The following is a 144,179-nucleotide window of genomic DNA, read 5'->3' as shown; positions in this document are numbered from 1 at the left end:
CTTGTTTAGTCTCCTGGATGCCATTTAAAAAGATTGCACACTATCCCCTTAAATGTGGTCGCTTCTTGTGAGGGATATCCCTGTCTGACAACAGTCACCCCCCGGTTATTATAAAGTCACTTTTCCTTGTATGTTTAAGGGTGCTTCTACCCACATGTACCTCTTTATCTGTTTAATTAGCAGTTGGATGAGGCAGTATAAGTGCAGCGCTAACAGCGTTATTTTAAAGCCCTGTGGTAATGGCGTTTTACAGGTGCTGTCCTCGTGGGCTAGGCTTGTGTATAAACTCACCCCTGTTCCGGCTTAAAAAACTGTGGCAGCGCTCCTCTATACGCCGGACTCCCCGCTCAGTCAGATTAAGTTAGCCGCAGCTTTCGTTAGTATTGCGCAGTAATGTGGGCTGCTCGGGGAGCGGTGTGAGTGAACCGGACCTGGTTGCAGCGTCGGTAAGATGGCGCCTGTTGCGTGCGTAGTTTGGGTCTGTGCTGACCACTTTGTCGTTTCTCTTCGTGGCTTTTGAGTCTGGATGATATCCCCAAGCTCAGGGAATACTCCTCTTTCCTGCTGTGGTATATGTGACCAATTTTGGCTATTGTAAGCCGCCCCAGTTAGTGCTTACAGGACCCTATGTACGGAGCTCCGGATTTATGCGGCCATCATGGTTGCTACCAAGCTCCGCCCCCTTTGTATTTTTTTTTTAACAGGCAAAAGAGCTGATTACTTTGGAGCATGCCCCGCCAAAAGCCCTTTTAAGGGCTGGTAAAAGAGATGGTTACATTTTAATTTAGAATAGGGTAGGGACCTTTATTATTTTGGGGGGGCTAATAAAATAAAAAAAATAAAAAATAATAAAATGCCCTACCCTATCCTAAATTACAAACTAATCAGCTCTTTTACCAGCCCTTAAAAGGGCTTTTTGCGGGGCATTGCCCCAAAGTAATCAGCTCTTTTACCTGTAAATAAAAATACAATCCCCCCCCAACATTGCAACCCACCACCCACATACCCCTACTCTAAAACCCAGAAATAATAAAGACGATGTAAATTTACAAATATAGAGCCCCTTCAATTTGTAATATAAAGCAATAAGTATAGATATACAATCTATTTATTCTTCTATTTAAACCAGTTAAATTCACTGGTAGAGTATAAAGAAGGGGGGGGGGTGCTAACTGTCTAATAGGTATATGGGTAACCAAAAGAGAAAAGTTGACAGTACCCAGCACTCACATAACACCATAAATAGCAATAATTATAGAAACCGGGTCAGTGTCAGGAACTGGTAATAAATTAAAACATAACTTTTACTATTAACAAAGTAAAAAAAGTTCATGATAGGCTGATTCGAGAGGTGTGTGCTTACAACAAATCCCTATTGGTAGAAGACTATACAAATACCGGGCTAATGTCCAGACTCTGGTTAGCCTCTGAGAAAGCCGTGCTAGTGGCGAAATGCGCATCAGGCGTTGTCTGTGCGTGTGAGACCCATAATTGTGTTCCTCCCTGGGCCGTTCAGACTGATATATATTAAGGCATTTGCCTCCACTTATTCAGCCTCATTTGTCAACCGGCTCTGCTCCTGCTCTGTATACCAGCATTGCTCAGATTAGATAATGTTGTTGGGGTCAATCCCCTTTTATAGATAAGTTTTAGAGCAATCCGTGTATTCCAAGAGCACTGAGCCAAACCGTTTGTCTAAACATTTATCCAGGGAGATAATTTTGCTCCTGTGTCTCACACATACATTCCTGATCTTTTCTTTTTATTCTAAGTTTTAAACGTATGTCCTCAACACTATCTATGTAATACACCTTGGTACATCTTACCATTTTTTTACTTTGTTAATAGTAAATGTTATGTTTTAATTTATTACCAGTTCCTGACACTGACCCGGTTTCTATAATCATTGCTATTTATGGTGTTATGTGAGTGCTGGGTACTTTCAACTTTTCTCTTTTGGCTACCCATACTCTAAAACCCACCCGATCCCCCCTTAAAAAAAAACTAACACTACCCCCTGAAGATCACCCTACCTGGAGCCGTATTCACCCAGCTGGGCACCGATGGACCAGAAGTGAACATCTGGAGCAGCAGAAGTCTTCATCCGATCGGGGCAGAAGAGGTCCTCCAATCGGCAGATGTCTTCATCCAAGCGGCATCTTCAATCTTCAATCAACCGGAGCGGAGCCATCTTGAATCCATCCGACGCAGAGCCATCCTGTTCGTACGATGTCCTAATGCCGAATGAAGGTTCCTTTAAATGACGTCATCCAAGATGGCGTCCCTCGAATTCCGATTGGCTGATAGGATTCTATCAGCCAATCGGAATTAAGGTAGGAAAAATCTGATTGGCTTATGCAATCAGACAATCAGATTGAAGTTCAATCCGATTGGCTGATCCAATCAGCCAATCGGATTGACCTCGCATTCTATTGGCTGTTCCGATCAGCCAATAGAATGCAAGGTCAATCCGATTGGCTGATTGGATCAGCCAATCGGATTGAGCTTCAATATGATTGGCTGATTGCATCAGCCAATCAGATTTTTTCTATCTTAATTCCGATTGGCTGATAGAATCCTATCAGCCAATCGGAATTTGAGGGACGCCATCTTGGATGACGTAATTTAAAGGAACCTTCATTCGGCCTTAGGACATCGTACGAAGAGGATGGCTCCGCGTTGGATGAATTCAAGATGGCTCCGCTCCGGTTGATTGAAGATGCCGCTTGGATGAAGACATCTGCCGCTTGGAGGACCTCTTCTGCCCCGATCGGATGAAAATTTTTGCCGCTCCGGATGTCCACTTCTGGCCCATCGGTGCCCGGCTGGGTGAACACAGCACCAGGTAGGGTGATCTTCAGGGGGGGTAGTGTTAGGTTTTTTTAAGGGGGGATCGGGTGGGTTTTAGAGTAGGGGTATGTGGGTGGTGGGTTGTAATGTTGGGGGGGTTGAATTTTTAATTACAGGTAAAAGAGCTGATTACTTTGGGGCAATGCCCCGCAAAAAGCCCTTTTAACGGCTGGTAAAAGAGCTGATTACTTTGTAATTTACTATTGGATAGAGCATTTTATTATTTTGGGGGGCTTTTTTATTTTATTAGGGGGCTTAGATTAGGTGTAATTAGTTTAAACTTCTTGTAATATTTTTTTATTTTTTGTAATTTAGTGTTTGTTTTTTTTGTACTATAGTTTAGTTTATTTAATTGTATTTTAGTTTAAATAATTGTAGGTAATTTATTTAATTAATTTTTTGATAGTGTAGTGTTAGGTGTATTTGTAACTTAGGTTAGGATTTATTTTACAGGTAATTTTGTAATTATTTTAACTAGGTAGCTATTAAATAGTTAACTATTTAATAGCTATTGTACCTAGTTAAAATAAATACAAAGTTGCCTGTAATATAAATATAAATCCTAAAATAGCTACAATGTAACTATTAGTTATATTGTATCTATATTAGGGTTTATTTTATAGGTAAGTATTTAGTTTTAAACAGAATTAATGTATTTAATGATAGTAAATTTAGTTTGTTTAATTTCAATTATATTTAAGTTAGGGGGGTGTTAGGGTTAGGGTTAGACTTAGGTTTAGGGGTTAATAAATTTATTATAGTAGCGGCGACGTTGGGGGCGGGAGATTAGGCGTTAATAATTGTAGGTAGGTGGCGGCAATGTTAGGGAGGGCAGATTAGGGGTTAATAAAATGTATTATAGTGTTTGTGAGGTGGGAGTGCGACGGTTTAGGGGTTAATACATTTATTATAGTGGCGGCGATGTCCGGTCGGCAGATTAGGGGATTAATAAATTTAGGTAGGTGGCTGCAACATGGGGGGGGGGCAGTTTAGGGGGTAATAAATATAATATAGGTGTCGGCGATGTTAGAGGCAGCAGATTAGGGGTTCATAGCTATAATGTAGGTTGCGGCGGTGTCCGGGGCGGCAGATTAGGGGTAAATAATATAATGCAGGTGGCGAGGATGTCGGGGCAGCAGATTAGGGGTTAATAAGTGTAAGATTAGGGGTGTTTAGACTCGGGGTTCATGTTAGGGTGTTAGGTGTAGACATTAAAAGTATTTCCCCATAGGAAACAATGGGGCTGCGTTAGGAGCTGAACGCTGCTTTTTTGCAGGTGTTAGGTTTTTTTCAGCCAGCTCAGCCCCATTGTTTCCTATGGGGAAATCGTGCACGAGCACGTTTAGCCAACTCACTGCTACTGTCCATAGGAAATGACAGATCTTAAAGTCTTTGTTTAGTCCATTTGGCACAAGAGTATTGAGTTCAAATATCCATTTAATTTCAAGCCTGTTTAAAGTGCCAATTGTAATCTTCCCCTCGCCAGTGTGGGGTAATAACACTACAAACTAATACAAATAGAAGTATAATGTCACACGGTATAGAGCTATAATGTATTTTAGATTTTTTAATCTTCATTTAATATATTTATATATTTTTTTTTAAATCAAACATTTTTATTAAGGTAATTAGCAAAACAGAAGCCACATATAAACAAGAAAACAAGTTATTTCAAGATGAACATGGCTGATAACAATAGTAAATTGTGAAAGACATATTGAGAACAGGTATATCCTACCGTATTACTAGCATACCTCGGATATATACATTGCAAGATTTACATTGATACCTTATAATTTTATTTTTTATAGGATGTTACTATAGTACCTCATTAGCAAAGTATTCTGTCTATTAGTATGATATTTTCATCTGACATATGTAGAATAAATATCTTAAATGAGAGATACATTTTTACCCCATAGGGTACAAAATACTGATTAAAGTATATTGGTAATGAAATAGATATAAAATATACAATATTATTGAAACCATAAACCAAGTTTCTTCACTTGACACATAAGGTTACTCTAGAACCTATTCACGCTTATGTTATATAAGAGGAAAATTGCCTTTAATAGATGGAAGGTAGCGGATTAATACCGCAGAAAAAAATCACCATATTGGGTGAATGAATAATATAACCCCCCAGGAATTCACATTGACCTGGGGGGGGGGGGGGGAATACAAATATGGACAGTGCAGATCAATTACTGACGTTTCTCAAAAGTGACATTGGGTATAAATATTTTATACATAAAAATCAGCCTATTACACCCTATGGCCTTCAATATGGGCGTATATATGTGGTCTCAGGTAAGAGAAATTAAGAGTAAACTTATGATGGGCCCATTCTAGGTTTGCAGCTGTCAGTAACAAAAAACAGAATTTATGTTTACCTGATAAATTACTTTCTCCAACGGTGTGTCCGGTCCACGGCGTCATCCTTACTTGTGGGATATTCTCTTCCCCAACAGGAAATGGCAAAGAGCCCAGCAAAGCTGGTCACATGATCCCTCCTAGGCTCCGCCTTCCCCAGTCATTCGACCGACGTAAAGGAGGAATATTTGCATAGGGGAAATCATATGATACCGTGGTGACTGTAGTTAAAGAAAATAAATTATCAGACCTGATTAAAAAACCAGGGCGGGCCGTGGACCGGACACACCGTTGGAGAAAGTAATTTATCAGGTAAACATAAATTCTGTTTTCTCCAACATAGGTGTGTCCGGTCCACGGCGTCATCCTTACTTGTGGGAACCAATACCAAAGCTTTAGGACACGGATGATGGGAGGGAGCAAATCAGGTCACCTAGATGGAAGGCACCACGGCTTGCAAAACCTTTCTCCCATACAAAAGGTATGCCGGGCCTTTCCCATTCTTTGTTTACAATGTCCGCCACCCGCTTGGGTATAGGAAAAGCTTCGGGGGGCCCCGGGACCTCTAAGCCATCTCCGTGGAGATGTTGCCTGTACAACGGCAAAGAGAATGACTGGGGAAGGCGGAGCCTAGGAGGGATCATGTGACCAGCTTTGCTGGGCTCTTTGCCATTTCCTGTTGGGGAAGAGAATATCCCACAAGTAAGGATGACGCCGTGGACCGGACACACCTATGTTGGAGAAATGGTCCTTTATGATGCATTACTCATGTGGGGGAGAGGCGCCTAAAACTAATGTTAGAAGCCAAACTGCAATTTTCTATATATATATATATATAATAGAAGAGCCAGTGCTAGTATCTCTCTATATGTCTTCTAATGCTGAATAGAGAAGTGATAAAGTATGAGCTTGTCCACCTTAATTAAACATGCCTGTAGGGATTTTCCCTATAATAAGTTACGGTCTACCCCTGCAGCAGAATTGATGCATATGACTCTTTATCAAGCCACCTCGGCCGCAGGCGGCTTCTTAAGTACATTGCTAAAGGCCCACCGCAGGACGAAGACTATGATACCGTTTGTGCTACATAGGGTCAAAAGGGATACTAATATATAGGCATGAGGACCCATAGGGGTCTGTATTTACTTCTGAATATCACCAGAGTTATTATTATAAATATTAATATAACCCACCAGAATATAACACTTACATTCTAATAGTAAAGACACTAATGCCTACAATATATGACGAATATCCCCTGTACAATAAACATCATGTAAACTGGCATAGTTTTAAATAAGAAGAAAAAACCTAAAAAACATCTTAATAACAGTAATTTTCAAAGAATAAACAATGTAATGAAACAACATAGGCAACTACAAACTTCTGTGTAGCAACCACAAACAGTTAGACTGAACCAATATCTAATTAACTAAAAGTTCAGTGTACAACCTGTAAAAGGGAAAGTTAGGTAAATACTCAATAAAGGCTGCATTCAAGGTTCCCTGTAACAATTGTTCGCTATATCAGCAGGCTTAAGTCTTTCAGCGTTCTTGTAACTGGGCTCTCAGGAACTCCTTCGATAAGTGGTATGGTCTGCTGGATGCTGGTATTTAAAAGATCCAACGGTCTATGATCACTTCTACGGTAGTCCTAAATAGAACCTTGAACAACAACGTAATTAGAATTTATAAGCACCCTGCAGGAGGTAGTGACCTGTATAAGTGTGGGTACAGTCAAGTAAAGAGTCGGAGAGTTGCGGTTGGAGGGCCTTTATCCTATTTCCAATAGGGAACAGTCATTTTACCGCTAGCCAGCTCTCCGGATCTTTCCAGGGCCTTTCAGAGAAAGTGTTTACCCGATTCCGGCTCGATTGTCAGCACTTCCCTCTCTGGTAAAGTTAGCATGCCTCCTAGAGAATACAGGCGGGGAGCGCCATTTTGGAAGCAGCTTCAATTGGGCCTCGGTCTCAAGTGACTTACTCGTCAACACCTCCGGGTCTGAGCTTCCTGACGGATCAAACTCCCTGGTGGCAATGGGAGAATGAGTTGTGACATTCCGTTTACTGACCCAACTCTTTCCTATCAGCTGTCTCTGAGCCGTCGTCTGCTGCAATGCGCTATGCTGCTCAGAATCTGTGTATACTTTGTGAAGCTGCCGAGCGCTGTGTCGCTCACAGAGAGGTATCTGTTCTGTCATCTCAGGGCTGGGCTTCTGAATGGCTGTAATATATACCTCCTCTGCCTCCCAAAGTGTATGCAGCTTCCGAATCGGCTCATTTTGGTCATAATAACCAGCCACCTCCTTAGTTTCCACCGGTAGCAGCTCAAGCTGTTGCGGTTTCATGGCGACTCTCATCTCGCTAGTAAGAGCTTGCCGGTGGTTGTCAAGTAAGAGCCCCAATTTGTGAAGTGCGGATATTATTCGCCGTTCCATAGTATAGGTTTCAAGGCAATTAAAGGGTAAATGATGGATCTCTAAGTAAAGAGATGGTGCTTAGGCATCCTCAATATGGCGGCTCACTCCATGTCGCAGTCACAATAGGCAGGAAGGTCTCTGAGTTTGTTGCGTTGTCAACTATTCTTTTGTAGTGACCTATATCTTGTGTCCTCTTGTTCTACCACATGTTAATAGTCCATTATTGGGGAATAAAGATCTTGACATGTCAAAAATATAAGGATTTTGCAGACAAACATCAGGAGCTCTAGTGTGGCACGTCTTGCTGTTTCGGCTGCTGGCCCCGCCCCCCCCCCCCATATATTTATATTTTAATTTATATGTATCTATATATGGGTGTTTAGACTTGTTATAAAATCACACGTAAAGGCTTAGGGCTATAAAAAGTTGCATTAAAAACAACATTAATCCAGGTCTAGTATAAAGTGATTGTACTATAGAAAACAGGTTAACCGGCTTTCCCCAATAGTCATAGTGAAGCTTAATCTATTAATATTTTCTTTTGTTTTTACTCTATCGTTAGAGTAAAAGAAGGGGTGCAAAATTGCAACACAGCCTTAGGGCCAGGTTTACTAGTTTCACAGAAAACAACGCTGAAATAGAAAACTTGTTGTTTTACAATGTAACACTCAATTATTAACTTTGAAGCTCCCTACATTATATAGACTTCTTCTTGTCGGGTTGAATACTTCTGTGCCGCACATTGAGTAATTTTTTCACTACGCCATTTTTCTCCATCAATAGAACAATTTGTTTCCTGAACTACTGGAGTCTAAATGGTCTTCTCTGTTACACCTTTTACAGGTTATAGTCAGCACCTTCAGGGCAGTCAACAACTTTCAGAAGTTTTTCTGAAAAATTATAACCAGATTTCCTTTGATATAAATACTACAGTTCAACAAGGGCTCTAACCCACTTATTCAATTTCGATAAAGATCCTGCATGTAACTTATAAGGTACTGCCTGCCATAAAATTACTTGATCCTCCATCCCTGGTGTCACTGTTCGTGGCTGGCTAAGCGAACCCCATCCATTTTATTTATTTTTTCTTCACTGATTTTCCAAGCTCTTCCTCACGTTTTTCGATTCCAACCTCTTCTTCACTCCCTTCCTTCACGGTCTTTTCCCCCTTCCCCCCCTGGCACTGGGAGGACTCTCCCCTTATCAATATCTTATTTTTATTATCTTTTCACACGTATTGCTTTCACGGCACATGGATAAATTTCTTCACACTCACACTAGGACTCCCTCACCAGCCATCTGCCCATCTTCCTATCAGACCATGGACCTACATTTCTAGAGTTCCAGCTCAATTCTTTCAAAGCTAAACCTCCTCAATTTTTTTTCCCTCTTTTCTAGCATCAGACTTGAAATTTAAAAATTGGCTTAAAAACAAATTTAAAGATTATACATACTTTAATCAGGAATACATGGATTGTTCTCTATAATTCTGGGAAGCTGCAAAAGCAGTGCTAAGGGGTGAAAGTATTGCATATAATTCCATGATGAGTCAGGAAACTTAAATTAAGGGAGAAAGAAATAACCAAATCAGTAACTAATTTTTATAACCGCTTCCTGCAGGAAAAAAACACCAGTTTTTTGGACAAAATACATCCGAGCTAAGAGCGAAAGAGATACCTTTGCAGTTTATCAAGAAACCCAAAAAGACTTAAAATTCCAAGCCACACTCTACAGATTCGGAAACAAATCTGGGAAACTTCTGGCCAACTTGGTCAAAAGGGACAAGAAGACATCTTTAATAGAGAAACTTCAACTGGAAGGGAAGACCCTTCTAAAATTTGAAGAAATCTCAGATGCATTTGTAAGATATTACCAAGAACTCTATGCTCCCAGGAACTCAAACATAGCCCAGTCTGATGATTTCTGGAGCAAGATTTCTTACCCCACAATAACAGCTGAATCTGCAGATTCTTAATGCCCCGATTACCGAAAAGGAAATAAGGAAAGCCATCTCTGACCTTGCCCTGAATAAAACACCTGGGCCCGATGGGTTACCCAATGAATTCTACAAAATCCTATTTTCAGAGATCACTCCACATCTTTGTAAACTTTACAATGATATGTATGTTAATCAAGAACCAGTAGCTACGTCTTTCTCCGCCTCTCACACAACTTTAATTCTTAAGGGTGGGAAAGATCCCACTCAGAGAGAGTCATATAGACCCATAGCTCTCTTAAATAAAGACTACAAGATATTTACGTCAATTTTAGCCCAGAGGCTTCAGGTAACACTCTCTAATATCATTCATAAAGATCAAGCCGGCTTTCTACATATGCAAAATTCCTCAGCAAATATAAGAGAAGCTCTGGTAATCACAGAATACTTTGGGAACTTGGCGGCATCTGCGGAGGGGGGAGGAGAGGGTGCCCTTGACCTAGCTATTGTTTCAATTGATGCAGAGAAAGCATTTGATTCGGTACATTTTGATCATCTCTTCTCCTCCTTAGCCAAGTTTGGTTTCAGAGGTAGCTTTCTCAACTTTATTGAAAGTTTGTACAAAGACCCCCATACGAGAATGATAGTTAATAACACTCTGTCTCCACAGATCACGTTGAGAAGGGGAACTCATCAGGGATGCCCCCTCTCCCCCCTCCTCTTTGATGTCTCCATTGAACCACTAGCAATCATGATCAGGCACCAATTAGAGGGTATCAAAGGTTTGGTGGAGAATAGGGAATCTTCTTTCAATAAACTGTTGGGTCTCCCAACACCTACCTTTGATGGGTAATCCAAAATTCCAAGCAGGCCTATATTCAGCAGTATTTAAAAAAAAATGGCATACCGCAGGGCTAGACAGAATAGTATATTTAATTGACAAAGAAAAAAAATGTGTTAAAACATTTGAGGAATTAAAGAATGAATTTAATATTACTAATAAGGAGTTTTTTGCATATGTGCAAATAAGACATTTTGCTCTAGAATTAATGAAGGAGACAAATTGGTGCTGGACCTTGGGCAACTTGGAAAGCTGGCTCACACTGGTCAAGAAAGGGCGTATGTCTATTCTTCCATGTTATCACCTCTTAGGATCCACTAAGGGAGCCCCCATTCTAGAGAAAATCGCCTCTGAATAGAACCTGCTGATACCTCAGATTATCATTGATTCCAAATTTATACAAACATCTATTCATAAAGTAGCACAGACCACTCTTTCAGCCACTTGGAGAGAAGCACATGTTAAACTTCTACACAAGTCATATTTTACTCCTGAAAAAGACTGCAAGCTCCGGAATCTAAATTTTAACAAATGGCCTAAATGCTCCTTTCCAGCAGCAGATCTACTGCACATGTTATGGAACTGTCCAAAGATTAGACATTTTTGGTGGAAAGTAAAATTTTGGCTGAATAACTCGCTAAAGATCTCCTCTCTGGCACTATCACTGACCCACATCTTATTCTGTATAAAAAAACCATGAGGGATGCCAACTTAGTGAAAAATTAATAAATTCATCTGTCTTGGCAGCTAGGCATTTAATTTTCAAAAAAATGGAAAATGAGAGAGATGCCAAGTATCCCAGAAATGAAAAATTATTTGAAGAAACAATTTATATTGGAACAGAGGGACACTAATATAATGAATCAGATATCAGACAATTCTTTAATAAATGGGCAGCATTTATTAAATCGCTCCCGACCACTGAGATTGACTATATGTTATTCCCGTTCAGGAACTCTGAGCTGGTACTCCTTGATATTTGGTAAATACCAACATGGCTGAATAAGTGAGGAAAGAACAGATGAATTCTCCCTATTCTTTACCCCCCTGCTCACTTTTCTCCTTTTTCCTGTTCTTTCAACCTTTTTCCCATCCCCCCTCCCTTTTTTTTTTCTTTTCTGGGAAGTGGGTATAATAGGAAATAAAACTATTCCAGCTGCATTAAGTAGAAGCACAAGGTCATTTCTGTTAAGTGTTTGACTCAATTAAGTTGTAATTTAACACAATGTTAATGTTATACTTTGTCTGTTTGATATGACTGTAATGATTAATGGACTTTTTTGCAAAATATTTTTTTTTGAGTGCGCCTGAGATATTTCTAAAATAGAAATTTACTCAGTCTAAATTTGCATAGCTAATATATGAAGTATATCAATTTGTAAATTTACCTATATTATATAAACGTATTGTATGATTATATGTAAGATCTATGATAAAAAAGTGGGACAAACACTGGAGATGATATGGAGAAATAATTTTACTAATTGATTAAAAAGACAATAAATAAAACATTTTACATAAAAATAGATATGAATATTAATTGTACTTAAGAAAGTGATTATTGCGCTCTATCTTTAATGCAATTTGAATGTATAAAACAAAAGAACGGTCAATTATGTTAAAATGGGATCTGATGCTAAAACAATTAAATATGGATAACATAAAATATTCTTTATAGCTGTATAAAAAACCTCTAAAAAAGTATCATATATACAACGAATAAACCTTTCTATATTGACATATTACAGGGATAGAAAACCAAAGTGCCAATGAGGCTCGGTCTGGAATAACCCAAAGAAATACTACGTAGAATGGATAAGATACAATTTACATCCAATTTAATTATACATAAAATACTCACATAAAATCATTCAGTAAAATCAATCAATAAATTCAATCAATAAAATCAACCTCGGATGCTACCCTTGGTGTATGGGTAGGTAAGGATCAAAGGTCTGCAAAAGACAATTCACAAAAATCGGATACTCAGGTAAACAAGGGAGTCCGGACTCCTTGTCTTGAGAATAGTATTCCGATGACTTTACAAATGCCTGTTTGAATCAGTAACTTAGCGACCCAAATAGGGTCAATAAATGCCGCCTGCTGCTTTAATACATAAGGGGATAGAATAACTACGTGCTAATTCAAATACCTTGTGCTGGTGAACAGAGTGGTTTTAAGCAAAACTCATGAATACATGTAAGATATTCGTAAGAGACATAAAATGAAAATATCAAACCATAAAGCTACAAAACCTGTGGCGTAAAAGAAGGTGAACAGTGAATCAAAAAAACAATCTGATATCAGAACATAAACTGTCAAAAAATCCTGTGAAAAAAATTATATACGTAAAATGTCAATAAAAAACAATCCAATCTGTGCTGTGTGAATAGTCAGAGTCAGGTGAAAAAAAAACAGTGGCCACTGTGAAAGAAAAAATATTCATGAACAATACAATCCAACGTGTAAATGCTCCTTACAACCTAGAAGTTAAAGTGTTCCTGTAGTTGTCCTGTGAGTGCCGCAGGAACCGGAAAGTCAGGTCTAGACGACTCGGGTCTCCCACATTCGAGTTTCCCGCGACGGTACCTAGAAACAAAAATATACCAATAGTGCAGACCGTTTTCTTAATCTGCTATCAATTGCAAACGTACTTACCAGTCGACGCGTTTCGGTCTATACTAGACCTTTATCAAGACTGGTTTTACTTAACTTTTAATACTCTTATATATTAATTAAAATAATGTGGACCGGAAGTAGTTACTTACTTCTTCCGGTTTCGAGTGCTCGATAATGTACTAATTTTCAATCCTTATTTTCTAATTGGTGTTTTTATGGACTGCCTTATATAAAATTTTCTTTATTTACATCTTTATTGACTTTATTTTCATTTTCTGAATAAGTTCAATAATTTGGCCATTACACTCTCCATCCTGTGTCCTAAGATATACTACTTCCGGTCTTTCTCCGTAAACAGCAATGTAATAATGTGTACAGACATCTCCGTTTATTATGTGACCCATTTCATGGTGGAGAATGTTTTTATATGATGTTTCACATAAAAACAGATCTGTCCAAAATCTTATAGTCATTCTGCTATTATATATAGACATCTCAGTTTATTTTGGATACTGTTGTTACCCGACATATATATAATAGCAGAATGACTATAAGATTTTGGACAGATCTGTTTTTATGTGAAACATCATATAAAAACATTCTCCACCATGAAATGGGTCACATAATAAACGGAGATGTCTGTACACATTATTACATTGCTGTTTACGGAGAAAGACCGGAAGTAGTATATCTTAGGACACAGGATGGAGAGTGTAATGGCCAAATTATTGAACTTATTCAGAAAATGAAAATAGATAAAGTCAATAAAGATGTAAATAAAGAAAATTTTATCTAAGGCAGTCCATAAAAACACCAATTAGAAAATAAGGATTGAAAATTAGTACATTATCGAGCACTCGAAACCGGAAGAAGTAAGTAACTACTTCCGGTCCACATTATTTTAATTAATATATAAGAGTATTAAAAGTTAAGTAAAACCAGTCTTGATAAAGGTCTAGTATAGACCGAAACACGTCGACTGGTTAGTACGTTTACAATTGATAGCAGATTAAGAAAACGGTCTGCACTATTGGTATATTTTTGTTTCTAGGTACCGTCGCGGGAAATTCGAATGTGGGAGACCCGAGTCGTCTAGACCTGACTTTCCGGTTCCTGCGGCACTCACAGGACAACTACAGGAACACTTTAACTTCTAGCTTGTAAGGAGCATTTACACGTTGGATTGTATTGTTCATGAATATTTTTTCTTTCACAGTGGCCACTGTTTTTTTTCACCTGACTCTGACTATTCACACAGCACAGATTGGATTGTTTTTTATTGACATTTTACGTATATAATTTTTTTCACAGGATTTTTTGACAGTTTATGTTCTGATATCAGATTGTTTTTTTGATTCACTGTTCACCTTCTTTTACGCCACAGGTTTTGTAGCTTTATGGTTTGATATTTTCATTTTATGTCTCTTACGAATATCTTACATGTATTCATGAGTTTTGCTTAAAACCACTCTGTTCACCAGCACAAGGTATTTGAATTAGCACGTAGTTATTCTATCCCCTTATGTATTAAAGCAGCAGGCGGCATTTATTGACCCTATTTGGGTTGCTAGGTTACTGATTCAAACAGGCATTTGTAAAGTCATCGGAATACTATTCTCAAGACAAGGAGTTCGGACTCCCTTGTTTACCTGAGTATCCGATTTTTGTGAATTGTCTTTTGCAGACCTTTGATCCTCACCTACCCATACACCAAGGGTAGCATCCGAGGTTGATTTTATTGATTGAATTTATTGATTGATTTTACTGAATGATTTTATGTGAGTATTTTATGTATAATTAAATTGGATGTAAATTTTATCTTATCCATTCTACGTAGTATTTCTTTGGGTTATTCCAGACCGAGCCTCATTGGCGCTTTGGTTTTCTATCCCTGTAATATTTCAACCTTTTTGACTACTAGGAGTCATTAAACCGAAGCTAGGTCGTATCTTTGGAGGGCGCTTAGTGATATCCATTATCACTTTCTATATTGACATAGATATTCGCGATAAAAAACTCGGTGTGTCTTAGATGCAGTTACTGTTGCAGAATGTAAGAACAGGTATACCTAAAAACATAAACAAATAAATGTATCTCATACAAATAGAAACGATCGGGTAGATTACAAGTTTTGTCGGTAAAGCTGTTCGGTGCTAACAAGCCGCTCACCTACAGACAACGCTGCTATTACGGGTTTTTACAAACCCGGCGTTAGCTGCAGAAAAGTGAGCGGAGAGCAAAATTTAGCTCCACATCTGACTGTAATACCAGCACTGCTTACGGTAGCGGTGAGCTGGCTAAACGTGCTCATGCACGATTTCCCTATATGAATCAATGGGGGAGAGCCGGCTGGAAAAAACCCTAACACCTGCAAAAAAGCAGCGTTCAGCTCCTAACGCAGCCCCATTGATTCCTATGGGGAAAGAACATTTACGTTTACACCTAACACCCTAACATGAACCCCGAGTCTAAACACCCCTAATCTTACACTTATTAACCCCTAATCTGCTGACCTCGACATTGCCGACACCTGCATTATATTATTAACCCCTAATCTTCCGTTCCGGACACCTCCGCCACCTACATTATAGTTATGAACCCCTAAATCTGCTGCTCCTAACATCGCCGATACCTACATTATATTTATTAACCCCTAATCTGCCGCCTCCAACGTCGCCACCACTATATTAAATGTATTAACCCCTAAACCTAAGTCTAACCCTAACACTAGAGCTGCAACAACTAATCGTCATAATCGATAATAATCCACCACCCAACTCTAAAACCCACCCAATCCCCCCTTAATAAAACCTAACACTAACCCCTTGAAGATCACCCTACCTGGCCGAAGTCCTCAACGAAGCCGGGCGAAGTGTTCCTCCAGACGGGCAGAAGTCTTCATCCAAGCCAGGGAGAAGAGGTCCTCCAGACGGCATCTTCTATCTTCATCCTTCCGGCGCGGAGCGGAGCGGGTCCATCTTCAAGCCATCTCCGCCGACGACTAATGACAAATGAAGGTTCCTTTAAATGACGTCATCCAAGATGGTGTCCCTTGAATTCTGATTGGCTGATAGAATTAAGGTAGGAAAAATCCTATTGGCTGATTGGATCAGCCAATAGGATTGAAGTTCAATCCTATTGGCTGATCCAATCAGCCAATAGGATTGAGCTCGCATTCTATTGGCTGTTCCAATCAGCCAATAGAATGCAAGTTTAATCCTATTGGCTGATTGCATCAGCCAATAGGATTTTTCCTACCTTAATTCCTATTGGCTGATAGAATTCTATCAGCCAATCGGAATTCAAGGGACGCCATCTTGGATGACATAATTTAAAGGAACCTTCATTCATCGTTAGTCATCGGCTGAGAAGGATGCTCTGCGTCGGATGGCTTGAAGATGGACTCGCCCCGCACTGGAAGGATGAAGATATAAGATGCCGTCTGGATTAAGACTTCTGCCTGTCTGGAGGACCTCTTCTTCCCGGCTTGGATGAAGACTTCTGCCCGTCTGGATGACCACTTCACCCAGCTTCGTTGAGGACTTCGGCCCGGTTGGGTGAAGACTTCTCTCAAGGTAGGGTGATCTTCAAGGGGTTAGTGCTAGGTTTTATTAAGGGGGGATTGGGTTGGTTTTAGAGTAGGGTTGGGTGTGTAGGTGGTGGGTTTTAATGTTGGGGGGTATTGTACTTTTTTTTAAGGGCTATTTATAATTTAGCATAGGGTAGGGCTTTTTTTTTATTTTAGTGGGCTTTTTTATTTTATTAGGGGGATTAGATTAGGTGTAATTAGTTTTAAAAACTTGTAATTATTTTATTGTTTTCTGTAATTTAGTGGGGGGGGGGGTTCGTACTTTAGATAATTGTATTTAATTGTATTTAATTGTAGTTAATTTAGGGAATTTATTTAATTATTTATAGTGTAGTATTAGGTGTAATTGTAACTTAGGTTAGGTTTTATTTTACAGGTAAATGTGTCTTTATTTTAACTAGGTAGCTATTACATAGTTAATAACTATTTAATAACTATTGCACCTAGTTAAAATAAATACAAACTTGCCTGTAAAATAAAAAATAAACACTAAGATATCTACAATCTAACTATTAGTTATATTGTTGTTATCTTAGGGTTTATTTTATAGGTAAGTATTTAGTTTTAAATAGGAATAATTTAGATAATTGCAGTTATTTTATTTAGATTTATTTAAATTATATTTAAGTTAGGGGGGATTAGGGCTAGTGTTAGACTTAGATTTAGGGGTTAATAACTTTAATATAGGGGTGGCAGATTAGGGGTTGATAAATGTAGGAAGGTGTCTGCGAAGTTAGGGACGACAGATTAGGGGTTAATAAAATTTAACTAGTGTTTGTGAGGCAGGAGTGCGGCGGTTTAGGGGTTAATATATTTATTATAGTGGTGGCAGTGTCCGGTTCGGCAGATTAGGGGTTAAAAATTTTATTATAGTGTTTGCGATGTGGGGGGCCTCGGTTTAGGGGTTAATAGGTAGTTTATGGGTGTTAGTGAACTTTTTAGCACTTTAGTTAAGAGTTTTATGCTACGGCGTTAGACCATAAAACTCTTAACTACTGACTTCTAAATGCGGTACCAGTCTTGACAGGAGAGGGTCTACCGCTCACTTTTTTAACTGCAAAGGGCTAATGTTATCAACAGCACACCAACAATAGGTAATCACAGTGTACAAATAGATACACTTAGACCATAAACAAGAAACCAATCACAACAACTATGCAGCCCACTAGTGGATATCCTATGCGGTAACCATAACCATATGATAATGTCCACCGGTCCTATCCACCATGAATGTTGAAGACAAAATACAGTGTCATAAACACCAGTTGTCTAAATCAAAACCACGTGCACATAACTAAGAGACCCCAAAGCCGATCGATGGGCCGGGGGGGGGGGGGTGTTAAGCCCAATATATAGGTAGTTTATGGGTGTTAGTGAACTTTTTAGCACTTTAGTTAATAGTTTTATGCTACGGCGTTAGACCATAAAACTCTTAACTACTGACTTCTAAATGCGGTACCAGTCTTGACAGGAGAGGGTCTACCGCTCACTTTTTGGAAGACTCGTAATACCGGCGCTATGCAAGTCCCATTGAAAAAAAGAGTATACGCAATTGACGTAAATGGATTTGCGGTATTTTCGAGTCTGGCCGAAAAAGTGAGCGGCGAGCCTGTCATTTCAAGATTTGTAATACCAACGCTGCTTTTAAGGCTAACGCAAGACTCGTAATCTAGGCGATTGTTTCTATTTGTATGAGATACATCTATTTGTTTATGTATTTAGGTATTTTTACAGAGTTTTTTATCGCGAATATATACGTCAATATAGAAAGGTTTATTCGTTTTTTATATGATACTTTTTTAGAGGTTTTTTATACAGCTATAAAGAATATTTTATGTGATCCATATTTATTGACCGTACTTTAGTTTTATACATTCAAGCGCAATAATCACTTTCTTAAGTACAATTAATATTCATATCTATTTTTATGTAAAATGTTTTATTTATTGTCTTTTTAATCAATTAGTAAAATTATTTCTTCAGATTATCTCCAGTGTTTGTCCCACTTTTTTATCATAGATCTTACATATAATTGTAGCCCTTCCTGTTGAACATTTGCACCTGTATACATTCTGCAGGAGAAGTTGCCTAGGCAACTATTAGACTGGTTGGTCATGTGATCAAGTGAAACTGAAAGAAGAGTGTAAGACACAGGAGGAAGCAGACATGTCAGAGCAGTGAAGGTGTGTGTGAGGCCTGGCTGTGTGAGAGCTGCAGACTTCATCTTGTAAAGTAACAGCATTCCTCTGCTGATTTAGTGTATGCTGCCAGCTGCAGTCTGACCCTGTGAGAGAGCTGCAGACTTCATCTTGTAAAGTAACAGCATTCCTCTGCTGATTTAGTGTATGCTGCCAGCTGCAGTCTGACCCTGTGAGAGAGCTGCAGACTTCATCTTGTAAAGTAACAGCATTCCTCTGCTGATTTAGTGTATGCTGCCAGCTGCAGGCTGACCCTGTGAGAGAGCTGCAGACTTCATCTTGTAAAGTAACAGCATTCCTCTGATCTGATGATTTAGTGTATGCTGCCAGCTGCAGTCTGACCCTGTGAGAGAGCTGCAGACTTCATCTTGTGTAAAGTAACAGCATTCCTCTGATCTGATGATTTAGTGTATGCTGCCAGCTGCAGTCTGACCCTGTGAGAGAGCTGCAGACTTCATCTTGTGTAAAGTAACAGCATTCCTCTGATCTGATGATTTAGTGTATGCTGCCAGCTGCAGTCTGTCCCTGTTAGAGAGCTGTGGAGAAGAATGCAGACAAAGTAAATGACTGGCAGACCTTGGAGTTTTCTTTCAGCCTGTGCAGAATCCTGTCAGTGGTAAGAAGTATCCTCTCTCCTTGTCATACTGACAGGGCATTCTGTCCATCACATAAACTTATAAACAGCTCTTCCTGTGGATTGCAGTTTCCTATGAGCTGCAACTGTTTAAATGCATGTGGATTACCTTAAAGGGCCCCAACATTTATGTGCACCAACTGGTACCCATCAGCCATTAGGGTGAAGCCTGAGGGTGGGTTCGCAGGTGGTTTGGGAGGGTGCTGGGCCTGGTTAGAGAGAGTCGGTGTGTTAGTTAGCCACTGTATTTCTTGCCTTATTTTTATTTACCATAATCCTTTAATACATGTTCATACTGTTTTACTGTTATTACTGTGTGTGTTGTAGTTATTTATTATGTTCCTGTCTGGGAAACCCATTCTTGCCCTGGATGCCCAGTCAGGTGGAGGCACTGCCACAGTCATGTACCCCAACTCCCAGGTAGCGGAGACTCAGGATCAGCCTGCAGAGCACATGGAGGTAGCTGGGGTAAAGACCCACAGGGGTAATTGTGGGCCTAGGCCAAACCCCGTTACATTTGGTGGTACTGCTGAGATAAATTGGGGTACACCCAGTAAGGATCCGTTAATTCCCCGGCCCACACTCCCATTTGTAACAGATTGGGCCCAGCAACAGAAGGTACCATTGCATCATGCAGTGATGATATGCCAGGTACCTCCCTATAGTGAGATAAAACATGTCACCAAGTGCGTAGAGATTATACTGGGAATAGAGATGGCTACCATCAGAGACATCCTGCATGATTCATACGGTCAAACTTACATGTTAGTATATTCCCATGCAGATTTGAGAGGCCGTCATAGGCCTACATGTCTATACCTTCTTGAAACAGCTCCTGAAGGATGTCGCTTAGTGTACGCTCTCCCTGATAAGGAGGAAGGGGTTACACTGCAGCAACCCTCCACTATAGGCCAAAGAGACTTTAATGTATCAAGTTATTCCCAGATTCTGTCCCCTTTGTCAGAGAAACCCCCCAGGAGATTACCGGTTACCCCTGTAGAGACTGGGGCCATCCCCAAACGAAATGTCTACTTTTCCAGTGTGCAAGGGACAACTGCCCCTAAGACCCCAGATCTAGTGGTTCCCTCATCTCCAACATCCCCAAAACCAGGCGATTCCCTATTGAGAACCACAAGTTCAGGAGAGAGTAACATATCTGAAATACTGCAAAAACTCTCAGAAGCCATAGTAACAGCTACCCATACCCACAGTTACCGTAAGCTGAAAGTGTTTTCTGGGAATCAACCTGTTCCTGCCGGGGAGGAGCCCTTTAAGGCCTGGAAGGATAATGCTGTACAATTATTGGAAGAATGGTCTTGTACGGATAACATAAAAAAACAACGGATAATGGAGAGTCTTCGTTTCCCAGCTACAAATATGATAAGGCTGTTTAGGGGAGTGAATGAACAAGCTACCGCACAAGATTACCTGAAAGTTTTGCAGGATGCGTATGGAAAATCTGAGGACTCTGATGATCTATTAATCAAGTTCCTAGCCACTAAACAGAAGGAACATGAGAAAGCTTCAGACTATATCAATCGATTACAATTGTCACTGGGAAAACTGTTTCATAATGGAGCAGTCACTGCATCTGAGTTGGATGCTCGACTATCCAAACAAATTCAGAAGGGAGGCCTTAGCAATGATCCAGTCATGATCATGTTAAGAGTTAAGTTGGATGATCAAGTCTTGTCCTATTCCACACTGATCCGAAAAGCAAAAATACTGGAGAACCAAATGTCCCCATCTCCTCCACAAAAAGGAAATTCTTCTAAAGCTGCAGATAAAGAGGATATGGAACTGTTCGTCCTTAAAAAAAAGGTAGCTGAATTAGAATTATTGTCTAAGTCATCGCCAAGAAGAACAGATTATTCTCCTACCAGGAGGCAGCACCGCAGGGAGACCACAGGAAGGTTATTCCCAGAGGAACAGTCCCCCCGAGGGAACTGTTTTAAGTGTGGAAAATCAGGGCATTTCAAGCGGGAGTGTCCCACTAATTCATCAGATACAGAAGTGGATGTGCTAGCTATTGAGCTGGAGGAGGCTCAAGCTACCAGTCCTTTCAGGAAAAGAGGAAAAAGAACCACACCCATATTATCTGTGGGGGCCAAGATCGGGCCCAAATCTCTGATACAGTTACAAATAGAAGATATTCATGCCTCGGCCTTGTTAGATACTGGATCCCAGGTCACCATCATTAATAGAGACTTCTATGACCATCATCTAAAACATATTCCCCTGGAGCCAGCAGGAGAGTTGCAGTTGTGGGGAGTGGGATCTCAGGCCCAGCCTGTAGAGGGATGTATAAGAGTGACAATAACAATCCCACAGTTAAACACAGGAATGATCTGCCCTATGGAATTGGAAGCTCTTGTATGCTCCATGAAGAAAACAATGTGCGCCCCAATAATTTTGGGTACCAACGCAAGAATGGTGCAGGACATGTTCAGGGCCTACCTAACTGAAGTGGGAGATGTATCTCTAACCAGACTGATGGAAGTCAGCCCTGTTCTAGGGAAAGAATGCCATCGACTAGCCCTACAAGCTAGACCAGGATCATGCCACTACTCAGGGAAAGAACCTTTATTTGTAAGGCCTGGAGAGACTAAGACTCTACGAGCCATAGCATCTATGCACCATGAAATATCAGGAGGAACCAGGCAATACCTCATTGAGTCCTTGCCTGAGGAGGATGAAAAAAAAGGGTGGACTCTCATACCTGAGGTGAAAGACTGGCGGAATCACTGGTGTAAAGATTTTCCCATAATGATAAGAAACTTAACACCCACAGAGATCAGAATTGATCGTCACCAGAAGATTGGTGTGATTCACTTGTTGGACCAAGTCTCTTCAGTAATGTCTGTAAAGGCAGAACAGGGAGGTGATCATGAAGGACCTATAGTTTTTGAACTGGAAGATTCTCCTCTACCACCAAAGTGGAGAGATAGCCTCCGATCCAAATTAGCTACTCGAGAGAAAGTTTTCTCCAGGAAAGAAATGGATGTGGGATGTGCAAAGAGTGCCACACATGCTATCAGACTTTCTGACCCAGCTCCTTTCAGAGAAAGATCAAGGAGAATACCCCCTCGAGATGTGGAAGATGTCCGGGATATACTCAAACAGATGGAAGAATCTGGCATTATTAAAGAGTCCAGAAGTCCATATGCCTCACCCATAGTGGTAGTTAGGAAAAAGAATGGCACAGTCCGGCTTTGCATAGACTATCGGACTTTAAACAAAAGGACTGTGCCAGATCAATATACTCTGCCACGGATAGAAGATCTGCTAGATGCCCTTTCTGGAAGCCAGTGGTTCAGCGTCCTGGACTTGAGGTCTGGGTATTATCAGGTACCCATGAAGAAGGAGGATCAGGAAAAGACAGCTTTCATCTGTCCCTTGGGATTCTACGAGTTTACCAGGATGCCCCAAGGGGTCACTGGAGCTCCCGCCACCTTTCAAAGGCTGATGGAGAAGACTGTGGGGGATATGAATCCCAAAGAGTGCCTAGTCTATCTTGATGACCTCATAGTGTTTGGAAGGACACCAGAAGAGCACGAACAGCGATTGCTGAAGGTGTTGGATCGACTCCAAGCAGAGGGTCTGAAATTATCAATAGACAAATGTCGATTTGCCCAGAACTCTGTTACATATGTAGGTCACATTGTTTCCGCACAAGGTGTGACAACTGACCCGACCAAAATTGAAGCGGTGATGAACTGGCCCAGGCCAGATAACATCAGTGAGCTGCGCTCATTTCTTGGATTCTGCGGTTACTACCGGAGGTTTGTGAAAGACTATTCAAAGATTGCTCGAGAGCTACACAACCTGTTAAAGACTACCTCAGCTATAGAGGGTGTTAAGGCGCCAAGTCCTAAAGACTCCTTCGGAAAGAAATGGACCTCAGGATGTGAAGAAGCCTTCTTAATCTTGAAGAAAAGACTCACAGAAGCTCCTGTATTGGCATATTCAGATCCCGAGAAACCATATGTGCTCCATGTTGATGCCAGTATGGAAGGCCTAGGGGCCGTATTGCATCAGAGCTACCCAGAAGGGTTAAGACCAGTGGCCTACATAAGTAGAAGTCTAACTGGTGCAGAGAAAAACTATCCGGTCCATAAGCTAGAATTCTTGGCGCTCAAGTGGGCAATTGTGGACAAGTTACATGACTATTTATATGGAGCAACATTCGAGGTAAGGACGGATAACAATCCGCTTACTTATATTCAAACAACAGCAAAGCTGGATGCCACAGGGCATAGGTGGCTGGCAGCATTGTCAAACTATAGTTTCAGCCTTAAATACAAGCCAGGCCCTAAGAATGTCAGTGCGGATGCTCTGTCCCGCAGACCTGGACTTCCTCCTCATGAAGAAAAGGAGGAATGGGAAGAAATCCCTGTGCCTGGGGTAGGAGCCCTGTGCCAAACATATGTAGTGGCTGAGAGGCAGGATGAGTTCTCTGAACTCAGAGGAATAGACTCCATATGTCACTCCCCAGAAGCCGTACCAGAGGTATTCTGTGCTCCAGCAATGCTCCAACAGTGGTCTCACATAACCAATGAAGACAAGAAGAAAGCCCAGTCACAGGACTGGTATATAGGTACAGTCCTCAAGGCAATGAGAGCCAAGAACCCTAAATTACTGAGCTCCCTTCCCATTGGACAAAGAGATTTGTACCGGAGAGAATGGAGTAAACTACATCTAGAAGATGGAATCCTTTATAGAATTATAAAATACCATGACCACCCTGGTCGAAAGCAGCTAGTGTTACCTCATAGATATCGGGGAATGGTCCTGAGAGCTCTCCATGATCAACATGGGCATCTTGGGGTAGACAAGACCTATGGCCTGGTACAAGACCGGTTCTATTGGCCTCGCATGAGAGAACATGTTGAACATTATGTGAAGACCTGCAGAAGATGTATTCAGAGAAAGACTCTGCCTGTGAGAGCTGCCCCTATGGGCCACCTGAGAAGTACAGGACCCCTGGATCTTGTGTGCATGGACTATCTATGTATTGAGAATGATACTACCGGAATTGGGAATGTTCTGGTAGTAACAGACCATTTCACCAGATACGCTCAGGCTTTTCCCACTAAAGACCAGAAGGCTGTGACCGTAGCCAAGGTCCTCTGGCAGAAATATTTTATGCACTACGGTCTGCCCAATCGAATACATTCTGATCAAGGTAGAGACTTTGAGAGTAAGCTGATCAAAGAACTGCTGGATATGTTGCAGGTTCACAAGTCCAGAACAACACCCTACCACCCTGAGGGTGATGCCCAGCCTGAGCGTTTTAATAGGACACTCCTAGACATGCTCGGGACTCTGAAACAAGTGGAGAAGCGGTCCTGGAGTAAGCATGTAGAAGCCATGGTCCACGCATATAATTGCACAAGGCATGAGTCTACAGGATTCTCACCCTATTTCCTAATGTTTGGAAGGGAAGCCAGACTACCGATAGATGTCCGGTTGGGGGTGTCCCCAGATGGGACAAAGTCAGACTCTCACTTCCAGTATGTGAGGACCCTCAGACAAAACCTTCACAGTGCCTACGAGTTGGCCACTCAAGCTGCGGCAAAAATGGAGGAACGCAACAAAAGAAGATACGATACCAAAGTGAAGCATCAGGAAGTCCAAGCGGGAGATAAGGTTCTCCTCCGGAATCTAGGGGTACCTGGGAAACACAAATTAGCAGACAGATGGAAGGATACCCTATTTGAAGTTGTGTCTAAGCTAAAGGGGCTGCCAGTGTATAATATAAAAGGCCCAGAAGGCCGGATCAAAGCTTGGCATAGGAACCATCTACTACCAATAGCCTATATCGATGAAGAGGAAGGGAGTAATAGTGAATGGGAGAAAAGCACAACGGAGAGTCCTGAAAATGAGGCAGTAGAGACCCCAGAAGCTCTTAGTGCTGATGATCAATGGTGGTCTCCTCCTGCTGAGGAAACACAGCACTTTCCTTCCTCTCCTCCCTTAGCCTCCTCTACATTGAATCCCAACAGCCCCAACTTTGTGCCTGGGACCCCAAAAAGAGACTCTTGTATCATGGGAAAGCCAGGGTCTCAAGCATCTGGTGAACTCCCCACCCAAGTGGCCAGAGCTGAAGATTCCCAGGAACATTCTGGACTTCCTCAGAGAGAACAGAGACTGGGTACTAGAATACGACAGCCTCCCAGGGTTCTTACTTACGATCAAGTCGGAGAACCCAGTTATGTACATATGCCCCAGGTACAGTCTAAAATGGTTGATTTACTGTATGCGGTTGCGGACATTATGAATGTTGGAACCTCTCTGTACTAGAATAAACTGTAAGATAGTTAACATTTGTTTATTGGACTGCATTTATTATTATTTATATGTTTTGTTTTTCAATTTACCTCTTGGTGGAACCTTGCCAGTGGAAGGCAAGGATTTTACAAGGGGGAGAATGTAGCCCTTCCTGTTGAACATTTGCACCTGTATACATTCTGCAGGAGAAGTTGCCTAGGCAACTATTAGACTGGTTGGTCATGTGATCAAGTGAAACTGAAAGAAGAGTGTAAGACACAGGAGGAAGCAGACATGTCAGAGCAGTGAAGGTGTGTGAGGCCTGGCTGTGAGAGAGCTGCAGACTTCATCTTGTAAAGTAACAGCATTCCTCTGCTGATTTAGTGTATGCTGCCAGCTGCAGTCTGTCCCTGTGAGAGAGCTGCAGACTTCATCTTGTAAAGTAACAGCATTCCTCTGCTGATTTAGTGTTTGCTGCCAGCTGCAGTCTGACCCTGTGAGAGAGCTGTGGAGAAGAATGCAGACAAAGTAAATGACTGGCAGACCTTGGAGTTTTCTTTCAGCCTGTGCAGAATCCTGTCAGTGGTAAGAAGTATCCTCTCTCCTTGTCATACTGACAGGGCATTCTGTCCATCACATAAACTTATAAACAGCTCTTCCTGTGGATTGCAGTTTCCTATGAGCTGCAACTGTTTAAATGCATGTGGATTACCTTAAAGGGCCCCAACATTTCTGTGCACCAACTGGTACCCATCAGCCATTAGGGTGAAGCCTGAGGGTGGGTTCGCAGGTGGTTTGGGAGGGTGCTGGGCCTGGTTAGAGAGAGTTGGTGTGTTAGTTAGCCACTGTATTTCTTGCCTTATTTTTATTTACCATAATCCTTTAATACATGTTCATACTGTTTTACTGTTATTACTGTGTGTGTTGTAGTTATTTATTATGTTCCTGTCTGGGAAACCCATTCTTGCCCTGGATGCCCAGTCAGGTGGAGGCACTGCCACAGTCATGTACCCCAACTCCCAGGTAGCGGAGACTCAGGATCAGCCTGCAGAGCACATGGAGATAGCTGGGGTAAAGACCCACAGGGGTAATTGTGGGCCTAGGCCAAACCCCGTTACATAATCATACAACACGTTTATATGAGATAATATAGGTAAATTTACAAATTGATATACTTCATATATTAGCTATGCAAATTTAGACTGAGTAAATTTCTATTTTAGAAATATCTCAGGCGCACTCAAAAAAACATATTTTGCAAAAGAAATTGAAATTTACACACAGTGTTGAGGTTTCACTGTGTTCTTTTGGGTGTTTTTTGCCTTAAACAACAGCACCATCTATTGGGTTACTTAGATATATCCTCTCTCTTGAGGGAATATATATTTTTTATTAGACAAATGATTACTGGACTTGAATGGCACAAATAACATGTTAATTTTTTACACTGCTGGCTAATAAAAAACAAAAACAAAAAACAACATTAATATATAAAAATACATTTCCATATAAACATTATCTAATAAAAAATATTAATTTAAGATTTATAAAATAAAAGTTCATAGATATATAGTATATGACAAGTTGTTTAACTGCAAAGGGCTATAATATATATATATATATATATATATATATATATATATATATATATATATATATATATACTTTATATATATATACACTGTAGCCGGTGGCCTAGCACTCCTTCCACACCTGTGTTGTCAATGCCTGGGTGCTATCCTCAATTAGGAAATATAGAGCAATTAGGTAGATGGAGGGCACTCACAGGGCTTTATTCAATAAGTATTCTTTATTCATATTATTGATTTCACATATTAAAGAATGTCGACGTTTCGGCCTATCCAGAGGCCTTCTTCAAGACAATTTCATAATCTAAAAAGCATAAGCATAAAAAACACGCAATCAAACAGCCCTCCACCAGAGAGAGATTGTTATCCACCTCCACCAAAACCTAGGAATATGGACAGAGCCCAATATGAGGGCTCACATAATTAAAAGCCAGGGTACCAGAAAAATATTAAAGAATAATAGCCAAAACAAAGACAAGAAAGAGTAAAAAGATAAGACAAAAAGAATAATACAAAGATAGAAACAAGAGAGCCTAGACACCTACTGAAACCAACAGAATCTCTGCAAAGATTTAATCAAGAATGTTATCAACAGCACACCAACAATAGGTAATCACAGTGTACAAATAGATACACTTAGACCATAAACAAGAAACCAATCACAACAACTATGCAGCCCACTAGTGGATATCCTATGCGGTAACCATAACCATATGATAATGTCCACCAGTCCTATCCACCATGAATGTTGAAGACAAAATACAGTGTCATAAACACCAGTTGTCTAAATCAAAACCACGTGCACATAACTAAGAGACCCCAAAGCCGATCAATGGGCCGGGGGTGTTAAGAGCCCAATATATACAAAAGATTAAAGGGGAGCCGCATCCAAAACCTTAGGTACTACAACCTCAATCCCACACGAACTGCATTTACAGCCCTCTGCAAGAGAGGGAGAGACAAATCCTTTCACAGCAATCATGTTAGAGCAAATGTGAACACTGTATCCGCTGCTCTCAAGACAATACACACTTACAGGCTAGTCACTTAGTCTGTGCTGATCACGCAATAACGGGCATTTGTAAAATGTTATAAGCACTTACAAATAGACATAAAGAGCCGCAATACTATCCATAATCATTCAAATCTATAATGGTGCATATTGCAAAGTTACAGCGGACTGCCAAATGTGAGAACCGGAGTGCTCAGAACACAATCCCACTGCGCTAACGTAGAGAAGCTCCAATCTGCAGAAATCACAGCAGTGAAAACACGCACACCCCCAAACATCAAACGGTTCTGATAACTAATCAAAAGTAAAGCAACACGGGCGGCATCAAAGTCATTCTCATAAATAAATGCTTACATAGTGAACACCAACAGGGGTGGTGCAAACATACCAGGATATTGTACCAATAATAATAAGCCTTCCTTTATATACATAGGCAGGAGCAGCATGTTGCTAAATGTAACACTAGAATATTAAGCATTAGCCTACACAGATTGAACACTTTGACTCCTAATGGCCTAAATGCGAGAATAGACTATGCTCTGTTTTTCTAATGTGTTGCATATATCTTTGGCTCTCTCTCTTTTATAAACACGCCAGCTTTGTGATTCCTTCACTATGTTTTTTCCCCCTTTTGCATTTTGGCACTATTCACCTTGTTCGGTCCCTTGTGGGGATCAACATTTGGCATGGGCCAGCAGCTACAATGTGGTAGGCGAGACTGATTGGGTTAAACATCTTAGTAATGTTCATGATAGTACTGGTTGTACATGGCTACAGTTACGGTCATCACCATGATGATCCGGTACTCCGTGTGGTACCCTTTCATATGGCACACACATGTTGTGTTCCTATACACTCTTAGTAGGGCTTTGTTGTTACAGTCCCCCAGTTAATGGTGGGGCTGGGGTCAGTGGTTCAGTGATATAGATACTGACCATAGTGGTTGGTATTTATCTTAAACCAAGGCCCCATATAATATTGTTGGGGAGCTATCTAGGTTGGATACATCTGTTGTTAGGCACACTATGTACCAATCCCCTCATCCCATGTGTCTAATATCTGAAGTAAGGATTGGATTTGCATGACCCCATATGTTTATGATGTAACATTATATGGCTCTATTTCAATATCTTTAAATGCCCAGATATGACCCTAATTAACCTTCTAGGTCTTATTTTGTGTCGCTTTGGAGCACTGCTTTCACCATGTTGGCTGATCGTCTGTAACTTAGCCAGTATTATATTGTACGGTATATTTAACAGTTTATAACCCCTGCCCTTATGTGTAAGCGACAAGTTGTTGATGTTCAATGATTATGTCGCTGTATGTTTTTACCATCCCTGTTGGGATTAACCAGCCGTTTATTGAAATGGGTATGATGCTGTCTGTATTGCTGTATTAGGATCAGCTGTTGGAAGCTGTGAGTAGGGGTTTGTATGATGGCACCGCCGCGATTGGTTCCTGCAGGAGGCAGGTCCAGTATTTGAATGCATCTGAGCGGCGGTTTGAGGATCTCTATTTTCAGTATCGGGAGTTCGTCTTGACAGTGCGGTTCACACTATTTGAGGCAAGAAGGGTTACGGATCACTCTGTGGCTCTTTGGTATATTATTTAAAGCATGTAGTACATATGACAAGTGACCGCAACTGTGTAGGCTAATGCTTAATATTCTAGTGTTACATTTAGCAACATGCTGCTCCTGCCTATGTATATAAAGGAAGGCTTATTATTATTGGTACAATATCCTGGTATGTTTGCACCACCCCTGTTGGGGTTCACTATGTAAGCATTTATTTATGAGAATGACTTTGATGCCGCCCGTGTTGCTTTACTTTTGATTAGTTATCAGAACCGTTTGATGTTTGGGGGTGTGCGTGTTTACACTGCTGTGATTGGTTTCTGCAGATTGGAGCTTCTCTACGTTAGCGCAGTGGGATCGTGTTCTGAGCACTCCGGTTCTCACATTTGGCAGTCCGCTGTAACTTTGCAATATGCACCATTATAGATTTGAAAGATTATGGATAGTATTGCGGCTCTTTATGTCTATTTGTAAGTGCTTATAACATTTTACAAATGCCCGTTATTGCGTGATCAGCACAGACTAAGTGACTAGCCTGTAAGTGTGTATTGTCTTGAGAGCAGCGGATACAGTGTTCACATTTGCTGTAACATGATTGCTGTGAAAGGATTTGTCTCTCCCTCTCTTGCAGAGGGCTGTAAATGCAGTTTGTGTGGGATTGAGGTTGTAGTACCTAAGGTTTTGGATGCGGCTCCCCTTTAATCTTTTGTATCTGTTTTTTTTAATGCAATTTTTCTTTAATAGAAGTTAAATAAAGTATTTCTAAAGTCCGGGTTCACTTTCCCTTAAAACAAAAAAGGCTTTTCAGCAGCGAAAAAAAACATTAATAATTTATTCTTTCCTGATAAATTTATTTCTTTACGGATATGGAGAGTCCACAACGTCATTCAATTACTAGTGGGAATATCACTCCTGGTCAGCAGGAGGAGGCAAAGAGCACCACAGCAAAGCTGTTAAGTTTCACTCCCCTACCCATAATCCCCAGTCACTCGACCGAAGGGAAATAGAAAAAGAATAACACAAAGGTGTAGAGGTGCCTGAGGTTTAATAAAAAATAACTGTCTTAATAAAGGGTCGTAGACTCTCCATATCCGGAAAGAAAGAAATTTATCAGGTAAGCATAAATTTTGCTTTCTTTCCTAAAATATGGAGAGTCCACAATGTCATTTAATTACTAGTAGGAACCAATACCCAAGCTAGAGGACACAGAATGAACAGGGAGGGAGAACAAGACAGGCAGACCTAAACAGAAGGCACCACTGCTTAAAGAACCTTTCTCTCAAAAGAGGCCTCAGCCGAGGCAAAATTATCAAATTTGGAAAAAATATGCAGAGAGGACCAAGTTGCAGCCTTGCAAAGCTGTTCCACAAAAGCTTCATCTTTGAAAGCCCAAGAAGAGGAGACAGCCCTAGTGGAATGAACTGTGATTCTCTCAGGAGGCTGCTGTCCAGCAGTCTCATAAGCAAAACGAATCATACTTCTCAACCAGGGGGAAAGAGAAGTAGAATTATCCTTCTGATCCATACGCTTTCCTGAGAAACAAACAGGGCAGAAGACTGACAAAAATCCTTAGTCGTCTGTAGGTAGAATTTTAGAGCACGCACCACATCCAAGTTGTGCACCAGACGTTCTTTATGAGAAGAAGGATTAGGACAGAGAGAAGGAACAATAATTTCCTGATTAATATTTCTATCCAAAACCACTTTAGGAAGAAACCACAAATTTAGTTTCAGCGACAAAAAATAAATAAATACATAAACAGAAAGGCCTACTCCTGTTCGGAGAATAACTAACAGCAGTTCCCCCAACTACTTTTGTTGGTCCAGATACTCTGGCTCCAGTAAAAGCAACCATTCAGCCATTCATTGGTTTTAATTTGCTTTCATTAACCAGAGTGTTTTAATTTGCTTTAAATTGCTTTCATTGTGTGTAGATAATATACATATAAACACAGTGTGTGCGTGTGTATAAAACAATAATAATTGTTAGGATTGTGGAAGTTTCCACACTTTTTGTTGTAGAAATTATGTAACAGTAAGTCTCCTGTAAGTGGACTATTATCAATCTTCTATAAATTATTTACATTAGCTTGATATCACAATAACCCTCTTATGTGACTAAATGGGAGGCAGACTTATATGTTTCTCTACCAGACAAAACATGGATAAAGATATTCCATGCCATCAATAAATCATCAAACTCCTCAACAGAAGTAGAAACCAATATTAAATGAATCACAAGGTGGTATCTCAGTTCACAACATCTGCACCATTTTTATTTGTGATGCTCAAATGCTGGAGGGGTTGTGATGCAGGGGGTTTCTTTCAGCATATGTGGTGGGACTGCCAACTTACTAAGTCCTTGTGGTTCTTGGTATTGGACACTATAAAGTTGATGACAAAAGTGCCTGATACCGACGTATTGGAAGAAACCGACTGCTACCACTATTACAGAGTGGGTGAACCTAGTTTCCTGTACCCTCTCCTTGGAAAAGACTCATTATAGCTTGAAAGGTAAATCGGACCTTTTCCTTGATATGGAGTTCTTTTGGAATCCATTGTTAAATTCTAAACCATAGATATATTTCGAATATATATATATTTAGATAAATTGGTTTATGTGGTGGAGTGACCCAGTGAGTCCTGAAAAAGATTAATGCCTGTTGAAATGCCCTCTCTTTTGTTAGTTCAAAGGAGTTATGACTTCTCTAACTGCCTCCTTCCCCTAGATGATTATAGGATTCTCATTGATACTCTTTTTTTTTTTTTTTTTTTTTGTTTCCATCACAAATGGTAAACCGACTTCTAACTATGTAATTTATATAGGCGTCTTAGTATTTTCCTGATAGTATCTTGCCCTCCCTTGTAAAAAAAATAATAATTCACATAGCAAAATAATTTATTATACACATATTTGGATAATACCTTTATATAACCAGAATCGGCCAAGTAGTCATCAAGCCAGTTCATTAACCTGGACATACAGACAGCACTGACAACAATAAAGCTATTTTGCATGGCACCTAAAGGGACTCTGCACGGTTTCTCACATATTAGACAAATCTGACAACTCTGTTAAAAGTTTCAGACAGAATACTCATTACCAAATAACCATCACTTTGCATATTTACAGTACAAGCCCGACATTACGTGACAGATTTCTTAAAAAGAAAAGATTTTCTTAAAAAACAAGACCTATAACCCAATTGGTCTCTGTTACGGTTGCCTCCAGGCTGGCTGGAAGTTGGACCGTAGAAAAGGATGCTCCTAGCGCTCACCAAAGGAGCAGCAGCACCGTAGACTCTATAACTGCTGCGTAGCCACCATAAGTAATTCAGACTCTATGAACCACCGCTGCTGGGCTGGTATCTCGCCGTCTGCTCTGCACCCTGGACCTACGACCAGGCTCCAGTAGGTGAACCTCTTCCTTCTGTAGCAATCCCTGTAGCTAAGGGAGTATGAAAAACATAGCAATCCCTGTAGTGATATTAGCTGAAGCTGTCCCCTACAAACATGAGTCAAAGCTGCAAGTTAGAGGGACAGAAAATAGGTCTGATGTGCTGGAGCACACAGCCTCCTTTTTATTGAGGTTACATGCAAACAGGACACTCTCAGGGGGAGGCATAAAATCCCCCATCACACATTTGATATTAGATAGAGAGACACTCCCTTTGACAGGCCACAACATTTACTTCAGCAGATAACATTACACACAATAAAACAATGCAGTCCACCTTATCAATACTAGTCTGATTAGACAATGGGAAAGTTGATCACTAAACCTAATTAGAGCTAATCCCAGCGGACTTGTATTTAGAATAGGTTTCTTGAAGCTGAACAAAATTTAACTCTTAATGGCACACAATGAAACTGAACCAAGTGGGAGAAAGCCAGGGACAAGTCATTTCACAGGTCTGGGGACATAGTCTTAAAGGGGGCATTGTTCACCAAAGTCACAATATGTCCCCAGACGGTTCCCAAAGGGCCACACACACCCAACAAAAGTCAATATACTCTCAGGGGCACAATCTTCCAGGGGCCATAGTCATGAGGAAGGAGGCTGGCAAATAGGCTTCTCCAAAATCCAGGGAAGCAGGGCAACCTTCCATTTAAAGGTCCAGTCACAAATAGCAGTTTGTAACATATCTCCCCTTTTGGAGGGAGACTAACAAGGCACCTGACCTTCTGTCGGTCAGTGCCTAAGTTAGTCTCGCAACCCACCCACAAATAAACACTAGCAGCAAAGCAGCCCCCCCACAACAAGTAGCACTGGCCTGTAGGTTCCAGGTTATAGGATGAAAGTGTAGCATCCTCTGCCTTCCTGGCGCAGCTGGGCAAATAGCTGATGGTACTTGGGGGGCAGAGGCCAGCGGCACTCTGCCCTGGTGCCAGCGCTTCTGCTGGGGTGAGGGGTTTGCAGGTCAGTCCTGTAACAAGGGGGTCTGTAGGGCAGAGGCCAGCAGCGCTCTGTCCTGATGCCAGCTCTTCTGCTGGGGGAATTGGGGCATAGTTCTGCCCGGTGGCAAAGGGAACGTGGGGGTCAGTGGGGGTTAACATCTCCACTGTTAACCCTGGGCCCAAGTTAGGAGTTAGCTGGGGAGGGGGAGATTGGCTTACCTCCTCCTCCTGATACTCCGGCGGCCGTTGGGAAGGGAGGTCGATGCTCTCCTCTTCCTGTGGAACATGCTGCGGCTGGGGAGAGAGACCGGTTGTCTCCTCTCCCTGGAAGGCACACTCCGGCTGGGGAGGGAGGTCGATGCTCTCCCCTCCCTGTAGCTGGGTCTGTCGCTGGGGATCTGGGCCGCCTGCCCAGCATCCCTGTAGGGCCGGTAGAGAGACTGCGGTCCCATCTCCACCTGCCTGCTGGGGGTCCTCCCAGGACCAGTCTATGAGGCCTGCTGCCTCTGGTATCTCTGGTTGGGGTTGGGGAAGGAGACCGGTTGTCTCTTCCCTCTGCACAGTATACTGCCGCTGGGGAGGGAGGTAGCTGCTCTCCTCTCCCTGTGGAACATGCTGCGGCTGGGGAGAGAGACCAGGTGTCCATACCCTCAAACTCCACAGTTGGCGCTCAAAGGCTCGTGCCGCTTTGTTCTCCGTATCCAATTCCCGGATGATGCGACTGACTACCTCCTGCGCAGGGTCTGGACCATATCGGACTAGCCGCCTCTTTACCTCTGGAACGAAATCCGCGCCCTCATAGCGACGGATCCGGTTGAGGTGCTCTTCACATGGTTCTGACCAGTATCTTGTCAGCTCCATGCTGCTGTAGGTAGGGACGCTGCGCAGTGGCTAGCGTTGCCCTCAATTACTCTCCTACGATACCAGTGCTGTTGTGGTGCTGCTCCTTGCGCTAGGACGCCAATCCCACCGCTGCCGCCAAATGTTACGGTTGCCTCCAGGCTGGCTGGAAGTTGGACCGTAGAAAAGGATGCTCCTAGCGCTCACCAAAGGAGCAGCAGCACCGTAGACTCTATAACTGCTGCGTAGCCACCATAAGTAATTCAGACTCTATGAACCACCGCTGCTGGGCTGGTATCTCGCCGTCTGCTCTGCACCCTGGACCTACGACCAGGCTCCAGTAGGTGAACCTCTTCCTTCTGTAGCAATCCCTGTAGCTAAGGGAGTATGAAAAACATAGCAATCCCTGTAGTGATATTAGCTGAAGCTGTCCCCTACAAACATGAGTCAAAGCTGCAAGTTAGAGGGACAGAAAATAGGTCTGATGTGCTGGAGCACACAGCCTCCTTTTTATTGAGGTTACATGCAAACAGGACACTCTCAGGGGGAGGCATAAAATCCCCCATCACACATTTGATATTAGATAGAGAGACACTCCCTTTGACAGGCCACAACATTTACTTCAGCAGATAACATTACACACAATAAAACAATGCAGTCCACCTTATCAATACTAGTCTGATTAGACAATGGGAAAGTTGATCACTAAACCTAATTAGAGCTAATCCCAGCGGACTTGTATTTAGAATAGGTTTCTTGAAGCTGAACAAAATTTAACTCTTAATGGCACACAATGAAACTGAACCAAGTGGGAGAAAGCCAGGGACAAGTCATTTCACAGGTCTGGGGACATAGTCTTAAAGGGGGCATTGTTCACCAAAGTCACAATATGTCCCCAGACGGTTCCCAAAGGGCCACACACACCCAACAAAAGTCAATATACTCTCAGGGGCACAATCTTCCAGGGGCCATAGTCATGAGGAAGGAGGCTGGCAAATAGGCTTCTCCAAAATCCAGGGAAGCAGGGCAACCTTCCATTTAAAGGTCCAGTCACAAATAGCAGTTTGTAACAGTCTCGCTAGTTACTCAGGGAATACATACAATATCTCCAATATATAGGCTATTATTGGAATCATCAAATACCAATACAACTGTACAAATAGCTGAAAATTAGTCTTAAACCAAAGGTGAGCAGATAGACGCAACATTAATCCAATCAAGCATAAAAACTATGCGTAAAGTAACATTATCTCAAGACTTAAGAGACTCTCACATGTCAGACTAATACATCAGGCATACATAACTTCAAAAACATTCCAAAAATGGGCACAACAGGCAGCTAATATTTGTCCTAAATGTCGAAAAGAAAACCCTGACCTAATACACTTAATATGGTGTTGTCCTCGCCTAACAAGATATCGGAAATCGATAGCATATTGGCTTAAAATAAAATGCAGTATAGGTTTCACGCCAGACACTGATACCATATTCTTTTTACAGTTACCTAAGGGCCTAACAAGGAGAGATAAGTTGCTAGGTACGGTTATACTGATAGCCAGAAAACTGGTATTCAAGACATGGAACACCTCAACCATTCCCACTGTAACTCAGCTTAATAACTCTATCCTACACCAATTGACAATGGAATTGTATGACTCAGTTGGGGATATGTCACCTAGAACATCTCAATTTGTAGGTAAATGGGAATGCTATTTGCTCAGACTGTCTCAGCAACTAAAAACACAGCTGTTGTACCCACTGAGAAACACTGAATTTATGTTAACTGCACGGCTTAGAGGAGAATGGATGATACATTTTGATTAACTCAAAATGGATAATTAGGAACTTCAAATCAAAGTTATATAACTGTTGGCAACACGCTAAAAGATATCACAACTGAAGGAAATTAAAAATGTATTTTGTACTGCATTTAAGTTAATTTAATTTTGCTTCTTTGTACGTTTTGTTTACTAAACTAAAAACCTCAGAAGACATTGGCTTTCATTTTGCGCTTCAATCCTTGCAGGAAGGACTATTTTATCAATTATTATTGACTGGAGCAATACAAACTCTTACAAACATACCTGTTAACAACAATGAATCCTGTTGTATTGTACCTGAAGTGTATATTCCTGTACATTGCTAATGTCACTGAGAGAATAATTAAATATTACAAAAATAAATTTAAAAAAAGCTATTTTGCAATTGTCCCTTTTTGTTGCAGAACTATTGCAATTAGGCCACTTAAATTACATTTCAGAGAACAAAGCTCAGATACTAGCATGAATGCTTAAAGCCAATACACAAAGACATTAGGGACCTTCTGGTAATGTCAGATTTTGAGTATTTCCTCTCCCTCCCATAAAGGAAAAGGTGGAGTTACTGAAAAATTGAAATATGAACCATCCAAGAAGACATGTCCCCAGCTGCCATGGTCAATATTCCTAATGACTCTCCAGGATCAAATCCCATGGCCCTCTAATTATGGGACTAAAGGGAGACCACATAGGTCAGATATTGCTGCTGCAGATTCAGCAGTTGACTTAAACAGGTGCGACGGGAACCCCAGTGCTACTAACCCTAAACTGCACAATGCCAACACCCAAAATACAGCAGCTTCAGCCTAACCCTGTCCAGCCTCATTACAAAATAAAAAATCCATACAATAGTTTAAAAAGGGATCCTCATACCAACACATCACTACACATGAAGCACCAAAGCTATCCAACGGAGAAGGAATAAGACACAAGCGCAAGTTTAACCAGTTTGGAAATCAGAGACCTAGAAAGATAAGAAACTGACCCCTTCACAACAGAGGTCTGTAGAATAGCAGACCAAAGGCAGAACCACACAGCGGAAGTTCAATCAACACTTTCAAAAGAGACCGCTTGAGATGCTCTGTAGTCTGCTCCACAAGAGACATTCCATGCTTTCCACTAAACAGCAGGGAAGAAAGTTCCTAAGTTCAGGGAGAGACTCCATTCCCCTGGGCCTTCACATTCTGGCACCCTTACATCTATAGAGGAAGGTGTTCAGCGAAGACACCTATACAGTTATCTAGTAAACAGACATTAAATAAAGCCTTTTGATTGGACTTCAATGGGAACTAGACATAACAGGTAAGTAGAAAACTGTAAAACAAGTGAAATAGAGGCAGGTATGTGTGAAAATGTTCACTTAAGCTAGCAGATATTCTTTAAAACATTAGAACTTGCGTTTGAAGATTCCCTATTGTATACAGGTTACTACCATGGAACGACTGTGATGCGGATACCTTTACAACATAAGACTATTGTGGCAATCCTATCATCAGCCTTTAGTGAGCAGTTAGATACATCCCTTTAGAGCAAATGCTGAGGCGATGCATCACTTTTCTGTAGAATAGAAAACACCATCTATAAATATGGTGTAAGCTAAAACCAATTAGTATTATTAGGCTAAAATAAGAAGCTGCACCCAGGTGGTAAAACACCATAGAACATTCTCAAAATGGTATTGAGCCGGTTGTTTGTTACTGTGAGTGTGCTTCCCTCTGAATGTATTTAGTCTCCCTAAGGGGAAAAAATGTCAACCAGACGTGGACTCCTTGCTCAGTGTGCTTAGAGGAATATGGCTACACCTTACTAACGAGGCCCAATGAAGGCCGAAACGATTGTCTGGGGTTGCTGTGTTCCTTGTTCAGAGAGGAATTGCCTGGTATTTCGGAGCTGGACTGACCATAATAAGCAGGTTCAGACGGATATGCTACAGGAAAGTTCAACTCTGTAAAAATCATTACTGGGCTAAAAAGAAGCTGCACCCAGGTGGTAAATCGCCATAGAACAGGCTAACAATGGTATTGAGCCGGTTGTTCATTCCTGTGGGTGTGCTTCTCTCTGTATGTATTTCTTCCATATGATTGCTGACTACCTATATGCAGATATTACTTCTCCACCCAACAGCCCTATAGAACAATGACCCTGCATTCTTCTTTGGGCTATAACTGTCCATAGAATGTGACTGCCCAGTGGAAAAAGCCCAGATGATCTTGCTAAAGATCTTGCTAAAGTGACCACAATTTGTATGCTTACTCTCCAACTTAACCTCACATATAGTCACTGAACTTTATAACTCATCAGCTCCTTTATCTGTATAGTGCTCACCTAGGAAATGTTTTCATTAATCCTAAGCCTGGGGCCTCATTAAGCATCCAGCCTCTTGGAATCATGTTCGGAATCCTTCTATAAGTCTAGAGGATTACGGGTATTGGACACTGGTGCTGTAAATTATTATTTTGCTATTGTCTCATTTATATTGTGTGGCCTAGTAATGTAGTCACTATAGTAGCTTAATTGAACGGTGAACCCATAATCTACACATATGATCCTGAGGAGTTACCCACTCTTCAATCTGACTCCCTTCAAAAGACATTGTTGCTGTTAGAAAAATCATCATTGGGTTAATACTGCTTAGTACACCCAATGAGGCCTATTTATCATTGAGACATCGCTGAATGCGGAGAGCAATACGCTCTCCGTATTCAGCATTGCACCAGCAGCTCACAAGAGCTGCTGTTGCAACGTCGCCCCCTGCAGACTCGCGGCCAATCAGTTGCCAGCAGGGGGTGTCAATCAACCCGATTGTACTCGATCGGGTTGAATTCTGGCGATTCCTGTCCGCCTCATCAGAGCAGGCGGACAGAGTTATGGTGCAGGCTCGCCAGAAACACGGGGCCTCAAGCTCCATTCGGAGCTTGATAGATAGGCCCCTTTGTCCGCTTCAGCAGGTAGAAAAACTGTAGAGAACTACACACTCTCAAATTCCTATAGTGGTTCGTGTTGATAGGCTGGAATGAAGAGCCACTTGTGTCTAAAGCTCTAAATAGAAAACTCTCCAATGTTATTATTCCAGCAAACCTTGATAGAATGAAGTATCTGTATAAGAAACAAAGATCAATTAGTATGTTTGCATTTCCAGACTGTACTTCTTTGCCCGTGTGGCCTCATTAATGTCACCTGTGCAGAACTATTACAAATGACATGAAGGGGCAAACTACTGTTAACCCATTGATTGCATAACTGGATCATCACATTGAATCTCATTGTAAGGCATCCCTATCTAAGATCCAAGTGGTTAACTGTAAGACAAACCATAATCCATAACCTAAACCGTAATCCTAGACCAAAGCTTAATTAATATGCTTAAAATAATATTCCTTATCCTAGTACTAAACCTATTTCTTGTCCTAATCCTAATCTTATCCCTATCCATAAGATGAACCCTAGACCAGACCCTAACTTTAGCCTTCTCCTGATTCTAGGCCTAACTTTATAATAAATCTCAAAACCTAATCCTAGACCAAAGCTTAATTAATATGCGTATTCCTTATACTAGCCCTAAACCTATTACTTGTTTTAATACTATTCTTGTTCCTATCCATAACCTGAACCCTAGATCATACCCTAACCTTAGCCTTCTTCTGATCCTAGGCAAAACTTTATCATTAATCTCTTAACCTGATCCTAGGCCTAACTTTATTTTTAGTATCTTAACCTAATGCTAGACCAATTCCTAAACCTCTCCTGGATCCTAACCCTAGCTTCACCATTAATCTCTAGGTCAAACCCTAATCCTAGCGCTCTCCTGATCCTAGCCCTAACTTTATTATTAATCTCTAAACCTAACCCTAGCTTCACCATTAATCTCTAGATCAAACCCTAATCCTAACGCTGTCCTAACCCTAGCTCTAACTTTATTATTAATCTCTAAACCTAACCCTAGACCAAACCCTAGCACTTTTCTGATCCTAACCCTAACTTTATCATTTATCTCTAAACCTAACCCTAGACCAAACCCTAGCTCTTTTCTGATCCTAACCCTAACTTTATCATTTATCTCTAAACCTAACCCTAGACCAAACCCTAGCTCTTTTCTGATCCTAACCCTAACTTTATCATTTATCTCTAAACCTAACCCTAGACCAAACCCTAGCTCTTTTCTGATCCTAACCCTAACTTTATCATTTATCTCTAAACCTAACCCTAGACCAAACCCTAGCTCTTTTCTGATCCTAGCCCTAACTTTATCATTTATCTCTAAACCTAACCCTAGACCAAACCCTAGCTCTTTTCTGATCCTAACCCTAACTTTATCATTTATCTCTAAACCTAACCCTAGACCAAACCCTAGCTCTTTTCTGATCCTAACCCTAACTTTATCATTTATCTCTAAACCTAACCCTAGACCAAACCCTAGCTCTTTTCTGATCCTAGCCCTAACTTTATCATTTATCTCTAAACCTAACCCTAGACCAAACCCTAGCTTTTTTCTGATCCTAACCCTAACTTTACCATTTATCTCTAAACCTAACCCTAGACCAAACCCTAGCTCTTTTCTGATCCTAACCCTAACTTTATCATTTATCTCTAAACCTAACCCTAGACCAAACCCTAGCTCTTTTCTGATCCTAACCCTAACTTTATCATTTATCTCTAAACCTAACCCTAGACCAAACCCTAGCTCTTTTCTGATCCTAACCCTAACTTTATCATTTATCTCTAAACCTAACCCTAGACCAAACCCTAGCTCTTTTCTGATCCTAACCCTAACGTTACCATTTATCTCTAAACCTAACCCTAGACCAAACCCTAGCTCTTTTCTGATCCTAACCCTAACTTTATCATTTATCTCTAAACCTAACCCTAGACCAAACCCTAGCTCTTTTCTGATCCTAACCCTAACTTTATCATTTATCTCTAAACCTAACCCTAGACCAAACCCTAGCTCTTTTCTGATCCTAACCCTAACTTTATCATTTATCTCTAAACCTAACCCTAGACCAAACTCTAATCCCCAAATCTGCTTTATATCATTCTTGCATGGTGAGGTCATAGCAGCAAGGAGGTGTCTGATGTTGAGGACAGATACCCACAGTCTGGAGCAGTTAACCTAAGGATGAGATGAAGATCACTTTCTCATTCAGTATCACACTGTTAATCATGCATATTATAGGGTAAATTGTGTTTGCCTACCCTGTTTCTTAAAGGGACATGAAACCTAAATGTTTTTTCATGAGCTTGCATGTCTGGAGCACTGTTGGGCAGCAGTTGAAGTACTTGACAGTAGCAGTAAATTGTTAAAAGCATTGTTGCAAAATTGCTGCCATATAGTGTTCCAATCATGCAAGCTCCTCAGCCTACCTAGGTATGCTCTTCAACAAAGGAAACAAAATAAAGTAAATTTGACAATTTGCACGCTCTATTATTAAAAACTTACACCTAGATTACGAGTCTTGCATTAGGTTTAAAAAGCAGCGTTGAGAGGTCCCAACGCTGCTTTTTAACACCCGCTGGTATTACGAGTCTTGCAGGTACAGGTGTACCGCTCACTTTTTTTTCGCGACTCTAAAATACCGCAAATCCACTTACGTCATATTTTCCATGGGATTTTCCCAACGCCGGTATTACGAGTCTTCATACAAGTGAGCGGTAGACCCTCTCTGTCAAGCCTGGTACCGCATTTGAAAGTCAGTAGTTAAGAGTTTTATGGTCTAACGCCGTAGCATAAAACTCTTAAAAGGACACTGAACCCAATTTTTTTCTTTTGTGATTCAGATAGAGCATGAAATTTTAAGCAACTTTCTAATTTACTCCTATTATCAAATTTTCTTCATTCTCTTGGTATCTTTATTTGAAATGCAAGAATGTAAGTTTAGATGCCGGCCCATTTTTGGTGAACAACCTGGGTTGTTCTTGCTGATTGGTGGACAAATTCATCCACCAGTAAAAAAGTGCTGTCCAGAGTTCTGAACTAATAAAAAAGTTAGGATGCCTTCTTTTTCAAATAAAGATAGCAAGAGAACGAAGAAAAATTGATAATAGGAGTAAATTAGAAAGTTGCTTAAAATTGCATGCTCTATCTGAATCACAAAAGACAAAATTTGGGTTCAGTGTCCCTTTAACTAAAGTGCTACAAAGTACACTAACACCCATAAACTACCTATTAACCCCTAAACCGAGGCCCCCCCACATCACAAACACTAAAATAAATTTTTAACCCCTAATCTGCTGAACCGGACATCGCCGCCACTTTAATAAATATATTAAGCCCTAAACCGCCGCACTCCCGCCTCGCAAACACTAGTTAAATTTTATTAACCCCTAATCTGCAGTCCCTAAGAAACCTGAGACCTACCTACATTTATTAACCCCTAATCTGCCGCCCCCAACGTCGCCACCACTATATTAAATGTATTAACCCCTAAATCTAAGTCTAACCCTAACACCCCCCTAACTTAAATATTATTTAAATAAATCTAAATAAAATTACTACAATTAAATAAGTTATTCCTATTTAAGGTATTTACTAAATACCTATAAAATAAACCCTAAGCTAGCTACAATATATCTAATAGTTACATTGTAGCTAGCTTAGGGATTATTTTTATTTTAAAGGCAACTTTGTATTTATTTTAACTAGGTAAAATAGTTATTAAATAGTAATTAACTATTTAATAACTACCTAGTTAAAATAAATACAAAAGTACCTGTAAAATAAAACCTAACATAAATTACAATTACACCTAACACTACACTATCATTAAATTAATTCCCTACATTAAATTAATTACAATTAAATAAAATAAAGTACAAAAACAAACACTAAATTACAGAAAATAATAAAATAATTACAAGGTTTTTAAACTAATTACACCTAGTCTAATCCCCCTAATAAAATAAAAAAGCCCCCCAAAATAAAAAAAACCCCTACCCTATACTAAATTACGAATAGCCCTTAAAAGGGCTTTTTGCGGGGCATTGCCCCAAAGTAATCAGCTCTTTTACCTGTAAAAAAAAAAAAGTACAATACCCCCCCAACATTAAAACCCACCAGCCACACACCCAACCCTACTCTAAAACCCACTCAATCCCCCTTAATAAAACCTAACACTAACCCCTTGAAGATCAACCTACCTTGAGAAGTCTTCACCCAACCGGGCCGAAGTCCTCTACAAAGCCGGGCGAAGTGGTCCTCCAGACGGGCAGAAGTCTTCATCGAATCCGGGCAGAAGTCTTCATCCAGGAGACATCTTCTATCTTCATCCATCCGCCGCGGAGCGGCTCCATCTTCAAGACATCAGATGCGGAGCATCCTCTTTAAACAAACGTCCAACTGAAGAATGAAGGTTCCTTTTAAATGACGTCATCCAAGATGGCGCCCCTTCAATTCCGATTGGCTGATAGAATTTTATCAGCCAATCGGAATTAAGGTAGAAAAAATCCTATTGGCTGATGCAATCATCCAAAAGGATTGAGCTTGCATTATATTGGCTGATCCAATCAGCCAATAGAATGCCAGCTCTATCCTATTGGCTGATTGAATCAGCCAATAGGATTGAACTTCAATCCTATTGGCTGATTGCATCAGCCAATAGGATTTTTTCTACCTTAATTCCGATTGGCTGATAAAATTCTATCAGCCAATCGGAATTGAAGGGACGCCATCTTGGATGACGTCATTTAAAGGAACCTTCATTCTTCAGTTGGATGTCGTTTGAAGAGGATGCTCCGCGTCGTATGTCTTGAAAATTGAGCCGCTCCGCACCGGATGGATGAAGATAGAAGATACCGCCTGGATGAAGACTTCTGCCCGTCTGGAGGACCTCTTCTGCCTGGATTCGATGAGGACTTCTGCCCGTCTGGAGGACCACTTTGCCCGGCTTCGTGGAGGACTTCTGCCCGCTTGGGTGAAGACTTCTCAAGGTAGGGTGATCTTCAAGGGGTTATTGTTAGGTTTTATTAAGGGGGGATTGGGTGGGTTTTAGAGTAGGGTTGGTTGTGTGGTGGTGGGTTTTAATGTTGGGGGGGTTTTGTACTTTTTTTTTACAGGTAAAAGAGCTGATTACTTTGGGGCAATGACCCTCAAAAAGCCCTTTTAAGGGCTATTTCTAGTTTAGTATAGGGTAGGGCTTTTTTTATTTTATTTGGGGGATTAGATTAGGTGTAATTATTGTATTATTTTCTGTAATTTAGTGATTGTTTTTTTCGTACTTTAGATAATTGTATTTAATTCTATTTAATTGTAGTTAATGTAGGGAATTAATTTAATGATAGTGTAGTGTTAGGTGTAATTGTAACTTATGTTACATATTATTTTATAGGTATATTTGTATTTATTTTAGCTAGGTAGCTATTAAATAGTTAATAGCTATTTAATAACTATTGTACCTAGTTAAAATAAATACAAACTTGCCTGTAAAATAAAAATAAATCCTAAACTAGATACAATGTAACTATTAGTTATATTGTAGCTAGCTTAGGGTTTATTTTATAGGTAAGTATTTAGTTTTAAATATGGAATAATTTAGTTAATTGTAGTTATTTTATTTAGATTATTTTAAATTATATTTAAGTTAAGGGGGTTAGGGTTAGACTTAGGTTTAGGGGTTAATAACTTTAATTTAGTGGCGGCGACATTGGGGGCGGCAGATTAGGGGTTAATAAGTGTAGGTAGGTGGCAGCGATGTTAGGGATGGAAGATTAGGGGTTAATAAATATAACGTAGGGTTCAGCGATGTTGGGGGCAGCAGATTATGGGTTAATACATATAATATAGGTGGCAGCAGTGTCCGGAGCAACAGGTTATGGGTTAATAATATAAAGCAGGTGTTGGCGATTTTGGGGGCGGCAGATTAGGGGTTAATAAGTGTAAGATTAGGGGTGTTTAGACTCGGGGTTCATGTTAGGGTGTTAGGTGTAGACATAAAAAGTATTTCCCCGGGGGGGCGGAGCCGGCCGGCAACCAACATGGCCGCAACAGTGTGAAGCTCCGGGTAGCGAAATCTTAGAAATTAGGTCTTTGAACATTGTGGGAGCTAATATCTGGCTACAAGGTGATAAATAGATGGCTAACTATCCCTACAAGCTATCAACGCAATCGCCATAGCTGTTTGAACACCCGGCGGGACAGAAATGGAGTCGCCATAGCAGATCTGTAACTACGCCACAACTCCTGAGGCTTAACCGCACCATCGCAGCCTTCCCTTTTAAAGAGTCTCAGCACAAGGCATAACAAAGGCTCAAAGGTGAGAGGTTTGAGCCTTTGTGAGACCGGCACCCGGCCTTTCTGCAAAGGGTTGTGATTGACAGCAAGTGGAACATCCCCTGATAACTAAAAATATGGCACGTGTGTCATACAAGACCCTTCAGGCACTTTTTTTGGAACAGCTAACCCAGGTCACAGAAGCGGTGAATGCAGTTACACGCTCCCGAACGCGTGGGTCCTCAGTGGATGGGGCAGCAGCGGCAGCACTACAAGAAGACAGGAGAGGGAAACTCCCTACCCAGAGCCCCAGCAAGCGAGTTGTATTTGACCCCAAAAGCCGGGGGTCCACTGGGAGGAGAGCACCTTCATCTACATTGGCCCACAGTGAGTTGTCTATGAGGGTACAAGCAGGACAAAACAATAGAGTTGCGGGTCGAGTCCATGCAAGGGTGAGACCGTTCACTCAAAGGCCTGCGGGTGAGCCTGCGGCAGAGAGATGTGCCATGGGCCACACGCGGAAGCCAGAGGCTCAGCGTCAGTTATCCTCGAAACTGCTGACTGAAATAAAAATTGAAGCGACCTACATGAGACAAGAGCTGCTGTTTCTGGTGCTGGTAGAGCAGCGTTCTTTATTCTCTCCTGCCTGGGGCCCTAATAATAAGACTGGAATAGGATGAAGGTATGATCCTTTGTGGGTTCAGGCAGTCTCCTGAGTGGACTCATGGCTTCTCACTGAGTATAGCTGTAGGCTTGAGCCTTGAACTCTTGTTTATGACTGCTCTATTTATTAGATATAACTACGGGTTTTAGACTTAAGCCTTTGTTTGCAATTACACCTCTAAGAATTCTAGAGATAAAGGAATATGATGACCACAGGTCTGAATCACCGCTCTTTAAGTGTAATGACTTATTTACTTTAGCCATAACCCATTCACTGATAGTTTGTGATTTTTCCCTTTTTTGCATGCTGTATATTACCTATTACTGAACCTGTACTGCCTCGTAGTCACTGATAGCATAATGTCAATGTCAATATACTTGCAGCTTATGAATGTGGGGGAATACAGTTAGTCTGACTCTTCAGACTGGTGCTGGCTATTTAGCTCATGTAAACGTGAATGCTATATCTTGATATCCACAATTCTCTGTCTTGTGCACATCATTCACATTGTTTTTGTATCTATGTTACCTGCATAATCGCTACAAGTATGCTTCATGTTTACTGCTGTTCACAACCCTTATCCCAATGCTGTCTCACTGTGCCATTATTCGCTATGGGAATTTTCCTTTAGCTTCTATGCCGATTCCAATAGCTCCGGTTCATTTATAATGTGTTGCATCTTTAATATGCTAGTGTTAACATGTTCTATGTTCTGGCTCACCATACTAAGCGCCCCAAAAATAGGTGTTTTAAGCGCATACTAATATAGTCTGGGTCACCTCATTTCCCTTATAGGGGGTATCCCGAGGAACATGATATAGTGCCACCTGGGGTCATCCCCGATGGCACTATTGTGAGACCTTGATGTTGCTCTATCTTGTTGTTTGTCTTGCCTATGCAGTTTGCCGTTAGCTATTTCCAACATAGGTTGCGGACATCTTATCTGTTTCTCCTACCCGTGGATTAGGGGAGAGCCTCGGGGGAGATATTTTCATCAATATGTGAAATTGATGTCATGGCAGCTATATTATAATTCTACCAACTGGGGGTCATAAGCACGATACTTTTAATGATATTGTCATACCATCCTTATGAGTCTATCCGCCCTGGGGGTGAGAGGGGGCCCTTAGCGGGGACAAGTATATTCATTATTACACAGTCCAAGGTTACAATTACACGGTATTTGTTTCTCCTTCTGGGCCAGTGGCCAAGGCCCTGAGGGAGTCCTTGTAAAGGAAGCATAAACCACGAACATCCAAACGTTTGGTTAATTATCACGAGATCCCTAAGTTGTAAACGGCAGCTGAACATTGTGTTACAACGCATCCACTCAAGACTGATCTTAGCTTAAACTATGTAATCTAGAGATGCTATACAGTTAAGGCCCATAGTACGATAGAAGGGCTCTCAGCCTTGCAGGATGCCCAAGTTCTTGTTATGCGTCTTAGTTTTAAAGAAAGCTATGGACAATATTTTATTCCTAGAGCAAGCAACACCTATCTTTACCTTTTATATTCTGTTCAGCCTATCAACCCTTATGTTTATAGATATGAGATACCTAGCATTAGCCCACCTCCCCTCCCCCCCCCTAAAGCAGAGCCCACTCTAGGGTTCCAACTAGGCGGACTACTTTCGCCTCAATCTTTCTTATTTTATAAATATGTGTTCTCACCGATTTGAATTTTGTTGCTTAGTCTTTGGGTATGGAACTATGATTTATATAATGTTATTTTCTTAGGTGTCTGATGTACGCTATTCCTCCCTGGATATATGTGTATGTACTTTATGTTTACAGATATTTGTGCAGGGGTCCTGCGTGACCCCAATTGTTATCTTTTTCTTTTAAATCAAATAAAAAACTATTAAAAAAAAAAAAAAAAAAAGTATTTCCCCATAGGAATCAATGGGGCTGCGTTAGGAGATAAATGCTGCTTCTTTTTTTTTTTTCAGCCGCTTCTCCCCCATTGATTCCTATGGGGAAATTATGCACGTTTAGCCAGCTCACCGCTACTGTAAGCAGCGCTGGTATTGAGGTGAGATGTGGAGCTAAATTTTGCTCTCTGCTCACTTTTCTGCGGCTAACGCCGGGTTTGTAAAAACCCGTAATATCAGCGTTGTCTGTAGGTGAGCGGTGAGCTTAAACTGCTCGTTAGCACCGCACAGCCTTACCGACAAAAACTCGTAATCTAGCCGATAGTTTGGGTTTCATGACCCTTTAAGAAATTTGACTATTGGCTTTTAAGTATCCTCACAATAGGTGACTGGGTCTTGTATAAGCAATTAGAAAAGCTCAGAAACAACAAACCTCTTGCATTTCAGTTATTAATATGAACGTGAAAAACGCAAGCTTTGGTTTCTAGGGAGCTTTGGTACAAAATACAAAATATTTGGTAGGTGATGGAGGTTTGGAAAAATATCTCTCTATTTCAGGGCTTGACAAAAAGTGCCCCCTGGCTCATAGCATTGTCATTCTGGCAGATTACTAGATTAATCTAGATATGTCTATTAATAATTATCATTTTCTCCTCAGTAATTTAACTAGCTCCTATACTGTAAATACATTTGTCAGCACTGTTACTCTGTTGGTGAGAGGACTCTATGGTCTGCACGGATGATGACCCAGCTAGGTAGATATGATGCACTCTCTTAATTTATCTCTAAATAACAACAAACAATCTTTATGGCCATTTTGTAGAAATATTTTAATAGAATGTTAATAATAATCAAAAAGCAAAATAAAGAAATCAGTGAAGTCAAACTTTTTTTAAGAATACAAAATAGTGGTATTGGAAAAGAACAGATTAAAGTAACCATTTAATACAAAAATAAAACGCTAAATTTTAAGTGCTTGTAATGTTTGCAATACTGACCTGAGCTTACAATGTTTAACCCATGTAAAGGGTTAAAGGCATAGGTAAATTCCACCTCAGGAGCTGAAAGGATTACAGCTCCCAGCAGAACATGGTCAATCAGGCAGTAGCAGAGAGCCGCCAATCATCAGCCATTTCCTGCTAGATGATTACAATGCTTGTTTAACCAATTGCCGGGGTTAAGCACCGAGTAGGCTAGGGTCAGTAATGTACAAGTGACATCTTCTAACAATTTACCTTATAGTATCCCTTTAAATGTGCTACAAGCTCAGGGCTTCTCTGTTTCTGCACAACCAATCACAAACCAAGTAGTCATAATTATCAGCTCGTACGTATATAAACAGCTGAGGCTGATCCATCTCATTTCTTCTCTACACGGGACACAAAGTGCTGGATATCTTTTGCCAGTAACCCAGGTTCCTCGAAAGAAGCAAAGTGACCTCCGCTCGGCATAAAGGTGTATGTGACAATGTTCTTGTATTTCATTTTAATCCACGACTGGGGAACGTGCTTTATATCACACGGGAAAGCAGCGATACCTGTGGGGACGTACACTCCAGTCCTGTAAATCAGAGACACCCAGTTAGGTAGGTAGTAGGAAGGCAGCTGTTATACAAAGCGTAGCACTGGAACAGAATACGTCAGTATTCTAACAAACACACAGAGCTCTAAATGGTTTGTGGTCTCCTCTGTTATTGTATCAATGCAATCAGAGTAGTTACTGCATTACTGTCATGGTTGCTGTGTCTATACAGAAACCTTCGTGCTTATTATATTGCACTTCCGTTTTCTGTGTGTTTTATACACAAGCTGTGTGCACAGTTTTAAGCGTGTACCTTTCTATTTAACATTAGGCTACATCATACTGTATTTCCAAATCCAGCAAAAAAAAAAAAAAAAGGTCTTTAATCCTAATTAAATAATAATAAAAGTGGCAATTACCTACCTAGACACCATACAACATATAAACACAATATGAGGAGTCTTGTGCCTACCTTGGTAGCAGGTGGATATAAATAGCAATACCCTATCTACTAGAGGACTTTTATGGTGCTCTGAAAGGGACCCTATAGCATAGCTAGATGGCTTTAAGCTGACAACAGTGATCACATGACAGAGACACATAGAATATCAGTAGGGGGCATCCTTCTTTTGTACCCAAAATTCATAGCAGGTATGAAACCTTTTATATGAAAGCAGAAATGTTGATGCTTCAAATCAGAAGTCCTGGGTCCATCTATCTGCCAATGACAAATACCCACAGAGCTGGTCCTATTTTGGAAGTTCTGGCAAATCTAAAGAGGTCCTTATTGTCCCCTGATGACAGAAAAAGACACTTGAGAGAATTGTTTAAAAAAATAGATATCATCTTTATAGGATATTTGGTGCAAGTAGTTTATTTTTGACTGGGTGTTAGGAGAATTTATAGATTGTAAAAATGAGTCAAAAGATGTCAAATCTGATATTTTTATGATTAGACATTTTATTTCTAAATTACAGTATTATATAAAGTTTATAAAGTGGCAAAAAATAATAGATCTTTTCATCTAATTTTCAGTTAGAAATGTTGTTGTATAGCAGGTTACACCCTACATCGTTTATGAAATGGACGACTGATGTCGTTTACCATGTATGCTTTATATACATATCATTTAGTATGGTGTATTTTCCCATATACTCTAGTGATTTACTAACATTTCTTGATCTGCTGAAAAAAAACAAGATGTGATTTGTGTGGTTACTTCACAGAAAAACACTAAAACTGATGTGCGAATCAAAAAAAATAAGTAAAGGCTCTAGCATAAGGATGTGAAGCAGTGAAAGAATTATGTATAGGGCAATTTTACATTTTCAAGAAGGTTAAATAATTAAAGTGCCAATTTATATGTATCTTTACAGCATATAGGGATCCGGCATACCTATATATGCTTTTAGCTATGTTACATATAGATTACAGATGCTTAGGAGGATCATTTTAAACAGAATGAAGTTGGCCAGTTGGTCAGTGGCTTCTGCATAGTACCAAATAACAAACACAATTCTACGGTGTCCCTCAGGTTTCCTTTTGTTGTACGAGGTTCAGGTTTCTTTTTTTCTTGACCATACAACCTTTAGTACACACAAAACCTTTATCATGTCACTTACTTGACTTGTGGAGTGTCACCCATACCCCGTACTATGTTCTCTTTGTAGAACCTCATAGAGGATGTGATGGATCCGGTTAGCCAGTAGATCAGGACATTGGTAAGGAGATGATCCATGGTGTATTTCCTGTATAAGGAGAACAACAATCATTAGCAGGACTGGAGGTCAGATGGTGAGTACTCATGCACAGTACTGCCCTGGGGCTTCTTTATGTTAAATTATTGGCTTTAAAGAAACACATCATGAGATATTGTACTTCTGAGAGGTGTTTCCTGAACAGATGAGAGCGAGGCTGATTAAAGGTCCATTATAGCAGAAAAATTCAATTTTATAATTCATTTGAGCATGTCATGTTAAGACTAGTGACCTAGCTGTGTGACTAGCACTGCTCATTGGGCCAATGGCAGTTTCTACTCAGGAACAGTAGTGCTCTGTGGGTCCCAAGCAGTACTTATACTGTCTGTTAAACCCTTTTGCAGGCGATAAACACATAGCATTAAAAGGGTTGCTAGAATTTAGAGTATGTTGGGGGGGGGGGCTCATTAAACTGAATTTGCGCTGTTAGAACTATTTCTTAGTGCTCCACACTTGTCAGTATTTGTCCTGAGTGAATGTGGAAGTGCCTGGGAGAGGAATCATTTACAGGTTATACTGTGCCATTAGAGCGCCACCTTGTTTTCATATTTCAGTGTTTAACTCTTTGTCTGGCCAAAAGAACAGCTATGTTACTATGCAATGTGCTGCAGGCCTCTCCAGCAGTCAGAGAGTTAAAGGGCGGTGAAGTAGGATTTACACGTGATTAACATGATGGGGACGGGGGAAAAGCACTGAGCAACCATAAAGCACAACATACGGTAGAAGTACGTGCTGTTACCCTTTAGGTGTGAAGAAGCAATACTGCTTTATATTAAGCCGTTTCATCCAAGCAAATCTGGCAAAATATCTGTACAGCAATATTTGTTACAATTAGTTTTATGAAAATGTGATATCCAGTTTTTCAGCAGAAAAACAAACAGATTGCACCGTCCCTCAAACCTGACACTTTCACAGGGCAGTGATCATTGGAACTGGAAACTGTTAGGTTAGTGGCATAATTATACAGCGCAGTCTGCCAATCAGACAGCTGTAATGTGCTCAAAGGGTTAAACGAACCAGAAGTCAGTGAGCGACAACCGTACATTAAGCAAAACATGTCAGTTTGTAATTCTTCACTTAGAAACGGTGGTACAAAGTGCCAGATTTCACAGGGAATCATTTTCACAAACAAATGGTTCTGACCATGAGGGTTTATCATGAAAACCGACCTTTCAAGACCTCCATCCTCAAGTTCCCGGAAGCTTGAGTCTGTCCACGTGGAGAACTTCTCTAGAATATAGGCAGCGAGTCCAGCAGGAGAGTCATTCAGGGCCGAGCCTGCAACGTAATACAAGAGGGGTCTGTGTTACACACAAAAATATATATTCTATGGCTCATTTAGAACATTTTACTGTATGTATAATTATTTTATTTAATTCAAAAAAATATTTAATATAACAATAACATGCTTTGAAGATAGCAATTCTTCATGTGCCCTAACCCTATCACATTAGTCCTAAATTGCAAACTACAATGCACGTTACGCATATTTTACATTCCTATATTCTCCTGTCAGGTTATCAAGCAAGTATAGGTGTTAGGTTATTCAGTTTGTACTCTCCAATGACTTCTATGGGGTGAATACGTTAACACAGTCGTGATATTTTATTAGCACACATTCACCTAAATTACGAGTTTTGAGCGCTATAGGGAAAGTAAAGAACGCAACAAAAGTGGTGTTATTTAACCCCCTATAGCGCTGCCATTACAAGTTTTGAAAAACACTTCTTGCGCGGGCGATATGAAGGTATTAAGCTTTCCCCATAGACATCAATAGGGAGAGCCGGCAAAAAAAAAGTCTAACACCTGCGATTGCGGAAACAAAAGCTCAGTAACGCAGCCCCATTGATGTCTATGGGGAAAAAGAAAAGACAATTTAAACCTAACACCCTAACATAAACCCTGAGTCTAAACACCCCTAATCTGTTGCCCCCGACTCCTGCCTACAGTTATTAACCCCTAATATGCCGCTCCCGATATCGCCGCCACTATACTTAAGTTATTAACCCCTTATCCGCCGCACCCCAACATCACCACAACTATATTAAAGTTATTAACCCCTATTCCGCCGATATCGCCGCCACCTAAATAAAGCTATTAACCTCTAAACCTCTGGCCTCCCACATCACTACCACTAAATAAACCTATTAACCCCTAAACCACCAGCCCCCCACATCGCAACAACCTAAATTAAACTATTAACCCCTAACCCTAATGTAACCCTAGCACACCCCAACTTTAACATAATTAAAATAGATCTAAATTAAATTTACAATTAACTAAATAAACCTATTAACCCCTAAACTGCCAGCCCCCCACATCGCAACAACCTAAAATAAACTAAATTAACCCCTAAACCTAACCCCCTAACTTTAACATAATGAAATAAGATCTAAATTAAAGTTACTATTATTAACTAAATAATACCTATTTAAAACTAAATACTTACTTACCTGTGAAATAAAACCTAAGATAGGATGAAGACTCTTCACCTGGATTAGGACTTCAACTCCAGGATGAAGATCATTCAAGCCGGACTTTAAAAACTGTGGATCGCCAGGGGGTTAGTGTTAGGCTTTTTTAAGGGTTTATTGGGTGGGTTTTATTTTTTAGTTTAGGGTCTGGGCAGTAAAAGAGCTAAATGCTCTTTAAAGGGCAATGCCCAAACAAATGCCCTTTTCAGGGCAATGAGTATCTTAGGTTTTTTTAGAAATAGGTTTTTTATTTTGGTGGTTGGTTGGGTGGTGGAAGGCCCGGACTGACCATAGGGCATACCGGGCATTTGCCCGGTGGGCCGCCGGTTATCTTAGCCCCTCCCACTATTACCACTCATAGTGCGTGCCCCAAATTTTTTTCTCTTGCATACAGTGGCCATGAGACAAAATTGCAAGTAGCAGATTCTCTCAGTCTCACGGCCGTTGTTACCGCTGTATGTAAGTCTGTCTCTGCAGACTGTGTCCGCTGATCACTCACGGTCCTCCTCCCACCCTTGGCTGCTGGCGCCCGCATCAGTATTACTGTAGCAGCATGTCTCTTGCATACAGCGGCCGCCCATGAGGCAAAATTGCAAGCAGATGCTCTCAGTCTCACGGCCACTGTATGTAAGTCTGGAGTGTCTGTGTCCCCTGCTCCTTATAAGGCAGTATGGCCATTTAACAGTGCTGCAAAATTTACAAATAATACTTTTCACATATTATTTGTAAATTTTGCAGCACTGTTAAACGGCCATACTGCCTTATAAGGAGCAGGGGACACAGACACTCTAGACTTACATACAGCGGTCGTGAGACTAAGAGCAACTGCTTACAATTTTGCCTCACGGACGGCCGCTGTATGCAAGAGACATGCTGCTACAGTAATACTGATGTGGGCACCAGCGGCCAAGGGTGGGAGGAGGACCGCGAGTGAGACATGCCATGCTGCAGTGCTAATGATGCGGGTGGCCATGGGTCGGGTGGGAGGAGCAGCAGGGGCCTCCGAGATCTGTGCTGGCCTGCTGCTGGCTAGGAGCCGGAACTAAAAAGGGAGAACATGTGACCTCCCGCTCCCTCATCACTTCCCGAATCCTCCCTGTGTAGCCGCGTACAGGAGGGAATAGAGGCTGCCTGCACTAATTCCAACCCTAGCCATAACCCTAACACCATACACTAATCCCCTGGCGTTTACCCTAATTCCAATCCTAGCCATAACCCTAACCCTATACACTAATCCCCTGGTTCTTACCCTAATTTCAACCCTAGCCAAAACCCTAACCCTAAACACTAATCTTAACCCTGGTTCTTACCCAGATTCCAACCCTATCCATAAACCTAACCCCATACACCAATCCTAATACTGGTTCTTACCCTAATTCCAACTATAACCCTAACCCCATACACTAATCCCCTAGTGCTTACCCTTATTCCAACCCTAGCCATTACCCTAAACCTAAACTCATACACTAATCCTAACCCTAGTTCTTACTCTAATTCCAACCATAACCCTAAACCTAACCCCATACACTAATCCCCTGGTGCTTACCCTAATTCCAACTCTAGCCATAACCCTAACCCCATACACTAATCCCCTGGTGCTTACCCTAATTCCAACCCTAGCCATAACCCTAACACCATACACTAATCCCCTGGCGTTTACCCTAATTCCAATCCTAGCCATAACCCTAACCCTATACACTAATCCCCTGGTTTTTACCCTAATTTCAACCCTAGCCATAACCCTAACCCTAAACACTAATCCTAACCCTGGTTCTTACCCAGATTCCAACCCTAGCCATAAACCTAACCCCATACACCAATCCTAATCCTGGTTCTAACCCTAATTCCAAAACTAGCCATAACCCTAACCCCTACTTATTTTAAACTATTAACTATTATTGAGTTTTCAATATATCACCTTTTCATTCTAAAGATTTGTATTTAAAAGGGCAGTATACTATAAAATAGTTTTTCTCTTAATGTGTTTCCAATTACTTATTTTTCCAGTTGCAGAATATAAAATGTATGAGATTTGTTTTTTTAAGGCTTATTTGTGTATATGGATTAGCTGATTTTGTCTTTTGAAGCCACAACCTAATAAATTGGGTTCAGCTTGTAGGTATAATCAGATCTCATTACTTTATCACATTGTGTACATATACCTGCTTCTTTATCTTATATCTGTCCATAAACCAATCATCAGTACTTGGAGAGAACAATGGAAAATTAACATTGTATTACCTTATCTCTTCTATAACCCACTGGGAGTGTAATTTCTTCTACTGGCTGTGTTAACACAGCTTGGCCTCAAGACCAAAAACTTTCAGGATGGGTGGGGATACCACAGGCTAAATAAACTATTTAAAATGCTAATATAAGGCTATTGGAAATATTTGTAAATAATTTAATACACTCCAGCAGGTAAAGTGGATAATTGGGAACAAATTAAAGGGGAGACATTTTTTGAGTAAATTGTCCCATTAAATTCATGTTTACATATTTTAAGTCAGCTTTTCAGGTCCCTGACATATCTGATAGTGATTATAATTGGTATAACTATTCACAAATATTCCAATTGTATTCACGTTTGGTTACAGCAACTCTCTTATCCTATTAATATTTTATATATAAGTTTGGTATGCTTTATCTAAGGTTGCCTTTAAGGGAAGAAAAGGTCAAAATTGATATGTGCATGGGTGTATTTCAATTTTAAATAGCAGTATTTTTGTAATATAATTCCATTAGCAAAAATGCTTTTAGTAAGTTATTGCTGGTCTTTAGCAGCATACGCACATATGCTTTGAGGCCCTGTGAACTAGTTTTCAAACCCCACACAGTCTCAGAGTCAGCAGGGGCTTCTATGACACTTATTAAATCTATACAGACACAACACACACCACCGCCAGGTCTCTGAGCTTGAATACTGAGAGTTATGTGAACTAAATAATTAGTTTATTGAATATGTCTTGTGTTTACAAATGAACACTTTGTGTTTTTCATTAAAAATATGCAAATTTGTATTGTTTTTATTGTTTTTTTTATATTTTAGTTTTTTTTCATATATTCACAAAATATATATATTATACTTGTCATATTCGGTATACGGTTAAATAAGAAACGGGGGGGGGGGAGTGGGCTGCTTTGCCTTAAAATGCCTGGGCCTATTTTTGGTCCCAGTCCGGCCCTGGGTGGTGGGTTTTACTGTTGGGGTTTTTTGTGTTTTTTTTTCTACAGGTAAAAGAGCTGATATCTTTGGGGCAATGCCCCACAAAAGGCCCTTTTAAGGGCCTTTGGTAGTTTATTGTAGGCTTTTTTTTTTTTTTTTTTTTTGGGCGGGCTTTTTTATTTTAATAGGGCAATAAGATTAGGTGTAATTCTTTTTTATTTTGATAGGGCAATAAGATTAGGTGTAATTCTTTTTTATTTTGATAGGGCAATAAGATTAGGTGTAATTCTTTTTTATTTTGATAGGGCAATAAGATTAGGTGTAATTCTTTTTTATTTTGGATAATTTCGTTTTTTATTTTTTGTAACTTAGTATTTTTTTTGTAATGAGATACTTTGTAATTTTTAGAGTAGTGTTAGGATTTTTTTAATGTGCAGTTTAGTTTTATTTAATTGGTAGTTAGTTTAATAATTATATTAGTTTAATTGTTAGTTTAAACTTAGGTTTTTTTTATTTGACAGGTAAGTTTAAATTTAATTTAAGATAGGGAAATTGTAATTTTAATATAAAGTTAGGGTGGCTTTAGGTTTAGGGGTTACTAGTTTAAAATTAGTTTATTGCGATGGGGGGGGGGGATTTCGGTTTAGGGGTTAATAGTTTTATTTAGAATATTTCGTTGTTGGGGGGCTTTCGGTTTAGGGGTTAATAGGTTTATTATAGTGGCTTGCGGTTTAAGGCTTAATAACTTTGTATAGCTGGGTCGATGTGGGCGGACGGCAGATTAGGGGTTAATAATATTTAAATAGTGTCTGCGATGCGGGAGGGCAGCGGTTTAGGCGGAAATAACTTTAGCATAGTGGTGATGATGTCGGGGAGCTGCGAAATAGGGGATAATAAAAAAAATGTAGTGGCGGCTATGCCGAAAGCGGCAGATTAGGGGTTAATACATTTAAAATAGTGTTTACAATGCGGGAGGTCCTCAGTTTAGGGGTTAATAGGTAGTTTATGAGTGTTAGTGTACTTTTTAACACTTTAGTTATGAGTTTTATGCTACGGCTTTGTAGCATAACACATAACTACTGACATCTATGCCGACAAGACTAGTAATGGCTGCGTTAGGGAAAAAGATGCGTTATGGGCCACAACGCTGCTATTTGACTCATAATGCAAAAAACGTTATCTAGGCGTTTGTGTTTCGCTCCTACACTAACTTTTTACTTTCAACTTGTAATATGTAACGTGTAATAATCTAACCCTAAAGCTTTTATATTGCAATTGCAAGGTGTTTACTGTCCCTTTTAGTTTGTGGTAAAAAGCTAAGATGTTGTGTGATGCAGGTTAAAGGCTGGCACTATGCAAGGTCAACGAACACAGTTAGGATTAGGGGTTAACCCTTTTGCTCCTGGTGTTATAGCTACTTATAGATACCAATCAATATTAATATGGAAGTTGAAGTGTAAAAACCTAAACAGAACATTAGAGAAAACATTTACAAAGACATATTAATATCTTTAGATGTGTGTATGAATCAGCTGCGCGTATAAACCAGCTGTGCGTACAAACCAGTTGCGGGTACATATATGATGTGCGTACATATAAGCTGTGCATACAAATCAGCTGCGGGTACATATAAGCTGCACGTACAAACCAGCTGCGGGTACATATAAGATGTGCGTACATATAAGCTGTGCATACAAATCAGCTGCGGGTACATATAAGCTGCACGTACAAATCAGCTGCGGGTACATATAAGATGTGCATAGAAATCCGGTGTGCGTACATATAAGCTGCACGTACAAATCAGCTGTGGGTACATATAAGATGTGCGTACATATAAGCTGTGCATACAAATCAGCTGCGGGTACATATAAGCTGTGCATAGAAATCAGGTGTGCGTACATATAAGCTGCATGTACAAATCAGCTGTGGGTACATATAAGCTGCACGTACAAATCAGCTGCGGGTACAAATCAGCTGCGTGTACATATAAGCTGTGCATAGAAATCAGGTGTGCGTACATATAAGCTGCACGTACAAACCAGCTGTGGGTACATATAAGCTGCACGTACAAACCAGCTGTGGGTACATATAAGCTGCGCGTACAAATCAGCTGCGGGTACATATAAGCTGTGCATAGAAATCAGGTGTGCGTACATATAAGCTGCACATACAAATCAGCTGTGGGTACATATAAGCTGCACGTACAAATCAGCTGCGGGTACATATAAGCTGTGCATTGAAATCAGTGTGTGCGTACATATAAGCTGCACGTACAAACCAGCTGTGGGTACATATAAGCTGCGCGTACAAATCAGCTGCGGGTACATATAAGCTGTGCATAGAAATCAGGTGTGCGTACATATAAGCTGCACATACAAATCAGCTGTGGGTACATATAAGCTGCGCGTACAATTCAGCTGCGGGTACATATAAGCTGCATGTACAAACCAGCTGTGCGTACATATAAGTTGTGCGTAGAAACCAGCTGCACGTACATATAAGCTGTGCATACAAATCAGCTGCGCGTACAAATCAGCTGTGCGTACAAACAGGTAGTTTATAGCTCTCACCTACAGTGTCCGGCTTGGTAGCCTGAAGGTGGAAATAGCCAGACTCTCTTAATATCGCATACAGATTCTTCTCCAAGTACGGGAATAAACGCCTGACATCCTCTCTTGTTAAACCAACTAGCCACGGCACATATCGCCCAAGAAGCACAGATATGAACATCCCCAGGCTTCCGTTCTCCAGAAAAACTACATTCAAATGAAGGCCCTTCACAGCCCTGTAAAAAAAAACAGATTCATGGTGAATATTGATCAGGAATCAGTATAGAACTAGATTATAAAGTTGTCATAGTAAGAACACGCTAAAAAGGATAAATGAGGACATTATGTTATTACAGTGAATTTAAAGGAACACTGAAGACTGTGTAATTGCAAGAAACTTTCAGATAGATTATGAGTTTTGAGCGCTATAGGGAAATTAACGAGCGCCACAAAAGCAGCGTTAATTCACCTCCCTATAGCGCTGCTATTACAGGTTTACAAAAAGCAGGCTTGCGCGGGCGATATGGTTGCGTTGAGCTCCATACCTCACCCAAATACAATCGCTGCTTTGACGTGCTCGTGCACGATTTCCCCATAGACATCAATGGGGAGAGCCGGCAAAAAAAAAAGCCTAAACCTGCGATCGCGGAAAAAAAAAGTTCCATAACGCAGCCCCATTGATGTCTATGGGGAAAGAAAAATTTATGTTTAAACCTAACACCCTAACATAAAAACCACGTCTAAACACCCCTAATTTGCTGCCCCCAACATCTCAGCAACCTACATTACAGTTATTAACCCCTAATCTTCCGCCCCAATATGCTAAAGTTATTAACCCCTAAACCTCTGGCCTCCAAAATCACTAACAATAAATAAATATATTAACCCCTAAACCTAACCCTAATGTAACCCTAAGCCTAGGTCTAACCCTACCCCCCCCAACTTAAATATAATTAAAATCTAAATAAAACTTACAATTATTACCTAAATAATTCCTATTTAAAACTAAATACTTACCTATAAATGAAACCTAAGCTAGCTACAAAATAAATAATAGTTACATTGTAGCTAGCTTAGGTTTTATTTTTATTTCACAGGTAAGTTTGTATTTATTTTAACTAGGCAGACTAGTTAGTAAATAGTTATTAACTATTTACTAGCTACCTAGCTAAAATAAATAAAAATTTGCCTGTAAAATAAAACCTAACCTGAGTTACACTAAAACCTAACATTACAATAAAATAAATTAAATTAATAAAAAACAATTATCTAAATTACAAAAAAAATAAAACACTAAATTACACAAAATAAAAAATGAAATTATCAAAAATAAAAAAACAAATTACTCCTAATCTAATAGCCCTATAAAAATAAAAAAGCCCCCCAAAATAAAAATAAAAAACCTAGCCTACACTAAACTGCCAATGGCCCTTAAAAGGGCCTTTTGCGGGGCATTGCCCCAAAGAAATCGGGTCTTTTACCTGTAAAAAAAAAATGCAAACAACCCCCCAACAGTAAAATAGGATTGAGCTTTCATCCTATTGGCTGATCCAATCAGCCAATAAGATTGAGCTTGCATTCTATTGGCTGATTGGATCAGTCAATAGGATGAAAGCTCAATCCTATTGGCTGATTGCAACAGCCAATAGGATTTTTTCCCTTTTAATTCCTATTGGCTGAAAGAATTCTATCAGCCAATCAGAATGTAAGGGACGCCATCTTGGATGACGTCACTTAAAGGGAAACTTTATTCTACAGCGGATTCTCCATGCCGGATGTCTTGAAGATGGACCCGCTCTGCGCCGGATGGATGAAGATAGAAGATGCCAACTGGATGAAGACTTCTGCCCGCTTGGATGAAGACGGATGTCCGGTCTTCGAAAACTGTAAGTGGATCGTCGGGGTTAGTATTAGGTTTTTTTAAGGGTCTATTGGGTGGGTTTTATTTTTAGATTAGGGACTTTGGGCAATGTAAAAGAGCTAAACGCCATTTTAAGGGCAATGCCCATCCAAATGCCCTTTTCAGGGAAATGTTTAGCTTAGGTTTATTTTGATTTGGTTTTTATTTGGGGGGTTTGGTTAGGTGGGTGTTGAGTTTTACTATTGAGGGGTTGTTTGTAATTTTTTTAACAGGTAAAAGATCTGATTTCTTTGGGGCAATGCCCCGCAAAAGGCCCTTTTAAGGGCCATTGGCAGTTTAGTGTAGGCTAAGGGGGGGGGTATTTGGGGGGGGGCTTTTTTATTTTGATAGGGCTAATAGATTAGGAGTCATTTGTTATTATTTTTGATAATTTTGTTTTTTATTTTGTGTAATTTAGTGGGGGGGGTTGTAATTTAGATAATTGTATTTTATTAATTTAATTTATTTGATTGTAATGTTAGTTTTTAGTGTAAGGCATGATAGGTTTTATTTTACAGGTAAATTTGTATTTATTTTAGCTAGGTAGTTAGTAAATAGTTAATAACTAGTTACTAACTAGTCTACTTAGTTAAAATAAATACAAACTTACCTGTGAAATAAAAATAAAACCTAAGCTAGCTACAATGTAACTATTATTTATTTTGTAGCTAGCTTAGGTTTTATTTTATAGGTATTTCATTTTAAATAGGAATTATTTAGGTAATAATTCTAAGATTTATTTAGATTTATTTTTAATTATAATTAAGTTAGGGGTGTTAGGCTTAGGGTTACGTTAGGGTTAGGTTTAGGGGTTAATATATTTATGTAGTGATGTGGGAGACCAGAGGTTTAGGGGGTTAATAGTTTATTTTAGTATATTTTGTTGTGGGGCGCTTGCGGTTTAGTGGTTAATAGGTTTATTCTAGCGGCGGTGTTGGCGGACGGCAGAGTAGGGGTTAATAATATTTAAATAAAGTTTGCGATGCGGGAGTGCAGCGGTTTAGGGGTTAATAGGTTTAGTATAGTGGTGACAATGTCTGGGAGATGCAGAATAGGGGTTAATAAAAAAATTTAAGTGGCGGCGATGTCGGGAGCGGCAGATTAGGGATTAATAATTTTAGTATTTGCGATGCAGGAGGGCCTTGGTTTAGGGGTTAATAGGCAGTTTATGGGTGTTAGTGTACCCCCTCAACAGTAAAATAGGATTGAGCTTTCATCCTATTGGCTGATCCAATCAGCCAATAGGATTGAGCTCGCATTCTATTGGCTGATTGGATCAGCCAATAGGATGAAAGCTCAATCCTATTGGCTGATTGCAACAGCCAATAGGATTTTTTCCCCTTTAATTCCTATTGGCTGAAAGAATTCTATCAGCCAATCGGAATGTAAGGGACGCCATCTTGGATGACGTCACTTAAAGGGAAACTTTATTCTACAGCGGATTCTCCATGCTGGATGTCTTGAAGATGGTTTATTCTAGCGGTGGTGTTGGCGGACGGCAGAATAGGGGTTAACAATATTTAAATAAAGTTTACGATGTGGAAGTGCAGCGGTTTAGGGGTTAATAGGTTTAGTATAGTGGTGACAATGTTGGGGAGCGGCAGATTAGGGATTAATAATTTTATTTTAGTATTTGTGATGCAGGAGGGCCTTGGTTTAGGGGTTAATAGGTAGTTTATGGGTGTTAGTGTACTTTGTAGCACTTTAGTTATGAGTTTTGTGTTACGGCTCCTTGTAGGGCTGAGCGTGAGCCTACGCACTCTTGCTCCTTGTAGGGCTGAGCGTGAGCCTACGCACTCTTGCTCCTTGTAGGGCTGAGCGTGAGCCTACGCACTCTTGCTCCTTGTAGGGCTGAGCGTGAGCCTACGCACTCTTGCTCCTTGTAGGGCTGAGCGTGAGCCTACGCACTCTTGCTCCTTGTAGGGCTGAGCGTGAGCCTACGCACTCTTGCTCCTTGTAGGGCTGAGCGTGAGCCTACGCACTCTTGCTCCTTGTAGGGCTGAGCGTGAGCCTACGCACTCTTGCTCCTTGTAGGGCTGAGCGTGAGCCTACGCACTCTTGCTCCTTGTAGGGCTGAGCGTGAGCCTACGCACTCTTGCTCCTTGTAGGGCTGAGCGTGAGCCTACGCACTCTTGCTCCTTGTAGGGCTGAGCGTGAGCCTACGCACTCTTGCTCCTTGTAGGGCTGAGCGTGAGCCTACGCACTCTTGCTCCTTGTAGGGCTGAGCGTGAGCCTACGCACTCTTGCTCCTTGTAGGGCTGAGCGTGAGCCTACGCACTCTTGCTCCTTGTAGGGCTGAGCGTGAGCCTACGCACTCTTGCTCCTTGTAGGGCTGAGCGTAAGCCTACGCACTCTTGCTCCTTGTAGGGCTGAGCGTAAGCCTACGCACTCTTGCTCCTTGTAGGGCTGAGCGTAAGCCTACACACTCTTGCTCCTTGTAGGGCTGAGCGTAAGCCTACACACTCTTGCTCCTTGTAGGGCTGAGCGTAAGCCTACACACTCTTGCTCCTTGTAGGGCTGAGCGTAAGCCTACACACTCTTGCTCCTTGTAGGGCTGAGCGTAAGCCTACACACTCTTGCTCCTTGTAGGGCTGAGCGTAAGCCTACACACTCTTGCTCCTTGTAGGGCTGAGCGTAAGCCTACACACTCTTGCTCCTTGTAGGGCTGAGCGTAAGCCTACACACTCTTGCTCCTTGTAGGGCTGAGCGTAAGCCTACACACTCTTGCTCCTTGTAGGGCTGAGCGTAAGCCTACACACTCTTGCTCCTTGTAGGGCTGAGCGTAAGCCTACACACTCTTGCTCCTTGTAGGGCTGAGCGTAAGCCTACACACTCTTGCTCCTTGTAGGGCTGAGCGTAAGCCTACACACTCTTGCTCCTTGTAGGGCTGAGCGTAAGCCTACACACTCTTGCTCCTTGTAGGGCTGAGCGTAAGCCTACACACTCTTGCTCCTTGTAGGGCTGAGCGTAAGCCTACACACTCTTGCTCCTTGTAGGGCTGAGCGTAAGCCTACACACTCTTGCTCCTTGTAGGGCTGAGCGTAAGCCTACACACTCTTGCTCCTTGTAGGGCTGAGCGTAAGCCTACACACTCTTGCTCCTTGTAGGGCTGAGCGTAAGCCTACACACTCTTGCTCCTTGTAGGGCTGAGCGTAAGCCTACACACTCTTGCTCCTTGTAGGGCTGAGCGTAAGCCTACACACTCTTGCTCCTTGTAGGGCTGAGCGTAAGCCTACACACTCTTGCTCCTTGTAGGGCTGAGCGTAAGCCTACACACTCTTGCTCCTTGTAGGGCTGAGCGTAAGCCTACACACTCTTGCTCCTTGTAGGGCTGAGCGTAAGCCTACACACTCTTGCTCCTTGTAGGGCTGAGCGTAAGCCTACACACTCTTGCTCCTTGTAGGGCTGAGCGTAAGCCTACACACTCTTGCTCCTTGTAGGGCTGAGCGTAAGCCTACACACTCTTGCTCCTTGTAGGGCTGAGCGTAAGCCTACACACTCTTGCTCCTTGTAGGGCTGAGCGTAAGCCTACACACTCTTGCTCCTTGTAGGGCTGAGCGTAAGCCTACACACTCTTGCTCCTTGTAGGGCTGAGCGTAAGCCTACACACTCTTGCTCCTTGTAGGGCTGAGCGTAAGCCTACACACTCTTGCTCCTTGTAGGGCTGAGCGTAAGCCTACACACTCTTGCTCCTTGTAGGGCTGAGCGTAAGCCTACACACTCTTGCTCCTTGTAGGGCTGAGCGTAAGCCTACACACTCTTGCTCCTTGTAGGGCTGAGCGTAAGCCTACACACTCTTGCTCCTTGTAGGGCTGAGCGTAAGCCTACACACTCTTGCTCCTTGTAGGGCTGAGCGTAAGCCTACACACTCTTGCTCCTTGTAGGGCTGAGCGTAAGCCTACACACTCTTGCTCCTTGTAGGGCTGAGCGTAAGCCTACACACTCTTGCTCCTTGTAGGGCTGAGCGTAAGCCTACACACTCTTGCTCCTTGTAGGGCTGAGCGTAAGCCTACACACTCTTGCTCCTTGTAGGGCTGAGCGTAAGCCTACACACTCTTGCTCCTTGTAGGGCTGAGCGTAAGCCTACACACTCTTGCTCCTTGTAGGGCTGAGCGTAAGCCTACACACTCTTGCTCCTTGTAGGGCTGAGCGTAAGCCTACACACTCTTGCTCCTTGTAGGGCTGAGCGTAAGCCTACACACTCTTGCTCCTTGTAGGGCTGAGCGTAAGCCTACACACTCTTGCTCCTTGTAGGGCTGAGCGTAAGCCTACACACTCTTGCTCCTTGTAGGGCTGAGCGTAAGCCTACACACTCTTGCTCCTTGTAGGGCTGAGCGTAAGCCTACACACTCTTGCTCCTTGTAGGGCTGAGCGTAAGCCTACACACTCTTGCTCCTTGTAGGGCTGAGCGTAAGCCTACACACTCTTGCTCCTTGTAGGGCTGAGAGTAAGCCTACACACTCTTGCTCCTTGTAGGGCTGAGAGTAAGCCTACACACTCTTGCTCCTTGTAGGGTTGAGAGTAAGCCTACACACTCTTGCTCCTTGTAGGGCTGAGAGTAAGCCTACACACTCTTGCTCCTTGTAGGGCAGAGAGTAAGCCTACACACTCTTGCTCCTTGTAGGGTTGAGAGTAAGCCTACACACTCTTGCTCCTTGTAGGGTTGAGAGTAAGCCTACACACTCTTGCTCCTTGTAGGGTTGTGAGTAAGCCTACACACTCTTGCTCCTTGTAGGGTTGTGAGTAAGCCTACACACTCTTGCTCATTGTAGGGTTGTGAGTAAGCCTACACACTCTTGCTCATTGTAGGGTTGTGAGTAAGCCTACACACTCTTGCTCATTGTAGGGATGGGGTAAGCCTACAAACTGATAAAAACATAGAAAGAAAAGGGATTTGCAGACTTATCCCAAGCTCTACGAATAAACAGAGTCATTAGATTCTACCGACATATTTAGAGAAACAGGGGAGTCTCCATCTACTTGGAGCCTAATCCAAGACCTGGGAAAACCATATAGTTCACTAAATTAGCCAGTAAACCAGTAAATGTAGAGGTCTCACAAGGATGGACAGTACTAGACCTAAGATTTTTCTAAACTTATGTATTAGGGACTGACACTGTAGCCCTGAAAATGGTACACAATGAGCACATGATGAGTAAGTACAATTGATTTATTTGGCACATGTACCGTCTGTGGTTTGTAGGATTGTTTCCATGTAATTACCTTGTACTTCAAGAAATATTGATTTAAACAAAAACAACAAAATAATTATGATTTTTTAAGGAAGCCTGTGCCGAAAACAATCACTCAAAAACAAATATTGTTTAATAGTTCACAAATTCCCCTTATCTAAGTAAAGAGTTTAGACGCTCCTCTCTAAACGCTATTGATTAGTTCTGTGACTAAAGAGTTACACTTACTCTGGTTTCATCTGAGATAAATTGGTGGCAATTGCACTTCCCCAGTCTCCTCCTTGCAGGTAAAATTCCTTAAATCCCAGTCTTAGCATCAGTTTGTAGAAGATCCGAGCAGCAGCAACAGTATTAAATCCTGGGCATGGGAAGAAAGCCTGGTGTTTAAGCTCCGAGTCTAAATCATAGCTTATGCACATTTTTAGCATTAATAGACCATGAACTACTTCATTAAAACTAGTAGCCGTGAAGCATACAATTTGTGCTTTAGAATTAAGGGGTTAATCACACTCTTGCGGCTGTTTCTACAGATAGCGCTTTCTGAAGTTTAAACGGTATTAGTGTGATCCAGCAAAATACTTCTGCCGTTATTACCCCTGAAAACACCACAAAATCATTATCTACAATGCTGATCTCCTACTCTAAACAAACAAATGTGCAGGATACAGAGGACATTAAACTTGTTATTTCATCATTCAGACAGAGCATACAATAGTAACTTTTCAATTTACTTTTTGTTCTCTTGCTATGCTTTGTTCAAGAGTAGGCTAAGCAGTAAGGACGCACTACTGGGAACTAGCTGATCACATCTGGAGAGCCTATGAAAAGACACATATATGGGCAGCCACCAATCAGCAGCTAGCTCTAAGTTTACCTAGGTATGCTCTTTAACAAAGGATACCAAGAGGAAAAAGCTAATTTGATAATAGAAGTAAATTGAAAAGTGGTTTAAAATTGTATGCTCTGTCTGAATCATAAAGGTTTAATTTTTACTTTACTGTCCCTTTAGGGACAAACAAAATTCTGAGGTATAGAGATTACATCACAGGTTAAAGTGCTTGTATGTTAACTGATTGCTTTTTATAGTGTGTAGTGATACTAATAGGTGATGTGTGCAATACAGTAGCAGTATGTGTATGTGTCTGTGTGTCTGTGTGTGTGAGTGTCTGTGTGTCTGTGTGTGTGAGTGTCTGTGTGTGTGAGTGTCTGTGTGTGTGAGTGTCTGTGTGTGTGAGTGTCTGTGTGTGTGAGTGTCTGTGTGTCTGTGTGTGTGAGTGTCTGTGTGTGTGAGTGTCTGTGTGTCTGTGTGTGTGTGAGTGTCTGTGTGTCTGTGTGTGTGCCTGTGTGTGCGCCTGTGTGTGAGTGTCTGTGTGTGCGCCTGTGTGTGAGTGTCTGTGTGTGCGCCTGTGTGTGAGTGTCTGTGTGTGCGCCTGTGTGTGAGTGTCTGTGTGTCTGTGTGTGTGCCTGTGTGTGCGTGTGAGTGTCTGTGGGTCTGTGTGTGTGCCTGTGTGTGCGTGTGAGTGTCTGTGGGTCTGTGTGTGTGCCTGTGTGTGCGCCTGTGTGAGTGTCTGTGTGTCTGCCTGTGTGTGCGCCTGTGTGTGCCTGTGTGTGCGCCTGTGTGAGTGTCTGTGTGTCTGCCTGTGTGTGCGCCTGTGTGTGCGTGTGTGTGCGTGCGTGTGTCTGTGTGTGCGTGCGTGTGTCTGTGTGTCTGTGTGTGCATCTGTGTGTGTGTCTGTGCGTGCGTCTGTGTGTGTGTCTGTGCGTGCGTCTGTGTGTGTGTCTGTGCGTGCGTCTGTGTGTGTGTCTGTGCGTGCGTCTGTGTGTGTGTCTGTGCGTGCGTCTGTGTGTGTGTCTGTGCGTGCGTCTGTGTGTGTGTCTGTGCGTGCGTCTGTGTGTGTGTCTGTGCGTGCGTCTGTGTGTGTGTCTGTGCGTGCGTCTGTGTGTGTGTCTGTGCGTGCGTCTGTGCGTGTGTCTGTGCGTGCGTCTGTGCGTGCGTCTGTGTGTGTGTCTGTGCGTGCGTCTGTGTGTGTGTCTGTGCGTGCGTCTGTGTATGTGTGTGTGCGTGCGTCTGTGTGTGTGTGCGTGCGTCTGTGTGTGTGTGCGTGCGTCTGTGTGTGCGTGCGTCTGTGTGTGTGTGCGTCTGTGCGTGTGCGTGCGTCTGTGCGTGTGCGTGCGTCTGTGTGTGTGTGCGTCTGTGCGTGTGCGTGCGTCTGTGCGCGCCTGTGTGCGTGTGCGCGTGCGTGCGCCTGTGTGCGCGTGTGTCTGTGTGCGCGTGCGCCTGTGTGTCTGTGTGCGCGTGTGTCTGTGTGTCTGTGCGTGCGTGTGTGTGTGCGTGTGTGTGTCTGTGCGTGCGTGTGTCTGTGCGTGCGTGTGTCTGTGCGTGCGTGTGTCTGTGCGTGCGTGTGTCTGTGCGTGCGTGTGTCTGTGCGTGCGTGTGTCTGTGCGTGCGTGTGTCTGTGCGTGCGTGTGTCTGTGCGTGCGTGTGTCTGTGCGTCTGTGCGTGCGTGCGTCTGTGCGTGCGTGCGTCTGTGCGTGCGTGCGTCTGTGCGTGCGTGCGTCTGTGCGTGCGTGCGTCTGTGCGTGCGTGCGTCTGTGCGTGCGTGCGTCTGTGCGTGTGTGTGTGTGTGCGACTCTGTGTGCGCGCGACTCTGCATGTGTGTGTGTGTGTGTGACTCTGCGTGTGTGACTCTGCGTGTGTGTGTCTTTTACAAGAATTTTAACGAGGCATTATCAGTATAGTCAGAATGTGTGTTTGTCAAATTATAGATTTTTTTTTTCATTTTTAGTAGTGTAAAAGTGCTTGTTATTATTGATTGTTTGAGCAGTTAGTGTTTGTATCTGTTTGATGAAATTGCTTTCTAATGTCATTCAATATGGCGGGGCGCAATTTCAGTGTGTTTTGCATAAATCCAGGGTTACATTTAAAACATTTTGGGGTATCAGTAATAAGTGAAAAACTTTTGACTGTGGGTTTATCAAGTCTTTTTAGCTGTGGAATGTTAAATGTTCTTCCAATAAAAATAAAAACAGCTGACTGTGATCAAGTTGGCATCTTCCACTGCAAACATGAAGATAATTATTGAATAAAAGTTTGTGATTATCATTAGCACAGGTTTTCTGCATGGACCTACACAATGATCTCACCATCTGATCACAGTTTCAATCTTCTGCAACCTCTCTACACCCACTACTGATACTACTCCCCCCCCCCATGTCTCACCCTTCTTGTGCGAAGCCTCTGAGAAGCCAAATCCTGGTATAGATGGGCAAATGACCTCAAATGAGAGGTCAGGATTTAGACCATGCTTCTCTGGCTCAGTCAGAAGTGGGATAATGCGATAAAACTCATAAAAAGAGCCAGGCCATCCATGAACCATGAGAAGAGGACGAGCCTTCTTTCCTGGAGCAAGCTGTGGAGGCTTCACATGAATAAAATGTACCTCCAATCCTGTAATAAAGCAGAATAATCATAATAATCACCCTGTAATAAAGCAGAATAATCATAATAATCACCCTGTAATAAAGCAGAATAATAATAATAATAGTCCTGTAATATAGCATAATAATAATAATAATAATAATAATAATAATAATAATAATCACCCTGTAATAAAGCATAATAATAATAATAATAATAATAATAATAACCACCCTGTAATAAAGCAGAATAATCATAATAATCACCCTGTAATAAATCATAATAATAATAATAGTCCTGTAATATAGCATAATAATAATAATAATCACCCTGTAATATAGCATAATAGTAATCATTACCCTGTAATAAAGCATAATAATAATAATCACCCTGTAATATAGCATAATAATAATAATAATAATAATAATCACCCTGTAATATAGCATAATAATAATAATAATAATCACCCTGTAATATAGCATAATAATAATCACCCTGTAATATAGCATAATAATAATAATCATCATCACCCTGTAATATAGCATAATAATAATAATAATCACCCTGTAATATAGCATAATAATAATCACCCTGTAATATAGCATAATAATAATAATAATAATAATAATAATCACCCTGTAATATAGCATAATAATAATCACCCTGTAATATAGCATAATAATAATAATCATCATCACCCTGTAATAAAGCATAATAATAATAATAATAATAATAATAATAATAATAATCACCCTGTAATATAGCAAAATAATAATAATAATAGTCCTGTAATATAGCATAATAATAAATAATAATAATCCTGTAATATAGCATAATAATAAATAATAATAATAAATAATAATCCTGTAATATAGAAAAATAATATAAATAATCCAGTAATATAGCATAATAATAATAATAATAATAATAATCACCCTGTAATAAAGCATAATAATAATAATAATCATCACCCTGTAATATAGCAAAATAATAATAATAATAGTCCTGTAATATATCAGAATAATAATAATAATAGTCCTGTAATATAGCAGAATAATAAATAATAATAATCCTGTAACATAGCATAATAATAAATAATAATCCTGTAATATAGAAAAATAATATAAATAATCCGGTAATATAGCATAATAATAAATAATAATAATCCTGTAATATAGAAAAATAATATAAATAATCCGGTAATATAGCATAATAATAAATAATAATAAACATGTAATATAGAAAAATAATATAAATAATCCAGTAATATAGCATAATAATAAATAATAATAATCCTGTAACATAGCATAATAATAAATAATAATAATCCTGTAATACAGAAAAATAATATAAATAATCCTGTAATATAGCATAATAATAAATAATAATAATCCTGTAACATAGCATAATAATAAATAATAATAATCCTGTAACATAGAAAAATAATATAAATAATCCGGTAATATAGCATAATAATAATAATAATAATAATAATAATAATAATAATAATCACCCTGTAATAAAGCAGGGCAATATTTTAAGTTATTTGGGGCGCGATCCGATATAGATCGTAGTTTGCGGCGCAAGCGAGGGAACCTCCGCCGCCCGTAGTTTCAGCTTGCAACTCGAGCTATCCCATATACGGCGCCGTCAGATGCTAAAGTGCCATAAGTCAGATAAACCAGCGATGTCCAGAAATCTGCGTAAGTACAAATTTCTGGAGTCGCCAGTGACTTACGGCACTTTAGAAACTGCCGGCGCCTACAAAACCTGACTAAGTTATAAAATCACCCGTACTGTCTAACACGCCTCCCAAACATAGCCCGACACATCTAACCCTCTATCCGCTATCCCCCTCACTATCTTAACAATAAAAAATGTATTAACCCCTAAACCGCCGCTCCCGGACCCCGCCGCCAACTACATTAACTACCCCCTAATGTGAGCTCTTACCCCGCCACATTACCTACCCCCTAATGTGAGCCCCTTACACCGCCGCCACCTATATTAACTACCCCCTAATGTGAGCTCCTACCCCGCCACCAGCTACATTACCTACCCCCTAATGTGAGCCCTTACACCGCCGCCACCTACATTAACTACCCCCTAATGTGAGCTCCTACCCCGCCGCCAGCTACATTAACTACCCCCTAATGTGAGAACCTTACACCGCCGCCAGCTATATTAAAATTATTAACCCCTAATCTAATCCCCCTACACCGCCGCCAGCTATATTAAATTAATTAACCCCTAATCTAATCCCCCTATACCGCCGCCAGCTATATTAAATACATTAACCCCTAATCTAATCCCCCTAAAGTAATTACCTCTATTACCAGCCCTTAAAAGGGCCTTTTGTGTGACATTTCCCCAAAGTAACAGCTCTATTGCCAGCCCTTAAAAGGGCTTTTTTGCGGGGCATTTCCCCAAAGAAAACAAAATTTATGCTTACCTGATAAATTTATTTCTCTTGTGGTGTATCCAGTCCACGGGTTCATCCATTACTTGTGGGATATTCTCCTTCCCAACAGGAAGCTGCAAGAGGACACCCACAGCAGAGCTGTCTATATAGCTCCTCCCCTAACTGCCACCCCCAGTCATTCGACCGAAGATAAGCAAGAAAAAAGGAGAAACTATAGGGTGCAGTGGTGACTGTAGTTAAAAATAAAAAACACCTGCCTAAAAATGACAGGGCGGGCCGTGGACTGGATACACCACAAGAGCAATAAATTTATCAGGTAAGCATAAATTTTGTTTTCTCTTGTAAAGGTGTATCCAGTCCACGGGTTCATCCATTACTTGTGGGATACCAATACCAAAGCTTTAGGACACGGATGAAGGGAGGGACAAGGCAGGCCCTTAAACCGGAGTTACCACTGCCTGTAAGACCTTTCTCCCAAAAATAGCCTCCAAAGAAGCAAAAGTATCAAATTTGTAGAATTTAGAAAAAAAAGGTATGAAGCGAAGACCAAGTCGCCACCTTACAAATCTGTTCAACAGAGGCCTCATTTTTAAAAGCCCATGTGGAAGCTACCGCTCTAGTGGAATGAGCTGTAATTCTTTCAGGAGGCTGCAGGCCAGCAGTCTCATAAGCTAAGCGTATTATACTTCTTAACCAAAAAGATAGAGAAGTTGCCGAAGCCTTTTGGCCTCTCCTCTGTCCAGAGTAGACAAACAAAGCAGATGTTTGACGAAAATCCTTCGTAGCTTGTAAATAAAAACTTTAAAGCACGAACCACATCAAGATTGTGTAAAAGACGTTCCTTCTTTGAGGAAGGATTAGGACATAATGAAGGAACAACAATCTCCTGATTGATGTTCTTATTAGATACTACCTTAGGAAGAAACCCAGGTTTGGTACGCAAAACTACCTTATCTGCATGGAAAATCAGATAAGGGGAATCACACTGTAAAGCAGATAACTCTGAAACTCTTCGAGCCGAGGAGATAGCTACTAGAAACATAACTTTCCAAGATAAAAGTTTAATATCTATGGAATGCAGAGGTTCAAATGGAACCCCTTGAAGAACCTTAAGAACTAAATTTAAACTCCCTGGCGGAGCAACAGGTTTAAACACAGGCTTAATTCTAACTAAAGCCTGACAAAACGCCTGAACGTCTGGAACCTCAGCCAGACGTTTGTGTAAAAGAATAGACAGAGCAGAGATCTGTCCCTTTAAGGAACTAGCAGACAATCCTTTCTCCAATCCCTCCTGGAGAAAAGATAATATTCTAGGAATCCTGACTTTACTCTATGAGTAACCCTTGGATTCACACCAATGAAGATATTTACACCATATCTTATGATAGATTTTCCTGGTGACAGGCTTTCGAGCCTGAATTAAGGTATCAATGGCCGACTCGGAAAAACCACGCTTTGATAGGATCAAGCGTTCAATCTCCAAGCAGTCAGACGCAGAGAAATTAGATTTGGATGTTTGAAAGGACCTTGAAGTAGAAGGTCCTGTCTCAGTGGCAGTGTCCATGGTGGAAAGGATGATATGTCCACCAGATCTGCATACCAAGTCCTGGGTGGCCACGCAGGAGCTATCAAAATCACCAAAGCTCTCTCCTGCTTGATCTTGGCAATCAGACGAGGGAGCAGAGGAAAAGGTGGAAACACATAAGCCAGGCTGAAGGACCAGGGCGCTGCTAGAGCATCTATCAGCGCTGCCTTGGGATCCCTGGACCTGGACCCGTAACAAGGAAGCTTGGAATTCTGACGAGACGCCATGAGATCCAGTTCTGGTTTGCCCCATAGTTGAATCAACTGGGCAAATACCTCCGGATGGAGTTCCCACTCCCCCGGATGAATAGTCTGCCGACTTAGAAAATCCACCTCCCAGTTCTCTACTCCTGGTATATGGATAGCTGAGAGATGGCAAGAGTGAACCTCTGCCCATAGAATTATCTTTGAAACCTCCAACATTGCCAGGGGGCTCTTTGTACCCCCCTGATGGTTGATATAGGCTACAGTCGTGATGTTGTCCGAATGAAATCTGATGAACCTGACCGCAGCTAGCTGAGGCCAAGCCTGAAGAGCATTGAATATCGCTCTTAGTTCCAGAATGTTTATCGGAAGGAGGGCTTCCTCCCGAGTCCACGAACCCTGAGCCTTCAGGGAGTTCCAGACTGCGCCCCAGCCCAGAAGGCTGGCATCTGTCGTCACTATAGTCCATTCTGGCCTGCGGAAGCTCATTCCCCTGGACAGATGAACCCGAGATAGCCACCAGAGAAGAGAATCTCTGGTCTCTTGATCAAGATTTAGCAGAGGGGACAAATCTGTGTAATCCCCATTCCACTGATTGAGCATGCAAAGTTGCAGTGGTCTGAGATGTAGGCGGGCAAATGGAACTATGTCCATTGCCGCTACCATTAAGCCGATTACTTCCATACACTGAGCCACTGACGGCTGAGAAGTGGAATAAAGAGCACGGCAGGAAGTTAGAAGCTTTGACAACCTGACCTCTGTCAGAAAAATCTTAATTTCTACTGAATCTATCAGAGTTCCTAGGAAGGAAACTCTTGTGAGAGGGGAGAGAGAACTCTTTTCTTCGTTCACCTTCCACCCGTGAGACCTCAGAAAGGCCAGAACAATGTCCGTATGGGACTTGGCGATTTGAAAAGTCGACGCCTGAATCAGAATGTCGTCTAGGTAAGGGGCCACCGCTATGCCCCGTGGCCTTAGAACCGCCAGTAGGGACCCTAGAACCTTCATAAAGATTCTTGGTGCCGTGGCTAACCCGAAGGGAAGAGCCACAAACTGGTAATGCCTGTCTAGGAAGGCAAACCTGAAAAACCGATGATGATCTCTGTGTATCGGAATGTGCAGATAAGCATCCTTTAAATCCACGGTAGTCATATATTGACCCTCCTGGATCAAAGGTAGGATGGTTCGAATAGTCTCCATCTTGAAGGATGGGACCCTGAGAAATTTGTTTAGGATCTTGAGATCCAAGATTGGTCTGAAAGTTCCCTCTTTTTTGGGAACTATAAACAGATTTGAATAGAATCCTTGCCCCTGTTCCTCCCTTGCAACTGGGTGGATCACTCCCATGACCAGAAGGTCTTGAACACAACGTAAGAATGCCTCTCTCTTTATCTGGTTTGCAGATAATTGTGAAAGATGAAATCTCCCTTTTGGAGATGAGGCTTTGAAATCCAGAGGTATTCCTGGGAAACAATCTCCAGAGCCCAGGGATCCTGGATGTCTCTTGCCCAAGCCTGGGCGAAGAGAGAAAGTCTGCCCCCAACTAGATCCGGTCCCGGATCGGGGGCTACTCCTTCAAGCTGTCTTAGAGGCAGCAGCAGGTTTTTTGGCCTGCTTTCCCTTGCTCCAAGCCTGGTTAGGTCTCCAGACTGGCTTGGACTGGGCAGAATTTCCTTCTTGTTTTGTAGTAGAGGAAGTTGAAGTTGCACCACTCTTGAAGTTGCGAAAGGAACGAAAATTAGTGTGTTTGGTCCTTAATTTGTTGGACCTATCCTGGGGAAGGGCGTGGCCTTTCCCTCCAGTAATATCAGAAATGATCTCCTTCAGTCCAGGCCCGAATAGGGTCTGCCCCTTGAAGGGAATGTTGAGAAGCTTAGACTTTGAAGTAACGTCAGCTGACCAGGATTTAAGCCATAGCGCCCTACGCGCCTGAATGGCAAAACCTGAATTCTTAGCCGTTAGCTTAGTTAAATGAAACACGGCATCAGAAATAAATGAATTGGCTAACTTAAGAGCTTTAAGCCTGTCTAGGATATCATCCAACGGGGTCTCCACCTGAAGAGCCTCTTCAAGAGACTCGAACCAGAAAGCCGCTGCAGCAGTGACTGGGGCAATGCATGCAAGAGGCTGGAGAATAAAACCTTGTTGTATAAAGATTTTCTTAAAGCAAACCCTCTAATTTTTTATCCATTGGATCTAGGAAAGCACAACTGTCCTCGACGGGGATAATTGTACGCTTAGCTAGGGTAGATACTGCTCCCTCCACCTTAGGGACCGTCTGCCACGAATCCCATGTAGCGGCATCTATGGGAAACATCCTTTTAAACGCAGGAGGGGGAGAGAACGGTACATCTGGTCTATCCCATTCCTTCGTAATCATTTCTGAAAACCTCTTAGGGATTGGAAAAACATCAGTGTAAACAGGCACTGCAAAGTATTTGTCCATTTTACACAATTTCTCTGGGATTACAATGGTGTCACAGTCGTCCAGAGTTGCTAAAACCTCCTTGAGCAATAAGTGGAGGTGTTCAAGCTTAAATTTAAATGCTGTCATTTCAGAGTTAGACTGGAGTAACGCCTTCCCTGAGTGATCTAACAAGCCATGTGGAAAACTAGGCCCCAAAATAAAGATTTATCACCCTCAGAGAAAAAACGTTTTTACTCTAAAACATGCAAACGTTTTTACACTAAGTAATAAGAGTATTAACATGAATATTACCCTTTTTTGCAAGCATGATCCCAGTTGCTGTTAAATCACTGTATCAGGCTTACCTCAAATATACCAGGCACTGTCAGCATTTTCTAGACCTTATCTCTCTAGAAAAAAAATATACTGAACATATCTCAAAGCAGGCAATCTGCAGACCATCCCCCCAACTGAAGTTTTCTTTCCATACTCTTCAGTTATGTGTGAGAACAGCACTGGACCTTAGTTACAAACCGCTAAGATCATCAAACCTCCAGGCAGAATTCTTCTTCCAATTTCTGCCTGAGAGTAAAAAGTACAACGCCGGTACCGTTTAAAAATAAATAACTTTTGATTGAAGGTCAAAAACTACACTAATTCACCACATCTCTCTTGATACTTCCTTTCTTGTCGAGAGCTGCAAGAGAATGACTGGGGGTGGCAGTTAGGGGAGGAGCTATATAGACAGCTCTGCTGTGCGTGTCCTCTTGCAGCTTCCTGTTGGGAAGGAGAATATCCCACAAGTAATGGATGAACCTGTGGACTACACCTTTACAAGAGAAATCAGCTCTTTTACCAGCCCTTAAAAGGGCTTTTTGTGGGGCATTGTCACAAAGAAATCAGATCTTTTGCATCTAATCTAAATTCCCCTACACCGCCGCCTCCTATAATAAATGTATTAACCCCTAATCTAATTCCCCTACACCGCCGCCACCTATATTAAATAGATTAACCCCTAATCTAATCCCCCTACACCGCCGCCAGCTATACTAACTATATTAACCCTAATTATATTAGGGTTAATATAGTTATTATATTATATATATTAACTATATTAACCCTAATTATATTAGGGTTAATATAGTTAATATCGTTATTATATTATATATATATATATATATTAAGTATAATAACCCTATCTAACTCTAACATCCCTAACTAAATTCTTATTAAAATAAATCTAATTAATATTAATATTATTAAAATATTCCTATTTAAATCTAAATACTTACCTATAAAATAAACTCTAAGATAGCTACAATGTAATTAATAATTACATTGTAGCTATTTTAGGGTTTATATTTATTTTACAGATAACTTGGTATTTATTTTAACTAGGTACAATAGCTATTAAATAGTTAATAACTATTTAATAGCTACCTAGTTAAAATAATTACCAATTTACCTGTAAAATAAACCCTAGCCTAAGTTACAAATAAACCTACACTATCAATAAATTAAATAAACTACAAATATCTAAACTAAAATACAATTAAATAAACTAAACTAAATTACAAAAAAAACAAACACTAAATTACAAAAAATAAAAAAAGATTACAAGATTTTGAAGCTAATTACACCTATTCTAAGCCCCCTAATAAAATAATAAAGCCCCCCAAAATAAAAAAATGTCCCTACCCTATAATAAATTAAAAAAGTTAACAGCTCTATTACCTTACCAACCCTTAAAAGGGCCTTTTGCGGGGCATGCCCCAAAGAAATCAGCTCTTTTGCCTGTAAAAAAAAAAACACAATACCACCCCCCAACATTACAACCCACCACCCACATACCCCTATTCTAAACCCACCCAAACCTACCTTAAAAAACCTAACACTACCCCCCTGAAGATCTCCCTACCTTGTCTTCACCCAGCCGGGCAGAACTCTTCATCCGATCCGGGCGATGTCTTCAATCAAACGACAGAGAAGAAGTCTTCCATCCGGGCGATGTCTTCAATCAAGTGGCAGAGAAGAAGTCTTCCATCCGGGCGATGTCTTGTGTTTTTTTTACAGGCAAAAGAGCTGATTTCTTTGGGGCATGCCCCGCAAAAGGCCCTTTTAAGGGCTGGTAAGGTAATAGAGCTGTTAACTTTTTTTTAATTAAGAATAGGGTAGGGAAATTTTTTTATTTTGCGGGCTTTATTATTTTATTAGGGGGCTTAGAATAGGTGTAATTAGCTTAAAAATCTTGTAATCTTTTTTTATTTTTTGTAATTTAGTGTTTGTTTGTTTTTTGTAATTTAGTTTAGATATTTGTAGTTTATTAAATTTATTGATAGTGTAGGTGTATTTGTAACTTAGGTTAGGATTTATTTTACAGGTAAATTATTTTAACTAGGTAGCTATTAAATAGTTAATAACTATTTAATAGCTATTGTACCTAGTTAAAATAAATACCGTTACCTGTAAAATAAATATAAACCCTAAAATAGCTACAATGTAATTATTAATTACATTGTAGCTATCTTGGGGTTTATTTTATAGGTAAGTATTTAGTTTTAAATAGGAATATTTTAATTAATAATATTAATTAGATTTATTTTAATAAGAATTTAGTTAGGGATGTTAGAGTTAGAAAGGGTTATTATACTTAATATATATATATAATAACTATATTAACTATATTAACCCTAATATAATTAGGGTTAATATAGTTAATATAGCTGGCGGCGGTGTAGGGGGATTAGATTAGGGGTTAATCTATTTAATATAGGTGGCGGCGGTGTAGGGGGATTAGATTAGGGGTTAATACATTTATTATAGGTGGTGGCGGTGTAGAAGGATTTAGATTAGATGCAAAAGAGCTGATTTCTTTGGGACAATGCCCCGCAAAAAAGCCCTTTTAAGGGCTGGTAAAAGAGCTGATTTCTTTGGGGAAATGACCCGCAAAAAGCCCTTTTAAGGGCTGGCAATAGAGCTGTTACTTTGGGGCAATGTCACGCAAAAGGCCCTTTTAAGAGCTGGTAATAGAGGTAATTACTTTAGGGGGATTAGATTAGGGGTTAATGTATTTAATATAGCTGGCGGCGGTATAGGGGGATTAGATTAGGGGTTAATTTAATATAGCTGGCGGCGGTATAGGGGGATTAGATTAGGGGTTAATTAATTTAATATAGCTAGCGGCGGTGTAGGGGGATTAGATTAGGGGTTAATAATTTTAATATAGCTGACAGCGGTGTAAGGGGCTCACATTAGGGGGTAGGTAATGTAGCTGGCGGCGGGGTAGGAGCTCACATTAGGGGGTAGTTAATGTAGGTGGCAACGGTGTAGCTGGATCACATTAGGGGGTTATACTTTTAATGTAGGTGGCGGCGGGGTCCGGGAGCGGCGGTTTAGGGGTTAAATAATTTATTAGGGATTGCGGCGGGGGATCGCGGTTGACAGGTAGATAGACATTGCGCATGCGTTAGGTGTTAGGTTTTATTTAGCAGCTTGTTTAGGGAGTTACGGGGCTCCAAAAGACAGCGTAAGGCTTACTACGGTTGCATTTTGTGGCGAGGTGAAAATGGAGTAAGATTTCTCCATTTTCGCCACGTAAGTCCTTACGCTGTATATTGGATACCAAACTGCGCGGGTGTGGTATACCTGCCTATGGGCCAAAAAACTACGGCCGAAGGCAGAAATATACGAGCGTAACTTCTAGGTTACGCCGTATATAGGATACCAAACCCACGCAAATTTTGGCGTCGCCGGCTTCTGCGGGCAACGCTGTATATCGGATCGAGGCCTTGCATTGCTAACAAAATCTGCTTCTGTACATTTGCCATAATGGGTTGGTACATTTTTCTTTTTTGGCTTGGTAACATCTCCAGCCTCACACCATCATATCTAAAGGTTTGCTCCATAATCTTTATATTTCTTTGAGTTTCCAAGAAAAGGTGATACATCTTGGAATGCGCTAAGTGGCATATGGCGCACGTACCTTCAATGGTTGTTTTGTAGTGGGGATATATGTTGAGATGATCAATTTGCTTGTGTATATCAAAATCATTCCTCCAATAGGAGAGCACTTTCTTGAGGTGGGTGCTGTTAAAGCCATAATGGAACTGTGAATCCTCTAGTGGTGAGGAGAATCGTGTCCAATCCAGGCGCTCATGTAAGTCCTGAAATAAAAAAACAGTAATAAAAAGGTTATATGGCTGGTACAGACTGTGTATAGCTTTATGTTCTGAAAGTTACAGACACTGCAGCCCAGATCAGCTCTGATACACAATGACATTAATATCTATATCTAGTTCCTCTGGTTCAGCCTAATGCCGTCATATTGCAGATATTATCATTATGCTCAAAAGATGATAAAGGAGAGTTTTCTTCTCTAACTATAATACAGGTTTAATGCATTGCTCACATAAATATCCTGCAGGAGGTGTGAAAGCTGCATCCTGTGAGCTCACAGAGTAGAATTAGCTGTAAATTATCATCAGCGTTAATATTGTATCCGAAATTAGATGCACACAAGTCAAATCTCCTACAATCTGTTATGTATATGCTTAAAGGGACATACCTAAACAATTCTCTCATGACAGAGTATACAATCTGTTATGTATATGCTTAAAGGGACATACCTAAACAATTCTCTCATGACAGAGTATACAATCTGTTATGTATATGCTTAAAGGGACATACCCAAACAATTCTCTCATGACAGAGTATACAATCTGTTATGTATATGCTTAAAGGGACATACCCAAACAATTCTCTCATGACAGAGTATACAATCTGTTATGTATATGCTTAAAGGGACATACCCAAACAATTCTCTCATGACAGAGTATACAATCTGTTATGTATATGCTTAAAGGGACATACCTAAACAATTCTCTCATGACAGAGTATACAATCTGTTATGTATATGCTTAAAGGGACATACCCAAACAATTCTCTCATGACAGAGTATACAATCTGTTATGTATATGCTTAAAGGGACATACCCAAACAATTCTCTCATGACAGAGTATACAATCTGTTATGTATATGCTTAAAGGGACATACCCAAACAATTCTCTCATGACAGAGTATACAATCTGTTATGTATATGCTTAAAGGGACATACCCAAACAATTCTCTCATGACAGAGTATACAATCTGTTATGTATATGCTTAAAGGGACATACCTAAACAATTCTCTCATGACCGAGTATACAATCTGTTATGTATATGCTTAAAGGGACATACCCAAACAATTCTCTCATGACAGAGTATACAATCTGTTATGTATATGCTTAAAGGGACATACCCAAACAATTCTCTCATGACAGAGTATACAATCTGTTATGTATATGCTTAAAGGGACATACCCAAACAATTCTCTCATGACAGAGTATACAATCTGTTATGTATATGCTTAAAGGGACATACCCAAACAATTCTCTCATGACAGAGTATACAATCTGTTATGTATATGCTTAAAGGGACATACCCAAACAATTCTCTCATGACAGAGTATACAATCTGTTATGTATATGCTTAAAGGGACATACCCAAACAATTCTCTCATGACAGAGTATACAATCTGTTATGTATATGCTTAAAGGGACATACCCAAACAATTCTCTCATGACAGAGTATACAATCTGTTATGTATATGCTTAAAGGGACATACCCAAACAATTCTCTCATGACAGAGTATACAATCTGTTATATATATGCTTAAAGGGACATACCCAAACAATTCTCTCATGACAGAGTATACAATCTGTTATGTATATGCTTAAAGGGACATACCCAAACAATTCTCTCATGACAGAGTATACAATCTGTTATATATATGCTTAAAGGGACATACCCAAACAATTCTCTCATGACAGAGTATACAATCTGTTATATATATGCTTAAAGGGACATACCCAAACAATTCTCTCATGACCGAGTATACAATCTGTTATGTATATGCTTAAAGGGACATACCCAAACAATTCTCTCATGACAGAGTATACAATCTGTTATGTATATGCTTAAAGGGACATACCCAAACAATTCTCTCATGACCAAGTATACAATCTGTTATGTATATGCTTAAAGGGACATACCCAAACAATTCTCTCATGACAGAGTATACAATCTGTTATGTATATGCTTAAAGGGACATACTAAAACAATTCTCTCATGACCAAGTATACAATCTGTTATGTATATGCTTAAAGGGACATACTAAAACAATTCTCTCATGACAGAGTATACAATCTGTTATGTATATGCTTAAAGGGACATACCCAAACAATTCTCTCATGACCGAGTATACAATCTGTTATGTATATGCTTAAAGGGACATACCCAAACAATTCTCTCATGACAGAGTATACAATCTGTTATGTATATGCTTAAAGGGACATACCCAAACAATTCTCTCATGACAGAGTATACAATCTGTTATGTATATGCTTAAAGGGACATACCCAAACAATTCTCTCATGACAGAGTATACAATCTTAAACAACTTTCTAGTGTATTTTTATTAAAACATTTGTTTCACACTCTTCGTATCCTTTGTTAAAAGAGCAGTAATGCTCTCCTGGGAGCAAGCTGAGCACATCATCTGAGACAATGACAAGAGGCATATACATGCAGCTACCAATCAGCAGTCCTGAGCCTACTTAGGTATTCTTTTCAACAAACGATAACAAGAATTAAGCAAATTAGATAATATAAGTCAATTGTAAAGTTGTTGTATGCTAAATCATGAAAGAAAAAGTATGGCGTTGATATCCCTTTAAAAACACAAGTATCCAGTTAGTGGCAGATCAAGTTCAGGTCTATAATCCTTGCAGTTTATAACTCTGGGAATCTGATAATGAGAGGGATCCTGCTTTTAATACAGAAAATTCAGTGGCAAGATCAGGATTTTACAAAGGAGATACATGAAGGTTTGTAGCATAAGGGTAACAAAGAATACTGAAAGATCAATAAACCCCTAACCACAAGGGCTTCTTTGCTTATTTGGTTGATTGGATCTGTTCTTAGTGTTTACCTGTTAAGATGGTTGCTCATAATTCTGCCATAAACTCAGCGATTTGGTTTTTAATCTAATAAACTGAGACCTTTAATATTCACCACAAATATATCTCTTTATTTATTAGTTTGTTAATAGGAGAGGATATTTCTGTGACACTGGCATGGTCAGTAGAGGTCACATGGTAATGAGGAAAACTAGATGTTTAAAGACCTTTAAGAACCTTACTAGACACTTTAGAAAAAACCTATAGCAATAGGATGAAAACTTGCAGTGAACAGGAGCTGAATAATTGTAGCTGTCCATTGATTTTTTTATGTTCCCCAACTGTATCAGAATCAGATATTGGTTAATGTTTTCCGGAATTAAATATGTGGCAATATGACAAAAGGAATAATAAACACATAAAACATAGATATATAGTCCATTGATATTAACAGTTATATGCAATTAATGTGCTTCTTACATTAATAAAGAGGAAAATAAACTCTTCTGCATGATAAGGAAAGTAATATTTGTGGTACCATCTTTCTATATTTAAGAACCATTTCATACACAGTTTATCTGTCTTGTTTTACTGTGGCATGCTTCAGTATGATGCACTGTACCTATGTCACAGTGGCACATTTATCTGCCACTTGTCTCTGTGACACTTGGTCACAGTAATACACTTTCTCTGTTCATATCAGTGAACTCAATACCAGCCCTCATATGTCACTAACAAGCCAGAATCTAAGGTTTTACCAATTTGAGGTTAATCAGTGATTGAGCAGTGTTCTAACCTAGGCAGTGAAATACTCACACTCTACACTGTTAGGAGTGCTTGAGGCTTTCTCCAATCGCTGGAGTACCCCTTGCCAATTCTTCAAGTACCCCCAGGGATACACGTACCACAGGTTGAGAAACTAGGCTCTCTATTACTTGGAAGCCCCTAAAACCAGGTCCATAGTATTATCTATATAAATACTGTCTGGTGGTTTGGTCTTCTGGGAAAGAACTAGTAGAATACTGATCCTTCAGGATTACTAAAAGAGGGCGTCAGCTTTATGAATATCCTTATATTTCTGTAGGTACAAGTGACAGACAGTATTATACAATATTAATGTCTGGTTATAATTTTGACTGACACGCAGACTGATATAAACCATCGTATTATGTAAACAGGTGTGCTATCTTTGGGCTAGATTATGAGTGGATCACTATTTTGTAACTAAATTACAAAAAATTAAAAAAGATTACAAGAATTTTAAGCTAATTACACGTACTCTAAGCCCCTAATAAAATAACAAAGCCCCCCAAAATAAAAAAAATTTCCCTACCCTAATCTAAATTACAAAAGTTAACAGCTCTATTACCTTACCAGCCCTTAAAAGGGCTTTTTGCGGGGCATGCCCCAAATAAATCAGCTCTTTTGCCTGTAAAAAAAAAAACTATACCACCCCCCAACATTACAACCCACCACCCACATACCCCTACTCTAACCCAAACCCCCCTTAAATAAACCTAACACTACCCCCCTGAAGATCTCCCTACCTTGAGTCATCTTCACCCAACCGGGCACCGGTGGACCAAAAGAGGGCATCCGGAGCGGCAGAAGTCTTCATCCTATCCGGGCAGAAGAGGACATCCGGACCGGCAGACATCTTCATCCAAGCAGCATCTTCTATCTTCATCCATCCGACGACCTCCAGCGCGGAACATCCTTCTTCAACGACGACTAGACGACGAATGAAGGTTCCTTTAAGTGACGTCATCCAAGATGGCATCCCTCAAATTCCGATTGGCTGATAGGATTCTATCAGCCAATCGGAATTAAGGTAGGAAAAATCTGATTGGCTGATTGAATCAGCCAATCAGATTCAAGTTCAATCGGATTGGCTGATCCAATCAGATTGAGCTTGCATTCTATTGGCTGATCGGAACAGCCAATAGAATGCGAGCTCAATCTGATTGGCTGATTGGATCAGCCAATCCGATTGAACTTGAATCTGATTGGCTGATTCAATCTAGTCGTCGTTGAAGAAGGATGTTCCGCGCCGGAGGTCTTGAAGATGGAGCCGCTCCTCATCGGATGGATGAAGATAGAAGATGCCGCTTGGATGAAGATGTCTGCCGCTCCGGATGCCCTCTTTTGGTCCATCGGTGCCCGGTTGGGTGAAGACGACTCAAGGTAGGGAGATCTTCAGGGGGGTAGTGTTAGGTTTATTTAAGGGGGGTTTGGGTTAGAGTAGGGGTATGTGGGTGGTGGGTTGTAATGTTGGGGGTGGTATTTTGTGTTTTTTTACAGGCAAAAGAGCCGATTTCTTTGGGGCATGCCCCGCAAAAAGCCCTTTTAAGGGCTGGTAAGGTAATAGAGCTGTTAACTTTTGTAATTTAGATTAGGGTAGGGAAAAAAAAATTATTTTGGGGGGCTTTGTTATTTTATTAGGGGGCTTAGAGTAGGTGTAATTAGCTTAAAATTCTTGTAATCTTTTTTTATTTTTTGAAATTTAGTTTAGTTTATTTAATTGTAGGTAATTTATTTAATTAATTTATTGATAGTGTAGTGTTAGGTTTAATTGTATCTTAGGTTAGGATTTATTTTACAGGTAATTTTGTAATTATTTTAACTAGGTAGCTATTAAATAGTAAATAACTATTTAATAGCTATTGTACCTAGTTAAAATAAATACAAAGTTGCCTGTAAAATAAATATAAATCCTAAAATAGCTACAATGTAATTATTCGTTATATTGTAGCTATATTAGGGTTTATTTTACAGGTAAGTATTTAGCTTTAAATAGGAATACTTTATTTAATAAGAGTTAATTTATTTTGTTAGAATAAAATTATATTTAATTTAGGGGGGTGTTAGGGTTAGGGTTAGACTTAGCTTTAGGGGTTAATACATTTATTATAGTAGCGGCGAGGTCCGGTCGGCAGATTAGGGGTTAATACTTGAAGTTAGGTGGCGGCGATGTTAGGGAGGGCAGATTAGGGGTTAATAAGTGTAGGTAAGGTAGCGGCGACGTTGGGGGGGGCAGATTAGGGGTTAATAAATATAATATAGGGGTCGGCGATGTTAGGGGCAGCAGATTAGGGGTACATAGGTATAATGTAGGTTGCGGCGGTGTACGGAGCGGCAGATTAGGGGTTAATAATATAATGCAGGTGTCAGCGATAGCGGGGATGGCAGATTAGGTGTTAATAAAGTGTAAGGTTAGGGGTGTTTAGACTCTGGGTTCATGTTAGGGTGTTAGGTGCAGACTTAGAAAGTGTTTCCCCATAGGAAACAATGGGGCTGCGTTAGGAGCTTAACGCTGCTTTTTTGCAGGTGTTAGGTTTTTTTTTCATCCCAAACTGCCCCATTGTTTCCTATGTGGGAATCGTGCAAAAGCACGTTTTGCCAGCTTACCGCTACTGTAAGCAACGCTGGTATTGAGGGTTGAAGTGGCGGTACATTAGGCGCAACGTACCCTTTTTGGAGCCTAACGCAGCCACTCAGACAACTCTAAATACCAGCGTTGTCTTAAGGGTGCGTTGGGAAAAAAAGCGGCGTTAGCTACGCGGGTCTTTACCGACAAAACTCTAAATCTAGGCGAGAAAGAGCAGAGATTTGTCCCTTCAAGGAACTTGCAGACAAACCCTTATCCAAACCATCCTGAAGAAACTGTAAAATTCTAGGAATTCTATAAGAATGCCAAAAGAATTTATGAGAAGAACACCATGAAATACAAATCTTCAAAACTCGATAATAAATTTTCCTAAAAACAGATTTACGAGCCTGTAACATAGTATTAATCACCGGGTCAAAGAAACCTCTACGACTAAGCACTAGGCGTTCAATTTCCATACCTTCAAATTTAATGATTTGAGATCCTGATGGAAAAACGGACCTTGAGACAGAAGGTCTAGCCTTAATGGAAGTGGCCAAGGTTGGCAACTGGATATTCGAACAAGATCCGCATACCAAAACCTTTGAGGCCATGCTGGAGCTACCAGCAACACAAATGATTGTTCCATGATGATTTTGGAGATCACTCTTGGAAGAAGAACTAGAGGCGGGAAAATATAAGCAGGTTGGTAATACCAAGGAACTGTCAACACATCCACTGCTTCCGCCTAAGGATCCCTGGACCTGGACAGGTACCTGGAAAGTTTCTTGTTTAGATGAGAAGCCATCAGATCTATTTCTGGAAGATCCCACATCTGAACAATCTCAGAAAACACATCCGGATGGAGGGACCACTCCCCCGAATGTAAAGTCGGACGGCTGAGAAAATCTGCTTCCCAATTGTCTATACCAGGGATATGAACTGCAGAAATTAGACAGGAGCTGGATTCCGCCCAAGCAACTATCCGAGATACTTCTTTCATAACTTGGGGACTGTGGGTCCCACCCTGATGATTGACATATGCCACAGTTCTGATCTTGTCTGTCTGAAAACAAATGAATGGTTCTCTCTTCAACAGAGGCCAAACCTGAAGAGCCCTGAAAATCGCACAGAGTTACAAAATATTGATGGGTAATCTCACCTCTTGAGATTTCCAAACCCCTTGTGCTGTCAGAGATCCCCAGACAGCTCCCCAACCTGAAAGACTTGCATCTATTGTGATTACAGTCCAGGTTGGACGAACAAAAGAGGCCCTTAGAACTATATGATGGTGATCTAACCACCAAGTCAGAGATAGTCTAACATTGGGATTTAAGGATATTAATTATGATATCTTTGTATAATCCCTGCACCACTGGTTCAGCGTACAAAGCTGGAGAGGTCTCATGTGAAAACGAGCAAAGGGGATCGCGTCCGATGCTGCAGTCATGAGACCTAAAACTTCCATGCACATAGCTACTGAAGGGAATGACTGAGACTGAAGGTTCTGATAAGCTAAAACCAATTTTAATCTTCTCTTGTCTGTTAGAGACAGCGTCATGGACACTGAATCCATCTGGAAACCTAAAAAGGTGAGCCTTGTCTGAGGAATCAAAGAACTGTTTGTTAAATTGATCCTCCAACCATGTCTTTGAAGAAACAACACTAGTTGATTTGTGTGAGATTCTGCAGAATGTAAAGACTGAGCTAGTACCAAGATATCATCCAAATAAGGAAACACCAAATGGAAGAGCGACAAATTGGTAATGCTTGTCTAGAAAAGAGAATCTCAGAAACTGATAATGATCTGGATGAATCGGAATATGAAGATATGCATCTTGTAAGTCTATTGTGGACATATAATGCCCTTGCTGAACAAAAAGGCAGAATAGTCCTTATAGTCACCATTTTGAAAGTTGGCACTCTTACATAACGATTCAAAATTTTCAGATCCAGAACTGGCCTGAATGAATTTTCTTTCTTTGGGACAATGAATAGATATGAATAAAACCCCAGAACCTGTTCCTGAAACGGAACTGGTATGATTACCCCTGAAAGCTCCAGGTCTGAAAAACACTTCAGGAAAGCCTGAGCCTTTACTGGATTTGCTGGGATGCATAATAGAATAAATCTTCTCACAGGAGGTCTTACTCTGAATCCTATTGGGTACCCTTGAGAGACAATACTCTGAATCCATTGATTTTGGACAGAATCTCCCCAAATATTTTGGAAGAATCTTAATCTGCCCCCTACCAGCTGAGCTGCAATGAGGGCCGCACCTTAATGCAGACTTGGGGGCTGGCTTTAATTTCTTAAATGGTTTGGACTTACTCCAACTTGAAGAAGGTTTCCAATTGGAACCAGATTCTTTGGGGGAAGGATTAGCTTTCTGTTCCTTATTTTGTCGAAAGGATCGAAAACGGATGGAAGCTTTAGATTTACCCTTAGGTCTTTTATCCTGAGGCAAAAGAACTCCGTTCCCCCAGTGACAGTTGAAATAATTGAATCCAACTGAGAACCAAATAACTTATTACCTTGGAAAGAAAGAGAAAGTAATCTAGACTTAGATACCATGTCAGCATTCCAAGATTTAAGCCACAAAGCTCTCCTAGCTAAAATGGCTAAAGACATAGATTTAACATCAATTTTGACGATATCAAAAATGGCATCACAAATAAAATGATTAGCATGTTGAAGCAAGCGAACAATGCTAGACAAATCAGTATCCGTTTCCTGTTGCGCTAAACTTTCCAACCAAAAAGTTGATGCAGCTGCAACATCAGTCAAAGAAATTGCAGGCCTGAGCAGATGACCAGAATATAAATAGGCTTTCCTTAGATAGGATTCAAGTTTCCTATCTAAATGTACTATCTTCCATAGGAATAGTAGTACGTTTAGCAAGAGTAGAAATAGCCCCATCAACTTTGGGGATCTCTTCCCAAAACTCCAATCTAACTGCTGGCAAAGGATATGATTTTTTAAACCTTGAAGAAGGAATAAAAGAAGTACCAGGCCTATTCCATGTCTTAGAAATCATATCAGAAATAGCATCAGGAACTGGAAAAACCTCTGGAGTAACCACAGGAGGTTTATAAACAGAATTTAAACGTCTACTAGTTTTAACATCCAGAGGACTAGTTTCCTCAATATCCAATGTAATCAACACTTCTTTTAACAAAGAACGAATATACTCCATTTTAAATAAATAAGTAGATTTGTCAGTGTCAATATCTGAGGAAGGATCTTCTGAATCAGATAGATCCTTGTCAGAGGAGGATAATTCAGTATGTTGTTTGAAATTTCATCAACTTTATGAGAAGTTTAAAAGACCTTTCACGTTTATTAGAAGGCAGGATGGCAGACAAACTCTAGAGAAGAAGTAAGGGCGCTAGAGAAGCTTAAAATACCCCTTAAAAGCTTGACAATTGGTTATAAACAAAAAAATGACCAGGGACTTAGATAAATTATATGTATATTTTATAAATCTCAGAATTAGACAAACAACAAACTTAAAAAACACAGAAATATTTTAAAAGGGACGTCTCCCTATAATTTCAAAAATACACTTGTATTAATAAAATCAATATTTATATGGATACCAGAGTGCAATAGTGGTAGATACTGGTATTTTTTAAGATAGTTCACTCCTTAGGACATTGCCGTTTATCGGATAATGTCTATATTTAGTCTCAGATGTCAGGTCTACAAAACTCTTGATAGCCGGTCTATATTGTATTTGCAGGTATAAACATCTGCACTTTATCTGTAATTTATCAAGTTAAAACGTCTTACATTTATGGTAACACTTTACCGGTAGCCGATCTTTGTCAAAGGTGCTTCGTGGGTGTTCCTCGAGATCTCGGCGTCTGACGTCACAGTTTCCGGATCAGGGGCTCGTCTCTACCCAGCCAACCAGAACCTCCATGGGTTCCAGTCTATTTATCTGCTGTTGTCCGGTCCGTTTCTTAATGCTTGGATTACAGTTGGAGATTGCTCTTAATGCTCTGCATGCAACCTCTGTTTATGCTATCCGCCAGGGGATAGAGAAAGATGAAATTACAACCCGGGTTGATAACTTTTCCTCTGTCTAATGGTGGTTCGGTATGTGGTACTAGTGTTTTCTACGCGTTTCACACCTTTCAGAGATTTATAAAATATACATATAATTTATCTAAGTCCCTGGTCATTTTTTGTTTATAACCAATTGTCAAGCTTTTAAGGGGCATTTTAAGCTTCTCTAGCGCCCTTACTTCTTCTCTAGAGATTGCCTAAATTTCCATTGTAACAGTCTGAAGGATCTGTTATTTAGTTAAGGTGTTTGATACCCTACACTAAGCGCACTTCAATTACCCACCACCACACACGGATGGCAGACAAAGCCTTCTGAATTGCATCAGCAATAAAATCTTTTAAATTCACAGGTATATCTTGTACATTAGATGTTGAAGGAACAACAGGCAATGTACTATTACTGATGGACACATTCTCTGCATGTAAAAGCTTATCATGACAACTATTACATACCACAGCTGGAGATATAATCTCCACAAATTTACAACAAATGCACTTAGCTTTGGTAGAACGGTTATCATGCAGCAGGGTTCCAACAGTGGTTTCTGAGACAGGATCAGATTGAGACATCTTGCAAATGTAAGAGAAAAAACAACATATAAAGCAAAATTATCAATTTCCTTATATGGCAGTTTCAGGAATAGGAAAAAAAATGCAAACAGCATAGCCCTCTGATAACGAAAAAGGCAAGAGGCATATAGGAATGGGGTTTTAAATAATGAAAATATTTGGCGCCAAATATGACGCACAACGCAAACAGAATTTTTTTTGGCGCTAACATCCGGAAATGACACACTCGCGTCATTAAAGACGCAAGCTTGTGAAAGGAACTCGGCGTCATTGAACGTATAGCAGATAGCCAAATCAGTGCTGAAACAGTTATCAGTAGAGGTAATGGAATATGAGAGTATATCGTCGATCTGAATAAGGGAGGTAGGAGATGAATCTCTATGACTGATAACAGAGAACCTATGAAATAGATCTCCCGTAAGGAAAACCATTGCATTCAATTGGTGATACTCCCTTCACATCCCTCTGACATTCACTGTACTCTGAGAGGAATCAGGCTTCAAAATGCTGAGAAGCGCATATCAACGTAGAATCTAAGCACAAACTTACTTCACCACCTCCATAGGAGGCAAAGTTTGTAAAAACTGAATTGTGGGTGTGGTGAGGGGTGTATTTATAGGCATTTTGAGGTTTGGGAAACTTTGCCCCTCCTGGTAGGATTGTATATCCCATACGTCACTAGCTCATGGAGTTCTTGCCAATTACATGAAAGAAATTAAAATTATATATATATTTTATTGCACATACATACACACATTTAGACATGTATACCTATGCTTATATATGTTAAAGCCCTTTGTAGCCTTTTTTTCCCAAACACCATATACCATCTATTTTTGATCCCTTCCTACTTTTCAAATAATTTTTTAAAAATAATTTTTATCAGAGTTTTTATTAGTAACTGTACTATTTCATTTTACGCAAGCTCTCAAGTTGTGCTAACCGCTGGAACGTAAATCACGATTTCGCTTGAGCGAACAGGCTTACTTTCAACTCGTACTACATGCGCTATTTCCGTCACTACAGTTAGCACGCCACTCTGTTGGTTTACTGGAATTAATCTTTAACGGTTATCTTTACATTTACTTGTTAGTATCTGTACTTATTGATAACGGGAACAAAAGGCACAATTATAAATTATCTATAGATTTATATCAGTAATGAATCACTGCATTGCAAAAGGTCTGCAAACAATATAAGGTCTAGATTACATGTATCAGGTACGTGAAAGGATTGGGTTAAACAACTTGTGATACCATATGGAGCAGAGGGGGATTTCTACATAACACTCTGCATGTTAACAATGGCGGCCCCATGTAATCTAGGTCAGAAATGTTTTATAGTCATTTAAAACTTTAGTTTTATTTGTAAAGTTTGCATTGTTGTAAAGTCTAGGAACAAACCCTTTGAAAAGCTTCTCATCTCCCTGGCTCTATAAAGGTACAGTTAAAAAAAAAAAAATCTGGATACGTATTTATACAGTCTTGCATATATACACACACACGTTGATTGGGAGTAGCCGTGTTAGTCCAGAGATTCAGATATCAAAATAACAAAAGTACTGCATTGAGCAATGATACTTTTTTATTGGACTAACTATACATTTATAAGATGACAAGCTTGCGGGAGAATGTCTTCCTTTTTCAAGTCTGAAGCAATACTGACCAATTTGATGGAATTTACAGATTATATTTTAAAACACAGGCTAAAAAGACAGAAAGTGTTACAGAGGGGGGTTTAGGAGACAGAGGCAGACAGTGTCAGTAAAGGATTACAGACAGGGGAAATATATGGTTATACACAAAGCATATACTTACAAAGTTATATATCAATAGTGGAGTGCACCTAGCGCCTACTAAATAAGACCTCTGGCTTTGATAATTTGACACCTAGTTGTCAAAATGGAAAGATGAAACTAATAAGGTATACCAAAGCGCCAACTATACGAAGGCTGGGTCTAAACCAAAGCGCCAACTATACGAAGGCTGGGTCTGGACCAAATGCAATATTGTCAAACGATTACAATAAACAATTTATTGAGTACACAAATAAGTTAAAAACATGGATCCATGTATAAACAATCAAATTTATACAACAATAATAGCTAAATGAATAGTTAAAACAAATAGTTATGTAACAGATATAGCATTTACAATTTTGCAAACATTGCTCTTAAAAATATTCCTAAAAAATTCAAAATTTAGTATAAGGCTCACAACAGAAATTAAACTTTGTGTTTATCACATACACATAATAGGTGAAATATATTAGTCAGTTATATAATATTATCTAACCAATAATGTTCTTGATTCTATGCAATGCTCCTAAATATTGCCAATAGTAACTAATGTGTAAGGCTCCGAGTAAGACCTTTAACTCTGTGTTTAACACATACGCATTGTCAAGTAAAAAATATTGTGACAGCAATATGCCAATGTAAAAAATGTGTATCAAAAAAGTTGTGTGCAAAAACTAGTGTACAAGACTTATTAATGGTCAAAAAAAATTAGGTTGATCTTCAAAAAACGTGAATTAAGAACAAAGATTGTGAAAAATGAAAAAACAAAAATTTACAAAAACATTGTGGTGTGTTCAAATAGTGACTTATATAAATGTAAATAATAGTCCAAAAAATAGTCCAACAGTGAAATCAAGAACATTATTGGTTAGATAATATTATATACCGGTAACTGACTAATATATTTCACCTATTATGTGTATGTGGTAAACACAAAGTTGAATTTCTGTTGTGAGCCTTATACTTAATTTGGAATTTTTTATGAATATTTTTAAAGAGCAATGTTTGCACAATTTTAAATGCCATATCTGCTATATAACTATTTGTTTTAACTATTCATTTAGCTATTATTGCTGTATAAATTTGTGTATGTGGTAAACACAAAGTTGAATTTCTGTTGTGAGCCTTATACTAAATTTGGAATTTTTTAGGAATATTTTTAAGAGCAATGTTTGCAAAATTTTAAATGCTATATCTGTTACATAACTATTTGTTTTAACTATTCATTTAGTTATTATTGTTGTATAAATTTGATTGTTTATACATGGATCCATGTTTTTAACTTATTTGTGTACTCAATAAATTGTTTATTGTAATTGTTTGATAATATTGCATTTGGTCCAGACCCAGCCTTCGTATAGTTGGCGATTTGGTATACCTTATTAGTTCAAAGTTATATATCAACATGAAATCAATATGTATAAAGATGTGAAATTAGGTATACAGGGGGAATATAAAATAGTCAAAAAAGGAGAAAGGAGAGAAAGAAAAAAAAGGCAATAATAATAATAATGACAAAAGTGTGGACATAGGCTTACCTGCATACCTATGCATAGAGAGTGTGGAATGTACAATGTAATTGACTAAATGAAAGTACATTACAAAAATGTTTGATAATAATGTGTTAAGAAACCAGAGTCCACATTTAGTCCAGAAATAAAACAAGCTGAAGTGCATTATCATTTTCATTTCAAAGGTTTTTCTTTCCATGGCGTTTTTGAAGTTGCCTCTGAGAATCTTGATTTTGAGGTTTTGGATCTAGTGGTCAGGTTGGGTGAAATGGTGACCAACAGGGGTGCAGTATTTTGTTTCACAGTGGTTTTTGATTGAGTGTCTGTGTAAGTTCATCCGAAGGTGCAGTTTTTGGCTTGTTTCTCCAATATAACATCCCATTTCCCATGCAGTGCAATGTATTATGTATACCACATTTGCAGATATACATGAATATGCCCCTTTAATCTTATAGGATTTACTCTTGTGATTAGCTGTGCTGCTTTCATAAATGTGTTGACATAGTTTGCAGAGAGCTTTGTTGCAGCGCTTGGTTCCATTTTGAGTGTTCTTTTTATCAAGGGGTAGCTTTCTGTGGACCAGTTTCTGTTTTAGGTTGGATGGTTGTCTGAGTGCCAGGATAGGGGGTTTTGGAAAGATTTTTTTGAGTGTGGGATCCTCTAAGAGTAGTGGCTGTAAGTCTTTTATGATTTTTCGTATTCCTTCTACAGCAGGGTTATATTTGATTACTAATGGGATACGCAATATGTTTTTCTTCTCCCTGTATTGTAGCAAGCGTTCACGTGGGGTATTGAGGGCAGAGTTAATTTGTTTGTAACCCTTGTTTTGTAACCTTTATCTCTGAATGATTGGGACAGTGTGATGAGATGTTTGTCATGGTCCTTGGTGTCTGAGCAAATTCTGTGATATCTGGTGGCCTGATGTGATTAGGGTTGCCAGGTGTCCGGTATTAGACCGGACAGTCCGGTATTTTAATTTTCTGGCCGGTAATGTCTATAGAAGACAACCGGACACCACTTCTGCTCAATTGCCGTGGGTTTCGGTGGTGTGATGCGCTGCAGTGCCAGCTAGGGTAGGCAGGAGCGGTAGCAACTGAGTAAGGCAGTGGGCACTGAGGTTAGATAATCTGAGCCATCCAGGGTGTGTGTATGTCCAAGCATTAGTGTCAGTGACCGTGAGTCAGGTGTTGTGCCGCAGTGCCGGCTGGGGTAGGCGTGGTATGTGACATCACCGAGTGCAGCACCGGTGCTGTGCTTTGAAAACTTTCAACGGAGTGAGTCAGGCAGTCTGGCTGTCAGTGAGGGTTTTGATTTACAAAAAAAGATAACCCACAACAGTAGGTAAAAAGAAATGCCTTTAAGCACAATTAGAAAAAGTATATAGCTCAGATGTATATATTTTAAAAATTAACTTTTATTGATATAAATTATAAGAATAGACAGCAAGAGAATTCGCTTCCCTGCAAAATTTAAAAACACTACAATACTGGTCATGAGAGTAAATCCAGTTAAATTCAAACTTTATTAGTAGGTAGTTTGAGGTAACTGGTTATACACTCTTGGACAGAATATATTGGCCTAGATATCTAGCGTGTTAAATGTATCATTCATCAAGTATTACTGTGAACTTTCAAGCTTCGTTTAAAGAGCTACAATATTGCCAACGATAATACTGTTAATCTTTGACCGAGTAGGAAATAATATTTTGCAGGCGTGGTAAATGCTTATATGTCACTGCATTCTGCAATGGATTCTCACAATTAATATTTAAACTTCCAAAGAACTCCGGTCGTAACAGATTGTAATAAGCTTAGAGCCCTATACACAGAGGGTACTAACGTACCAGATCATATGATATTAAGCTAGAGACTGCTTTATAAACTGCTAATAGATAGCCTAACAGTTACGCTACAAAATCTAACTGCCGCCCTGGCTTTGCACCAGGAATGCGGTAGTTAAAATTATAAATTTAAAGTTGAATGTGATAAATATTCATTAGTTTGACCAGAAAAGAGCAAGTTAAAATAACGGAGGGTTTTTATTTAACTTGCAGCCTGACAGACTTTGGGAGCAAGCCTGGGAAATTAACAGTTACCTCACAGATCGTTAAGGTATGATAGTGAGCCTCAGTGTAGTTATAGATACTCTGTAGAGTTTTCCTTCGTGCTATATAGTATTCAAAATGGCTATAGAGAGTGATACTACTGACACACAGTGTTACATTTTAAGGAACTACAGTATGCATCCTTCTTTTGGATAAATTGAAACCATTGCGAAATATAGTTTCATCAATACCTATAGAGGAGATTGGCACTATCCTTTTTTTTTTTTTATACATGGCTTTTTCTTAGAGTCAATTTATTTTATAATTATATGTGCATATAGTTTTTAAGCACCATAGGTTCTAATACTGAATCGATTACTTTAAATTTCTTTACCACCGGTGGTTGAATACATGAATTTTATTATTATTGTATGGAATAAATAATCTGATATCTTGTATACCCATTACTGGTTGATGTGTTTTTGCTTTTAGCGCTTCTTTTAGTTTACCCCAAATGGAAGAGCGACAAATTGGTAATGCTTATCTAGAAAAGAGAATCTCAGAAACTCATAGTGGTCTGGATGAATCGGAATATGAAGATATGCATCCTGTAAGTCTATTGTGGACATATAATGCCCTTTCTGAACAAAAGGTAGAATAGTCCTTATAGTCACCATTTTGAAAGTTGGCACTCTTACATAACGATTCAAAATTTTTAGATCCAGAACTGGCCTGAAAGAATTTTCTTTCTTTGGGACAATGAATAGATTTGAATAAAACCCCAGACCCTGTTCCTGAAACTAAACTGGTATGATTACCCCTGAAAGCTCTAGATCTGAAACACACTTCAGAAAAGCCTGAGCCTTCACTGGATTTGCTGGAACGTGTGAGAGAAAAAAAAAAAAAACTCTTCTCACAGGAGGTCTTACTCTGAAACCTATTTGATACGCTTGAGAGACAATACTCTGAATTTATTGATTTTGGACAGAATCTGCCCAAATGTTTTGGAAAAATTTTAGTCTGCCCCCCCACCAGCTGAGCTGGAATGAGGGCCGCACCTTCATGCAGACTTGGGGACTGGCTTTGGTTTCTTAAAAGGCTTGGATCTATTCCAACTTGAAGGTTTCCAATTGGAACCAGATTCTTTGTGGAAAGGATTAGCTTTCTGTTCCTTATTCTGTCGAAAAGAACGGAAACAAGTAGAAGCTTTAGGATTTACCCTTAGATCTTTTATCCTGAGGTAAAAAACTCCCTTCCCCCCAGTGACAGTTGAAATAATTGAATCCAACTGAGAACCAAATAAATTGTTACCTTGGAAAGAAAGTGATAGTAATCTAGACTTAGATACCATGTCAGGATTCCAATATTTAAAGCCACAAAGCTCTTCTAGCTAAAATAGCTAAAGACATAGATTTAATATCAATTTTGATGAGATCAAAAATAGCATCACAGATAAAATGGTTAGCATGTTGAAGCAAGCAACAATGCTAGACAAATCAGGATCTGTTTCCTGCTGCACTAAGCTTTCCAACCAAAAAGTTGATGCAGCTGCAACATCAGCCATAGAAATGGCAGGCCTGAGAATATAGCCAGAATATAAATAAGCTTTCCTTAGATAAGATTCAAGTTTCCTGTCTAAAGGATCCTTAAAAGAAGCACTGTCTTCCATTGGAATAGTAGTACGTTTGTGTCAGGATGCCAGGATTCAGACTGAGATGAGAAGTGCAAAAATGATCCCACCTTAATTAATAGCAAAAAATAACTGAAAAAGTCCACAAGTCAAATAACAAGCCAGGAATCAAAACCAGAGCTGGTAGTCAGATGAGCCAAATCGAATAGTCAGACGAGCTGAGTCAGGAGCCAAAGCGAGTAGTCAGACGAGCCGGAATCAGAAACAAGGAGAACAGCATAGTCAGGAACAAGCCAGGGATCAGGAACCAGGAGGGACGTCAGACAGCCAGGTAATACACAGGAGCTCTCACAAACAGGTCTGGGACAAAGCAAGGGCAAAGCATACTGAACAGAGGCCCTTTAAATAATAAGTGATGACATCACAATTCTGAGACTGCATCCTGTCTCACATGGATGATGCACACCAGTCTGGCCATAAAAGGAAGTGCAGGAAATGAGCAGCATCACACAGTATGCACCAGAGTCAGCAAGAGAGGTGAGTAAAATGGCTGCCAGCAGCATATGGCAAACAAAGCAGGGGAAAACCCTGACAGTTTGGCAAGAGTAGAAATACCCCCATCAACTTTGGGGATCTTTTCCCAAAACTCCAATCTAACTGCTGGCAAAGGATACAACTTTTTAAAACTAGAAGAATGAATAAAAGAAGTACCAGCCCTATTCCATTCCTTTGAAATCATATCAGAAATAGCATCAGGCACTGGAAATACCTCTGGAGTAACCACATGAGGTTTATAAACAGAATTTAAACATTTACTAGTTATAATATCAAGAGGACTAGTTTCCTCAATATCCAAAAGTAATCAACACCTCTTTTAACAAAGAACGAATATATTCCATCTTAAAAAGATAAGTAGATTTGTCAGTGTCAATATCTGAGGTAGGATCTTCTGAATCAGATAGATCCTCAGAGGATAATTCAGTATGTTGTCAGTAATTTGAAATTTCATTAATTTTATGAGAAGTTTTAAAAGACCTTTTATGTTTATTAGAAGGCGGGATGGCAGACAAAGCCTTCTGAATAGAATCAGCAATAAAATCTTTTAAATTCACATGTACATTAGATTTTGAAGGAACAACAACATGCAGTGTACTATTACTGATGGACACATTCTCTGCATGTAAAAGCTTATCATGACAACTATTACATACCACAGCTGGAGATATAATCTCCACAAATTTACAACAAATGCACTTTGCTTTGGTAGAACTGTTATCAGGCAGCAGGGTTCCAACAGTGCTTTCTGAGACAGGATCAGATTGAGACATCTTGCAAATGTAAGAGGAAAAAAAAAAAACATATAAAGCAAAATTATCAATTTCCTGTATGGCAGTTTCAGGAATGGCAAAAAAATGCAAACAGCATAGCCCTCTGAGCATAAAAAAAGGCAAGAGGCATATAGGAAGTGGGGTTTAAATAATTAAATTATTTGACGTCAAGTATGACGCGCAACGCAAAATGAAATTTTTTGGCGCTAACAACATCCGGAAATGACGCAACTCGCGTCATGGCAGACGCAACCTTGTGCAAGAAAGCCTGGCGTCAACTAAGACGCCGGAAATGATGAATTTGCGCCACCGAACGTACCTTCATGCCAAAAAAATTATCTCGCCAAGAAGGACGCAATAAATATCAGCATTTTGCGACCTCGCGAGCCTAATTGTGCCTGAGAAAATTAATGAAAGAATAGTCAATTTGTAGAAAAGACTATACCCCAGGTAAGAAAAAATAACTTCCTAAATATGTTTCCCAATTTTGAAACTGATAGTCTGCAAAAGGAAATATACATAAACCTGACTCATGGCAAATATAAGTACAATACATATATTTAAAACTTTATATTAATACTCTCAGCTATGGTTTGGCACTTTATGTGTCTTAATTAATGAAAACATACTTACCGAAAGACACCCATCCACATATAGCAGATAGCCAAACCAGTACTGAAAAAGTATCAGTAGAGGTAATGGAATATGAGAGTATATCGTCGATCTGAAAAGGGGAGGTAGGTGATGGATCTCTATGACTGATAACAGAGAACCTTTGAAAAGATTTCCCGTGAGCAGAACAACAGAATCAATAGGTGATACTCCCTTCACATCCCTCTGACAAACACTGTACTCTGAGAGGAATCGGTCTGAGAAGTGCATATCACAGAAGAAAATCAAGCACAAACTTACTTCACCACCTCCATAGGAGGCAAAGTTTGTCAAAACTGAATTGTGGGTGTGGTGAGGGGTGTATTTATAGACATTTTGAGGTTTGTGAAACTTTGCCCATCCTGGTAGGATTGTATATCCCATACGTCAAAAATAACACATGTATGTACAGGAGGGGTTGAGGACACACCTTATAATTGACATGTGGAAGATAAGGTCAAAATACCTACTGAATTCTGCTTGATTATGGATCTAAAGCAGTGATTATAGGGCTATCAGTTTGTAATTTTAATGAGGCAGATGGAGCAACAGTCATATCAAAAAAGAGAGAGAGGAATACAAATGGAGTGACACTGCAAATATACTATCTATGTATATATTAGTGTATGTGCATATAAATATATATGATATACATGTATCTGTTTATCAGTATATATATATATTTTTTACATTTATTTATATAATATATATATATATATATATATATATATATATATATATATATATATATATATATATATACACATACAGTGAGGCCCCGGTTTACGCACGACTCGGTTTACGAAATCGAAATTTGAAGAAAATTTGACTCGGTTTACGAATTTTTTTCGCAATACGAAACAAAATGCCGGTTTGCCCCCCTCGGTTTACGAATATTTTTCGCAATACGAAACCAGTGGCCCCTGTGCCCCCTGCATACTCAAGTATGATTGAATTAATGAAGTTTGGGTACCAGTGTGGAGGTGTTGGAGAGGTTTTGGAGCCATTTTGCAGCAAGTTGTTGAGCCTTTTGGAGCCATTTGCAGCAAGTTGTTAAGCCTTTTGGAGCCATTTGCAGCAAGTTGTGGAGCCTTTTGGAGACATTGGAGCCATTTGCAGCAAGTTGTTAAGCCTTTTGGAGCATTTTTTTGACACTTTATTTGAATTTTTTCGGACCTCCGGAACGCATTAATTGATTTTCAATGCATTCCTATGGGAAACCGTGTTTCGGTTTACGAATTTTTCGCAATACGAAACGACCCGGAGAACGAATTAAATTCGTAAACCGAGGCCTCACTGTATATATATGTGTATATACACACACATACACATTATATATATATATATATATATATATATATATATATATACACACACAGGGAGTGCAGAATTATTAGGCAAGTTGTATTTTTGAGGATTAATTTTATTATTGAACAACAACCATGTTCTCAATGAACCCAAAAAACTCATTAATATCACAGCTGAATAGTTTTGGAAGTAGTTTTTAGTTTGTTTTTAGTTATAGCTATTTTAGGGGGATATCTGTGTGTGCATGTGACTATTACTGTGCATAATTATTAGGCAACTTAACAAAAAACAAATATATACCCATTTCAATTATTTATTTTTACCAGTGAAACCAATATAACATCTCAACATTCACAAATATACATTTCTGACATTCAAAAACAAAACAAAAACAAATCAGTGACCAATATAGCCACCTTTCATTGCAAGGACACTCAAAAACCTGCCATCCATGGATTCTGTCAGTGTTTTGATCTGTTCACCATCAACATTGCGTGCAGCAGCAACCACAGCCTCCCAGACACTGTTCAGAGAGGTGTACTGTTTTCCCTCCTTGTAAATCTCACATTTGATGATGGACCACAGGTTCTCAATGGGGTTCAGATCAGGTGAACAAGGAGGCCATGTCATTAGATTTTCTTCTTTTATACCCTTTCTTGCCAGCCACGCTGTGGAGTACTTGGATGCGTGTGATGGAGCATTGTCCTGCATGAAAATCATGTTTTTCTTGAAGGATGCAGACTTCTTCCTGTACCACTGCTTGAAGAAGGTGTCTTCCAGAAACTGGCAGTAGGACTGGGAGTTGAGCTTGACTCCATCCTCAACCCGAAAAGGCCCCACAAGCTCATCTTTGATGATACCAGCCCAAACCAGTACTCCACCTCCACCTTGCTGGCGTCTGAGTCGGACTGGAGCTCTCTGCCCTTTACCAATCCAGCCACGGGCCCATCCATCTGGCCCATCAAGACTCACTCTCATTTCATCAGTCCATAAAACCTTAGAAAAATCAGTCTTGAGATATTTCTTGGCCCAGTCTTGACGTTTCAGCTTGTGTGTCTTGTTCAGTGGTGGTCGTCTTTCAGCCTTTCTTACCTTGGCCATGTCTCTGAGTATTGCACACCTTGTGCTTTTGGGCACTCCAGTGATGTTGCAGGTCTGAAATATGGCAAAAACTGGTGGCAAGTGGCATCTTGGCAGCTGCACGCTTGACTTTTCTCAGTTTATGGGCAGTTATTTTGCGCCTTGGTTTTTCCACACGCTTCTTGCGACCCTGTTGACTATTTTGAATGAAACGCTTGATTGTTCGATGATCACGCTTCAGAAGCTTTGCAATTTTAGGAGTGCTGCATCCCTCTGCAAGTTATCTCACTATTTTTTACTTTTCTGAGCCTGTCAAGTCCTTCTTTTGACCCATTTTGCCAAAGGAAAGGAAGTTGCCTAATAATTATGCACACCTGATATAGGGTGTTGATGTCATTAGACCACACCCCTTCTCATTACAGAGATGCACATCACCTAATATGCTTAATTGGTAGTAGGCTTTCGAGCCTATACAGCTTGGAGTAAGACAACATGCATAAAGAGGATGATGTGGTCAAAATACTCATTTGCCTAATAATTCTGCACTCCCTGTATATACACACACATATACACACACACATTATATATATATATATATATATATATATATATATATATATATATATATATATATATATATATATATATATATATATATATATATATATATATATATATATATATATACACACACACACACACACACACATATACATACACTCACTGTATATGTCTATATATTTTGTTTTATAAAAATCTAAAATAATTTGCATGCTTTTTTCCCATCACCACATTAGCTGCTGGCTGTCCAGTATTTTTTTTGGCTTTTTCTGGCTGATTTTGTTAATAAAATATAGTGGTGTCTAAGGGCCTAAGGGATTAAGAATATTTTCCACTAGGCCAGATATTTGTATATATCTATCTATCAAGAAGTTAGTGAAGCACTCCAGGTATCCAAGAAACAAAAGCAAATGCAAATTGCCCAGGCTGCTCATTAGGTAGTCATATAGTAGCAAGGATTGAACAGCACTCGATGGGTCTTAATATAGAATATTTTAATATAAATATATATCGAGATAGATTATGTATATATATATATATATATATATATATATATATATATATATATATATATATACACACATACATACAAATCTCTCAATGCGAATCTGCCCTCCGTGAGTCAACCACCTGTGGGTTCTGTGAAATAAATAACATGTTCTAAGGAAGGGGAGGTTTACTCCCCGAAACGTCAATAAATTTGACCCCTGTTTTTTGAAGAAATCCTGTCTGGTTGCTGTTATTGCAGAAGGTTTTATATATATATATATATATAGGGCTATAGTATGGAAACACATTCACCCATCTGAACGCTAAGTGATCTGGTTACCTTAATTTCAGCATCTGACACTGCTATGCGGAATGGTCTCACACTGGTGTCCTCGCTCTGCAGGGAAGGTCTCTCGCCGGGTCCCCACCATCCATCTCCAATCTCAATAGTTTTCCTTTTACTTCCACACAGCTTCCAGCAAACCAGAATCGACCCGACCCCGACTGCAGCTGGTACCAGCAAGCTCTGGGGCCAGTGGTCATTGAAGGCTGACCTGTGTAAAGAGAGACATAAAGACCAGTACTGAGGTCAGTTGAGCACAGATCCTGTGTTACAGTAACTAGTTCCCTACAAACAACTGTGCAGAGATACATAGGGAGAGAACACAATATAAAACCTAATAAGGGGGCGCACAAAGGACAAATGAACAGTAATATATAAAAAAGAATATATGTACAAATATTACTGTCTACAACCATACTAAGATGTATATTGAGTGTCCCAAGATAGGGTCAGTGCAAATGCACTATTCACAATATGTAGAAACCTCCACAGGTGACAGGATAAAGATGGCTGCTCTACTCCTCACAGACAAATCCGGGTTAAGCTATAAAGTGAGACACAAAACAGATCAACCAAATGTATGAAGAGTATGCAACAGAAGCCAAAAAGGTACTCAATTTTGGCAATAGAACCCTAGTGTGCTAATGGTGGCAGGCTGATATCTTGGGGTGTATCAGCTCACCCTCTCTCCTGGTTAAGCAACACCGGCTGGATCGCGGTCAGGATACAAAGCTCACAACAGTGTGGCACTCCCACAGGAAGACATAAGGTGCTTTCACTAAGCTCAAGTTTTAAGCTCATACTGTAACAACTGATAGTCATTGTCCGACATTCAATGAAAACCTCTTTGTGCATCTAATATCTTGCAGAAAAAAATCCCTGCAACCCAACAACTGCAGAACTCATTATGTGTACTCACCCCTCAAAACAGATGTGAGTTAAGCTCTATTATAATCAGTGGAACATATCTATCTAGTAAGTGATCACTTCTCAGCACAGAGCTCCACTGTGAAGGAGACGATAAAATATCCTACAAAACCTTACAGAACAAATGAAACAAAAACTCCCTATTAAACAGACCACTCTCACTTATGCAAAAGAAAAAAACTTGAAAACAGTAAAAGAGAAACGAATGAAAAATAAAAAAGGAGAGAACCTTGTAAGCTGTGAAATAGTGAGACAAGCCAGGGGACAGTCACATAAAACACATTGCAAGTGATGCGGCTGTAAATATTCTAGTGGTTTGTGTGTGATGTGCAAGATGTTCTGGGCCCCTCACACAACTCCAGATGTCAATAGCACAACACCCACTAATAAAACTCTAGAATATAAATGAAGCTCACAGGTTGCCCATAGAAATGTTTCTGAGACGGGGGAAAAAATGAGAGTGCCCCAAGTGGCAGCAGCAGGAGAGAGTTGCTAGTGTATATTATTTTATGGTTCATTAGCATCAGAACAGTGAATGAATATGGTGCATACACCTAGGTACATTAGCCCCTCCCCGCAGGTAGAGCAAAGCTTAGATTTCCCCAGAACACCGGATGGGCTTCTATACGAATATCCAGCTCAGTGCTAAAGTATCTTTGTGACGCAGCTACATGATTCAGGCATAAAGTTGCTTCTCATTAAACTTTGTCTAACGGTCTTTAAAGGGACACAAACCCAAACAGGTTTCTTTCATGATTCAGATAGAGCAGCAAATGTAATCACCTTTCTAATTTACTTCTATTATCAAATGGTCTTTGTTCTCTTGGTATCTTTTGTTGAAAGGCAGGGAGCTAAGCTCAGAAGCGAGCTCGTGTCTGGAGCACTATATGGTATCAGTTTTGCAAGAACGTTACCCATTTGCAACACTCATTTTCAGCACAAAATACCATGGGGACAAAGCTAATTTTATAATAGAAGTAAATTGGAATCTTTTTTTTTTAAATGGTCTGTTCTGTCTGAATGATAAAATAAATGTTTGGGTTTCATGTCCCTTTAAGCTAATTACTAAACCCAAAAGGCAGCCAGTTGTGTATATGGCAGATGTAATACGGCTTATGCACTGAAACAGCATCTCTAGAGATCAGGGAATCCGCTGCACATGGCACAATGAATAGATTTGTGTCGCACAGTTCTTTGCATATTTACTGAATACAGACTAAAGCGTTAAACAGCCGGGAAAGTAATGAAAAGTAGTTTACTCCTGAACCGCTTTTTTAATGAAAATGCTGACAAATACACTAATGAATGTTAGTGTTTATTAATAATAGCTTATTATCATCATCATCCATACGTTCATGGTGCTGGGTACATGAGTAAAATACATCAGAACTGATTCAGAAGAGAAAAAAACTGAATTATAAAATGGACTAAATGTAAATGAGTAAAGGAGGCAGAAGGTCTAAAGAGCTTACAATCTACACCTATAATCCCACATTATGTTGTCTGTACACATAGCTGTTAAACCCCCAGCAATAAATTATATATATGTATCTGGGTTAACCTGTTCACTACTAGGCAAAAGAAGACAGTAAATGGAGAATACTAACGCCAAACACATAAAGAGATTAACAAGAGGCTTTATTTTAAATTCCATTTTTCTTGCCCTAAAATAATTAGCTTTTGAAAATGTTAGATTTGCTTAATTTGTTTCTTGAAGTGCATCTTTATGGGTAGAAATACATTCATAAGGATTATATATAAGAAACATCTTCATTCTTTCATTCCCAGTAGTGAACTGACGTGACATCATCTTGAAGTGACAAATGACATCACACTGACTAAGGTAAAGTGACAGCATTGCAGCAGTGAGGCTTCTGGAATCATCTCAGTCCCCATATAATATAGGTCATGTAGACCTTTATTTAACAGGGGAGAGATATAGCTATATATTCATATATCATTTAATAGTGTGCTTTTTAATTTGTCCATAAATTTTATTTTTTATTAATCAATTTATTTATTGAATTGATTTTTCTAAATATGGTTTATTAAACTAAATCTGCCTATTAAGAGTTAAGCACCCGGCACTGTTATATTGTAACAAATACAAATCAGGTTGTCTTTTCAGCATGTTTGATTTTACAATTGCTTCTAGTTTTGCATGTTTGTCTTTCTAAGAGTGCAATAGGCACATAGCGTATTTTGAGACAATCTTCCCAGCTTACAATTGGCAAAATAAAGCAGCGAGACTGTAGGTGTAATTGAGAGAATTTCAGAATGTCTCTGTTCAGCCCACGTGCCAAAGCTGCTAGACTCATTTTATAAATTAAAATAAAAAAATCAGTATGCTTTGAATTTTGAACTTTTGTGGTACAATTGTAATTATAGTGAGTGCTATACTATATGTATTTCACCTGTAGGTTACGCGCCTTAGGGAGATGCACAGTTTTTAAGGTAAAATTTATGTAAAGGACAGTAGAGCACTGACAGATCGCCTGAGCAGGGTGCTATAGCGTATCAGGCCCATGTGTTAAAAAGGGTAATTATATACCGTAATAATTATACACCCTAATAATTATACACCCTAATAACTTGTGGCTGCACAATGCAATAAAGAGTCTATGAGAAACACAAGATTGATAAAATAATCTCATTTCAAATTGAAATTGACATCACAGTAACCATGAATCCTAATTATTAACCCCTCACCTGCCATTGTCCAGAAGCTGTCGCCACATGTCACCTTGGCTGTTTGTGTCTGCTGTACTTTGTCCGATGGCTGTGACAATAAGCCACTCCTCCTTACACACCTTTTAGCGTCTGCAAGGTAACCAGGATCAGGTTGCACAATAGTAAACACGCCTATTAGGGAAGGGGGAATTATATATCACGCATTACTTAAAGGGACAGTATACACCAATTGTCATTTAACTGCATGTAATATACACTACTGTAAAGAATAATATGCACAGATACGGATATAAAAAATCCAGTATTAAACAGTATGCAAACTTACTTAGAAGCTCGTAGTTTAGCACTATTAAAAGGATTAGCTAGAACACCCACTGAAAGTGGGAACTATTCAGACACTTCCCCCCCCCCCCTCCCCCTGCATATGAAAAGAATCTTTACACAAACAGGAGCAAGCTGGAGTAGGTATACGTTTGTATTCTCATAAAACCTTGGGGCTTGGTTAGAAAATCAGCGCAATCTTATTTAAAAACAAGCAAAACTACACTTTTATTTTTTTTAAAAAGCTGTAAGCTACATAAATGGATCATCTACAAAACATTTATGCAAATAAAATCGAGTGAATAATGTCCCTTTAAATACATAACAAAAGAAAAATAATTGTTTATAAGTAAATTGTAAAGTGCCAGAAATCCAAACCCCTGAGAGAAGAGCTGCGTAGCTGAACGATCATTACAAAGTGTGATTTGCTTTTAACTGGGGAATAAATCTCATGACTGAATCACATGGTTCTAAAGTTCTGGTTGTCAGTCTGTCCTCAGACCTCCCTAACAGGTCAGATTTGCAGGATCACTTTTGGGTGAGAGCAGGTAAAATAACCATGTTTATTAATCAGCTGATTATTTCACCTGTGCACTGACACAATACAGGGATAAGTACTGACAATGTAATACAGAGGTCCTGACACAATACAGGGATAAGTACTGACAATGTAATACAGAGGTACTGACACAATACAGGGATAAGTAGTGACAATGTAATACAGAGGTACTGACACAATACAGGGATAAGTAGTAACAATGTAATACTGAGGTACTGACACAATACAGGGATAAGTAGTGACAATGTAATACTGAGGTACTGACACAATACAGGGATAAGTAGTGACAATGTAATACAGAGGTACTGACACAATACAGGGATAAGTACTGACAATGTAATACAGAGGCACTGACACAATACAGGGATAAGTACTGACAATGTAATACAGAGGTCCTGACACAATACAGGGATAAGTAGTAACAATGTAATACAGGGGTACTGACACAATACAGGGATAAGTACTGACAATGTAATACAGAGGTACTGACACAATACAGGGATAAGTACTGACACAATACAGGGATAAGTACTGACAATGTAATACAGAGGTACTGACACAATACAGGGATAAGTAGTGACAATGTAATACAGAGGTACTGACACAATACAGGGATAAGTACTGACAATGTAATACAGAGGTACTGACACAATACAGGGGATAAGTAGTGACAATGTAATACAGAGGTACTGACACAATACAGGGATAAGTAGTGACAATGTAATACAGAGGTACTGACACAATACAGGGATAAGTAGTGACAATGTAATACAGAGGTACTGACACAATACAGGGATAAGTAGTGACAATGTAATACAGAGGTACTGACACAATACAGGGATAAGTAGTGACAATGTAATACAAAGGTACTGACACAATACAGGGATAAGTACTGACAATGTATTACAGAGGTACTGACACAATACAGGGATAAGTACTGACAATGTAATACAGAGGTACTGACACAATACAGGGATAAGTAGTGACAATGTAATACAGAGGTACTGACACAATACAGGGATAAGTACTGACAATGTATTACAGAGGTACTGACACAATACAGGGATAAGTACTGACAATGTAATACAGAGGTACTGACACAATACAGGGATAAGTAGTGACAATGTAATACAGAGGTACTGACACAATACAGGGATAAGTACTGACAATGTATTACAGAGGTACTGACACAATACAGGGATAAGTACTGACAATGTAATACAGAGGTACTGACACAATACAGGGATAAGTAGTGACAATGTAATACAGAGGTACTGACACAATACAGGGATAAGTAGTGACAATGTAACACAGAGGCACTGACACAATACAGGGATAAGTAGTGACAATGTAATACAGAGGCACTGACACAATACAGGGATAAGTAGTGACAATGTAATACAGAGGTACTGACACAATACAGGGATAAGTAGTGACAATGTAATACAGAGGTACTGACACAATACAGGGATAAGTAGTGACAATGTAATACAGAGGTACTGACACAATACAGGGATAAGTAGTGACAATGTAATACAGAGGTACTGACACAATACATGGATAAGTACTGACAATGTAATACAGTGGTACTGACACAATACAGGGATAAGTACTGACAATGTAATACAGAGGTACTGACACAATACAGGGATAAGTAGTGACAATGTAATACAGAGGTACTGACACAATACAGGGATAAGTAGTGACAATGTAATACAGAGGTACTGACACAATACAGGGATAAGTAGTGACAATGTAATACAGAGGTACTGACACAATACAGGGATAAGTAGTGACAATGTAATACAGAGGTACTGACACAATACAGGGATAAGTAGTGACAATGTAATACTGAGGTACTGACACAATACAGGGATAAGTAGTGACAATGTAATACAGAGGTACTGACACAATACAGGGATAAGTAGTGACAATGTAATACAGAGGTACTGACACAATACAGGGATAAGTAGTGACAATGTAATACAGAGGTACTGACAATACAGGAATAAGTAGTAACAATGTAATACAGAGGTACTGACACAATACAGGGATAAGTACTGACAATGTAATACAGAGGTACTGACACAATACAGGGATAAGTACTGACAATGTAATACTGAGGTACTGACACAATACAGGGATAAGTACTGACAATGTAATACAGAGGTACTGACACAATGCAGGGATAAGTAGTGACAATGTAATACAGAGGTACTGACACAATACAGGGATAATTAGTGACAATGTAATACAGAGGTACTGACACAATACAGGGATAAGTAGTGACAATGTAATACAGAGGTACTGACACAATACAGGGATAAGTAGTGACAATGTAATACAGAGGTACTGACACAATACAGGGATAAGAGCTGACAATGTAATACAGAGGTACTGACACAATACAGGAGATAAGTACTGACAATGTAATACAGAGGTACTGACACAATACAGGGATAAGTACTGACAATGTAATACAGAGGTACTGACACAATACAGGGATAAGTACTGACAATGTAATACTGAGGTACTGACACAATACAGGGATAAGTAGTGACAATGTAATACTGAGGTACTGACACAATACAGGGATAAGTAGTGACAATGTAATACAGAGGTACTGACACAATACAGGGATAAGTAGTGACAATGTAATACAGAGGTACTGACACAATACAGGGATAAGTAGTGACAATGTAATACAGAGGTACTGACACAATACAGGGATAAGTACTGACAATGTAATACAGAGGTACTGACACAATACAGGAGATAAGTAGTGACAATGTAATACAGAGGTACTGACACAATACAGGGATAAGTACTGACAATGTAATACAGAGGTACTGACACAATACAGGGATAAGTAGTAACAATGTAATACAGAGGTACTGACACAATACAGAGATAAGTACTGACAATGTAATACAGAGGTACTGACACAATACAGGGATAAGTACTGACAATGTAATACTGAGGTACTGACAATACAGGGATAAGTACTGACAATGTAATACTGAGGTACTGACACAATACAGGGATAAGTAGTGACAATGTAATACAGAGGTACTGACACAATACAGGGATAAGTAGTGACAATGTAATACAGAGGTACTGACACAATACAGGGATAAGTAGTGACAATGTAATACAGAGGTACTGACACAATACAGGGATAAGTAGTGACAATGTAATACAGAGGTACTGACACAATACAGGGATAAGTAGTGACAATGTAATACTGAGGTACTGACACAATACAGGGATAAGTAGTGACAATGTAATACAGAGGTACTGACACAATACAGGGATAAGTAGTGACAATGTAATACAGAGGTACTGACACAATACAGGGATAAGTAGTGACAATGTAATACAGAGGTACTGACAATACAGGGATAAGTAGTAACAATGTAATACAGAGGTACTGACACAATACAGGGATAAGTACTGACAATGTAATACAGAGGTACTGACACAATACAGGGATAAGTACTGACAATGTAATACTGAGGTACTGACACAATACAGGGATAAGTACTGACAATGTAATACAGAGGTACTGACACAATGCAGGGATAAGTAGTGACAATGTAATACAGAGGTACTGACACAATACAGGGATAATTAGTGACAATGTAATACAGAGGTACTGACACAATACAGGGATAAGTAGTGACAATGTAATACAGAGGTACTGACACAATACAGGGATAAGTAGTGACAATGTAATACAGAGGTACTGACACAATACAGGGATAAGAGCTGACAATGTAATACAGAGGTACTGACACAATACAGGAGATAAGTACTGACAATGTAATACAGAGGTACTGACACAATACAGGGATAAGTACTGACAATGTAATACAGAGGTACTGACACAATACAGGGATAAGTACTGACAATGTAATACTGAGGTACTGACACAATACAGGGATAAGTAGTGACAATGTAATACTGAGGTACTGACACAATACAGGGATAAGTAGTGACAATGTAATACAGAGGTACTGACACAATACAGGGATAAGTAGTGACAATGTAATACAGAGGTACTGACACAATACAGGGATAAGTAGTGACAATGTAATACAGAGGTACTGACACAATACAGGGATAAGTACTGACAATGTAATACAGAGGTACTGACACAATACAGGAGATAAGTAGTGACAATGTAATACAGAGGTACTGACACAATACAGGGATAAGTACTGACAATGTAATACAGAGGTACTGACACAATACAGAGATAAGTACTGACAATGTAATACAGAGGTACTGACACAATACAGGGATAAGTACTGACAATGTAATACTGAGGTACTGACAATACAGGGATAAGTACTGACAATGTAATACTGAGGTACTGACACAATACAGGGATAAGTAGTGACAATGTAATACAGAGGTACTGACACAATACAGGGATAAGTACTGACAATGTAATACAGAGGTACTGACACAATACAGGGATAAGTACTGACAATGTAATACAGAGGTACTGACACAATACAGGGATAAGTAGTAACAATGTAATACAGAGGCACTGACACAATACAGGGATAAGTAGTGACAATGTAATACTGAGGCACTGACACAATACAGGGATAAGTAGTGACAATGTAATACAGAGGTACTGACACAATACAGGGATAAGTAGTGACAATGTAATACAGAGGCACTGACACAATACAGGGATAAATACTGACAATGTAATACAGAGGTACTGACACAATACAGGGATAAGTAGTGACAATGTAATACAGAGGCACTGACACAATACAGGGATACGTACTGACAATGTAATACAGAGGTACTGACACAATACAGGGATAAGTACTGACAATGTAATACAGAGGTACTGACACAATACAGGGATAAGTAGTGACAATGTAATACAGAGGTACTGACACAATACAGGGATAAGTACTGACAATGTAATACAGAGGTACTGACACAATACAGGGATAAGTAGTGACAATGTAATACAGAGGTACTGACACAATACAGGGATAAGTAGTGACAATGTAATACAGAGGTACTGACACAATACAGGGATAAGTAGTGACAATGTAATACAGAGGTACTGACACAATACAGGGATAAGTAGTGACAATGTAATACAGAGGTACTGACACAATACAGGGATAAGTAGTGACAATGTAATACAGAGGTACTGACACAATACAGAGATAAGTACTGACAATGTAATACTGAGGTACTGACACAATACAGGGATAAGTACTGACAATGTAATACAGAGGTACGGACACAATACAGGGATAATTAGTGACAATGTAATACAGAGGTACTGACACAATACAGGGATAAGTAGTGATAATGTAATACAGAGGTACTGACACAATACAGGGATAAGTAGTGACAATGTAATACAGAGGTACTGACACAATACAGGGATAAGTAGTGACAATGTAATACTGAGGTACTGACACAATACAGGGATAAGTACTGACAATGTAATACAGAGGTACTGACACAATACAGGGATAATTAGTGACAATGTAATACAGAGGTACTGACACAATACAGGGATAAGTACTGACAATGTAATACAGAGGTACTGACACAATACAGGGGATAAGTAGTGACAATGTAATACAGAGGTACTGACACAATACAGAGATAAGTACTGACAATGTAATACAGAGGTACTGACACAATACAGGGATAAGTACTGACAATGTAATACAGAGGCACTGACACAATACAGGGATAAGTAGTGACAATGTAATACTGAGGTACTGACACAATACAGGGATAAGTACTGACAATGTAATACAGAGGTACTGACACAATACAGAGATAAGTACTGACAATGTAACACAGAGGTACTGACACAATACAGAGATAAGTACTGACAATGTAACACAGAGGTACTGACACAATACAGGGATAAGTACTGACAATGTAATACAGAGGTACTGACACAATACAGAGATAAGTACTGACAATGTAATACAGAGGTACTGACACAATACAGGGATAAGTACTGATAATGTAATACAGAGGTACTGACACAATACAGGGATAAGTAGTGACAATGTAATACTGAGGTACTGACACAATACAGGGATAAGTACTGACAATGTAATACAGAGGTACTGACACAATACAGGGATAAGTACTGACAATGTAATACTGAGGTACTGACACAATACAGGGATAAGTACTGACAATGTAATACAGAGGTACTGACACAATACAGAGATAAGTAGTGACAATGTAATACAGAGGCACTGACACAATACAGGGATAAGTAGTGACAATGTAATACAGAGGTACTGACACAATACAGGGATAAGTAGTGACAATGTAATACAGAGGTACTGACACAATACAGGGATAAGTAGTGACAATGTAATACAGAGGTACTGACACAATACAGGGATAAGTAGTGACAATGTAATACAGAGGTACTGACACAATACAGGGATAAGTAGTGACAATGTAATACAGAGGTACTGACACAATACAGGGATAAGTACTGACAAAGTAATACAGAGGTACTGACACAATACAGGGATAAGTAGTGACAATGTAATACAGAGGTACTGACACAATACAGGGATAAGTAGTGACAATGTAATACAGAGGCACTGACACAATACAGGGATAAGTAGTGACAATGTAATACTGAGGTACTGACACAATACAGGGATAAGTACTGACAATGTAATACAGAGGTACTGACACAATACAGGGATAAGTACTGACAATGTAATACTGAGGTACTGACACAATACAGGGATAAGTACTGACAATGTAATACAGAGGTACTGACACAATACAGGGATAAGTACTGACAATGTAATACAGAGGTACTGACACAATACAGGGATAAGTACTGACAATGTAATACAGAGGTACTGACACAATACAGGGATAAGTACTGACAATGTAATACTGAGGTACTGACACAATACAGGGATAAGTAGTGACAATGTAATACTGAGGTACTGACACAATACAGGGATAAGTACTGACAATGTAATACAGAGGTACTGACACAATACAGGGATAAGTACTGACAATGTAATACAGAGGTACTGACACAATACAGGGATAAGTACTGACAATGTAATACTGAGGTACTGACACAATACAGGGATAAGTACTGACAATGTAATACTGAGGTACTGACACAATACAGGGATAAGTACTGACAATGTAATACAGAGGTACTGACACAATACAGGGATAAGTACTGACAATGTAATACAGAGGTACTGACACAATACAGGGATAAGTACTGACAATGTAATACAGAGGTACTGACACAATACAGGGATAAGTACTGACAATGTAATACAGAGGTACTGACACAATACAGGGATAAGTACTGACAATGTAATACAGAGGTACTGACACAATACAGGGATAAGTACTGACAATGTAATACAGAGGTACTGACACAATACAGGGATAAGTACTGACAATGTAATACAGAGGTACTGACACAATACAGGGGGATAAGTACTGACAATGTAATACAGAGGTACTGACACAATACAGGGATAAGTAGTGACAATGTAATACAGAGGTACTGACACAATACAGGAGATAAGTAGTGACAATGTAACACAGAGGTACTGACACAATACAGGGATAAGTACTGACAATGTAATACAGAGGTACTGACACAATACAGGGATAAGTAGTGACAATGTAATACAGAGGTACTGACACAATACAGGGATAAGTACTGACAATGTAATACAGAGGTACTGACACAATACAGGGGGATAAGTACTGACAATGTAATACTGAGGTACTGACACAATACAGGGATAAGTAGTGACAATGTAATACTGAGGTACTGACACAATACAGGGATAAGTAGTGACAATGTAATACAGAGGTACTGACACAATACAGGGATAAGTAGTGACAATGTAATACAGAGGTACTGACACAATACAGGGATAAGTAGTGACAATGTAATACAGAGGTACTGACACAATACAGGGATAAGTAGTGACAATGTAATACAGAGGTACTGACACAATACAGGGATAAGTAGTGACAATGTAATACAGAGGTACTGACACAATACAGGGATAAGTAGTGACAATGTAATACAGAGGTACTGACACAATACAGGGATAAGTACTGACAATGTAATACTGAGGTACTGACACAATACAGGGATAAGTACTGACAATGTAATACAGAGGTACTGACACAATAAAGGGATAAGTAGTGACAATGTAATACAGAGGCACTGACACAATACAGGGATAATTAGTGACAATGTAATACAGAGGTACTGACACAATACAGGGATAAGTAGTGACAATGTAATACAGAGGTACTGACACAATACAGGGATAAGTAGTGACAATGTAATACAGAGGTACTGACACAATGGAGGGATAAGTACTGACAATGTAATACAGAGGTACTGACACAATACAGGGATAAGTAGTGACAATGTAATACAGAGGTACTGACACAATACAGGGATAAGTACTGACAATGTAATACAGAGGTACTGACACAATACAGGGATAAGTACTGACAATGTAATACAGAGGTACTGACACAATACAGGGATAAGTACTGACAATGTAATACAGAGGTACTGACACAATACAGGGATAAGTACTGACAATGTAACACAGAGGTACTGACACAATACAGGGATAAGTACTGACAATGTAATACAGAGGCACTGACACAATACAGGGATAAGTAGTGACAATGTAATACTGAGGTACTGACACAATACAGGGATAAGTACTGACAATGTAATACAGAGGTACTGACACAATACAGGGGATAAGTAGTGACAATGTAATACAGAGGTACTGACACAATACAGGGATAAGTACTGACAATGTAATACAGAGGTACTGACACAATACAGGGATAAGTAGTGACAATGTAATACTGAGGTACTGACACAATACAGGGATAAGTAGTAACAATGTAATACAGAGGTACTGACACAATACAGGGATAAGTAGTGACAATGTAATACAGAGGCACTGACACAATACAGGGATAAGTAGTGACAATGTAATACAGAGGTACTGACACAATACAGGGATAAGTAGTGACAATGTAATACTGAGGTACTGACACAATACAGGGATAAGTAGTGACAATGTAATACAGAGGTACTGACACAATACAGGGATAAGTAGTGACAATGTAATACAGAGGCACTGACACAATACAGGGATAAGTAGTGACAATGTAATACAGAGGTACTGACACAATACAGGGATAAGTACTGACAATGTAATACAGAGGTACTGACACAATACATGGATAAGAGCTGACAATGTAATACAGAGGTACTGACACAATACAGGGATAAGTACTGACAATGTAATACAGAGGCACTGACACAATACAGGGATAATTAGTGACAATGTAATACTGAGGTACTGACACAATACAGGGATAAGTAGTAACAATGTAATACAGAGGTACTGACACAATACAGGGATATGTACTGACAATTTAATACAGAGGTACTGACACAATACAGGGATAAGTAGTGACAATGTAATACAGAGGTACTGACACAATACAGAGATAAGTACTGACAATGTAATACAGAGGTACTGACACAATACAGGGATAAGTAGTGACAATGTAATACAGAGGTACTGACACAATACAGGGATAAGTAGTGACAATGTAATACAGAGGTACTGACACAATACAGGGATAAGTAGTGACAATGTAATACAGAGGTACTGACACAATACAGGGATAAGTAGTGACAATGTAATACAGAGGTACTGACACAATACAGGGATAAGTAGTGACAATGTAATACAGAGGTACTGACACAATACAGGGATAAGTAGTGACAATGTAATACAGAGGCACTGACACAATACAGGGATAAGTAGTGACAATGTAATACAGAGGTACTGACACAATACAGGGATAAGTAGTGACAATGTAATACAGAGGTACTGACACAATACAGGGATAAGTAGTGACAATGTAATACAGAGGTACTGACACAATACAGGGATAAGTACTGACAATGTAATACAGAGGTACTGACACAATACAGGGATAAGTAGTGACAATGTAATACAGAGGTACTGACACAATACAGGGATAAGTAGTGACAATGTAACACAGAGGCACTGACACAATACAGGGATAAGTAGTGACAATGTAATACAGAGGTACTGACACAATACAGGGATAAGTAGTGACAATGTAATACAGAGGTACTGACACAATACAGGGATAAGTAGTGACAATGTAATACAGAGGTACTGACACAATACAGGGATAAGTAGTGACAATGTAATACAGAGGTACTGACACAATACAGGGATAAGTACTGACAATGTAATACAGAGGTACTGACACAATACAGGGATAAGTAGTAACAATGTAATACAGAGGCACTGACACAATACAGGGATAAGTAGTAACAATGTAATACTGAGGCACTGACACAATACAGGGATAAGTAGTGACAATGTAATACAGAGGTACTGACACAATACAGGGATAAGTAGTGACAATGTAATACAGAGGTACTGACACAATACAGGGATAAGTAGTGACAATGTAATACAGAGGTACTGACACAATACAGGGATAAGTACTGACAATGTAATACAGAGGTACTGACACAATACAGGGATAAGTAGTGACAATGTAATACAGAGGTACTGACACAATACAGGGATAAGTACTGACAATGTAATACAGAGGTACTGACACAATACAGGGATAAGTACTGACAATGTAATACTGAGGTACTGACACAATACAGGGATAAGAGCTGACAATGTAATACAGAGGTACTGACACAATACATGGATAAGTACTGACAATGTAATACAGAGGTACTGACACAATACAGGGATAAGTACTGACAATGTAATACAGAGGTACTGACACAATACAGGGATAAGTAGTGACAATGTAATACAGAGGTACTGACACAATACATGGATAAGTAGTGACAATGTAACACAGAGGTACTGACACAATACAGGGATAAGTACTGACAATGTAATACTGAGGTACTGACACAATACAGGGATAAGTACTGACAATGTAATACAGAGGTACTGACACAATACAGGGGATAAGTAGTGACAATGTAATACTGAGGTACTGACACAATACAGGGGATAAGTAGTGACAATGTAATACAGAGGTACTGACACAATACAGGGATAAGTACTGACAATGTAATACAGAGGTACTGACACAATACAGGGATAAGTACTGACAATGTAATACAGAGGTACTGACACAATACAGGGATAAGTACTGACAATGTAATACAGAGGTACTGACACAATGCAGGGATAAGTAGTGACAATGTAATACAGAGGTACTGACACAATACAGGGGATAAGTAGTGACAATGTAATACAGAGGCACTGACACAATACAGGGATAAGTAGTGACAATGTAATACAGAGGTACTGACACAATACAGGGATAAGTACTGACAATGTAATACAGAGGTACTGACACAATACAGGGATAAGTACTGACAATGTAATACTGAGGTACTGACACAATACAGGGATAATTAGTGACAATGTAATACAGAGGTACTGACACAATACAGGGATAATTAGTGACAATGTAATACAGAGGTACTGACACAATACAGGGATAAGTACTGACAATGTAATACAGAGGTACTGACACAATACAGGGATAAGTACTGACAATGTAATACAGAGGTACTGACACAATACAGGGATAATTAGTGACAATGTAATACAGAGGTACTGACACAATACAGGGATAAGTACTGACAATGTAATACAGAGGTACTGACACAATACAGGGATCCGTACTGACAATGTAATACAGAGGCACTGACACAATACAGGGGGATAAGTACTGACAATGTAATACAGAGGTACTGACACAATACAGGGATAAGTAGAGACAATGTAATACAGAGGTACTAACACAATACAGGGATAAGTAGTGACAATGTAATACTGAGGTACTGACACAATAGAGGGATAAGTACTGACAATGTAATACAGAGGTACTGACACAATACAGGGATAAGTACTGACAATGTAATACAGAGGTACTGACACAATACAGGGATAAGTAGTGACAATGTAACACTGAGGTACTGACACAATACAGGGATAAGTAGTGACAATGTAATACAGAGGTACTGACACAATACAGGGATAAGTAGTGACAATGTAATACAGAGGTACTGACACAATACAGGGATAAGTACTGACAATGTAATACAGAGGTACTGACACAATACAGGGATAAGTAGTGACAATGTAATACAGAGGTACTGACACAATACAGGGATAAGTAGTGACAATGTAATACAGAGGTACTGACACAATACAGGGATAAGTAGTGACAATGTAATACAGAGGTACTGACACAATACAGGGATAAGTACTGACAATGTAATACAGAGGTACTGACACAATACAGGGATAAGTAGTGACAATGTAATACAGAGGTACTGACACAACTGTTACACATATTCCTACAGCTGCCCTGTGTGGTTCTGTTACACGTTACACATATTCCTACAGCTGCCCTGTGTGGTTCTGTTACACATATTCCTACAGCTGCCCTGTATGGTTCTGTTACACATATTCCTATAGCTGCCCTGTGTGGTTCTGTTACACATACTCCTACAGCTGTATGCTGTGTGGTTCTGTTACACATATTCCTACAGCTGCCCTGTGTGGTTCTGTTACACATACTCCTACAGCTGTATGCTGTGTGGTTCTGTTACACATATTCCTACAGCTGCCCTGTGTGGTTCTGTTACACATATTCCTACAGCTGCCCTGTGTGGTTCTGTTACACATATTCCTACAGCTGCCCTGTGTTGTTCTGTTACACATATTCCTACAGCTGTAGCCTGTGTGGTTCTGTTACACATATTCCTACAGCTGCCCTGTGTGGTTCTGTTACACATATTCCTACAGCTGCCCTGTGTGGTTCTGTTACACATATTCCTACAGCTGCCCTGTGTGGTTCTGTTACACATATTCCTACAGCTGCCCTGTGTGGTTCTGTTACACATATTCCTACAGCAGCCCTGTGTGGTTCTGTTACACATATTCCTACAGCTGTAGCCTGTGTGGTTCTGTTACACATATTCCTACAGCTGTAGCCTGTGTGGTTCTGTTACACATATTCCTACAGCTGTAGCCTGTGTGGTTCTGTTACACATATTCCTACAGCTGCCCTGTGTGGTTCTGTTACACATATTCCTACAGCTGCCCTGTGTGGTTCTGTTACACATATTCCTACAGCTGCCCTGTGTGGTTCTGTTACACATATTCCTACAGCTGTAGCCTGTGTGGTTCTGTTACACATATTCCTATAGCTGCCCTGTGTGGTTCTGTTACACATATTCCTATAGCTGCCCTGTGTGGTTCTGTTACACATATTCCTATAGCTGCCCTGTGTGGTTCTGTTACACATATTCCTATAGCTGCCCTGTGTGGTTCTGTTACACATACTTCTACAGCTGCCCTGTGTGGTTCTGTTACACATATTCCTATAGCTGCCCTGTGTGGTTCTGTTACACATATTCCTACAGCTGTAGCCTGTGTGGTTCTGTTACACATATTCCTACAGCTGCTCTGTGTGGTTCTGTTACACATATTCCTACAGCTGCTCTGTGTGGTTCTGTTACACATATTCCTACAGCTGCTCTGTGTGGTTCTGTTACACATATTCCTACAGCTGCCCTGTGTTGTTCTGTTACACATATTCCTACAGCTGCCCTGTGTGGTTCTGTTACACATATTCCTACAGCTGTAGCCTGTGTGGTTCTGTTACACATATTCCTACAGCTGTAGCCTGTGTGGTTCTGTTACACATATTCCTACAGCTGCTCTGTGTGGTTCTGTTACACATATTCCTACAGCTGTAGCCTGTGTGGTTCTGTTACACATATTCCTACAGCTGTAGCCTGTGTGGTTCTGTTACACATATTCCTACAGCTGCCCTGTGTGGTTCTGTTACACATATTCCTACAGCTGCCCTGTGTGGTTCTGTTACACATATTCCTACAGCTGCCCTGTGTGGTTCTGTTACACATATTCCTATAGCTGCCCTGTGTGGTTCTGTTACACATATTCCTACAGCTGCCCTGTGTGGTTCTGTTACACATACTCCTACAGCTGCCCTGTGTGGTTCTGTTACACATATTCCTACAGCTGTATGCTGTGTGGTTCTGTTACACATACTCCTACAGCAGCCCTGTGTGGTTCTGTTACACATATTCCTACAGCTGCCCTGTGTGGTTCTGTTACACATACTCCTACAGCTGTATGCTGTGTGGTTCTGTTACACATACTCCTACAGCAGCCCTGTGTGGTTCTGTTACACATATTCCTACAGCTGCCCTGTGTGGTTCTGTTACACATACTCCTACAGCTGTATGCTGTGTGGTTCTGTTACACATACTCCTACAGCAGCCCTGTGTGGTTCTGTTACACATATTCCTACAGCAGCCCTGTGTGGTTCTGTTACACATATTCCTATAGCTGCCCTGTGTGGTTCTGTTACACATATTCCTACAGCAGCCCTGTGTGGTTCTGTTACACATATTCCTACAGCTGCCCTGTGTGGTTCTGTTACACATATTCCTACAGCTGCCCTGTGTGGTTCTGTTACACATACTCCTACAGCTGTATGCTGTGTGGTTCTGTTACACATACTCCTACAGCTGTATGCTGTGTGGTTCTGTTACACATATTCCTACAGCTGCCCTGTGTGGTTCTGTTACACATATTCCTACAGCTGCCCTGTGTGGTTCTGTTACACATATTCCTACAGCTGCCCTGTGTGGTTCTGTTACACATACTCCTACAGCTGTATGCTGTGTGGTTCTGTTACACATACTCCTACAGCTGCCCTGTGTGGTTCTGTTACACATATTCCTACAGCTGTATGCTGTGTGGTTCTGTTACACATACTCCTACAGCAGCCCTGTGTGGTTCTGTTACACATATTCCTACAGCTGCTCTGTGTGGTTCTGTTACACATATTCCTACAGCAGCCCTGTGTGGTTCTGTTACACATACTCCTACAGCAGCCCTGTGTGGTTCTGTTACACATATTCCTACAGCTGCCCTGTGTGGTTCTGTTACACATACTCCTACAGCTGTATGCTGTGTGGTTCTGTTACACATACTCCTACAGCTGCCCTGTGTGGTTCTGTTACACATACTCCTACAGCTGTATGCTGTGTGGTTCTGTTACACATACTCCTACAGCAGCCCTGTGTGGTTCTGTTACACATTCCTACAGCTGCCCTGTGTGGTTCTGTTACATATCTGTAGCCTGTGTGTAATAAAGCAATAAGTAGTTAACTAAACACAAAGATAAAACAGCACTGACCTGAACTTGAGTTAAGCTACTGGGAGAGTGGGAGTGAACAAGTCTCTTCTAAGTTTAGTATAAAACAATATGGGCCTCCCATGGGCGTTTACATCTTATTTCATCATCTTTCCTAGCATGCACCTGGGCTCTGGGTTTGAGGCAGGAAAATCCATTTGTAAAAGTCTGGTTTAGAATCTGGTTACATTCAGGAAACTGAATCCTGCTTATCTTATAGTGAGGGTAAACCTGACATGTTTTAACAAAGATAAAGGGGTCCTACGTGCACACAAGTAATCCTATATCTGTGTCTATTCAAGCCTAATGTGTCTCATTATAAAAAGTTATCAATACCAAGGAAACACCTTTGGCTCACACTTATTAATGCTAAGTAGCAATACAAATTGTACATATAGGTGAGATCACTATAAAAAATAATACAACTTAATTCACCCATTCTATAATAAGTGTACAAATTCCCTCATTGTAAACAATTTATAGTACAAAAAACAAATCAGGGCTCCTGAGGTATCTGGAAATGTCAATAAGTATTTAGTATAAATAAATCATATTTCAAAATTCCCTCTGACCTGCAACGGAGAAGCCCATTGCAGCACTCTGTAAAATAAAAAGATCACTGTAGTTATTAGCACTATGATTAGTTGAGCTGCACAAATGAGGGTAATGACTTGGCAAATAAATAACACATAAATAATCTCACCGAGAGATTTACCTCCACAATTAATTTCACAAAGAGGTTCAAGGGCTTCAGTCTTTCTCCAGATGGATATTAATGTGATCAAAATATAACAAAATAAAAGTGTACACAAATTATCCATACATAACTCAGTACACAGCAAGGTCAGGTGTACATAACTCAGCACACAGCAGGGTCAGGTGTACATAACTCAGTACACAGCAAGGTCAGGTGTACATAACTCAGCACACAGCACAGTCAGGTGTACATAACTCAGCACACAGCAAGGTCAGGTGTACATAACTCAGCACACAGCAAGGTCAGGTGTGCATAACTCAGCAGACAGCACAGTCAGGTGTGCATAACTCAGCACACAGCAGGGTCAGGTGTGCATCACTCAGCAGACAACAGGGTCAGGTGTGAATAACTCAGCACACAGCACGGTCAGGTGTACATAACTCAGCACACAGCAGGGTCAGGTGTACATAACTCAGCACACAGCAGGGTCAGGTGTGAATAACTCAGCACACAGCACGGTCAGGTGTACATAACTCAGCAGACAGCAGGGTCAGGTGTGCATAACTCAGCAGACAGCAGGGTCAGGTGTGCATAACTCAGAAGACAGCAGGGTCAGGTGTGCATAACTCAGCACACAGCAGGGTCAGGTGTGCATAACTCAGCAGACAGCAGGGTCAGGTGTGAATAACTCAGCACACAGCACGGTCAGGTGTGCATAACTCAGCACACAGCAGGGTCAGGTGTGCATCACTCAGCAGACAACAGGGTCACGTGTGCATAACTCAGCAGACAGCAGGGTCAGGTGTACATAACTCAGTACACAGCAAGGTCAGGTGTGCATAACTCAGCACACAGCACGGTCAGGTGTACATAACTCAGCACACAGCAAGGTCAGGTGTGCATAACTCAGCAGACAGCACAGTCAGGTGTGCATAACTCAGCAGACAGCACAGTCAGGTGTGCATAACTCAGCAGACAGCACAGTCAGGTGTGCATAACTCAGCAGACAGCACAGTCAGGTGTGCATAACTCAGCAGACAGCACAGTCAGGTGTGCATAACTCAGCAGACAGCAGGGTCAGGTGTGCATAACTCAGAAGACAGCAGGGTCAGGTGTGCATAACTCAGAAGACAGCAGGGTCAGGTGTGCATAACTCAGCACACAGCAGGGTCAGGTGTGCATAACTCAGCAGACAGCAGGGTCAGGTGTGAATAACTCAGCACACAGCACGGTCAGGTGTGCATAACTCAGCACACAGCAGGGTCAGGTGTGCATCACTCAGCAGACAACAGGGTCACGTGTGCATAACTCAGCAGACAGCAGGGTCAGGTGGGCATAACTCAGCACACAGTAGGGTCAGGAGTACATAACTCAGCAGACAGCAGGGTCAGGTGTGAATAACTCAGCACACAGCAGGGTCAGGTGGGCATAACTCAGCACACAGCAGGGTCAGGAGTGCATAACTCAGCACACAGCAGGGTCAGGTGTGAATAACTCAGCACACAGCAAAGTCAGGAGTGCATAACTCAGCAAACAGCAGGGTCAGGTGTGAATAACTCAGCACACAGCAGGCTCAGGTGTGCATAACAGCACACAGCAGGCTCGGGAGTGCATAACTCAGCAAACAGCAGGGTCAGGTGTGCATAACAGCAAACAGCAGGGTCAGGTGTGCATAACTTAGCACACAGCAGGCTCAGGTGTGCTTAACTCAGCATACATCAGGGTCAGGGGTGCATAACTCAACACACAGCAGGGTCACGTGTGCATACCTCTGCAGACAGCAAGGTCAGGTGGGCATACCTCAGCAGACAGCAGGGTCAGTTGAGCGTAACTCAGCAGAAGGCAGGGTCAGGTGGGCATACCTTAGCAGACAGCAGGGTCAGTTGTGCATAACTCAGCAGACAGCAGGATCAAGTGTGCATAACTCAGCAATCAGTAGGGCAAGGTGTGCATAATTAAGCACACAGCAGGGTCAGGTGTGCATAACTCACCAGACAGCAGAGTCAGGTGTGCATAATACAGCACACAGCAGGGTCAGGTGTGCATAACTTAGCACACAGCAGGCTCCGGTGTGCATAACTCAGCATACATCAGGGTCAGGTGTGCATAACTCAGCAATCAGCAGGGTACAGTGTGCATACCTCTGCAGACAGCAGGGTCAGGTGTGCAAAACTCAGCAGACATCAGGGTCAGGGGTGCATAACTCAGCACACAGCAGGGTCACGTGTGCATACCTCTGTAGACAGCAAGGTCAGGTGGGCATACCTCAGCAAACAGCAGGGTCAGTTGAGCGTAACTCAGCAGAAGGCAGGGTCAGGTGGGCATACCTTAGCAGACAACAGGGTCAGTTGTGCATAACTCAGCAGACAGCAGGGTCTGGTGTACATACCTTAGCAGACAGCAGGATCAAGTGTGCATAACTCAGTACCCAGCAGGGTTAGGTGGGCATAACTCAGCACACAGCAGGGTCAGGTGTGTATAACTCAACACACAGCAGGCTCAGGTGTGCATAACTTAGCACACAGCATTGTCAGGTGTGCATAACTCAGCAAACAGCAGGGTCAGGAGTGGATAACTCAGCAGACAGCAGGGTCAGGAGTGCATAACTCATTAAACAGCAGGGTCAGGTGTGCATAACTCAGCAGACAGCAGGGTCAGGAGTGCATAACTCAGCAGACAGCAGGGTTAGGAGTGCATAACTCAGCAGGCAGCAGGGTCAGGTATGCATAATTCAGCCCACAGCAGGGTCAGGTGTGCAAAACTCAGCAGACAGCAGGGTCAGGAGTGCATAATTCAGCAGACAGCAATGTCAGGTGTGCATAGCACAGCACACAGCATGGTCACAGGCTCATGTGCATAACTCAGCAGACAGCAGGGTCAGGTGCTCATAACTCAGCACACAGCAGGGTCAGGTGTGCATAACTCAGCAGACAGCAGGGTCAGGTGTGCATAACTCAGCAGACAGCAGGGTCAGGTGTGCACAGCAAGGTGAGGTGTGCATAACTCAGAAGACAGCAGGATCATGTGTGCATAACTCAGAAGACAGCAGGGTCAGGAGTGCATAACTCAGCAGACAGCAGGGTCAGGAGTGCATAACTCAGCAGACAGCAAGGTTAGGAGTGCATAACTCAGCAGGCAGCAGGGTCAGGTATGCATAATTCAGCCCACAGCAGGGTCAGGTGTGCAAAACTCAGCAGACAGCAGGGTCAGGAGTGCATAACTCAGCAGACAGCAGAGTCAGGTGTGCATAGCACAGCACACAGCAGGGTCACAGGCTCAGGTGCACATAACTCAGCAGACAGCAGGGTCAGGTGCTCATAACTCAGCACACAGCAGGGTCAGGTGTGCATAACTCAGCACACAGCAGGGTCAGGTGTGCATAACTCAGCAGACAGCAGGGTCAGGTGTGCATAACTCAGCAGACAGCAGGGTCAGGTGTGCATAACTCAGCACACAGCAAGGTGGGGTGTGCATAACTCAGCAGACAGCAGGGTCAGGTGTGCATAACTCAGAAGACAGCAGGATCATGTGTGCATAACTTAGCACACAGCAGGCTCAGGTGTGCATAACTCAGCACACAGCAGGGTCAGAAATGCATAACTCAGCAGACAGCAGGGTCAGGAGTGCATAACTCAGCAGACAGCAGTGTCAGGTGTGCATAACTCTGCAAACAGCAGTGTCAGGTGTGCATAACTCAGCAGACAGCAGGGTCAGGTGTGCATAATTCAGCCTGCAGCAGGGTCAGGTGTGCATAACTCAGCAGACAGCAGAGTCAGGTGTGCATAACTCTGCAAACAGCAGTGTCAGGTGTGCATAACTCAGCAGACAGCAGTGTCAGGTGTGCATAACTCAGCAGACAGCAGAGTCAGGTGTGCATAGCTCAGCAAACAGCAGAGTCAGGTGTGCATAACTCTGCAAACAGCAGTGTCAGGTGTGCATAACTCAGCAGACAGCAGTGTCAGGTGTGCATAACTCAGCAGACAGCAGAGTCATGTGTGCATAACTCAGAAGACAGCAGGATCATGTGTGCATAACTTAGCACACAGCAGCCTCAGGTGTGCATAACATAGCACACAGCAGGCTCAGGTGTGCATAACTTAGCAAACAGCAGGCTCAGATGTGCATAACTCAGCACACAGCAGGGTCAGAAATGCATAACTCAGCAGACAACAGGGTCAGGTGCTCATAACTCAGCACACAGCAGGGTCAGGTGTGCATAACTCAGCAGACAGCAGGGTCAGGTGTGCATAACTCAGCAGACAGCAGGGTCAGGTGTGCATAACTCAGCACACAGCAAGGTGAGGTGTGCATAATTCAGAAGACAGCAGGATCATGTGTGCATAACTCAGAAGACAGCAGGGTCATGTGTGCATAACTTAGCAAACAGCAGGCTCAGGTGTGCATAACTTAACACACAGCAGGGTCAGGTGTGCATAACTCAGAAGACAGCAGGATCATGTGTGCATAACTTAGCACACAGCAGGCTCAGGTGTGCATAACTTAGCACACAGCAGGCTCAGGTGTGCATAACTTAGCACACGCAGGCTCAGGTGTGCATAACTTAGCACACGCAGGCTCAGGTGTGCATAACTCAGCAGACAGCAGGGTCAGGTGTGCATAATTCAGCCCGCAGCAGGGTCAGGTGTGCATAATTTAGCAGACAGCAGAGTCAGGTGTGCATAACTCTGCAAACAGCAGTGTCAGGTGTGCATAACTCAGCAGACAGCAGTGTCAGGTGTGCATAACTCAGCAGACAGCAGAGTCATGTGTGCATCACTCAGAAGACAGCAGGATCATGTGTGCATAACTTAGCACACAGCAGGCTCAGGTGTGCATAACTTAGCACACAGCAGGCTCAGGTGTGCATAACTTAGCACACAGCAGGCTCAGGTGTGCATAACTTAGCAAACAGCAGGGTCATATGTGCATAACTCAGCAGACAGCAGGGTCAGGAGTGCATAACTCAGAAGACAGCAGGGTCAGGTGTGCATAATTCAGCCCGCAGCAGGGTCAGGTGTGCATAACTCTGCAAACAGCAGTGTCAGGTGTGCATAACTCAGCAGACAGCAGTGTCAGGTGTGCATAACTCAGCAGACAGCAGAGTCAGGTGTGCATAACTCAGCAGACAGCAGAGTCAGGTGTGCATAACTCAGCAGACAGCAGAGTCAGGTGTGCATAGCTCAGCAAACAGCAGTGTCAGGTGAGCATAACTCAGCAGACAGCAGGGTCAGGTGTGCATAACTCAGCAGGCAGCATGGTCGGGTGTGCATAACTCAGCATAAAGCAGGGTTAGGTGTGCACACCTCAGCACACAGCAGGGTCAGGTATGCATAACTCAGCACACAGCAGGGTCAAGTGTGCATACCTCAGCAGACAGCAGTCAGGTGTGCATACCTCAGCACACAGCAAGTTCAGGTGTGCATAACTCAGCAGACAACAGGATCTTGTGTGCATAACTCAGCAGACAGCAGGGTCAGGTGTACATACCTCAATAGACAGGAGGTTCAGGTGTGCATATCTCAGCATGGTCAGGTGTGCATAACTCAGCAGACAGCAGGGTCAGGAATGCATAACTCAGCAGACACCAGGGTCAGGTGTGCATAACTCAGCACACAGCAGTGTCAGGTGTGCCTGCCTCTACAGGGTCAGATGTGCATAACTCAGCAGACAGCAGGATCAAGTGTGCATAACTCATTAAACAGCAGGGTCAGGTGTGCATAACTCAGCACAAAGCAGGGTCAGGTGTGCATAACTCAGCACAAAGCAGGGTCAGGTGTGCATAACTCATTAAACAGCAGGGTCAGGTGTGCATAACTCAGCAGACTGCAGGGTCAGGTGTGCATAATTCAGCATACAGCAGGGTCTGGTGTGCATAACTCAGTACTCAGCAGGGTTAGGTGTGCATAACTCAGCAGACAGCAGGGTCAAGTGTGCATAACTCAGCAGACAGCAGGGTCAGGTGTGCATACTTCATCAGCGTCAGGTGTGCATAACTCAGCAGATAGTAGGGTCAGAAAGGCATGACTCAGCAGACAGCAGGGTCAGGTGTGCATACCTAAGTAGACAGGAGGTTATGGTGTGCATACCTCAGCAGGGTCAAGTGTTTATAACTCAGCACACAGCAGGGTCAGGTGTGCATAACTTAGCACACAGCAGGGTTAGGTGTGCATAACTCAGCAGACAGCAGGGTCAAGTGTGCATAACTCAGCACACAGCAGGGTCAGGTGTGCATAACTCAGCAAGCAGCAAGGTCAGGTGTGCATAACTCAGCAGACAGCAGGGTCAGGTGTGCATAACTCAGTACTCAGCAGGGTCAGGTGTGCATAACTCAGCAAGCAGTAGGGTCAAGTGTGCATAACTCACCAGACAGCAAGGTTAGGTGTGCATAACTCAGCTCACAGCAGGGTCAGGTGTGCATAACTCAGCAAACAGCAGGGTCAGGTGTGCATAACTCATCAGACAGCAGGGTCAGATAAGCATAACTCATCAGACAGCAGGGTCAGGTGTTTATAGTTGCATACTTCGGCATACAGCAGAGTCAGGTGTGCATAACTCAGCAGCAAGCAAGGTCAGGTGTGCATAACTTAGCAGACAGCAGGGTCTGGTGTACATACCTCAGCAGACAGCAGGATCAAGTGTGCATAACTTAGTACTCAGCAGGGTTAGGTGTGCATAACTCAGCACAAAGCAGGGTCAGGTGTGCATAACTCACTAAACAGCAGGGTCAGGTGTGCATAACTCAGCAGACAGCAGAGTCAGGAATGCATAACTCAGCAGACAGCAGGGTCAGGTGTTCATATTTCAGCACACAGCAGGGTCAGTTGTGCATAATTCAGCAGACAGCAGAGTCAGGTGTGCATAACTCACCACACAGCAGTGTCAGGTGTGCATACCTCAGCACACAGCAGGGTCAGGTGTGCATACCTCAGCAAACAGCAGGGTCAGGTGTGCATACCTCAGCAGACAGCAGGGTCAGGTGTGCTTAGTTTAGCAGACAAAACAGGGTCAGGTGTTTATAGTTGCATACTTCAGCATACAGCAGAGTCATGTGTGCATAACTCACCACACAGCAGTGTCAGATGAGTATACTTCTACAGACAGCAGGGTCAGGTGTGCATACCTCAGCACACAGCAGGGTCAAGTGTGCATACCTCAGCAAACAGCAGGGTCAGGTGTGCATACCTCAGCAGACAGCAGGGTCAGGTGTGCTTAGCTTAGCAGACAACAGGGTCAGGTGTTTATATTTGCATACTTCAGCATACAGCAGAGTCAGATGTGCATAACTCAGCAGCAAGCAAGGTCAGGTGTGCATAAATCAGCAGACAGCAAGGTCAGGTGTGCAAAACTCAGCAGACAGCAGGGTCAGGTGTGCATAGTTGCATACAGCAGCGTCAGGTGTGCATAACTCAGCAGAGTCAGGTGTGCATACCTCAGCAGACAGCAGAGTCAGGTGTGCATATTTCAGCAGAAAGCATGGTCAGGTATGCATAACTCAGCAGACAGCAGGGTCAGGTGTGCATAAATCAGCAGACAGCAGGGTCAGGTGTTTATAGTTGCATACTTCAGCATACAGCAGAGTCAGGTGTGCATAACTCAGCAGCAAGCAAGGTCAGGTGTGTATAACTCAGCAGACAGCAGGGTCGGGTGTACATACCTCAGCAGACAGCAGGATCAAGTGTGCATAATTTAGTACTCAGCAGGGTTAGGTGTGCATAACTCAGCACAAAGCAGGGTCAGGTGTGCATAACTCATTAAACAGCAGGGTCAGGTATGCATACCTCAGCACACAGCAGGGTTAAGTGTGCATAACTCAGCAGACAGCAGGGTCAGTTGTGAATAACTCAGCACACAACAATGCCAGGTGTGCATAACTCAGCAGACAACAGGGTCTTGTGTGCATAACTCAGCAGACAGCAGGGTCAGGTGTGCATACCTCAGTAGACAGGAGGTTCAGGTGTGCATACCTCAGCATGGTCAGGTGTGCATAACTCAGCAGACAGCAGGGTCAGGAATCCATAACTCAGCAAACAGCAGGGTCAGATGTGCATACCTCAGTAGACAGGAGGTTCAGCAATGCATACCTCAGCAGGGTCAGGTGTGCATAACTCAGCAGACAGCAGAGTCAGGAATGCATAACTCAGCAGACAGCAGGGTCAGGTGTGCATACCTCAGCACACAGCAGGGTCAGTTGTGTATAATTAAGCAGACAGCAGTGTCAGGTGTGCATAACTCAGTGCACAGCAGTGTCAGATGAGCATACCTCTACAGACAGCAGGGTCAGGTGTGTATACCTCAGCAGACAGCAGTGTCAGATGAGCATACCTCTACAGACAGCAGGGTCAGGTGTGTATACCTCAGCAGACAGCAGTGTCAGGTGTACATAACTCAGCACACAGCAGAGTGAGGTGAGCATACCTCAGCAGACAGCAGGGTCAGGTGTGCATACCTCAGCACACAGCATGGTCAGGTGTGCATAACTCATCAGACAGCAGGGTTAGGTGTGCATACCTCAGCACACAGCAGGGTCAGGTGTGCATACCTCAGCAGCAAGCAAGGTCAGGTGTGCATAACTCAGCAGACAGCAGGGTCTGGTGTGAATACCTCAGCAGACAGCAGGATCAAGTGTGCACAACTTAGTACTCAGCAGGGTCAAGTGTGCATAACTCATTAAACAGCAGGGTCAGGTGTGGATAACTAAGCAGACTGCAGGGTCAGGTGTGCATACCTCAGTAGACAGGAGGTTCAGGTGTGCATACCTCAGCAGGGTCAGGTGTGCATAACTCAGCAGACAGCAGGGTCAGGAATGCATAACTCAGTAGACAGCAGGGTCAGGTGTGCATACCTCAGTAGACAGGAGGTTCAGGTGTACTTACCTCAGCAGGGTCAGGTGTGCATAACTCAGCAGAGTCAGGAATACATAACTCAACAGACATCAGGGTCAGGTGTGCATACCTCAGCACACAGCAGGGTCGGTTGTGCATAATTCAGCAGACAGCATTGTCAGGTGTGCATAACTCAGCACACAGCAGTGTCAGGTGAGCATACCTCTACAGACAGCAGGGTCAGGTGTGCATACCTCAGCAGAAAGCAGTGTCAGGTGTGCATAACTCAGCACTCGGCAGAGTGAGGTGAGCATACCTCAGCAGACAGCAGGGTCAGGTGTGCATACCTCACCACACAGCATGGTCAGGTGTGCATAACTCATCAGACAGCAGAGTTAAGTGTGCATACCTCAGCACACAGCAGGGTCAGGTGTGCATACCTCAGCACACAGCAGGGTCAGATGTGCATAACTCAGCAGACAGCAGGGTCAGGTGTGCTTACCTTAGCAGACAACAGGGTCAGGTGTTTATAGTTGCATACTTCAGCATACAGCAGAGTTAGATGTGCATAACTCAGCAGCAAGCAAGGTCAGGTGTGCATAACTCAGCAGAAAGCAGGGTCAGGTGTGCATAATTGCATACAGCAGAGTCAGGTGTGCATAACTCAGCAGAGTCAGGTGTGCATACCTCAGCAGAGTCAGGTGTGCATAACTCAGCAGACAGCATGGTCAGTATTGCATAACTCAGCACGGAGCAGGGTCAGGTGTGCATACCTCAGCAGACAGCAGGGTCAGGTGAGCATAACTCAGCAGAAAGCAGGGTCAGGTGCACATATCTCAGCAAACAGCAAGGTCAGGTGTGTAGTGGGGGGGGGAAAGCAAGCGGTGACCACCCATGGGGTGGCAAATGGCGGAAGCCATTATGCTGAGCGGGCTAGTGTCCCTCTTTGCCCCCCTGGCAACACCAGAGCTGCTGATTAATACATGGAGATGAGTCCATACTCTGACACAATGTTTCTTTAAGAAATATGAATTTTTTTGAAGACCACCACTGCCAAGACAAATTGTTACTGCTGTGTATTTTTGGTTAAAAGAGGTTAAAAATGCTCTATATATGTGTGTTACCAAAAAACAAAATAAGAGTTAAACCACTCTCCTGCATATGTGTTTGTTAAATGACTGCTGCTTGTGTTTTCCAGGCTCAAAGGGGTTAACAATTATTATCTGTGTGTTTCTTGTTTAAAAGTGGTGAAAATGCTTCTTCTTATGAATTACTGGATTATATAGGGTTAAATAATTATTTTATGAGTAACAGTACAAAGGATTAAATCAATGTTTTGTGTGTATTACTGCCACAAACAGGGTTAAATCAATGCTCTGAATGTGCATTACTGTAACACAAGCATATGCAGGCGCTATTGGTCTGGTTTAAGGTATGTGGCAATACAGAATGCTGCCAACATTTGGCTGAAGGGGCCATTAATCTAGTTTGAGGTCTGTTGTAGGCTCCAGACTACAAGTGGAGAGATATTTAATGCTTAACTGCTCTAGACATGTGTGACGGACTCTGGATACCCCGATTGGGTATCTCCACCAAAAGGACCTTCTTCACCCTGAAACCTGTAGCTGTATAACTGGAAAGTGATTATAGCAAGTAGCCCACCCAAATAACCAGACAAGACCAGTATTAAGGTGAAACACGAACAGGTTTTATTGAGACAAACACACAGCTTATACACAATTGCCATCTGTTAGGAGCCTTATCTTATCAAGCGAGCACCCCCCCTCCCCAGACAGGCTGGCACCTCCATAGGATCCATGGGCACATAGAGATCCCACAATAGCTAGGTCATATTTTTGGGGTGATCCCGAGGGAGCTGTGGCTATTCCAGGGTACCATTGGAAAGCTCCAAGCCCCTTGATGTCCCAGTCCAAAAAGCAACTTGATCCGTCGCTGGGGACCGGAGTGGCAGCCTGGCACAGGGTACTCAGGGACAGTCCGAGGTGGGGGGTGTTAAAAACCCAGGTTCCCAAGTGAGCTCCCTCTTAATTATCACCCAACCCGATCTCTAGTGATCCCAGCCAGCGAATAGTTCCATAAGATTCTGGCTGGGACTTGGCAAGGCATGAAGGGGCAAAGCAGGGTAGTGATCAGCTCTTTCAGGGCAAAGTTCAATCACTGCAACAACCAAATGGGACCGGATGAAAAACACAAGATTTCAAATATGGAAGGAGGTTGTCCTGGCAGCCTGGTATCTGTGACAGTGCTCCCCCCTCATAGTCCGGCAGACCTGGCTAGATCCTGACGGGTCGGCTTGGGGCTGTCCGGGGATGTTATTCCAAATTAGTTTGCAAGGAGAGGCCATCTGCATTGCCCTTTCCTGGCCGATATTGAATGGTGAAGTTAAATGGCTGCAAGGCTAAGCTTTACGGCAACAGGCGTCCATTGTCCCCGGAAACCCTATTAAGCCATACAAGGGGGTTGTGGCCCGTGAGCGCTGTAAAAGATCTCCCGTACAAACAAGTAAGGTTGCAATTTCTTGAGAGCCCACACTAGGGCCTAACACTCCTTCTCTACTGCCGCATATAGGCTACGGGGTTTGCACAGCCCTCCTCATCCACCTGGCTCAGCACTGTTCCCAACCCAAACATAGAGGCATCTGCAAGGACACAAAAGCATTTGGATGGGTTAGGAGCGGCCAAGATAGGGGCAAAAACAAATGCAGTTTTCAGTTGCTAGAAGGCAGACTCTCACTTGCCGGGGTAAGTGTTTTCAGGGGCTTGGCCATGGTGCTATAGTTGGTTACAAATCTGCGGTAGTACCCCGCAGTGCCAAGAAAGGCTAAGATTTGGGTCTTGGTTTTGGGGGTCGGTCATTTAGCGACTGCCTCAATCTTGGCCAGCTCCCGCCTCTGCTTCCCGCATGCCACTCGGTGTCCAAGGTACTGGGCCTCCGACCTCCCTACCTTGCACTTGTCTGACTTTAGGGTCAGACCCACAGCCCTGACGTGGTCCAAGACGGTACCTAGTTGAACCAAATGTTCCTCCCAGGTATAGCTGTAGATCACGATGTCATCCAGGTATGCACAGGCATATTCCTGGAGGGCATCAAGGAGGTGATCTACCATCCTCTGAAACGTCGTCAGAGGATTCTTCATCCCAAACGGCATGACCTTAAACTAGTACACGCTGAATGGGGTGATGAATGCCGACTTTGGAGTAACCTTTGCAGATATCTAACGTCGTCAGAAAGTTACCCCAAGCGGTGCGGTCTAATAGCTCATCCACCCGGGGCATAGGATAGGCGTCGGTCATGGTCCGCTCATTAAGAATATGCAGAAGTGGGTTGTGCCATCCCGCTTGGGCACAAGCACTACCGGGGATGCCCAGGGACTGTTGGATGGCTCGATAACTCCTGTATCAAGCATTTCCGTGATCTCGCTGCACATGCCTTCCCTAACTGACTCGGGGACCCAATACACCGGCTGCCATAAGGGTGCCTGTCCCGGGGTCTCCACCCGGTGCACCGCTACCGTGGTGTACCCAGGGTCCATGGAGAACATATCCTGTCAGCTCTCTAATACCTGTCTGACTTGCTCCCACTGCACAGTCCCTATCCGCTCATCTACTCTTATGTCCCCTACACCTGCCGGTGCCCTACTCTGCCTGGGAAGCTACGGCATGGGGAGACTCTCCGAGTCCTCCATGGCCGGAGCACATATGGCGGCTATCTCTTCTGGCCCTTTCCTGGTATGCCTTCAGGAACTGACTCGTTAATCTGAACATTTGGCTACAAGGTAGGTAGTATCACAAAGCTGTTCTACTACTCGATAGGGTCCCTGCCAAGTGGCCTGCAGCTTATCCGTCTTGGTAGGTTTTAGGGCAAGAACCTTCTGCCCTACTTCCAGGGTGTGGTTACGGTCGTACCACCGCTTCTGCCTACCCTTGGCAATCTCAAAGTTCTCCTCCGCACTGTGGTGATGAGGTCCTTCAGTCGGTCCCTGAACTCTAGGACTATAATGGAGGGTCCCTCCTTCCAAACTGACCCTTCCCAGTGGGCTCTAAGCAGGTCCCCTCCTAACCCACCTGGGTCTCTCCCCGTCCAAGCTCGGTAGGGAGCTAACGTCAGTTCACTTAATGTCTCTTGGGCAAAGTCAGAGGAGAAAGCCCAGGAGATGGGGTAATTTGTCAGGTTGTAGTTGGGTGGGGAGGGAATACCTGGGTCCCATCCTTGAGTGCTTTGGCATGGGGCCTGGCTTGTTGGCAGGTGGTAACAGGGCAAGCATCCGTGGGAGCATCCATAAGGAAGGTGGATGCAAGATGAGCCAAGTCATTCTCTAGTAGAATTTCAGCCGGCAAATGGCCCATGACACCCACCTCCACAGCACGGGAACCAGCACCCCAATCCAAGTGGACCTGTGCGGTGGGGATCCGGAGCACCTTACCCCCAGCCACACGAACCGCAACTCAACCTTTCCCTGCCCCTGTTTTTTCCTGATGATAGTGCGACTGTTTCTGTGGTGGGGGGTCAGCTCAAGGTCAAGGGAGTTTGGGGACAGTCAGGGTAGGGAGGAGGCTACCCATTCTGGCATGTGTGGCAGTCTTATCAAATGTCGAGAGTGCGAGAGTGTCATCAGGTAAATCATCTGGTGCTCAGTATGGTCCTGATGGAGATTTGGCACAAGGTTAAGGTGGTGGTGCAGCTTGGCAGGAGGCCTCTCTTCATCTACGGGTCCTTCTGTGAGTGTAGCAGCTGCTGTCGCTTCTCCTGGTGGGTGTGAGTCTCAGATTTTTTCTTATTCACGTATTTCTGTGTCTGATTCTTCATCAGCTTTTGGGTCTGAGAATTAGAGAACTTTAGGTCTGGTGGGAAAAGGGCAAAAGAGAATCATTAGGATGGCTAACATTCTGGTTGTCTGCCTTACACTGGGGTCAGGTAATTTGTTGTCTGCTCAGTCCCCTGTGGTAGTGCCAGTGTCTGTTGGTATGTAGGTTTTTCCTGAAGGGGTAGGTCACAAGGTTGCGGTGCAGTGGGAAACATACCCATGCATCATCCAAAGGTAAGGTGATAATGAAGATCCAGGAGGGCAGATGTGTGAATAAATTTGAGCTGTCCCTGGGAGCATGCTGAGCGAAGCAGAGTAGTTAGGATGGGACAGGTCCCAAGAAGGTTAAGCGCCCAGATACCTTCAAAGAATGGGAGAAATATTTCAGGGTTCTCACCTCCTGCTATTTGTAAAAAAATCTAGCCAGCAGCAAGCAATTCTGAAGTACATGAGTACGAGAGATTGGATTTTTCATAGGTCTAGAGAGGGAACATGGAGGGATTATGAAACAGAATACAGGAGGAAGATGTCTGAAAATCCTTTGCTGAGCTAAGACAAAAAGGAAGACAAGAGAGTGTTAGAAATTTCTGGGCTGCCAATGTGACTGGGGTGCCAAATGCTCCTTTCGGCACATCTTTAGGCACTATGGAGGAAGTCACCCAGTGTCATACTCTGCAAGGGAGCAGGTTCAGGAGTAAGGAGCTGTTGTGCAGAGGTGTCAGGTTTTGGGGTTAATGTCGTGTTTTGTCTGCGTGAGTCTTTCCTTTTAGGCATAATTAAACAGGTACAACGTTTTAGGAAATAAAGGAGATGGTTTTATTTATAGGATAAAGCAATGTAGAGATATGCAATTAGATAAGACAAAGTCTATAGGTTGTAGTATAAGGCAGGAATACAGTTCTTTGTAATAACAGGCAGGAATGCAGAGCTTTGTAATAACAAACAGGATATTTACATATGCTGTAGACTGGAACTGTGTAATAACACTTAGGAAAGCAGCGCTTTGTAATAACAAGCAGGAATGCAGTGCTTTGTAATAACAAACAGGATATTTGCATATGCTGTAGACTGGAACTGTGTAATAACACTCAGGAAAGCAGTGCTTTGTAATAACAAGCAGGAATGCAGGGATTTGTAATAACAAACAGGATATTTGCATATGCTGTAGACTGGAACTTTGTAGAAACAAACAGGATATTTGCATAAACTGCAATTGGAACTTTGTAGTATCAGGAAACAAGCAAGCAAAAGTACCTGAGTCAGTCCTTAGGAAAGAAAGTTTTAGGCAAGCTCAATTGCCAGGAAATCAGTCCAAAAATGAAACACAGTGCCAAGGGATTATCCAGAAGAGTAGTCAGTAGTTGAAGCAGAAATCAGGAACCAGGAAATCCAACAAATCTGTATTTCACACAGGATACAGGAGCAGAGAGTGTTTCAGAGTATCACTCTTAATGTCAAAGCACAGAATTGCAAACAAACCTCCCAGATAAAGCAGGCTGCTGATTAAATGATTTCTTTCAGCTGGCAAGCAGGTGGAGCCAGAGAGCCAAAGTTGCAGCAAACAGAAAAACACGATATTCCTTTCCTGTGATCAAGCCATCTGGTGGCATAGTGGTAAAACAACAGGCTGAGAAATAACAGCTGCAGAAATAGAGACAGGTCCCAGGTTCAATTCCAGGCTGAACCCTGACACCCAGGTTGCGAGTGTGGATCTAGGAAAAAGGAGTCAACAGGAGTCGGAGGTAATCCTAAAGGTAATAGCACCTGCCCCTCTTGGGATGGATACTCTTGAGCCATGGCTACAGCATTACCAATATACAAAAATGACATGAGAATGTGCACAGAGCATATCTACCAAACTCCTAAAAAAAAAAATTCATTTAGGAATAAAAGAAATAAAAAAATAAATGTATGTAGTAGCGCTCAAAGGCTAAAGGTATAAACTAAGAAATAGTTCACATACAATAATAACATATGTGATACATATAGAATTCAAATGCTAAGTATAATAGAAAAACACTAATAGCGCAACCAAGTGTATATAAAATGACAATTTATTTATAGTAAAATTCAAGATGCTAAGAATCGGACGTCTGCGATATTATTATATTTAAAACAAATAGCATAAAAGAAAAAAATATAGGGAATATTGCCACCACTTAAGTCTCAAAAAAGACACGTTATCCAACTGCAGATGAAAAAAACGCCAACTACCATATGGCAACTGTGTCTCAAATGTGTCTCAAATACAACCGCAGGATTTTCACAGCAATGTATAGTGCGAGATCAGGATAGGTATCCTCAAACGTATACTTGCACAGTACCTGGCTTCCAGACTAGAAATGAACGGGGATGATACAAACTTTTCACAGCCGCTCAGCCTCCTTGTTTCTTTTCCTCTGATGTTTTGGTCACATGTGCGTATGACGTCACAGAACTCTAATCGTGTTGGTAAACACTTGTTTCTTTGAAATTACAGCTGATCCGCTTTCACAAGTGTTGAGATAAAGACAGCATCCTCTCTTAAGTGCAATCTAGCATGCAGGATGAATCCTCAAAGGCTTGTAAATGAAACTTTAAAGGCTTGTCTTTGTCTTGTCTTTGACACTTATCAGTGCAAACTTTCTATTTTTGAAGGCTTGTCTTTAAGTAAATGTACCAAAGATGAATAACGCTAAGTCCTCTGTAAATATATAGCAGATGGTTATAGATGAATTCAAATCTGTACTGACTGCATAACATCAACGCGTTTCTCCCTGCATTAGGGCTTTTTTAAGATGATTTCATTGCAGTTCAGTGATTTCTTAAATGTATTCCAAGTATTTCTCATTGGTTGTGACTTTAATTACAATTAAAGGTGGTATTTGGCAATAGTCCACAATGTTATAAAGGTGGTATTGGCAATTTTCACAGAAAATTAACTACTCTAAGTCATTTTTACAAAAAAATGCTATTCAAAGATATGTGTTAACTATATAAAAACTAGACATATAGAATATACATTATATCACAAAGATGTAATTTATAACATATAGAAATTTACAATAACTCATAGCGATCTTATCAAATCTAATAAAGATAATGAACTATAAATATTAATAATAATATTTTATAATATGGTTAAACTAATAGAAAAGAGATGTCTAGCTCAGAGTTCAGACCTGCAGGGTACAATGTATTAAATTTATAAATGTACTCCGCTTCTTTTAATAGAAGATATTTATCTATATTGCCTCCTCTCCAATTCAATTTAACATTTTGTATGTCCCTATATTTATTTTTCTTTTTTTTAACAGGTATTTTTTATTTGAGAATAAGATTACATAACATAAAGACAGTCATATGGTTACATTTCAGTCAGTGACATAAGTATGTTTCAACATGTAACATTAGAGTGATATAAAAGGTCACCACTGTGTATCTTATATCGTACAGGCATAGTACAACATTTTAACACATAAAGATAATTGTTATTAGTTAGGTAATCCGTATTTGCTCAACCAAATGTCTTTATTTGTGTCATGATTTTCAGGGTAATGTAGGCATTATCAATTTCCCTTAAAGTAGGATAGAAAAGTGAACTAGATAAATGGCATACCTCATGTGAAAGGTAGCGATCCCTCTCAGACCTCTGGAATGATTTACATAATGGCTTGAGGATAGGATAGGGAGTATACAACAAGTGAAGCTATATGGGGTTGGAGTTGCTATAGGATTTATTTTCCTACGCTTACAATATAAGCCTAATGGAGTGGGGGGGAGATAGGAGCACGGGTGGTGCGGGTAAGTTATATATAATAATCCAAGGTCTGGGGGGCGTGTCCAAGCAGCGATCCTAGGTGGTCGCATTCTCCATGAGCTCCAGTAGATTGACTCTTAATCCGCTGAATATTGTCTGCTTCTTACAGCAGGAAACCTAATCTTGGCTATAATAACACTACATTTGCTCTACTGTGAGCATATCACTGACTTTCTGGCTGTATTTGTGAAACCGGGGCACAGGAGTGGATCATATAGGCCTGAAGCGGCAGCTTGCAGCAGGCAGCGTTTCCCCCTCGGCATGCCGAGGTAACTGACCACAACTGGCTACGACAAACTAAATTGCACAGCATCATAAGCTTGATTTAACATAAACCTGCATCCAAGGCTTCGCCCACCACAGCGCAGCACCAGACGGCAGATATGAGTGAGGTAACCATGTGGCAAAGACACGACGCTCACTTTCGGAGAATTGAGGTCCTTCTGAAAAGGCTACTGGACAAGGCACCATCAGAATACATGATACAGCTTCTGTGCCATAAACAGACTCCTACAATATCTTTTGATGAGCTCACCGAAGCTGTACATGGAGACTGCAGTAGTCTGAAGCAAACACTCAGCGCTGATAAACAAGTTGCACAACAGCCCAAACAGAAAATAGGCCCTCAAGTTTATACACCAGGCGACACTAAAGCACCTAAGAACCAAAAGGCAATATATCAGAAATGTATTGATGGTGCCTCGTCTGATACTATAAGGGATACACTTGCATCTACAGATAAGCTGTTTAGGGCTGAACACCATGTGAATGACAGACAACCCAAAAGGCCTGGACATATGGAAGAAACCTTTACCCCATCATGCGATCAGCTGCATGGCACGGAGCATCCGGAGGTACCGAGCAACCTTTGGACAGCATTACCTATGGTATCACATGCTTCGAGTACAGCATCAAAGACTTACGTTCCATTGGGCATATTGGAAAAATCTCCACAGATGGGAGAACGATTATGAGTGGAAGCGTCCTTGCGAGGGTTTGTGGGGGACTCTCGGGGGACCGCAATTACAAAATTAACCTCTCCAAAGTCAGAGACTGCTGTTATTACAGATGTGCATGTGGAACACTGCAATCAAATTGGGGCCTTTCA

The 144,179-nt window shown here is 41.0% G+C and overlaps 1 protein-coding gene across 2 annotated transcripts; it reads right to left on the bottom strand.

Moving 5' to 3' along the window:
- Positions 1-49,508: 49,508 nt before the first annotated feature.
- Positions 49,509-124,989, bottom strand: LOC128658192 (epoxide hydrolase 1). 2 transcript variants are annotated; one of them, XM_053712712.1, is made up of 10 exons: positions 124,932-124,989; positions 108,680-108,832; positions 105,041-105,254; positions 81,280-81,460; positions 70,483-70,710; positions 67,491-67,620; positions 60,192-60,406; positions 53,151-53,259; positions 51,847-51,972; positions 49,509-50,263 (listed from the first exon to the last, which is right to left on the bottom strand). In XM_053712712.1, exons 2-10 carry the CDS (start codon positions 108,706-108,708, stop codon positions 50,062-50,064), a joined length of 1,434 nt encoding a protein of 477 aa, XP_053568687.1. In that variant the 5' UTR covers positions 108,709-108,832; positions 124,932-124,989; the 3' UTR covers positions 49,509-50,061. The 2 variants fall into 2 exon arrangements, with proteins under 2 accessions (XP_053568687.1, XP_053568688.1); XM_053712713.1 differs by having other exon boundaries at positions 108,680-108,790; positions 124,932-124,952.
- Between the last annotated feature and the right edge of the window lie 19,190 nt (positions 124,990-144,179).

This window comes from Bombina bombina, chromosome 4 (assembly GCF_027579735.1).
Source record: "Bombina bombina isolate aBomBom1 chromosome 4, aBomBom1.pri, whole genome shotgun sequence".
Taxonomy (NCBI): Eukaryota; Metazoa; Chordata; class Amphibia; order Anura; family Bombinatoridae; genus Bombina; species Bombina bombina.
Note: the sequence above shows the minus strand (reverse complement) of the source record. Positions and strands in the feature narration are given on the sequence as shown.

Excerpts from the sequence above, each read along its gene's own strand:
- LOC128658192 (XM_053712712.1), bottom strand. The coding sequence starts at position 108,708 with ATGTGGCGACAGCTTCTGGACAATGGCAG. Across the intron at positions 67,621-70,482 it reads AGAGGCTTCGCACAAGAAGG|GATTTAATACTGTTGCTGCT; the intron begins GTGAGACATGGG and ends TCCCATGCCCAG. Across the intron at positions 50,264-51,846 it reads GGTGACACTCCACAAGTCAA|GACTGGAGTGTACGTCCCCA; the intron begins GTAAGTGACATG and ends TCTGATTTACAG.